The sequence below is a fragment of the Anguilla rostrata genome, chromosome 6 (genome assembly GCF_018555375.3).
Source record: "Anguilla rostrata isolate EN2019 chromosome 6, ASM1855537v3, whole genome shotgun sequence".
NCBI lineage: Eukaryota > Metazoa > Chordata > Actinopteri > Anguilliformes > Anguillidae > Anguilla > Anguilla rostrata.
Window position 1 is genome coordinate 22749219 of NC_057938.1, and position 144179 is coordinate 22893397.

Here is a 144179-nt window from a genome sequence, read left to right on the forward strand (position 1 = left end):
GAATGTAGCCTCCACTGTTTATTTAGACACAGTGGGTATGGAAATTGATAATGCATTTATTCACATATGGTGCATAAGTGCATTTATTCCGATACAAAGGGTATTATGCATTTAGTCAGATATAGTATGGTTATGAGTTTTTAACAAGTAGGAAAAAGGTGGGATGTTTTTTTAGAATTATTTTGAGGCATTACTTTCTAATTAGTATTAGTTTCTCGTTATCAATTTTCCTAGTTTCTAATTATTATGAAAAGGAGTTGAATTGCCTAGTGAGGGCTTCTTGTTTGATGTACACAAATATCAGTTTAATATTTGTAAAAACATAATAGTACGAAAAGACAAAATATCAGATATCATGAGAAAATATCAAGGGGAAGTTACAGAGTATTACATTTTTATTTCTATAGTTTTTTTTATTATTATTTTGTGTGCGTATATGGACATTCTATGTGGAGGCTGGGCAGGTGGACAGTCTAACCATATTACAAAATGTTCAACCAATAATAAAGATGTACTCCAGCAAGGAGTGGCAGTCATGGTTCAAGCAGTTTAGGGATGTTGTATTAACCCTGCATCTGTGTAGAGTTGAACTTTTGTGGTGAGAGCAGTTTCTGTTTCTTATTAAATCACTTGCTATAGGCATGTATGAAAGGTGACCCTTGTTCAAATCCTCTCATTTCCTTGCTGCAGGAAATAAATCTTTAAAAAAAAGAACTGAAGAAAGTTCACTTCGAGACTGAGGATTTACTTCAAGACTGAGTACGGACCACATGGTGTCCAGAGGGGATTATAGTTGGCTTGAAGCATCAGCTGTTGGCCTTTTGACTAGAAATAAAATAGTCTGAGTGACTAAAACTACAGGGCCTTCAGTCTCAATTCTCCAAATGCATAATCAGACAGGTTATTAATGCAGGCAGATAGTTGATTTCTCAATAGAGCAGCAACATTAAAATTGGAATTCTCAACATTCAAAAATGTGCCTTAACAATGGAGAAACTTTCAATGCAAAATACGTAGTTTTAATTCAAGCCCAGGATATTTATTTGAACTGGCAGGGCTGCATTAACTGGTCATTTTGATGTGTGCAGAGGCTGACAGTGGGCTGAATGTTAAAGGAAGTGCCAGTGACGCAGTCGTTTGAAGAAGCTCATGTGTGTCCTGTGGTTCCCACCACTATAATATGAGGTCAATGAATCGTGTCAGGATCTCTGTCTCAGATCCTGGCTGGAAAAAAACGATGAAAGGAAAATAGTACCAAAAAACCAACATCCAAATGATTTTCTCTGTTTGTTTTAACAAAGGTTTTCTTGCAGTTAACTCAACTTAAAGGGCCAAAGTTTCTCTGGTTACCTCACTATTACGACCTCCAAATGATGTGCCAGGCAGCAGGCTACCAACGGTCATTAGCAAGAAATACACCTTCCCTCCAACAAGCAGTAGTTCTGTAGTAGGACTTTGTGATGTAGAGTGTAAATTAGCAACTATCCGATTGGTGAGTGCATTGGAGGAGTATGCGCGTTTCAGCTGCAGTGCTCCTGGTACAGGTGTGAAAGAAACAGCAGTGATTTGAGATGCCCAACTATTGCAGGCTGAGGCTGGCAAAAAAGCCTCAAAATGACCCACTGAATCCCCACTAGAACCTGATTCAGGGATTGTTTCTTCCATTAAAACCTTTAACTTCAAAAATCAACAGAAAGTGTGGCAACATTTCCCTGTCAGCGAAGAGCCACCGTGACAGACTGAATCATGGGTAATTGTGATGGAGGTGATACCAATGACTGTACCTTACATTTCACCGCCATTCTTTTAGCGCATCGTAGATGATTCCCTTCACCCCAGAAGCTGTGAAATTCAGCCTGTGGTCTCCTTCCTCAGTGTTCCTCTTTGGTTCTGGTGCAGAGAGAGGCCCTCCCCAGCTGTTCTAATGCAGCACGGTGTTGCCTCTGTTCTAGTGCAGCACGATTTAGCCTCTGCAGGGCTGGCCCTAGGATTTTGGTGGCCCTAAACAACAAGGGAGGGGGGGCTGTAGGATTCTGTTGGGGGGGGGGGGGGGGGGTCTCTTGGTAAAATCCTTCGTACATTACATTGTTATACAATATTCTGTTGCCATTCCATTTTAAATTTATACCGCTAATTCCATGATAGGGAATGAATAACGTAATTACAAAAATAACGTTATTTACCTTAGATAAACACTGGATCGTGTGGCCCCCCCTCGTGGTCATGTGGCCCCCCCAGCGGTTGTGGCCCTAAACAACCGCATAGAGCGTTTATGCCACGGGCCGGCCCTGAGCCTCTGTTCTAGTGCAGCACGATGTAGCCCTGTTCTAGTACAGCACAGTGTAGCCTCTGTTCTAGTGCAGCACGATGTAGCCTCTGTTCTAGTGCAGCACGATGTAGCCTCTGTTCTATTGCAGCACGATGTAGCCTCTGTTCTAGTGCAGCACGATGTAGCCTCTGTTCTATTGCAGCACGATGTAGCCTCTGTTCTAGTGCAGCACGATGTAGCCTCTGTTCTATTACAACACGGTGTAGCCTCTGTTCTATTGCAGCATGGTGTATCCTCTGTTCTAGTACAGCACAGTGTAGCCTCTGTTCTATTGCAACACGATGTAGCCTCTGTTCTAGTGCAGCACGATGTAGCCTCTGTTCTATTGCAGCATGGTGTAGCCTATGTTCTAGTACAGCACAGTGTAGCCTCTCTTCTAGTGCAGCACGATGTAGCCTCTGTTCTAGTGCAGCACGATGTAGCCTCTGTTCTAGGCAGCACATGTAGCCTGTCTTGCAGCAGTGTAGCCTCTGTTCTATTGCAGCACGGTGTATCCTCTGTTCTAGTGCAGCACGATGTAGCCTCTGTTCTGGTGTAGCACGGCGTTGCTGCTGTTCTGGCGTAGCATGGTTTTTTGCTCAGGGCCTGTGGTGGCTCGTCCACATCTGGAAACTGAGGTGAATCATTTCAGAAACCAGAAGGCTGTAAATGGGCTAAAATTAGGACATGTGAATGTCCAGTTATTATTATAAGTCTTTAGATGCTCATATGCACTGTGTTAGAAGCCCCCTTTCATTTCGGTTACTTGGACTTTGCCATTTTTTCTCTTATTATGTAGACCACCTGCAGTGTATCTATTCACAGAGTAAACTTTGAGCAGAAGGGTTGTGGATGAAAGGGTATAAAGGGATGAAGATTCATTTAAATTTAAATAAAGTCTTGGTGTTCGTAGGTCCTCACTGTACAAGGAAAGGTGAAAGAAAATTCAAACTCCATATTCGCTGCTGCTTAAAAAAGTAAAACTCCTGACATCCTTTCATTATATTCATCATAGGCTGTGTAATTAACTTGTAATTAATGCAACACTTGGTAAGCGCCCAAAAGCCAATCTACAGATCACAGATTATCACTAACACACTCTAGTTAAGGAGAATGTTTCTCCTCATTTCCCTGTACAACTTTAATTTGTGGTCCATCTGTACCTAACCCCTTGTTCACACAGCAAGCGATTTGTCGACCAGTTGTTGGAAGTCCATTCATTTTCTATGAAGCTGAGCGACGGGTAGAGACCCAAGAAATCTGGGCAAAGAACAAAAGTTTCCCGAAAAACGTTGCCCATGGTTTATCTTTTCGGGGCATCATCAGTCAACCAGAGTTTTGGCTTCCTATTTTTTCAACAGATATGACACTATTTCATGAATAATTGTTCCACCCAGCTTCACTCATTGCATGGAGGAGCAGCTAAAAACCTAAAGAATAGGCAGCAGACTATATGGCAAATATGTGGCTTGTTCTACCAAACTCAGTCACATTGACAAAGCGTTTTTTTTATACACCACTAGACAGCTGGCTATTGCTAGAGCAATCTGTCTATCTCTCTCACTGGCTAGATAACGTTAGCTATTGAACGATAGAGAGAATGCGAGATATATAGAAAGATATATAGAGACCACTAGCTCGGTAGCTAACTAGTAAGAGGCATATATAGAGAGATTGCTAGATAGGTATCTTACTAGTGAGAGACATATAAAGAGATCACTAGCGAGCTAGTGAGGGAGAGAGAGATCGAAAGGTAGCAAGGTAGCAAACAGAAAGATAGCTATATAGCTAGCTAGTGAGCTAGCTGTTACAAATAATAAATAATTAAAATAATTGTGTCATGACAAAACCATAGAAACTAAAAGATAGGCTAAATGACAAATATAGGTCTTTGAGACACTGTATAATGCCATTATTTCCACAGAAGGGGAAACTCTCGCCCCTCCCTCAGTCTTGTACACTTGAGTTGACCCATCAACCGAATCACTCGCTGAGTGAACGTCTTTGTGGTGCATGCAATATTGGGCACACCTCTTTCCAAAGTGATCCCTCTTTCTGTCCTCATCAGGCAAATGGGCTGTTCAGTCCAATACATTTTTCCATTATTTAAATAATATTTTCTCATATGACTGATAATGTGTAAATTGCAACAACAACAAAAAAAAGAACTTGCTTTAGTCCTTTTGTCAGAGGGGTGGGGTTCAAGCTCCATGTGAAGCCTTGAATTTTCTTTTTATTTGCAAATTAAACAGATACTGTACTGCAGTTTATACATTCCTGCTAAAATGTAGTTAATTGACAGAATGACAACCACTTCCAAGCTATATCAGGAAAGTAAAAGAAAACCTTTTTTTGTTAAAATCATCATTCCTGAGGTGGTGGCAATGTCAAGTAATGTTTCTTCTGTCTCAAGTGCAACATCGAATTGCCGTTTTCTGCTGTTTTGTCACTGTGAAAAAGAGAACTTCAGCAATGTTACGTGCAATTATTTATTCTCTTATTGTTTTGCATTGTTCAGCTCTGCTGGGAAAACTGCACTACATAGCTACCTACCATTAGAGGTTTGCTACTACGTCACTACGTCATGTCTGGAAAAGAAAGAGCCATGAGGGAAATAGTTAACTGTGACTGAAGAACAGATCAGGATTATTACAGTGGCTTTTACAAACATGTTTCAGTCAGATCCAAAGATCACTGTTTTTATTATGTTCATCGAAGGAGGAGATCATTTACTGATTGATTAAATCTTATGACTGAAAGGAAGTGGTGCAGGGCTAAAAAAAAAACACCCAGTTGGTGGTGATTTATTCAATGTGTAATGCCCATGTTCCATATACTGTATATGCTGGCCATAGCATCCTGGCCTTTGGATGATGCAATGGTTTTTGTGACTTCCCTGTGCAGTCTGGGTCTTGTGGGGCTTCGCTTAGCCAGTGGTGTCAGTCATGTATGGAATGGAGGCCTGAATGGAATGGAGACCTGACATAATTACCCAGTTCTGAAAGGGTCTAAGACAGAGGGGACTACTCATACAGCTGATGTCATGAAACCCATGAGAATGTCTCAAGTGTTAATACCATGCTCCCACTAAAAATGATCATTAACTGTGTTTTGATACAAAGCTACCTGTGATAACCCTGTCCTTTATCATGGCCACACCCCTCCATCCCAAATGACCCAATAAGGACCAAGCATATTAGAAGGGCCAAAAGTCAGGACTTGAGCTGGGCTTCAGTCACCCCATCAAATCGCAGCCGTGGAAACGATAATCCCAAGCAAGCAGTAGCTCACCAGGTACAGGCATGGTTGTGGAAATGAGGCTAAAATGGCTCCTCATTTGAGCATTCACTCATTTCATTTAACTTATTTTTCAGCTCACACTTGCTTTCCAAAAAGATTTGGGTTTGCTATTTAAATGGTGGCAAATTATTGGGCTTAATTTATTTGGGAATAATCATCAGTAAAATGTAAAACAAAAATTTTTAAGCTAACGTTTAGGCTATTCTAAAAATGGTTTTAACTGTAAACCATAATATTATAAATTTGGATACACATTTAAGCAAGGAATCATCAACAATGTAGACTACTTACAATTTAATTATGCATCATTTATTGGTTATTTGTGATACAACAATACTATAGTTGCCTAAAACCAGGGACTAGTAGATGGTATTTTTTAATAATGCTCTTGTTTTCTGATTAATCTTAATTACATAAGATAAAATAGCGAGTCACCTTCAGTAAAAACAAAAAATGTTTTTAAAAAGTGCATGGTAACCCATGTTTATGAATTGGAGAATGCAGCTATATGTTGGTATGAGCTGTGAAAAAGCTTCTGCTAACAATGACCCCTAATGTGGCTTCTTTGTCAATACAATAATTCTCTGTTATTTCTTTACTGCCTTTCATTAAGATCATACTCACTTGTCCAATTTAATTAAGATGGCATGAAGGTTGCAACGCATTGCTCATCCTTCCTAAGAGTCCAAATGCCGAATGTATTTTTCTTTCTCTGATGCTGATTAATTGAACTGGGCCTTAGCGTACGTTTCTCTTTTCTGGAAATATTTTTTGCTCTGATTAAGTTTCTGGATTAGTGCAGGGATTTGCAGACCTCCACTTGGTACTCAAGAGAATGTTTAGCATAGAACAGAGGCAGTATGAAGAGATGGAGGGATTTGAGGATTGGGGATTCAGGGTGGACTTGTGTTAGGACAGTGATACACGGTGTGACCTAAAATTAAAAGTAGAGTGAGAGAAAACTAGGTTGTTTATTTCCCTTTGAGTTCCTCTCTTGGATAAGTCTCCAATTTAATACATTCTGACTGAAAATATGAATCGATATTAAGGCTAAAGTATTGGAGCCTTGACAACAGAGTGACCTGAAACAGACTCACTGTTCAAAGTGACAAAACTTGTCCTACGTTGTTTTGCCACTGAAATTTATTATTGTTATTGTTGTTGTTGTTGTTGCTATAATAATACTAATACTACCACTGTAACAGTTAGTATTAATAATAATAGAATAAGAACAATTTGAATCATTTTGCAAAACATTCACCCAGAGCAACTCACAAGGCCAACATAGCTAAATGCATATAGTGACTATCACAAAAGCACTGCTGGAGAACATCAGTAATAAAGCATAAACTTAAAAAAGATAATAATGTAAACATACAACTTATCAGATAAATCATATACATAGTAATAATCATTAGAAAAACCTTACATAGACTAATATCATGCCTTCCACTTAAGTTCAGTCAGGACAATTGAAGATTATTCAGATTAAAATATTGAATGTGTATATATGAAAATGTAAGTACGATCTGCTTCAGGTACTACCGTGCATGAACCAGCGTGCACTACCCTATCTTACAGGGAGCATGATACATCTCCCCTACTGAAGAATACTAGAAACCCCCCTAGTACCTAAAAGTGGATCCAAACAACACCATGTGGTACCATGCAAAACAGCTCAGGCAATAACCAGCATTGGAGAGATCTGACTGTTGGTTTAAAAAGGCCCTCCATTGGTTGGGTGTGCATATGATTGCATGGATATGAGAAAACGTGCTGTCTGCAATTGGTTGAGAATGGAAACGTGTGAGTCTGTGATTGCTGAGGCCGAACATATGCACCCTGCTCCTGCCGAATGGCTGAAGCTCAGCAGGTGTGGGCTTGGTTAGTACTTGAATGGGAGACCACCTAGGAAAACCAAGTTGCTGCTGGAAGTGGTGTTGGTGAGCCAACAGGGGGACCGCCTTTTCTCTGGTCAAATAAACCCCATTGCTCCACTGCAGTGACGGGGACACTGTGCTGTTGGAGATGCTGTCTTTCGAATGAGACATTAAACCAAGGTCCTGACTCACTGTGGTCATTAAAGACCCCATGACACTCGTTGCAAAAAGTAGGGGGTTCCCCAGTGTCCTGGCTAAATTCCCAGTCTGGCTCTCTCAAACTTCTCCCTCTCCACCTTAGCTAATGTGTGGAGAGCGTTCTGGCGCAAAATGGCTGCTGTGCATCACCCAGGTCGGTGCTACACATTGGTAGTGGGTGAGGTGAGTTCCCACTCATCACTGTAAAGCACTTTGAGCGTTTGGAAAAGTGATATATAAATACAATGATTCATTCATTCATTCAACATTGGTCAGCGCAGCAAGAGTTTCCTGACCAAACTTGCTCTGCTTGTGTCTCCATGGTCATCACAAATTTGTCATTTTATGGAATCTTTCAGTGGCTGTTAGCACACACCTGCTGTACAATGCTTTTTGGTCCTGTGTGCATCCAAACCGCAACCAAAGATTTCTGAAGTGAATCCAGATAGAAATAAATTTCAGGATATATAATGACTTGCTCCTCCCTTCCAAAACGTTTTTATGATGACTGCATTTTAGATTATTTAAATCACAAAATGGTTTTAGTCATTGGGTATAACTGATTTGCTTTTGTGTTCATGGTTTATGATGCAGTATATTCTGCTATAACCAAATCATACTATATAAGGGATAGATACAATAGTTTCATAGTGTTGCCTGCATGAAAGTCCTTTGTAGATGAAAGGGAAATTGTGGCTTTTACTTCTGATTTTACTCCGTGTATGAAACAGGCCACAGGTCCTATCTCTGCTCCTGCTCCTAACACTACACCCATTTCACCTTCTCCTGCTGCTCCCACTTCTCCTGCTCCTACCACTGCTTCTCCTGCTCGTTGTTTGTGCTCTGACTACGGTTCTGTTGTGGCTGATCGATTGCATTCTTACTCATCCCACTCATCTATATTCAACTGAAAATCCTCCTGTGTGTGGTGTTGCTGTACCCTGAAACTCTGTAGTTGTTTCACTTACCAACCGTAGGCCAGAGGCTATTCTCAAGGCAATGTTTTAAGTGTTGCTTGCTTTTGTTTCCGACTCACTTATTTCAGGACCTATTAATCTTAGTCAGGAGCCTTTTGACCCAGCTGTCAGGTGACAAAGTGTTGCAGTAGTCTTACCCTAAAGCCGCAAAAGCATGAATAAGCTTTTCTGAGGAAATTTTGGTTTAAAAAGCCTCAAAGTGTCTAAGATAGAAGAAGGCAGCCTTTAACATACTTTAAATTTGACGTTCAAGGGAAAGATTTGGGTCAAATATTGCTCTGAGATTAATGATCCCTAGTTTTGGACTAAGGAATATTTAGCACAGTCTTAAACCAAGCGAAGAGGGATCAAGCACAATCTCAGTTTTATCAGAGTTCAGGATAAAGGAAGCACAGTCATCCATTGTTTTATATCATGGACACATGGTGTGAATTTACTCCCTTTTTCCCTTAGGAGGAGCATGTGTAATGAAACAAATTCTGGGCCAAGAACTGTCTTGAAAAACCTTCGTACTTACCCCAGAATCCGCACACTGTGATATCAGTTCAATAAATATGATTTAAACCAGGCGAGTACAGTCTCTGTTACACTGATTGCATTGAATATAAACTGAGTACATTTTCAAGCCAGTATAGGAGGACTTTGGTAATCGGTGGCAGAAGCAGGAATAAGACATAAAAAATGAATATATCTTAGATATCGTAAAGTTTAGTAATTTTTGATAATGCTTAAAAGTCGTATTAGCTTTTTTTAAAACCTGCTATGGCTTCATATCATCAAAAAACAAAAGGCGAAAAATTGGCTTCTGGAGAGAATGGGGCAACTCCTTTAGCACAATGATATAACAATGAACATTAATATGTAAGAATGGAAAAGATCTGCTGCCTATATTGACACTTTGTGTCAAAGATATGCCTGGTCAACAGAGACCTAGACTCTGACAGACAAAGGCTTAAAATAGAGCAAAGTTTTTGTGCCCATCTCTGCACTTAGAAAGGGTTAATAGCTCAGTGTGGATTTCAGAGCTGTAAATAATATCCTGGAGTTATGTTCTGTTAATTATAATGATAATCATCATTATAAATGAGGATTTAGGTTGAAAATCACTCTCAGTACTTATTGTGAAGCCCTTTTTTGCTTCCACAAGGGGGCAGAGTTACACCATTTTGCATGTAATGCCCACAAATGGTTTTTTTGGCTTTGGGTTTTTGAGTATCTAGGAGAGTGATGCCCTGGCTTTAGCTGAGACTCTGTTGCTGTCTGTATTACCATTATGAGTAAGCCTGTGCAATGTTGTATCACTATGTAACCTATCATATTTCACAAACATGAAAGCTTTTTTCCAGGATTATTTTGGGGAGCAATCTGCTCGACAGCAAGCTGTTGCTCCAAATGTCACCAACCCAGGTGGCTACGTGCACAAGAGTTGCACACAGTTGCAGATGTAATGCAACTGCAACTGTTTTCAGGATTGAAATTGATTGCTGTTAGCTGAATATTTGTTATATCTTCACCCACCAGTGCTGGGGTCAATTTCATTTTAAATTCATTCATTTTAAAATCAGTTTACAAATTATTATTGAACTTTCAACATACTGGTAGTTTTACTGTTTTTGTCCCAAATCGGTTCATACTAATACTGTTGAGTAGGGGGATGCTAAGGGTTGATATCCTAAGCTTAAGACTTGGCAATTCATTTTTGTCCCATGTAGGGGACGTGAGGCTCTGGTCTTTATCTCAAGAATAATATTTTCTACTATGTTCAAACATGCACTATAAGGGACATTCACTAAAAATAAAATATACAGGGTGTCTCGTGGCGTAGCCTGTAGAGCACTGTCCACATGCTCATTATGAGCTCCATTTTGTATTTACTGTAGAGAAACTCTAGATTTAGATGTTATATGGAAAATATTTATTTCAAAAACTACATACAACCTAGTTCACTTGGTAATACATTTTGAATTTGCATAAATTATCTGTCTTCTAATCTAATCTAAATTATAAATCATTGTAATCCCTTTAAAATGAAAATCTCTGATGATATATTTTGTTGTCGATTTGTTCTTGATGTGCTCAGCACCTCCATGAACACGTATGAGAAATTTGCTGTCTCATTCTTTGTGGATGGATACGTCCATGATACTTAACATTTCCCTGACTTGGTTAGCTATACAAGAGAAATACTTTTACTAGCTGGTTTGACGAGTTGGAGGCCACTTTTAATTTTACATTACAGTGTTTGTGCAGAGTGCTTGATATTTTCAATTAGGAGAGGCAGCGCTGGCCTTGGTGGTGCTCTTAGAGGTGCTGTATTCTTGATTGGCTCATTGTCCTTATTGGTTTGGTCTGGGTGTGTCACTATTAGGTAAGTCTGGGTGTGTCATTGTTATTTGCTATGATTTCTTTTGGGTTTTTTTGTATGAGTGGCCTTGCACGCTTGTGGTTGCTCCTGCCGTTTAATAAAAAATAAAATATGTTCACAAATACAAAAACACCCACGGCACTCTCTTAGATAATAGTTTTATTTTTCAAACCAAACAACCTCAAAACAAACAGGCATGCAACAAAAAACAACCAATGTCGCAGTTTATTCTTGCTGGAACAAAATGGGAGTCTTGTATTTTTCCCAGTGATAGGCCAACATAAATCATTTGGGTGGTTGCATAGTTTCCTGGCCCAATTTCGGGTACAGTTCTCAAATAACAGGTCTGCTTTGTATTAACTTCCAGTGAGATGTAGCACTGATGCTGTCTTTGCTATAGAATGTTTCACAGTTGTATACTTTTAAATTATTGACTTTATTTCTGAGGGATTTTGAGCTCTGTAAGTGTATGTGTTGTAAGGGTGCTGTTACTTTCAATGTCTTGAATTTTAGCTATGCCATGCTTCTCTCATATATACAATATTTTAAAAATGTTGGATTATTCCATAATGGGTGATTCAGATCATTTTCGGGGTCAATAATATTTTAAACTTAAGTTCAGAAGTCTCTATGTGTGTATGTGATATTTGTTGATATTGCTAGCTATGTCAGAAACATACAACCTTCCCAGTTAAACATTAGGTTGTTTTTGGAATTTGTCCTTCTGCCTGAGCCCAAATTTTGTACTGTTTTGCTAAACTTCTTTTGTGTTTGCAAATTCTGTGGCCAGAAAATAGTGATAAAACTTAGGTGGGTTTAGACCACCTTCACTGACAGACCTATCAAAATCATGCTCCCAGTTGAAAAAAAATGTTTTTCTCCCAGTTGAATTTTGAAATCAGGCTATTATGGTTGGGCCATATTTGTTTTTTCATGCTGTCACACCTTCCTAAATTATACAGGGAAATAATTACACAGGGATACCACCAAAAAAAAAAAAAAAGAAGAAAAACCTGGCAGGGTTTGCAAGGGGCTGGCAAGAGCCATCTTGGCTCCATACTGTAGCAAATACTTTATTGATCTGGACCGAAATTTAAAGACAATAGACTTGGGGAATAGCAAGGCAATTGATATTGACAAATGAATCTTGGCCTCAGTGGCAATATTAAAGAGGGTTTGTCTATAAGCAGCTTCACTATCTGTAGCAACATAGCCTAAAGCTGCATTAATCAATGTTTTTTTGCCAGAAGAACCAGCATATTCATTTACTCTGGCTTGAGAAGCAAGCTAACTGGGGTGACTACATTTCCAGCCGTTCTGAAAACGCATTCTGACGGTGAACTTGGCGGCCCAGGCACACTAGTATTTGCTGGTCACTTATAGCCGTCAACGGAAAACAGGGTCCGTTGTATTTCCACCAGAGACGTCTTCTTCTCAGTTACAGCCTCATGCAAATATGCAGCAGACTCAGATTCTAATCTGTCCTCTATGCTAATGGAAAGCCTGGCTGTAGCAGAGGCTTTTTTCCCCCCAGGATGAAAAAAAGGGCTGCACACTCCCCTACTCTCCCTCTGAAACCCTGTCCTATGCCATGATGGCCACCTGATTTGCAGCTGGTGCCCGTCCCGGTGCGATCATTTCTGCCTGTATGTTACTCAGTTTTATCCAAAGAGCTGTTGCGGTTGCGGTGGTGCCGAGGGCGGAGGAGAGAGGGATTGCACATCAACTCTTACACTGAATCATTGTTATGTTCCGCGCCTGGTCAGTATTCAAGCTTTTAAGTCCGTCTTAAGCTCACTGTCCTCCTCAGACTTGGCAAAAATAAGATCTTTGATCAGCTGGAGAATGGGGAGGAGGAAGGAGCTGGTCGTGCAGCTCTCCCCTGACAGGACATCTGTAAAGTCACTGACCGATTTCAATTTGTTGTTTTTTCATTTCAAGACCTCGATGTCCCGCCGTGACAAGTCAAACCCCCCTGTTCGCCTGTCGTGTAAGAGGACACGCTGGATAACTTGGGCCTGTTCCAGTATTTTTTCTGTCATTTTTTATAGTCAAACAGTCCTGTAAACATGAACCTGAAACAATCATTTAACTTTAAATCAGCATCAGAGTTTGAAAGGCGCATTAAATCAGTAACAGCATGATGATATAATATAGACATGTCACACGCTCACTTTAGCTAATTTGAGACATGTGGCTTTGTTAATGTAATATCACAGGCCTCTCACAACTATATAGGTTAGTCAGGTGTGTCATTAGCATTTAGCCTAAAAGCCTTTATTGATTTAGTTAGCATTATGAGGTTACGCTCTGGGAGCTCGAGTCCCCCTCCTTGAGCTCTCTCTCTTCAAGCCCAGCTGTGAGAAAGCGCACTGATGACACCACGGCGGACTCTGAGCACGCTCTGTCCGTCGCTTCTTTTACTGCGCCGGGTTTGTAACTGCCAGGTTGAGGTTGCGGTCGAAACGGCTCAACCGTGGCCATTTCAGTGTCCTGACGGAAGCTGCGATGCTGGCAGCGCTGTTGGTTGTCATAGCAGACAGCTTATTTTGATCTAAATATCGGTCTACGGCCTCGTGGAGTGCGTCTGCCGCATTCTCGGCAGTGCGGTTTTCTGGGAAACATCCTCATCTGTAAACACTTTGAATATAGCTTCCAGTTCTGAGCAATAAAACGCACGGTTAGTGGCATGCGTGGTGTCGTGTCGACGGCTGACCTCATGTCTGTAGTAAAGGAAAGGCTTTCTGCCCCAGACACACGTGCTCGCCCCTGTTGTCCTTGTTGCACGAATCTGGTACGGCCATTTTGGGAGAATTTTTTTTCTCTTGGGTACCTCATACGGAGGATTGAATGTTTGAATCATGTCTTTGATGTGGAAGGAGATCATTTCCGTTGCTATGTATCTCAGTACCGCACAGATTTTCTATTTTAGGCTGTCCCTATTATATTTGATGTTTCTAGGCCCTCATGATAGTTGGGTGTGTCCGGGGCAAGGGAGAAGACAATGACGAAGGTGCTACTGATGCAGATGGCTCTGTGGTACAGAGTCCCCATCCCTGCTGCTGCGAAAGAGTGAACTTTCAGGTGTTTCCAGCACTTGTCGTTGCCTTCTTTAAAGAAATCTTGCAGATTACCTTGTCTACATTTGCTGGCTCCCCCTTGTCATTTGGTCTAAACCCAAAATGTTGCCAAGTTGCCATTGGCGAGAGCCATCTTTTTTTCTCTCCTTCTTCTCTAAGCCAAGGCAAAGGTTGTCACGTATAGCAACATCCCAAAAGTTAGGCTCAGAAGGTGAAGTGTAATTTTATCTGTGGCCACACTTGCTGGCAGTGGTGCTATAACACATTTTGATTGGACAAACAGTTTTACAGGTTGGTAATGTAAAACAGCAATGGAGCAGACAGTTTATGGTGGTATTCAAAAGCACACCTTATGGAATTCTTAAACATCCTGCAAGGTACCATATTACCCAGATACCGCCTAACCCTACAGGTTATGCAGGTTGTTAAACCAGTTTTATTTGACATGATACAAAGGAGCTTTCTTAAGATGTTTCTTCTAGGTAGTGATGCCATCTTAATTGTATTTATGTTTCCCCAAATCAAAATAGGTAAATTTGACCATCTTGTTAGGTTACTCCATAGTGCTGATATAGTCTTAGTGGTAAGTCTTAGGTCCAAGAAGGTAATGTGTGATTTATTTTATATTTTATTTAACTTTATTTTACTTCAGTGCAACTGGCTTTACATAAATAATTTGAAAGCACAAGTTCTTATTTACTTATTTTTCTTTTTCTTAAGTTTACCTTATAGCCTCAATGCTCAAAAAAAAAAAAAACCAACTCAGTGATTGGACTGCTGATTTATCCTCAGCTAGGTACATTAAAATATCACCTACATATAAAATATTAAAAATGTTCAATCCTTAATTGATAAGTCTTTCATTTGTAGCATTGGTCTTATTTCATGAGCCAATGATCCTATTGCTAAGTGGAATAAAACAGAGTTTTATTCTGTTTTTTTAATTTTTTTATTAACCCTTGTTCTATTTCATGGTACAGTATGAAAGACTAGGATCTAAGGCTCTTGGTTGTTATACATGCTTGTGGAAGCATATATAGCATTCTAATCCAATGTTCAAATGTATCTCAAAGACCATACTCTAGATTTATTTGATTCTTTCAGTGTTTCTCTGAATAGGTCAGCTCAAATAAATAGTGGTTGGAACAAAGCTCTTGATATAAATCTATGCCTACATCTCTAATGAGATTCTTTGGACCTGCTCTACACAGAAGGTGCATTAAGCAAGCTGAATACTGCTTGGTAATAATTTAGTCATTAGTTCTAAGGGGATATGACTTATGATATATTTGTCCTGATTTTATGCTGATCCCTTTGCTACAATCCTTGAAGAATAAGCTGACTAGTGGATGTGCTGCACAGCATCTTGTAGAATTTTTATTTACCATGGCTCCCTTTGTGTATTTCTGTAGGTTTACTTTTGTTAAATAATTTTTTCCTTCACTTTTGCTGAGCTACAAACAATTACTGTTGGTCTCCAAACTCATGTATACACTTCAGTATTGTGTTGTGTAGCGCCAAGACAACCGCTCGGTTGGGACGATTGCTGTAATAGCTATTTCTTTGATCAACAAATGAAGCTTTTGAACCTTGAACCAAAGTGAAATGACATCAACTTCTATTTGCACTATCCCATTATATTTGGAGTGAGGCTGATGAACAATGTTGTAACCTTTGGTCACAACAGCATGGCCAGCCATAAAGACTTTCAAAGCCCAGTCTATTGGTGGGTGTGAGGCTAACCATAGGGAGCATAGGGGTATATGTGTGGTTGTGTTTGAATATATGTGCATGTGCACATGTGTCTATGTAAGTGCATATCTTATTATATGGTTAGGTGGTGGTTATGAAAAAGGAAAAAGGAGTGTGTGTGTTTGTGTGTGCATATGAATATGTGTAAACGTGTATGTATGTATGTATGTAACACTAGTTGGGGGGTCAGGAGCTTGGGTTATGCATAAATTGATATTTTGCAATATTTTGAAGAACTATCCTTAATTGATTATCAGGCAGGTTAAGCAGATCCTGCAGCAATTCGCATGAAAGTTACCTGCTTTTGTCACCATTGTCAGAAAATCAGATGGATTGTATTTCTCTTCGGCCATTTCATGCTGTGGACGTAGAAATTTAATCTCTATCGAGCTTTGTTACCAAATGAATGCCTCCATGATTAAGACAGTATCTTCATCATCCAATAACAATAGAATGTCTCTTCTTTCAGTAGACTAAACGCAGGTATTGCACCCACTCTGGAAATTCTTCAGAGACCTTGCAATGGCCTGAGTCAATAGCTAATGAAACTTTTAAACACTATTTATGCATAGCTCTCATTCTTATGTCTTGGAGTGGGACTTTAATTCTTAAGATTTTTGCTCACTTAAATAAATGTTCACTCTGCAAAGCTTTAAGCTTATGGCCCCAGACCTGCAAGTGTTTGTTAGACATTTTCAAGAACTGGACTGCATTTTCTGTAAGTTTGACAGAGCTTGGGAAAGGCATGAAAATTCCAAAGAGCACGTCAGTGCAATGCATGATTAAGTCTGCTTGGACAAACACGGATTAAGTGTGCAATAGACAAAGGTACTCACCTCCATGAGGTAAAGTATAACAAAATGGAGGGAAAAACTGGGGTTGTTCTGAAATGTCTAATTGATGCAACCTCCCTGCTGGGGCGACAGGAATTTGCTTTTCGAGGGCATGATGAGATTCTGGCAAGAAGAGCCAATTATAATGAATTCATTAAAGATTATAGGGTAGTAATTTTACATGCCATGAGCTGCCACTGGTGTCGTGTGTGTGTGTGTGTGAATGACCAAGATCACTTTCAAATACTGCCCAGCTCTTTGTAGTATGTCTATATCAGGTTAAAACAGGAAAGAGCATCCTGGTCCACATAGCCCTGCTTCATAGACACAGATCCAGCTCTTACTAAATAAGGAAGTCATTTCATTAATGAAACTTCCAGCGGATAGGTTCTGCTTGTCCCCTGTACCCAGTCTGAGCTGACTGCCAGATAGGCGGCTGCCAGATAGGTGGCTAAAAGATGAGTCTCTGGGGGTGCTAGGTAGCTCACTGGGTCCACAGTCTCGGACCTAATCCAACCTGTGCCAGTGCCGACTGTGGCCAGCAGGGATATATCGACTGTGTTCATTGCTTGAATGACCCCTGTTGGTCATAAGGGCACTCAGGGCTTGCTCTCTGTTCATGTGTATGATTGGGTCTCCTTCGCCCCCGCCCTGCGTGTGCACGCCTTGTGGCTGTGTTATGCATAGCTTTTCGCAATCAATTCGGCATATTTCGACAACTTGGGTCCATGCTGCCAAAGCAGTTAGCACAGCCATCTAGACCTTCTCTTTGCGAAAAGGCCAATTCCACTGCTAAACAGCACTGTTTTTATTTCATTTTATCCAAACAGGAGTACTATACAACTCTTATTGATAGTGTTTACTGTATCAGAATGTTCAGCAATCCCTTGAACTGGTGATGAAATTGTTTGATTTCCTTTATGCAGACACATACTGTATATACATATGTAGTCATAGTTAACATTTTCCATGTATGTTTCAAAAACATTAAGTACAGGTATTACTGTGATGTACAGTATTGATGATTTGCACGTGCAATTACAATTTCCATCTGTGTGCCAGATCCAACCCTGGCATGCGTCTGCACAGGCATCTGCACAGGCATAGCTGGAGAGCTATGGTTTGTGATCATACACCTCAAGGACGAAAATACCTCCTCAGATTGATTTAGAATGGGAAGCAAGGTGGAATGAAAGGCATTGCTGTGATACTGCCTGGGGTCCTTCACTATTGCAGCTCCAGCCTACCTTCCTCCTCCCCTTTTGGAAAACAAACCCCTGAGTGAATCTTCTTACCTCCAAGCTTGGTAAAAAGGGAAGCAGAAGGGAGCCAAGGTGTGCAGTGACCGGGAAATTCTACACTGTGCCTGGACCAGGTACCAGGACGTTATGCCAGCCCTGCTGCATACACAGAGCACGGCTCAACCAGTACTGCAGCTCTAACTGTCTTTGGGATGTTTCCACTGGTGGAAAGGGGCCAGAAGAAATGCCACTCCGTGTTTAGTCTACGTGGCCCCCAATACGACATCATCCATAATGCTGGACAGGACAGCACCACCACAAAACGCAGATGAATTTCGAGCTGCTCGCAGTGGTACATTGTGGTTCCAGGCAACCACATACATCATCTGTTCTGGTCCGTCTAGGTCTTGTTCTTGTCTGTGTATGAGGGTCTCATTGAGGGAATATTTTATACATAAAGTGCTGATTGGTGACTGAACAATTTGATCAGTTAGCATTTTCTGTGGTGTGTCCCTTACGTAAAAAACCTGAAATTGATATGATGGAAACAGATCTGATAAAATCACAGCAAATTGACATGAAATTTAATTTTATGTTTAGATGTGTTTGGCAAAACTGCGCTTGGTTTTGTAATTGGTGCAAAACAGTGAAATCCTACTTAGTTTCACCAAATAATCAAGAGTTTAAATGGGAGTTATCTCTTTTCAGAACATGGAAAACTTGAAGTTTAATTACCTAAAATCTATTTTAAAGTGCTATTTTATAGAGTATAATACAATTTTATCTTACCCTGAAAATGTACCACGCATATGAAAAAAAGATAAACATCACACGGTTTACACAAAAAAGGTTAAGAAATATTATCCATTTAAAAAGAGGTCTGTTGTTCCAGACTCAAAAATATGCATATGTGAGTTTCTTTTGGCAGCAACAATTTTGGCTCCCATACACCAATCTTTGTAACTTTTTTCTGTTTTAAAGCCCAAACCCTTCTAAAACCATTTCTCATTCACCTTTTTGTAAATATACTGTTTTAAGACACAGAAGTGGACGATTGATATATTTTCTTACTACAGTATTGTGGTGTTCCTGCTACCATGACTGCAGCAGCATTTTCATGATCCCAGGGGTTCTGTTCTTCTATTCTCATTCCTGTTCTGTTTGAAATGTTCTCCATTGGATTTCTGTTGGGTGATTGTGACAGCAAGCCCATCACCGTAACTTCTGCTGCCAAAAACTGTGCCTCCACAATTTCGCCAGAGAGGCAAGTGCAGTTGTTGCGTTAATCTTTGCCTCCAATAAGCATATTTAATCATTTAGAAATATTTTCATGTTGAAATATTTCCAAGCAGTGTGCACTTCAAGTAAAAAAAAAAAAGGAACAGACAGTAAAGGTTTCTATTTTGTGAGTAATTTGTTGGGATTCCTAGTGTAGTTGTAGTGTTACCATAAAAAACTTGGAAACTGAACTGTCACCAATTTAGGGGATTTAAAACACCTTGTTCAATACATGCCCAGGTAGATCACACCCTATAGATTGAAAAAATTGAAGTGGCGATTTCAGCATCAATGAAATTTTGTCATCCGAGCATGATAAAATGTATCACAATTTGCCAATTCATAGACAATATTTTCCCCATTTCTTCTCTGTACACTTACATTAGCGTGTTATCCAGCATGCAGTGATCATTAAAACACTAATGAGGTTTCCTGCTCTTCTGAGCAAATTAACTCAATGCTTCTTCAGTATATTGCCATTCAGTATCCCTAAAATGGCTTGCAATGTCTTAAAATGTGCATGCGCCTTTATATTATTACGAGTTGAAATGTATTATTCTGATTTGCATATTTTCTGTCTTAAAAGAGTTATCGGTTACTGTTTTTTCTGTCTGTACAACAAACAACCGGCTGCCATTCGATGCTATCCCAAATATTAACACAAATACACACATACTGGCATTTTATTATGCGTAAAGCATAATAAAGAGATTTATAAACTTTATTAAGTCTATTAAGAATTAAGTTTAGATCACAGTTAACAGCATCTGCAATGTCATTTTATTTGTGTTGATCGGGGGACATCGAGGTTTACACATGAGCCCTAGAAACGTTGAAACGTTTTCATAAAAGCAATTTTCTACGCAAGACGCTCACAACTGCGGTCAGTATAGTTGTTCATTATTTTGATTTTAGCCATTCGCTGTGATTTTTAGTCACAGCGAATGCCTAATTTACGGAAATAAGACCAATATAAATGTGCAGTGATATTAGGACTGAGGAAACTGAAAAGACATGTAATTCCGAACGGCTCACGGTTGAATCTGAAACCGACCTCCTAGATTTGGCACAGAATTAAAAATTAATGCAGAATAAAATATATTATGCATGTCATAATCATTAAAATTACCCGTTTAGAATTAATTATTTTATTTCAAAAAGTAAACTTTAAATCCGTTGACAAGGTGGAAAGGGTTAAAGCAAATAGCTACATGTTATCTGAATGATAAATACAATACATTCTGGTTAAAATTCAAATACGACACGAGTTATGAAAGAAAATATATTTAATCATATATTTTTTAGTTATATAATTATTATTACATTTAAATTGCAAGCCACAATACTGCAGATACCCTAACTACAAGTAACATAAACCTATTAGTGACTGCGCTAAAAAACATCTTCAGTTGCCCCAGTAACCTACAGTCTTCAGAGAAACCTGTTGTACATTCAGTCCAGTTTTAGACAAACGGTGCTATATTTATAAATTTCTTGTGATACTTGTTGCACATGCGAGAGTATCTCAGCGATAGTGTTCTATACAACACAGCAAGCAACAAATGTTTACCTTTTTATGCAACAATGTAGAAAACTAAAATATAGGGAAAACAAATAAGTTGAAACCCTTTAAAATAAAAAAAATGAATGACTTTTATTCTATCTATGAGAACCATTGCAGTGTATGTTCAAAGGTAAGAGCTGTAATACAAGGAATTCGTTCAATGTTTTCAATAATTCAATAAAATATTTGTTTTGGTAGCCTACATGGAATGATAATATAGCAATTGAATGCACATTTCTGCTAACGTATTAAATAAATAAATAAATACATCATTTTTGTACATAATGTTTGTCTCTATAAGTTTCTGTTCTGGTTAAGTTTCAGGCCTACCAAAGCCAAAAGACGGTAGCAAGCCTACCAATACTTCCTCTCTCTGACAAGGTTTTATTTGTGACCACTCTGTGCATCTTCTCATCGTGAACTCGCCAGGAAACTGCATTTTTGCGTTTACAGTGGCAGGAAACTATATTGCTTCATCCTCCATCATGAATTGTAAATACATAGGTCCGGTGGAATGAAATCACACACACACACACACACACACACATAGCCTATATATATCACACCTAAATTAGTAAGCACAGTAGCCAACTTAAATATTCTACTAAGTAATTAATTTGACATATTTTTTCAGTGTGCTTAAATAAGACGCACATTGACGTTTACAAATAAAATAACGAATAACGAACCATTCCTTTATAAATCAATATATATGCGAACGTTCAGAAAATGCAGAAATGATAACTTAAAATGAACATAAAGAGGCGAAAATATTTGTGTCGCCTTTGTGTAGCCGTCAGAGAAATTTAAATTCAATTCTGTATTACAAAGCATTCACCTTGCCCAATACCCATCATTCACATCAAATTATATTACATTTACGCCATATTAAATATAGACAACCATAATTTTAGAGAAAATTTAACTTTTACTGCAGTCAATAATAATAATAATAATAATAATAAATAAAAGCATTTATTAAAAAATAATAGCCTTCATGAAAATCGGAGCAGAAGCATTTCTTCAAAATAGACTACAAATCAAAACCGTCCTTATTTTGTTCCAATTGTGCACGCTTACCTGTTGCACGTGTATATGTTGATTTTTTTGTACAAAATAACAGTTTTAATATAATTGAAATAATATTTGCTAAATAAAATGAAATGCACTACACATGTTTAATGTTAATTTCGAGTTATGATAATAACAATATGATAACAATTTCGGCACAGTTTCAACCGTCAACTTGTCCTTCGTTCTTCTTTTTGTAGCAGCCCAATGAACACCTCTACATGTGTAGGCTAGTTTTGAGCGAGTGCTTGGTTTCATAAGGATGAGTTGATTTATTTTTCACTGGTGGTCATAACATTGGAGTGAACACTATGCAACAATGAACAGAAGATTAAAAACAAAAAACAAACAAAACAATCTCTATGTCACATTGGCTTGGACTACACATACATAACTGGGCACATATATTGCCAAACTGTTACATTAATTTTGAAACTCTGGAAAGGCTTTTGTATTAGGCCTACCAATGCTTTTTAAGGTAGGCCTAAGCTACACAAGTCAGACAAGTTCATATTTATTTATTTATTGTAGGCTATATCTGTAACCTTAAAATACCAGTTTATATTCTTGAAATGTGTGAATGTCATCATGCGCTCTGTCACAATAACCTACATGAACATGAACTTGCTGTTGTCAGCTCAGGTTAATGGTAGCCACACCTGCTGTGAACTTTATTGTGACTTTGCAACTTCCTCAAAATCAATAAATTATGTTAATAAATATATTCTGTAAGATTTTATTTTTTATTGTGAAATTGTACTCTGAATTTAAGATGCTAAATGTGGCTGGGTTTTAGGTTTTTCTTGAAAATCCCATTTATTTATTCATTCAAGATGAGTAAGGGTAAATCGTTTAAAAACAGGTCAAATACGTTTTCATACGCGGATATAGCTGGTTTATAATATTTGAACATGACAGAATTCAAATGAACATAGATTCCAATTTAAATGATAGGCTTCGACTTTCTCTGATATTGTGACTGCGACATGTTGCACTCATGTGAAAAATAAAAGCAATGTACCTATGCGTCGTCACTTTTCAAATTTGTAAATACTCTAATAAAAAAGGCATGGGTTCGAAAGTGGATCCACTTTAGGTAAGCACCGGTGTAGGCTAATATTTTGTCATATAAATGGATTGAAAACCAATTAATACATATAAAACCGAATCTTATTTGACTTTCATACAAGCACAGTGATTCATGGGTTACTGAACAGTGTTCGATATATCCAGAACAAATCATTGTGAAAACTGCCCTAGTGGGGCACGCTGTAACATTGATAGAAATACTACAGGGACGGTAAAATTATATTTAAACCACACGGGCAATACCAGTGTAAAACACAGAAGCAATGGGGGAGTATAGGGTAGGGGATAGAGGGAAAAAGCTAAAGAATATATGGTTAGATTTTTAAATAGGGGATAGTGCATGCAAGTTACAGACACCACCCAGCGCCTGACTTCGAAAAACCAGGGGAACAATTATTTCTTCCAACTAATTAACTGAACATACAATCATTTGAAATCGTTTTCCTTCATGGGTAGCCTAAATACTGAAACCAAAACTTTAAACTAGATAATTAACTAGATTACTTTAACTGTTGTCCAAATTATACATTTCTATTGCCTTGAGTTTGAATCGGAGCTCCTCTTCTCCCTCCTCTCTCCCTCCGTAGACCGTTAATATATATTTCCCCTTTCCTCTGCCCCCGTTTTATAAACTACGCCATCAAGTGCAACACTAATACATTACCTCCCCCCAGCCTCTGTGTTTCATCTATTCCTTCACCGAGACGACTGTAATTTCTCCTGGGAGCCTAACGCCCAGGCCGTCTCTGGACATCGTGAAGAAAATAGAGGAAGCGCTGATACTACACAAAATACAGATATACGCTCAATGTTGCAAAATCTGAGGCAGAAAAGGCTGCACTAATTTTAAACTCCAACCAACAAGAGAACGGCACAGCGAGACACCATCCTCAACCAAGACAGGCTACAGCTAGCAGGCTACGGTCCTGTCACAAACTATGCAAGTTGTTATATTGTTATTTTAAGATCTCTATTTTTGTTTTTTTGTACCTTGAATCGCGGGCTCGGCTTGGATTAAGCCTCAGACTCGCAACTGACGCTTCTGTTTGATCTCTGAACGGGACACTCGAGAAGATCTGGGATTATTGCTTTACGGGAAAGAATGGATGATATAAAATAATAACAGCATCGACGAGATGACCAAGCGCTGAACTGCTGTGCTGGAAAAGCCTGTCTTTGCTCCAACTTTTTTTGGGGGGGCTTGTCAGTTTCACTTGGCAATGGTAGGTTAACAAATCAGTTTTATTCTGTGTCGTTATTCCAAGGAATTCACAGCGACAATACTCGCTAGTTGTACCGTCTTGTAAAGAAATAAGAATATAGTTAAGTATCCTCGGTCAATTTATTTATACTGTCCCTTTATTTCTCGTCATTGACTCTTGTTTCCTTTTGGTTTTAAGCCAAGCGTAAGGTTTGTGGGAACGACTGGAACATAGATCATATATTTATGTTACAGGGGCATGTAAGGACAAAAATGGGATATTTCGCCGCAATGGAAATCGTTTGTGTTTTAGACAGCTATTGTACGGCAGCGCACATGTGTATTCACCGCATGATCCTATAGGCCAAGTGAAAGTTCAAAGCCGACGAACGCTTCCCTCGGTGAAGAGTTCGTAAAGCAATACAGCAGAAAATGGCCGCAGTTGGAGCCGCTGGCGCGCCGGCTTGTATTTGAACCACAGGCCGACAGAGGCGCTCCGTCGCTGGGAGTCGTCGTAGACATGGTGTCGTAGCAGTACAGCTATGCAGGCACCTTACACAAAAGCGTTCTGTAAGTGCGCTGGGCGCGGATATTGCTATTTAGGTCTCGTGCAGAGGACGTCCATCCATTCTTCGAGGCGAAATTTAAATGCTTAAACAATATGTAATAGCCTGCTCTCATTTTAGGCTTAGACTATGACCTATTACTCGAGCAGATAATGCGTCGACGCTTATTCTAACGTTTTACTTTTTACAAATTGGACCGACACTTGTATAATGCGACCACGGGAGATTTTAAATAAGTGATAGAAAGCTAGTTAGTCGTGAAAATAGAGCCTAGATGTATTGACAGTAGAGCTAAACGTGTATGATTTTACTGTTAGTTCATTCTATGATTTATTCTGTGCTAGTTTAAATTGTCAGAATAAAACAGTTACGTGTAATCAAACCCCAAATAATTACTACAAGTGTAATTGGGCAATAAAATTCATCGTTACTGACTGTTGTCCAGCAGCCTACTTGTTTAGTGGCCTAATAGGGAAGTCTCCATATCAACCCGGCCTGGACAGTTAGCCATTGGGCACTAGGCTATGTTTTATTATAATATGGCTTTGTACATTTTCTTTTGTCGACATGCTTCATTTAACTTAAACACGTTTAAAATTTCATTTTACTCGGGGGGCAAAGTAAAGTTACTACGCAATAAGCGGAAATTAAATCATTTATTCTAGCGATTTAATAGAATCTTAAGTGATAGGGCCTATAGTTACAGAAGTAGATTCATAAAGCAAGTTTTACTCATTACCATGGCATTTTTTATTCATTTGTAAGACTTGTCCCACAGTTGCAGGCCACGTGCCTCCTGTCCTTCATAATGAAGTTTATAGGTTGGCTATTTGTTGACATAAGCTACAGTGAAGCAACCTATTCGCCGGGGCCTTTAGTCACAAACTGAAAGTTCATGCGAGGACATTCAATGCTGTGTCACGAAGTCTGTGGTAGCAGCATGTGGCACCTTGATTGACACGGTGCTGTAGCCTTCTTACATATGCACGAAAGTGAATTTACAGGGATAGGATCCCCATCAACCTATTTTTACATTTATTTACCAGTGGCCATTTCTCAAAACGTAGCCTTGTGTAGTTGTTAAGTGATTGCACTTTGTGCTTCTGCATTACTTTTCGAAAATCGATGTTATATAGGCTAATATACAAATATTGTCGACTTATGGGGTTGCACGTTTAAAACACAGGCCTACACAGTTTCGAGTTAATGGCTTTATCTGGGTGACATAGGACGCACGACAATGTGTCTAGTCGAGATACGTGTTCATTTTAAGACAGCCTAAGTGATCCACATTTTCTATAAAGCATATCCCGATAACAGGAAAATGTGCGTAACCGTAATTTCAACACAAACAGTACAATTTCAAGATATGTAGGCTATTCAATTTAGGCATATACTTTATTGTTAAGGTGGCACTCTTGTCCGTTTTTCAAATTAAGTGTAGGATAGGCCTGCTGTATGCAAGGTAGCCTACGCACTAAAACACATGCTTAGTTGGTGAGAAAATAGCAATAACCAAAGGGCAATCTTTTAACTATTATGTGGTGCCGTTTATATGTCACATAGCCTTAGTATGGCGAGATAAACAGTGTCACTAGCTTGATATTTTCACTGGGGTTAAGTACCTATCTTAAGGGCGCAGCACACGAAACTCGGACCTACAACCTGCTAGTAACAAGCATCCTAACCTAACCCCTGTCTCATCGACGCTTTATTTGAAGGTGTTGTGTTGGTGGTAGGCTTACTGCTTACAGACGCGTAAAAATAACAGGCATACATTATAGTTGTATATTCCCACGGCCTTGTTTTTTAAGTGTAGTGCAAGGTCCAACACCGTGCCCTAGTAAGAGAATACCCGATCGCATGACGAAAATATCGGAATAGCCTAATAGCTGGCTCAGGGCAATGGAAAGTTGCTTATCATTACATTACATTACATTACAGGAATTTAGCAGACGCTCTTATCCAGAGCGACTCATGCAACATTCTACGTACCATTTACATTGCATCCGTTTATTCAAGTAGCCTACTGAAATGTAAGTGCTGTGTAATTTTTACTTTTAACAATAACGTATGTTTTTAGACAAAATGTTAGGATTCCTATAGGCAAATAGTTGTCATGGCGCGCTTTTTGCAGTTGTGCCTACTTGTTAAATATGCCAATCAAATAACATAAACAGTCCTGGTTCACAGGAATGATGTATTTGATCTCATTGTTCTATTACCCTGAACCGGGGCATTGGTAGTTTATTTGTAAGTAAATGAAAACAAGCCTAAAACCTCCCTGTTTTCTTCCTGAACGTCCTCGCTAGTAAAACGTCATCGACAATCAGGAGCATGTGTCATACAGTAGGCTGGCTGTTCACTTTAGAAGTGCACGTGGTTATAAAGTTCACTCATGTCCCTGGTGGTCCATGCGTCGTTCAGCCTATTAAATTTGACCGACGCACTAATAAACAAAATATTTCAGTAACGTAAGGAGCACATTTGAGTTCTATGATTCTTGTGTCGGACTCATAACCTATAGTTGCTGTTACCATGAAGTGTGGAGATGGGAGATATACGGGATATATGGGAGATGTCGTTTGTGGATGGAAACGGGTTTCTTCTTTAAAAGCGAACCTTGCATGTCGGGCATTGCGTCTGACGGAGACGTAACAGTATGCGTAACTTATAGCCTATTTATGTGCCTGAATTGACCCTGTTGGACAGCGAAATTGGGCATACTGCATCTTTAAGTTCCTTTTTCTGGGATGGGCTATTTTCATAACGTCATTTAATTCCTCCCTCTTTCTCATTTTCACATTCTTTGATTCTTTCTCGCTCCCATTTCCTAATGGAGCAGAATTTTCAAACATCCACCACCGTGAATTTAAATGTTTTGTTAATTGAAGTTGTTTCACTTATATTTACTAAGTTTTTCCTATTGTTGTTCTTTCTGATTTCTACGGACCTACACTGCAAGTCAGATGTGGCGATCAGGATGGCGATGGGGATTGTGATCATGAAACGTGAAAAAATGATTTAGAAACTTTTAATAGCCTAGTCTTTACAACTCTCCACGTCAGCTGCATATCAACATGATGTATTCTCCTCTGTGTCTTACTCAGGTAAAAGCATTGCTTTTCATTTGATTTGGCACTGGATATGCGCGCGTGTGCACCGCTGAAGAGCTTGTTTAAAACGTCGATTTAAGTTCGGTTGAGAAAAGGGCGGGATGCGCAAGGCGTGAATGTAGTCCTAATGAGGGTTCGGCTTCTCTGAAACTTCTTGCCGGCGATTTTACATAGGTCTGTATTTGGTTTTCGTGTGAGGCAATCCATGAAATATTATTGTATCATTAGCATACAATTCTCTGTAAAGTTGTCCATCGGTAAATGAAAGTTGATTGAAGTAGAATAATTTATAATATAGGCATTTTTTCGTGAACAGCTACCACAACAACAACAAAACAACCATAATAATAATAATAATAATAATAATAATAGTGTTTTCTCGTTACTCATGCAAGGCCCGTGCAAGGAAGCACAGAGCGAACATCCCGCATATTTTCATACTTTAATATAAATATCTCGATTATGCCAGCTTTGCTGAGTAGTTCGCATCTTCGGGAATTGATATTGTCCATATTACTGTTATACGTCCAGAGAAGCCTCTTAAGGCACTATGCAAGGAACTCCGAGAAGTTGTCTAGGAGATTTTAGGCTCATTACTGACGGCTCCATAAAAAATTTGCTGCAGGAATACAATTGCAAGGGTTGTCGTAAAACTACCAATGTAGCCTATATACACAGGAATATCTTTGACAAGTTTGTTTGAATTTTTGCGGTATGTTATGCGACGAATCTTCTCCATAGCGCGTGGTAAATTTAAGGTTAGATGATCTTACTCGGGTGAGAGATACCCGGTTGCATGATGGAAATGTTCTCGGAGTAGTCTAATGCTTGCTCAGAGCCATAGAAAGTTACTTTCCCATGTACCAGTTGTTTTTATTGTCAGTTGCTGTGGTGTTAAATGAAAGCTAAATCCCAGCTCATTTTATCATTAAGAATATTTTGTTGTTTCAGCCTTGTTTTACGGCCTATACCATGTGTGTTCGTGAATATTTATATCTGAAAAATATGCTTATGGATCAGCCAGGGATTTCATTTATTTATCAGATATTTGCTAAATTAGTCCTCAATATCTGTTGATTAGAGAAAAAGAGTTGTCATGTCTCTAAACAGACCATTTTATTACAGAATTACCATTTAAATTATCATTGTGGTTGATTAACTTGAGTTTAGTTTTCAGAAAACAATTTTAAAAATATAAGTTTTATTTAATCACTGCTGTTTATTTAAAGCACAAAAAGTGTAATTGATAATAATTAATCTGTATTAAAATCAAATACTCTTTTAAACCTTGGTAGTTAAACTGGGTATCTGGCTTTTATTAAAGCTTTTAGAAAAAAAATGTCTCAGGGTATATCAGATCTGGAATATAATATTTATTATTATTATTATTATTATTACTATTATTACTATTATTCTTATTAAGAATAATAGTAGTAGTAATAATAATAATAATAATGACAACAACAAAAGAGCAGGCATCCAAATAATTCAAGAACCTTCTGGAAAAGTTTGCGTAGAAATCTTGCAATTTGTGTAGCATTTGAAGCAATATGCACATATAATCCAGGGTCTGTGTGCAGTGCATATTTTCCACTCTCATATTTGCCTTGGCTGCGATTAAACAGAGGCAGAAATGAACTTTTTATGGCCTTCTCTCAAGGTTTTTAAATTGCAAAATGGTCTCAGTTCCTTGTTGGATCATTGTTTTTTTGAAGGAATTAGTTTCCCCTATTGAGAGATTGAGTATAAACCAGACAAATGCATCACAACTTAGGGGAAGTTAAAGTCCCATTTATTATCACGTGTTGTTACCTAATTTGTTTTTCCGATAAAGAATAATTTAACACTTGATGAATGAAACTATTTCTGGTCAGCACCGCGAGTTGTAATAGAATATTACGTGGCTGCATTTGTACATTTACATTTTCCATAACCTTGTGCAAAATTTGTGGAAAGTATTTTCTCCCTCAGTGTTACTAGACTTACATTTGCACTATATTTTCTGTATCAGTTAAGACATGAAAAGTGATTGTGCATTATGGTGAGTGCCCCTTTAAATTATTTAGTTAAGCCAAAAATTGAGCATTTTGTGTTTCCTCACCACAGTTTGCATTCAATTAGGTTTTAAAAATTTTTCTCAGAAACTTGAGTTACTTAAAGACCATTTTTAAAGAAACACATATATTTTAAGAGAACTCCATTGAATGTCCAATGTAGCGTGCATAATTAGTTGTGTACCTTTTAAACCACAGAATAGACAAATCTTTCCATATATCTTATGTTTGTATTTGGTAATTTAACATTACACATCATTTCAACCAATGTACTGTTTCACAGACATAAGATAGGTTTGACAGTCCTTAGACTTGAACTGGAATAATGCATTTTTATTATTAAGGGATCCTTCTTCAGTCTTCGTACATTTCAAAGCCAGCGTGTTTCAATTAGACTACATTTACAGAACATTTGAATATTTTCAATTTTAACACAAACCAATTTAAAACAAAGGGAAATTGTTATTGATGGATTTTCTTTCTTTAACCAAACCATCCATACAAAGAGTGTAACAATGTAACAATGCTTTCAGTTTATTTCAACAATGTTGTACATATTTTGACGGTGCAAAGAGTGGTATATGTTAATAGTTATAAATCTTAAAGAAAGCAATGATTTATTTAATTGCATGGTATTCTTAAAGTCGTGTTCTGGTACTGACGCAAGTGCCCGTGTGAGTGCGTGAAACTGTGTGGTTTCTCTAGCCTGCCGTTGAACCGGCTGCATACCACAGCCACTCTATGAAGTGGCAGGTACAGGTTTCTCTAACCTGTAGAGGGACACTTATTTCCTCTTGATCTGGTATCAAATTCCTCAGTTGGTCAATCTGAAAATATTAACTTATTATTGGCCTTCTCAAGTAATTTCTATTTCTTGTCATTTCTTCTTGGGATGGTGACTGAAATAATTTTTGTATTATTCCTGGGATCTGTAGTTTATTTGCCAGGGACTGTGACGCGGGGCGGGGCCGAGTGGGACTGGCCCACAGGGTCTGCATTTGAAGCTTATGGGTTGACAGGGTGTCAGGCATGTACCTGGGCGTGTACCTGGAGGGCCTCTGTGCAGTTCTTACCTTTTGCCAATTCTTCCATTATTTTTGTTTCTACTTCCTGCTTTTCTATATTTCACAAGAAGCAGCAGGAGGAGGACAAAATGGCTGTAGCACCGGGGCTTGCAGTGTTTCTCAAAACACGTACAGTAATGAGACTGAAATGAGCAGAGACAGATACCGCTGTCATTTTTCAATATTTAGAAGGGAATTCCATGACAGCTACTAGTAGCCTAACTCCTTTCAAAACCCAGGCCGTCTGAGGTTGCATGATAGGTGCACCCAGCAGTTATGTTTTTGGAACTTACGCAGACATTGTTTGTTCTAAAAGCTTTAGTAGTTGTCGTGTATTTGTGTTCAGTAGGGGGCGGCGGAAGGGCATGTACCTCATGCCACCCCTGGTCCCCCATAAATCCACTGCAGTTGTGCTAATTCAGTACAGCCAGCTGTGTTTAAATAATGTTTAAAGGCCAAACTTGCACATAGTAGAAACCACTGCATTTAAATGGAAAAGACAGGAAATGTCAGAGAGTTATAGCATGAGCCAACAGTATTCTAATAACCCAGATGGAAGGTTTTATGCTATAAAATGAAGTGTTACTGTATACCCTAGTGAGTGGCCAGCGATGCAGCAGTAGTTTGCGATCGTGGAAAGCCATTTCCCTGTATTTTCCGTTTCATTTATTTGCCAAGAACATTTAGTAATACTTGGAAATCTTCTATTTAATTTTGAGTACAGAATAGTCATCTAGATTTTGAATTTTGAGTGTGGTTTATAAATCTGCCAGTAATAAGGACTTTCTCATTTTGAATTAGCTGGTCAGTCAGAATAACACATATTTGGTGGGGCATGCATTGATTTGTGTTTTACAATGAGAGTAAGGAGATATGATTAGAGCAGGACAGAGAATATTGGAGGTTGTTTTTTTTCTTTTTGCAATGTAAAATGTAGGCGTGGCTTTCTTTACCGTCATTTGAAAGAATGTCTTCTTTGCACCCTAGAGTGATGACAAGCATGCGCTACTTGTCTGTGTTTTCACACATGCACACTTCAGCTCAACTGGAAAGCGTTGTCACAGAAGTTACCTCATATGTCATGATTTATTTGAGTGAACTGTTTTGATTAATCACAGTAGCTGCTGTCATATATTATGGTTTTCACTGAAAGGACAGGTCTGAACTTGTGTAAGTAGTAGGCCTGATATTAAGGGAAGTAGTTACTAATCCCTGTTGTTACTAGATGTCCATATTGCAATTGTTGTGGACTGACCATAAAAGTATACCTGATATGAGCTGAACCAGGGTTCAATCCAGATCGTAAGGACTGGGGACCATCACTGTCTTAAATAATAGCTCTGATGTTGCATGTAAATGATTAGGAGTGATTGCCTTGGGGCTGGACTGAAATTGCAAAAGACAATATACACTGAAAGACAGGTCTGAGACTGTGATCCTGACTGAAATGATGACGAGTCTGTGACTGATTCACTCTGAAACGACAGGTCTGAGACTGTGATCCTGACTGAAATGATGACGAGTCTGTGACTGATTCACTCTGAAAGGACAGGTCTGACACTATGGTTAAGGCTGGAGGACAGGTCTGAGACTGTAATTCACACTGAAAGGACTAGTCTGAGACTGATTCACTCTGATACTGTAAGACAGGTCTGAGACTATGAGTCACACTGAAAGGATAAGTCTGAGACTGATTCACTCTGATAAGACAGGTCTGAGACTAATTCACACTGAAAGGACAGTTGTGAGATTGCTGTACACTTCATTGTCTCTGATGTTAAGCATAGCGTATCAGAATTTCTATTTTCTTTTCCTGAGCCAGATGGTAGATGAGCAACTGGCATTTATTAGGACCACTCTATTGGAATAATGCCAATTTTAATTTTTGTAAAAGCACTTAAACGTAAATAATATCTCCCCAGAGAGACTGTTCATTGTATCCACAGACAGCTTTCATATATTTGTCCTTTGGACTCTTCAAAAGAAACTTGGCTGCAGCAAACTACTCATTTAGCAGTATTTGTGTATAATATGCAAGCTTGGACAAAAAGTAATTACCATTGGGAGTAAAAGCTTTGTACACATGTAAACCACTGCACACTCAGCACTACCCATTCTCTAAGATTCATGATGATACTTTAAGAAAACTATAAATTATTTCCAGTTATCGCTTGGTCATCTGTTCCTTGGTGCTCATTAACTCAATTTGCTGATGTCAGATAGGCTGTTCATTGGGGTAGGATTAATTCACATTCAGACATGGAGGTCCAGCATAAGTCCAGCAGTCACTCAATCATAACTGCTAACGACACATCTGCTTACTTCTTTTGAACTATGACACAAACCATACCATTAAACTTTAGTATAACATAACTACAGTTGTAAACAGAAGTGACTTATGTCAGCTTTGAAATATTATGTATCTTTGACAAAGTAGTTACACTGTTGTATATTTTGCCCCATCTTAAAGTGACTGTAAAGGGGTTGAAAATAGTTTAAATAACCGTAAATTATCACAGGGAGATGTATCCGCTGCACATTCACCAAATATGTATTCAAAGTAATGTCAATAACTGTAATGACACACATTTCCAGTCAGACATAAAATCTGTATTAAAGAAACCTAAAAATTGTATGGGCGTTGTCAGCCCCGCCCTGCCACCTCACCTCCCCCCTTAACTCTTCCCAATATTTACCACCTACAATAAACACACGTGGCTAGCGTAGCTATGTCTGTCTATCAAGAATGGCAGAGGGCTTCATGGCTGCGAGTGCAATTGGGCAAATACTGTTATATATGAGAAGAGGAGCATCAACTGGCTAAACTGGGAATAGCCCCAGCAACATGTTTCTGGAATTTGGCCAAGCCAGGAAGTCTCTGGTTATAACTTTTAACGCTGTACAGTTTCGTGAAATGGTCACTGCATAAGCAGGTGTTTGCACTGATGTAGCCTGATGTAGCCTATAGCTTTTCAAAAACGCAACCCTTTTCTTTTGAATTGCATCATTCTTAGGAAACATAAAAAATGACATCATAACGTTAACCTTGACCTCATCCTCCTGTTTGCATTCAGTGAGAGTACATGAGGTAAATTTGGAATGCTTGCCAGGCAAACAGAGGCTTGATAATGAAATGAAACAAATAACAAAATGAAAACTATTGCTGTTTGGGTAATCCAACTAGCCTAGCTAGCCAGCCAGCTAGGTAGCACAACCATGAAGATATGGAGAAGGTGGGAGAAAGAGCTGGTTGGAGAAGGAAGGAGACTGGGAGAGGGATAAGGTTTATAGAGGGATTAAGTAGAGGGGAAATAGCTAAAAAGCTACAGCTAACTATTATAAATCCCTGTTAAGTGGACAGCAGTTCTCTGTGGCAGAGTGTTTTGCTTAGACTCAAAGAGGGACAGAATACATTTATTTGCCTCAAACTATGAGAGGAGATATACAATGAGACTAAAAGATTTATTGCCAATTACGTCAGGTCCTTCATCATATCATGAAAGACCTGGACCCATTAGCTCAGAGCCTGGTAAGACATTGACCTCCACTGATTTAATCCCCAAATAGAAATAGTCCAAAACGTTTTGGACTGATATAAGCAGGTATCTCAGCGCAACGTCCTTAGGTCCTGGTTTTGTGACCTGCAAGAACTCCTGAATGCTCTGACTGTTTTCCACTCTGAAAGAAACTATCTATTTTATTTTTTAAATTTGTGATGCTGTCATGGATGTTCTGCCCCTTTGTGTCACCTTCATAATTTTGCTGATGGAGACCCAGGAGGAAGTGCAAACAGGACAGGCCGCTAGTGCTGTCAGGTCCTGTCAGGAAGAGACGGACACAATCAAGTTATACCCTTTGCCTGGGCCAATTACACCAGGAGGGTTCTGACATTAGGTTAAAGTCCCAACCCAGGAGGTAGTAGTTGTACTGTAGGGAGTACTGCAGTGGCCGGCATCCCATGGTGCCCAAACAGGAGAACTCAGCACTGGTAGTAACTGATCTTGATCTGCTTGTCCACGTGGGTTATAGGGTGAGACTACATTGAGCTTCTTGAAGTCATTACAAAGCTGCAGGAAAGCATCAGGTTTGGGTACCATCATGATGAGGCTGGACTAGGGGCAAGAGGCCTCTTTGATGGCTCCTAGGGTTTCATCTGCTCAGTCTTCTTCACAGGTTGTGTGCTGCACCTCTAAAACACAGTAGGGCCACAACTCTGGGAGGATTGTGGATGCAGTGTTCTTCCATGGAGATCCATACTCTCTCTGTCTCTTCGTCTGCACCGATGAACAATGCAGCATTGGGACCCTGTTCAAACTTTGATACTTTTTTATCTACTGCAGTTTCTGTTGTTCAGACTGGCATGTGTGTTCACAGGCTAAGTCATTGTAGTGAATGAGTCTGGGTGGCCCATTATAAACACGCTGCTGTGTCTTCCACTCCCTCAATGCCACGTCCTCGACTGAACTCCTGTGTGGACACTGCTGTTCCTCCCAGGTGTCCTTTGCGAGGTTCAGCAGGCCGTGGGGTGGGAAGCTGTACAGGAATCCAAATGGAGCGAAGCCTGTGGAAGCCTGGGGCTTTTCCCCCGAGCGTGAACAAGATGTTGGGGAGGAGCTGATGCCAGCCACACCTGTCAGCAGTGATTACATTCCACTTGAGTGTCTGGTTAAATAACTAACCCTGCTCTCCTTTTTTTTGGTTGGTAATGAAGTGTGCCATTCTTTAATCCGCAGCAGGTGACATATGTCTGTTCAGACCTTTGAAATAAAATGGGTGTCCTGTTCAGTCAGAATTGCTTTTGGAAATACCCACACAGTTGCACCAGCATATTGACAATGGCTTTGAATATGGTGGTGTACAGAAGAACTTGTAACAAAATCCACAATGACAAGGAAGTATTGCTAGCCTCTGGTGGAACATGGAGGTGGGCCACTACAGGTGGATGCACCAATCGGTGTGTAATTTCATATTGCCTCCTTCTGGCATCTTAGTGAGGTGCACATGTGCTAAGTCTGCAGGGGATGGGTGAGGTGTTTTGGAGGTCTGGCTATGGGCAGCACCAGTCAGGCAGCTGACCTGGTCATCGACCAGCTGGTACACAGAATGTTGGCTGAAAGTGGACTCCGCCGTACCTCACAGAAGTATTCTCTCTTTTCCCCTGCAACACAAAAGCTGAAGGTAAAAAATAAAATACACAGTAAGTCCAGGCTCCTTATCCAAATACTGGTATATGCCTGTACCTGCCCACATTCTCCACCATGCTGTCTTGGATGTTATAATGGAGATGTGGCAATAGAAAGTAAGAAATAATGTTATCTGCGCTGGTGTATTCGTTAATAGATCAAATATAAGAAAAATAAAGAGTAGGGCTCATTGGGGCAGATGCTTGGTTGTGGCTGGAAACAAGTGTTCAGGTGTGTTGGGGGATATTCCTCCTGGGATTGTCTCTGAAAAGAGAGGTAAAGCAGTCTGTGTCTCTGAAGGGTAGAGTAAAAAATAACCTTCAATAGTTTGTGAGGACTCCATGGTGACTGGCTATGTCTGGATTGGCTGCAGCTTGCGGTGGATGTCGGTAAGGGCTGGTTCCCAATGATTGAACGATCATGCCAATCATTGAGGCGCAGTCTGGATTGAGATGCTCTGGGCCATGGCTGCTGTCCGTGGTGCTGATGTGTTGTGAAGTGGGAGTGGTGACAGGAGAAAGAGGAAAGCGAGGGGGTGGGGCAGGTGCTCCCCACATCACACAGTATAATATGTTATCAATATGTGTTTGTCGATAAATGTATTTGATGATGATGCTCATGTTTGCATATTGGGGCCTTGTGCTTGGCCCCATTAATTATTATTATTATTATTGACAACAGCAAACATAGTAGTAAATAACAATACTGATTTATGTTATTTACCTCATGTATGTATGTGGCGTAGAGGCCTTCACAAACTGCGGTGTAGCTGCACTAATTAATGCCATACTAGTTAATTCCAGCGCATGCAGCATGGTGTTTGAAGTGCAGCCATGGTCCTTAGGGACCCCCCCACTGGGCTACTTCTCTTCTTCCTGCCCAATGGCTCTTGGGTTGTGTGTGTGTGGCAGGGAATAGGGGAAGGGGGGGGGGGGGGGGCGGAGAAGAGGCATGTCCCACTTTCCACTCAGAGTTCTGAGTGTTAAAACTGCTCCCTGTCCTGGATCGCTAGTGAGGAGCAAAGTGTCTAATAATACCACTTCCCTAGCGCTAATCAGAATATTCATTAGCATGTTTATGAGTAGTCTGGGCATCTTACGCTTTCCATGCGGTTTGCTGGTATTTTGGTGTCAGTTGGGGCGGTGAAAACTGGGCCGAGTGTCCTAAGTGGGGCAGTTGCTTTAATGTGTCCCCTCGTGTCCCTCGCCAGAGGGACAGTCAGCGAGTGATGCGTAGGAGTGCAGTTCTGGCTAAGGGAGGACCGCAGATATATAAATCCCAGACATTTGGCACAGCGTAGTCTTTGCAGACCCTGACGTACGCCGATCCACCTCCACAGATGTTCGGGGAAGGCTGGCTGTGCTACATATCGCGCCCGGGCTCTCTGGGAGGAACCATGGTGAGATATTCCAAATATTTACATCCAGGGCGTGGCTGACATCCAGCCGCAAGAGCGGCCTCTTTCTCCGTTAGGTTATTTAAGAGTCCATTTTTAAAAATTCGTTCAAAAATTTGTAGGAAAATCGGACTCGTATAGCCTACTGTCTGGTGCTCTCCTTATTAGTTTACGTTACAATTTAACATTTATGTTTCATTTGGAGATTCCAAGAGATTGTACTATTGCTCATTGATGTACTGTAAGTATATCAAAATGGACCCCTTTTTATAGCACCCTACGTGTGTTCAGCCGTGATGGCTATATAACATTGCCTTGCCTTGTAATGGCTGTGCCAAAGCTCTATTCACTGCTGGATAGAGGGTTTTCATGACAGTATTAAGCTGCAGGGTCACACAACAACTGTTGCTGTACCTGAGAAACTTAGATCTCAAAATTATTATATTCAAATAGTGAGAACAAGGGCAAGAGTCACATGGTGCGTCCAAAGACCGTGAAAGGGATTTCATTGTTTTTACTTTAAATTCAATCGGGTTCTTCCATTATTCGGAATGCTTATAGTTTTTGCAAGGATAAATTGCAGAGCGATAGAAAATTGTGTGTACAATAAACTGGTGTGTGTGGCATTGGGTGTGTTGGGCATGTGTTGTAAGTTGTGTGATCGAAACTGCCCAGAGCGAAACCTGCACTCCTGGCACCTCGCGCACATGTGGGAGAGGTTTCATCAAATGGTCTTACTGGAAGGGTTTCAGGAATACACTGCTGTCGTGGCAAAGTCCAATGCTTATTTAAAAATGTTTTTAACCTGTGGGGTTACCGCAGCAGCCTGTGGTTGCATTCTGAAATAATCCTCATCAGCATATTTTTTTAATGCTGGTATAATTATGTAAATCAGAAAGAAAATATTATCCAAAGGAAGGCTTATTCTTCTTATAAATGAGTATTAGCCACGCTGCAAAATGAATGAGACTTTTTTGACTGCAAATGGAGACCGAAAAGAATTAGAAGTGAATGAAAATCTTGATGAATATAATGTTTTTTTAAAAGTCTTCATTCATTTTTTCCATCCATTCAGAATTCAGTGATTCAGTTGCTCCCGTTGTCTCTGAGCATACTTGTGGTATTTTCTGTCTGTGATGCTTGTTCTGTTCGGCTAACATTTTTGCAGCAGTGGGTGGCTGTTAATGCCATGCATGAACCACAGCAGGTGCGTGGGAAATCAGTCGTTTGTTTGTGGCAATGGGGACAAATGATCTCATTGAAGAGAAAGTGAGAAATTATGATCTTTCCTCACTGCCTAATGGAGCAGAAATGCCTCTGGAAGAGGAGATTCTCTCTTTATATGACAGTTAGCAAACCATTTATAAAGGTCATTTATTAGGGACCAATTATTCCTGATTATTCCATAGCAAATACAGGTATGCATATGTGGTATGCTATGGATAAGCATCTTTTCTTAGTATGAAAAAGAAAAAGAAAAAAAAACAGTTGTCCAACATTACAATTGAACCGCAACAATACTAACCTGCAACAGTACTAAAACATGGTTGTTGAGCCTCCTGATCCCTATTGCTGTGTGTAAGCCCAGTCAGAATTTGAACTCTGAGGTAATTAAATTTTTAATGGGCTATTTCTCTCAGCTGTTTCTTTTCAAAGCTAGCTCTCTGCATTGTTTTATTCTCTGAGTCACCCATATGCAGTACAACTTTGCCGTGTGCAACCATCATGCTCTCTTTGCTTTCAAGACATCTACAGCTGGATACCACACACACATTATCCTCTTCACTATCCTCTTCACTGCCAGTCCACCTAAAACCTCTGTGCACAACCATCCTAACTCTGCTACCTGCTCTCTTTCTTTACTGCCAAGGTGTAGAGGTCAGGGTCAGCTCTCTTGAAGAGGTAATTCGTACTGTGTGGTGACTTCCACAGGACCCCGGTGTACCACATGTCCCGCTGTGTAGGTCTATTGGCTGCCTTGGAATTATTGGTCAAATATATGATGACTGTACAGCTAAAAATGGTACTTGTTCTGCCTGTCTGAGAAATTTGGGGCATGTATGTTAAAATTCCAAATTATAGTAAAAGTGTATCCTTTCTGGGTACTGGCTAACTTGACCACTAGATGAAAGGAAGATGACCAGTGAACATTCATAGGCTATAGATGCTAGGCTAAATGCAGTACCCAATGCGAATGTTTTAAGTTAATTATTAGTATGCTATTAATAAAAATACCTGGATAAACAAATTTCTAAAGCTGACCAAATTTAGTAAACACCTTCACATCCATAAATTACAATAGTTTTGTCTATAAAAATTGTTTTAATATGTTTTTAATGAATAATTAGAATTTATTTGCATGCACTAATATAGGTTTTTTCCACTATTGCTGAGGTTGTTAGGCAGTGTTTTTTGTGCACTGAAATAAGCAATGACCATTTAAAAAAATGTAAAAAGCCATGCCTTTTATGTCAGAAAGTTGAATTCCCTGCTCTCTAACGAGTTGTGAATGGGCACTGGTGTCGGTGGATCTATGGTTCTTGAGAGCAGGCATGGCTGTCCCAGTGGTACTTACCGGAATGGGCATCTAGAAAATCCGCAAGTTATAAATGTTGTAAATCTTATAGTGCTATATTATCAGTGGACAGACTAATTTACCATAAAGAAGTATATAATTGAAGGCATAACTTGAGTTTTCAAATGAAAAATTTGTTTAGCTGCTGTAGTATGTCACAGTTATTGCTCTGAACAGCTGTTGAGAACAAGGTATTTTCCCAGGTTGTGTAAAAAGGCCGGATCTTTGGTACAGTAGTTGGAGCTGTAGGTGGAGTTCAGTGAAATCACTGCTCTGTGCAGCTCATTAAGATCCAAGCTATCTTTATGGTTTGATCTATGTCTTTTGTTGAATCGAGCTTTTATTTCTTGCATCAGTAATTTAATGCTCTGTTCCGCCCTCCCTGTACATCCTCAGAACAGAGCTCTGCCTTTATTAGACTTATCGCTTTAGCGCTAAGGCTTAATTTACGCGCGCTGCAGCAATCTGCGCTTTTAATAACGAGATGTTCCAGAGTGCGAGCAGTGCGTATTCCTCACCGCGCGTTCACCGCTCAGAAAGAAAAAGTGTGAATGGGCTTCAAGGATATGAAAAGGTGTGTGCTGCGCTGAAGTCTGAGATACCCCGAGGAGCATATTACAGGCTCAGACAGAGACCTCTGTGATCTTCTGTGCCTTGAAGGATATATTACAGGCTCAGACAGAGGCCTCCGTGGATCAGGAAGTGAGCCAAAGGCTGCGAGGCAGACGCGTCACCGGCTCAGGCTCCTGACCTCATTTGACCACGGAAGGCTAAGCTGCCGCGCGCAGCGCCGCGTTTCCAGTGTCCGGATGTACAGGGAAGCTCTGTTCCTTTGTTTACCGTTCTTTATATCTCCTTGTAATTTTCCTTGCCAGTTGAGTTTCCCCAAAGTGCGTCCTGGCTGTAGTTTTCCCCCACGAGTCAACGTTTCCCTTTTACCTCGCCGCTAGATTTGTGTGCATCTGATCCCTTTGAGCAGACGTTATCGAATGTGCTTGAGATTACGGAGCAGGACCGAGGCTGGAGGTTAGCAAGGGAGCAGTGTCGTTTCCTCCTGCAGTTTCGCCCAGTATAGCACTGCTCACGGCATCATGATGCTTGCCTCAAGAGTTGAAGCTCAAGACGCATGATGTTATTTCTGCCATCAAAAAATGATATGTTTCCTGGTAACACCAAATGGCCAACAGTCTACTTCTGCTTGTTGTTGCTTAAAAACAGAGGTCAGGAGTTCAATGAATTCAGTAGTGCCGATTACAGGCCAGCATTTGCTACAGAGATGACAATTAAGAGAAAATGTCGTCTGAGGACATAGCTACATGCACAGAGCAAAACCTGTTCAAGTATGTACGAGGTGACACCTTCCTAGCAAGCTGTCACCTCTACCCCTTAAGCTATGAATAAGACTTGGTGAAGGTTTCTGTTCCTTATAAAACATGTCGAGGAGTGTGTTTGAGGACTACTTGGGCTCTGTGCCGTACAGTGTTATGTCACACTAGGGATTACAAAGATTAGCGTGGCACACTTATTATGTAATTGAAATAAATGCCGTTCGAAAAGATGAAAATTCCTGTGTTGAGCCAACAGTTTGGGCAGTACACATTGCTAATGTTAATAGTTTTTGAGTGTCTGTCATTTTGCCTGTTTTCATCGCGTGAGTGTCAGTGATTGACCCTACCTGTAGGAGGAATTCTTGTTATGAGGCTGTTTCAATCTGAGAGAGTCATAAATCAATTACACTTGAAAGCCGCTCAGCAGAGCGAGTGTTCTCTTCACTGCTGCAGATTTGTTGGGAAAGAAAGTCCAAATCTTTCACTCACTGATGTGTTTTCATTCTCTGGAGCTATACCTGCTGTATAATTGTAGCTTAAGAAAATCCCTCTATGCTTCAGTGTAGAATCCAGTACCTCTCAGCAGAAATTGAAAGACTAATTCTGTTTTTCCCTTTCTGGTTTAACAGGCACTTCAGGAAGCAAAATGTTACATACACCGAACAACATTAACGTTCTTTAACAGTGTTAACATTGTTCTCTGTTTTTGTTCATTTTGTTCTTTATTTCATTCAATGTCGATAACAGCAATTGTGGGATAAATGCAAGGTTATTGCAACAACTGCTAGGTGGCGGGACTGTTGTCTTTTTTTGTATTTATAAAACTGATCTTGAGAAACCCCCAAAAAGGTACATTTTGGAAAGAAAAATGGGAAAAAATTTTAATATTACATAAAGTAGTGAAGCAATTGCTGAAATGTGTTTATTAATGATGGTGGCTAGACTGTACAGGCACCTGACAACTTATTCTCTGTTGAACACCATCTTTATCCAGCAACCTTGAGCTCTGGAAGGCACTAACCTTCCCCCTGTTCCTTATGACTCTAGAGTAATAGGTGATTGTTTGGGGGATCAGACCAAATGCCATGTTTATCCTCTGGCCTTTACTTAACTAATATTACTATATTAACTTGACTTTTAGGGCTTTATGTGAAATTTATCTAGGACTATTATTTCTCTAAATACTTAACAGTGTATAAAAGGCCATAGCATGTCTAATCATTGCTCTCATAAGCTTTGGTTGAATGATCACAACTGTGTCCTATAAGATTGTTAACGGAATGGGGTGCCATTACTTTACTGTGACTATGTAGTGCAATATATATGTTATTGTTTTCTCCGTCTTTTTTAAATACTGTATTTCCAGTTTACCATTTCAGAACGGAGTTAGTAGCTGGAGCATTATATCTGTGTTTAAATGGTTGTGCATATAATCATCCTAGTCCCACTGAAATGGATAAAATTCAATTTCCTCTGTGTTCTTGCTAAACTAAGAGGCTCAAGGTTATTGGCTAGACAGAGAGTGACAGAGATGGGAGACATAATTTGGCACAAAAGGAAAGTTACCTTTGTCTTGCAGAATTTGTGGTGATTTTGTGTCACGGAGAAAAGTGAAATTTCAATGCACGTAATCAGAATATGACCATAACCAGAACAAGGATCTTTATTTGGAATATGGTGTGCATGTAAATATAATCAGTATCTTGAAGGTAAAATGCTGATGCTTTTATTCCATATCTTCTATACAGTATGCCATCTGGGGCCTTTTCCCTGGTGTGCTGTTTAGCTGTAAGAGAACGGACAGAATAATTTAATTTGCAAGCTGGAAGCCTGGAAGTGTGCTTTGTCACTCGATGCAGTTTTATCTTTCAGTGTCCCTCCCTCTAATCTTTCTCAATCCCCAATAGACTTGATGGTGCAGTACAATGCAGTCACACTGCTGCAGGCCTTTCTTGTAAAGGTACCTTGCAGGAAGTTTTCAAACAAAAACAATAAAACCAGGCCACTTTTAAACTTTACCTTAGCTGATGTATACAAATTAAAATGTTCAGTGTTAATTCAATGAATGAACACTTTTAGTGTTGAATTAACTCTGGACATTTTACAATATACAGTTTGCGCATGACTGAGGTAATTTAACTATTTGGTGTGTTATTAGAAGGCCAATATGTCAGTGTAATGTATTTTTTAAAGCAGAAAAAGTGCCTCAGTTGCCCTGGAAAGAATGCCACTGCCCTTTTTCATAGCCCAGAAACTAAGCGTGGACCAGAGATAGCAACTGCGGGAAACTGCCCATTTTTAAAATTCAGTTTTGACTTTGAATAATTGAAAACCATCCGTGGAATCGTCTCCTTTGACTCATAAATTATTCATGCCGTTTGAAAGTGGATTTAGTTTAATTTGGGCTATTCACACTACATCCCCCCTGTGGACGAGCGAGCGGAAGACCTAGTTATTTTTCCCCTGGATTTTCCAGGATTAGAATGCTATTATCTGGGAGAGCCGGACCCAGTTCAGTTTCAGCATTGCTCCTGTAAATTGATTAAAGCCGCATAGAGACGGAGGTGGAGACAGGCAGGAGTCTGTCTCCGGACTGGTCTGCGGCAGCCGGCGAGAGCCGTGTGGGGCCGACGCGGGGTTGGCGTGTTGCCGACGCGGGGCCGGCATGGGTAATTAAGGGCCGGTGTAGAACTTCCCGTGGTGCCAGTGTGGGGAGTGTGGGGCTGCCCGTGGTGCCAGTGTGGGGAGTGTGGGGCTGTCATGGGGCCGGTGTGAACTCCACGTGGGATCACCAGAGCTCATTCTAACACGTCATCAGCCCTTAATTAAAGGTGATGTCAAATGACCTGCTCTGTATACTAACCAGTTGCTCATTTGATTATGCATACTGTTATCTTCTGGAATCTTCTGGAATTCATTGAATTGTCAGTGCTTCAGCCCTCTAGCTTGAGGACTTTTTCCAGACTGTCTTTAACAGATGCAGGCCTGAGGAGTTCCACCATGGATTCAGGATACTGTAGATGCTCTGGAGATTGTTTGTTTGGACAATCTTCTGTTGGAGTTTGAGTTGTATATTTTTAAGCATTAGTTTATGGTAGCATATCTGTCATTTCTCTGAACACTGTTTTCGTTGCATTGTTAATTCACTTCTTATTTTGCAGGCACTGTTAGTTCATAAGGAACTTAGAATATTCAGTAATGGACCTCAGTGACAGTCATTTTGCATTTCTATATCGAACAGATGTGTGTTTCAAATGGAAATTTGGCATCCTTGTTTTGCTGTTTGATACATTTGTGAAAACAGCACTGTACTTTTCTACTTTGAAGGAGAACTTTACCTGCATTTCTTCTTTGCATGTTGTACTTTGTCTATATTGAAGCATGAATGTAAGCGTATTTAAAATATGCTTTTGCAGATATTTTTATGAATTATTCTAGCTAAAATGAATGAACAGATCTCTCTGCTACTTTCTGATTCAACTTAGTGGAACTACAAGCTCCCATTGTGTGATCTTTCTCTCCCGCCTGTAACAATGCAATGACCACACCATGCAGTTTTGGAAAATGATGCAACAGGAAAAATAACATAATGGATTACTGTTCTTATTGTGCAAAAACTGAATTAAATATTGATGTTTTCATTTCTATGTTAAACACCTAATATGGCAACCTTGTGCACTTGGCACCAGAAATTATACTGCTCCCTGGACTGGCAACAGAGAAGGTACAATTAGAACACCTGAAATCCATATTGAAATCCATATTTCTTTGATGGCCTTTACTGTTGAGAGAACTTCTTTAAATTGGGAACAGTGAGCTGTATCCGTAATTTTTGGGACAAATACATATTTCTTCTTGATTTGGCTCTGTACTCTACAGTTTTTGATTTGTATTCAAACAATCAAACGCATTCTCAGCTTTTAGTAAAAGGACTTTTTATACATTTTGGTTCTACCATGTCACTGCACTTTTCATGCATAGTCCCAGCTATCATTCTGGAGCTCACTGTATATAGATTAAACTGATGTTGAAATTATGAACATGTAAAAATTATGAAAATGATTATGAAAAAATCTAACACTACAGAAACGTAGAACTACATTACTGGCATTTGGCAGACACACTTATCCAGAGTGACCTACATTGAGAAGACAAGCACATAAATCGGGGTTAAGAGCTACAGTAACCCAAGAGGTGGGAGGTAGATACTGAGAAACCATAAATGTGAAATCCTAGGATTGTGGGATGACCTAGGATAATGTAACGGACACATTAATTATAAAGCAAACAGAAGAGCACAAGTTAATTAGTTGAACAAGCACTTATGCTGCATCATCTTCCAAATGGCTATCTTTATTCACCATTTCTGCATCAAGTATGGAGCCCCTTAATGAGAATGAGACGTGCCAGAAGTACAGTATGTCTTTGTCACAGTGGCGACTTTGTAACCCCAAAGTGTTTGATTAAACAGCCGTACCATAGAGCAGGTTCAGAGGAAGGAACAGACACAGAGAAAGACAGTTTGTGCAAAACTCGGGCCAGCAGGCCGTGGGTATCAGGCTGACCAGATCAGGTGGTTTGTGTGTGACGTGACAGTCCCACCAAATGAAATTCCTCGCTGCCCAGGCGACGCTATGTCCAATTGCATGCTTCCTTGTTGGGCTACTGTGTGCAGCTGTCACTTGCATGGTCTGGGTTCGACACCAGACTGTGGAGCACATCCACACACTATTACGTCCTTCCATTATCTATACCTGCTTATTCCTAGTCACAGGGTCACAGGAGGTGCTGGAGCATATCCCAGCATGCATTGGGTGAAACGCAGGACTGCACCCCGGACAGTTTGCCAGTCCATTGCAGGACACTCTATAACAGCACATTAAAAATATGACCCTCTTAGCAGCCCCCTTCCTTTCCTTTTCACTATATCAGCCCAAGGGAAAAGGAAATAAAGAGTACTTACTGGTTTTAATACACGAGGATGGTGGATGTGAACACCAGGGTGCTGATGGGGAGAAACCAATGAAATCACCTTATGGAAGCCATTGTTTCACTGTCATGAGAGCTGGAAGCACTGCCAGCTAGGCTGTTGATGGCACATATGCTCTGGAAAGCCTGAGGTTTGTCTGGGTGTGAGCTCCACTCCTGTTGCTAGGAGCTATGTTCCTGACAGGGATACAGTGAACCAGGGAACCCCTCTTGTATTTGTAGCTTACTGTTGCTTTAAATGTGTAAAGTGCCCTCTTGAATTCTCTGCTTGTGTCAGCAGATAGAACATGTATGCATACAGAATGCGAACACACAGAACAGACCTATGTCACGCACAGTAAAACAGTAACACAATGCATATGAGCTAATCACTGTGCAGCTATATCTGCCTACATGTTAATTTCACTACAGTTTCCATTAGCAGGGCTTTGTGCCACTTCCCTTGTGGAAATGAGTACTGCGCCCATAACAAGTTTGTCAGCTTCGTTAAAACAATAGACCCAAGTGTTTTTACTGCTCAAAAGAACAGGAAAGATACAAATTGAACAGTTGCAATAGCCTACCCTGCATCTTGCCTACTAGACTATTTATATGCTAATGATATCTTGACCACATCATTTAGGGTTTTCTTCAGCCACAATACCCATTTTACAGATGAAAGGCCATTTAGAATCACCTGTTTTGGTGGGTAATTGTTTTAATAGTCTAATGGCAACATTGCTATTAGTCCAAAAACTGTATTTGTGCAAAAAGATGACCATTGAAATCAAGCCAGAGAGCAGTAAAGCAGAGGGGAAGCCTTAAGGTATAGAACACAGATGATAAATTAAACACCCTTATACTACTTTATCTTTTTCAAGTACTCCCATGCCATTACTGAATTCATGGACATTTTTGTCTTATAAGCATTTGAGTTATATTTCCACAAGGACAGTTTTCCTCCACAATTTCTGTGTCTCAGTAAAGTAAATAAACAAAAAAGAACACAATCCAAGCTCTTTTACTCTCATGCTAAAAACCTCATGGCTCTCCATGCACCCTTCATTTCTGATTCTAATGTCAAACTGTGGTGGTTGAATTGTGCTGAGGATTTCCATTTATATTGTAGAAGGGGCTGCAACTGGCTCTACAGTGAAAGTGTGGCAACTTTGACAGAATTTTAATTGGCTACTGTGGGTCTCTGTTAATCCTTAGACAACACTGACTCGTGAGATAGCCTAATTATTGGTGTGATATGGTAGTGAGAGGTATAGCATGGAAGTCTTCTCCACATTTGTACATCTGTAACTTGAATTAGAGCAGGTGAGCGAGCTGTGTGTTTTGGATTGTTTGCCGACAGTTTTTTGTGTGTGTTTAGGGTGGTATCTTGTAAAGTATTAGGAAAATTATTTATAGTATTCCTGGTGTAGCATGCTAGTAAATATTAGTGTTAGACAGGAGCCATCTTTATGTAGCACACAGACACACACACATACAGGGTAATGGAAGGCCTTTTCCTGGTCGCTGGTGGTTCCGGTCTCCACAGTCCCCCATTGTAACTGTGCCTGACAGAGGGCTGAGTCAACAGTTTGTGCAATGGAGAAGCGGTGTGACTCAGCACCAGGTGCCCTTTGACCCACTTCGCATTCTGTGCCCAACCCTCTGTGTCACGCTGGGCATGTGCCTGCAGGGCTCCCGCTGGGCACGCCCCACGTCCCTGGGCACAGCTGCCCGTCACCTTGGGCATTTCGTTATTTAAACGTACTATTATAATATTATTCAAGTCCACATTTGTAATCCATATTTCTAAGTGCAGCAGTGCATATACTGTATATTATACATTGTATTTAGGCATCGCCATTTATTAAGCATCACGTTATACTGGAATTTCTACTACAGTTGCAACCTTTCCAGTAGTCTGGCAAATGGCAGATGACGGAAAAATTCTGGCTTTATTTACAACTCAAGATTAGGGAGTTCTGCTTATCGCAAGGGGAAATCAGCTTGACGTTCTTTGATAGGGTAAAGACAATATGACCGGGGATAAGAAGGGGTAATGAATTCTTAATGAAGGAAAAGTATTTCCATTACGTCTCATCAGCGCTTCCAAAAATGCTTAATTGTGCATAGACTGGCCGGACTTGGAATGAGGCCGGGTGTGATTTTCACCTGGTTCCTGCCCTGCCCTGCCTGCCTCCGGTTGGAGAGCGGAGTGCAGAGCTGGCTCATGGCATGGTGCATGGCTACCGCCCCGTCAGCTCTGCATTATTAACATTCCCGTGGATCAGCTGTTTCAGTATTATGCGCCCATTTGCCAGACACAGGCAGCGAAGGTGGCCTTTAGCCTGGACCTTTGGTAGTCAGGGTGCTGTGGAGATTTAAGTCTGAAATAAAATGCCTGAAATGGAAAAACGGAGCCGTGTTACAGTGCATTTCAGTGCGAATAGCAGATTTAACCCCTTAAGTTGCCCTGGCCCATTTTCGCACCTGAGTGGGTTTATTTGCAGTCATTCCATTTTTTAAGGTGCAATTCTCACTCAATTAGGTCACACAGTATTCCATTAGAAAGTGTTAAACCTCACAGTTCTATCTCTATGGTATAGTCAGTGTCCTTATCATGGCGAGAATCCAGGGAACAAAGTCCATTGTAACTTTTAGTCCTAAAAGCATGCTAACTAAGAAGCTAAGTGCTAAGAAACATAGAATGTCCAGGCAGGCAGGCTGGGGTACAGCAAGCTAATTTAAGCACACTTATTCCATTAGTATATAGTTTACAAATATATATTATTTCTCTCCTCTAAAGACCCATAATATCATTTGGTTATCAAGTGTCCTTTTGGAGTCTCCAAATGGCCTTTTTGGAAACTCTAGACATAGGCTTTAGAAAGGCTTAGAAAAAACATTGCAGAATGCTTATTTCTGGTGGTATTGTCCTCAAATTTGAACCAGGATTTGTTCAGTGTTGTGACTGTGACTCCATATTTGTTTCTAAGCCCACCAGTCACACCCACATCTGCAACCACTCAAAAAATAATTATTTAGGTGAGAAAAAGGCTTCCTCTGTGTTTGAGCTTCTGATACATTAGTAATATTCTGACCAATTCTGACTGTTGGAAAACAAACCCCCAAAGTTACCTTTCAGAAGAGACCAGGATTATGCCTGTAGTTAAAAAAGTAGTAATCATTTTATTTTGGGTATGTCATTTTCAGGCTTGTGTTGAAAAAGGGGATGGTACAGAAGGGGTTAAAAGGCATTTATCTTTGAAAATGTAAACATTGTGTACATTTTCAACGGTTTTTCTCTAGGGCTAAAATTGTTTGAAAGCTTGTTATGAATTTAATTCTGAGTCATTGAAACCTCATCTTGATACGTGCCTCCTTTCTTACTGTAATAAAATGCTGGCCATTTTAGAAGTGAAACCAATGACATGTGATGCCTTTCTGTTTTTGCTTCTTGCCCTTTGCCAGGCAGTAACATTTTTAAATAGGAAAACATTTTTGTGGGCACTGCAGTACTGGGCACAGAATGTGACATTGGCACCTCTGTATGTCTGCCTCTCTTCCATCTGGCAGCCTCCCCAACCCCTCCGCCATTCACCTGTCTCCCATATGGAAAATGACGTGGAAATAAGTGACCTTCCTTGTTCCATCTTAATCGTATCTGAGAAATGAAGGAATAGAAATCTCTTGATCCTGCAAAAACAAACGACTGAGTTACTGTGAAAACACAGCTGTGAGCCTGTCTCGCTACAGTCTGTGTAGTTCTAAGACCCACCTGGACATTTCAGGCTTCACTTTAAATAGACAAAATGGTGGGAAAAACCAGGGCAACGTTTAGCTATATTTTAATGTTGTTTTATCTCAAAACTGACCGAGAAAAATCTTTACAATTTTAACATTTCTTCCTCAGTCATGTATTGCCACAAGGCCATTTCAACATTGATGGAACTGACATTTGAGTGCTGACAGATTGTTGAGGTTGAGTGGGAGTGCCATTCGTTGCCCTAGTTCTGTCTGTAGTGTCTCGCTGGACTTTTATGTTTTAAGCTCTATTAAGCTCCCCAGATTGGACACGGAGGTTGTTGATTATTACGTACGTGACCCGCTTAAGTGCTTTCCTAGTCAGGCAGTTTAAGGTCAAAGAGGTAGTCTCTCGGCATGGCTTTACATCGAGGTGGGGTTGGTCAGCCTCGGTAAGATGAACTGGTTGGCGCTTCGTTCGTGATTTCTGTCTTAATTTTGGATCAGGGCTATCCCGTGACTGTGAAGGAGGGGTCTGATTGCAGCGGCTGCAACCAGGCTGACCAGCCTTAAACTTAGCGGCTCAAACCGAGCTGACCGCCTGCGATGGCTGCCAAGGCCTGTTTAACATCACGCGTAAGACCGCATCCTCCGTAGGCCTCGCTGCCGCGGGCCCAGAGAGAGCCCCACTGGGGCTCCTGTGGAAAGCTGGCACATGCAGGGGACGTTCTGCGGAGCATCTGTGAAAATACAGGACTAGTGGCGAGGAGAGGGGAGGCCTGGTCTACAGCCCCTCAATTTAACCCAACAGCAGGAGTGCGTATTTCTGCAGTTTCCCTACACTGCCAAACTCAGAGCCTAATTAATGTTTACATATCCTTAACAGTGGCTGGGAACTGTGCCGGCACCACAGAGAGTGACAAAAGCAGCTCTAGGTGCAGTGCAGGGGTTTCTGGGTGGGGGGGGGGGGGGTGTTTTCTTCGGGGTCATCAGGTTTGTGCATAGCTGTTGCATTTCCAATACGTTTGAGTGAAACCAAGAAGGAAGTCTCATTTGAAGACTTTGAATATATTGGATTTCCCCTTAAGCACTGAAGACAAAACAGTGTGTGTTGCATCATACTTTGACTTCCCTCCTGAGGGCCAGTGGCGTTATCGGTTTTGTTGAACATACATCCTCGAATGAGGTGTACATTTCCATTTACCCCCCCCCCCCCTGCGCTACTTAGTGCGGTCCCCATATCACAGTGTATGATTGCATGGGAGTGCTTCAGGACTGTATTCATAAAACCCTCATCATATGGTCTGTCTTTTGTCTAGGCCGGATTTCTGGTTTGTCTCAGCAGAACTTCTCAGTTTTTTGTGCACGCTTAGGAAAGTTACACTGTAAGTGTACCATCCCCCTAGTACCCCCCCTAGTTCCGCTCCTGATTACGAAAGTGTGTGTGTGTGTGTGTGTGACAGGGAGAGAGTGTGTGTGCATGCTGTACTGCAGCGTGGCAGGGACCCTGGGTATTTTACCTCAGAATTACAGACTGTTTTTCTTCATTTATTTCTATGAAGTCTAGTGGAAATAAAAATACACTCTATGACTTATTCAGGAAAAATAGCATAAGAATCAAGTTTCCCTTTCTTACCAAATCAAAATAAGGTAGGAGGTTTTGGACTCTGTGGTTGACTGTGTTACTGCAAAGATGGTTTCCGAACGATTAAGGCTACAATAAAGCAAACTGAGGATCATCTCCAATGAGAAATGTGGTCTGTCTCTGTCAGTCTAGTTTTCCATAGAACAAAACCCACTGGCACAAGTTTGTCATGTGAGGATGAGATACCTTTAGAAGGATTTTATTTTGTCAGCAATAAAATGTCTTTTCATTTTCATACTTGCTGTTCCAAGAAGTCCATCAGAGGTTTTGGAGGGCTTAGCTCAGAATGGTGAAATGTTCTCAAATCCATCAAACCTGCATAGGAAAGAAGTTACGATGAAAATGTTTGGTATCAATCTTTAAGAAGGCTTGTATCTGTTTGCAAAATAACAAAATGGTCCAGGATTCCTGGAGATGAGAATTGCTTCATCTTGGGCTACTTCGTCTATGAGATCTGTGGAGGTTGAAAATGGCCTGGATTCAATCAACAATTGTCCTTAAACGTCTCTTGAAAATATGTTCTTTTTTTTCTTCATGAGCATAGTTTAGTGAGTTTATTATAGTAGTTGCTGATCATGCCATGCTGTCTCTGTACAGATAAAAAACATATTTGTGATAGATAATGACACAGCTGTGTTATAGTCACACACTTGGTGGCAAGTAATTACATAGCTTCATTACAGTCATATGCTAGGTGGTAAATAATAACATAATGGTGTTAATCGCAGGCTAGATGGTAAATAATGACATCGCTATGTTACAGCTGAACGTGAGGTGGTAGATAACTACACGGCTGCTTCGTAGCCATGCAAGGGATAGTGGATAACTCGCTGAAACCTCTCTGTCCTCCCCCTCCAGGATGAGTTCCATCCGTTTATCGAGGCCCTCCTGCCACATGTGCGGGCCTTCTCCTACACCTGGTTCAACCTGCAGGCCCGCAAGCGCAAGTACTTCAAGAAGCACGAGAAGAGGATGACGAAGGACGAGGAGCGCGCGGTGAAGGACGAGCTGCTGGGGGAGAAGCCCGAGGTCAAGCAGAAGTGGGCGTCGCGGCTCCTGGCCAAGCTGCGCAAGGACATCCGGCCCGAGTGCCGCGAGGACTTCGTGCTATCCATCACGGGCAAGAAGGCGCCCTGCTGCGTGCTCTCCAACCCCGACCAGAAGGGCAAGATGAGGAGGATCGACTGCCTGCGGCAGGCCGACAAGGTGTGGCGCCTGGACCTGGTGATGGTCATCCTCTTCAAGGGCATCCCGCTGGAGAGCACGGACGGCGAGAGGCTGGTCAAGGCGGGGCAGTGCTCCAACCCCATCCTCTGCGTCCAGCCGCACCACATCAGCGTCTCGGTCAAAGAGCTCGATCTTTACCTGGCCTACTTCGTCCAGGAGAGGGGTGAGTCCACACGCTGCTCCCAGCATGCTCTGGGTGAACTGGAGCTCTGAGTGTGTGTGTGTGCGTGTGCGTGAGTGCGCGCGTGTGTGCGTGTTTCCTCTGTTACTGCCCCAGCACTGCGACCTCAACGTGACTGTTGCCAAGGTGACATCACTCCATCAGGTTGGTGAAGAGACAAAGCATAACAAACGAGTGCCAATGCCTCATAACTCAACAGCCCATAAAGAGGGTTCAAAACCACATTTGTAAACAATTATGTTGGGTTGATAAATGGAAAATAAAAAAACAGTTTTTCTCTTCCCAGGAATGCAATGTATTGATATATCAGACTTTTTCATGACAGACAATATACAATAAGAGTGAAGAGGCCTATGCACAATAGTTAGGAGATACTTAGGAGAACGTACACCTTTCCAAAGTGCTCGGTGAATAAAAATATGATTAAAAAGGAATAGAATGAGTTTGAATGAAATTGACAAATGACAGTGCAGTAATACCTGCGTGAGATGTTCAGACAGGGAGGATGAGGGTTTGGTAATATCGGTGCGCGATGTTCAGACAGGAAGGGTGATGGGGCTGTAGTATCAGTGTGGGCGATGTTCCAACAGGGAAGGTGATGTTTCAGTAGTATCAGTGTGGGCGATGTTCAGACAGAGAGGGTGATGATTCAGTAGTATCAGTGAGTGTGAATTTTTTTTCAGAATGCTTGACGTGTGGATCCGCCCTCCCCATCTGCCATGTCTATAAATGACATTGCTTCAAACTGGCGCTTGACTGAACAAGGCTCTTGACTGAACATTCCATTTGCTTATTACACGTTTCATTGATTCCTCCGTCCTTGTGTCCTTTCCTCGCTCCATTATTGCTGCGTCATGCATTGGGTGGAGCTAAAGGAACTAAGGAAAGGACACGAGGAAAGGATGCGAGGAGACTAAATAAGATTGGAAAGAGCCCTTGGTGTTTCCGGCAGAGATCATTTCTGTCTTCAGCTGCGATCTGTCACTCTCAGGCTTCCAGTCCTGGGCTGGAAGATCCCCCCACATGCCCCGCCCCTCACAACCCCAACCATAGCCAGTTACAGTCAGCATGCATTCTTAAAGGGACAGGCTCACTACGTGAGTCCTACAGTATCTCCCTTTCTCTCTCTCTCTCTCTCTCTCTCTCTCTCTCTCTCACTCTCCTTCACTCTCTGTCACTCTCTCTCATACAAAGCAGCACTGGTGCTGAAGTGGCCATGTGCCATCCCTCATCATTGACCTTCCTTGTGTTTCCCGTAGTGTTTTTCAAATTAAGTAGAGCGTTCACGACAAAAAAAACATTTTTTTGTAGTCTGTCTGTAATAGACCCTTCTATCTGAATTTCATCTGTTCATTCCAGAACTTCATTGTTACATTTCATCAAGTGATTTGTGTGTTTACGCATCCTTCTTTGATGGACACTGTCCCTCTCACTGTGAAAATCGCACACTCTGTAACTGTCAGAACTGTTTTCCTCTTCAAGAGCACAGAGTTTTATTTAGTGACGGCAACCCCAACAAAAAATGATGCAAAGGCTGTGGGTTACGTTTCATTTTTATTTATAATTTTCTTTTGGTTTACCACATTTGATAAGACATAGTTACACCTCCAAAAAGATGTACCCAGCAGAAAATACTATTTCTGGCACAATAACGCAGGATGTTGTTATTCATTCTCCTTTCTGCTTGGTCTGTTAGCCTGACCTTCTTATGAACTCCAGACAGGCTCCCTCCCCCTGCTCTATGTGCTTCACTCTACTGTCTGCGTGGGTGTAAGGATATTCGTGTGTGTGCGTGTGTGTCTGATTGTTAGTGCCAGTATAATAACCTTCGCTGAGAGACCATTCGCAGCAGTAAAGACACACACACACATGCACACGCACACATGGGCACATACACAAACACACACACACACACACACACAAAACCCACATGGGAGAGGGAGGAAGAGGAGGTTGTCATTTCTTGTGAGGTTCCACCAAATTACTGTATACGCAACAGGGGGAGAAGTGTTGTTAATGTGCTCTCTTCAAACGGCAGAGCTCCTTTCACAGATGGTGCGTAGAATCAACCCTCATCTCTGTGTGTTAAAAGTAAATTATCACGCAGCTGTGCAGTTTCTGTTGAAATATTCCTACAGAAATAATGTGTCCTATTGTTTTTTTTTATGAATTCACTGTTCAGTCAAAGGTTATGTAGCCTCTGCTAACTGATTAACATTTCCTGTAGTTGTTGTTTTTATGGGGGGGTTTCCTCCTAGGGAAGAATGTATTTTTCTCTAAACTGGTAATGAGGTTAATGAGTGTCAAAGTTAAATGGTTATTGTCAATGTAAACCAAGGATTAAATGAAGGAAAACCAAATCATTCAGCCCTTGGGATGAATTTTGAGGTTTCAGTGAAGTGACCCCTTCCCCACATCCCCCAGGGGTCCGACTCTGAGCGGCTCCATGCAGAAGCTTGTCTGCAGCACGGCCGCCACCCCTCCCTGTTCCCCATCCGCATTTCTGAGAAATCAAGGGGCCGTTTGCTTCCTCTTGGCTGCTGGTGTCAGCACCTGCTGAATACACTGCTAAAGGGGATAAAACCTCTGCACCCAGCCCTTCTCTATCTCTCTCTCTTTCTCTTTCTCTCTCTGTCTCACACACACACACACACACTGGCTCTCTCTCTCTTTCTCTCTCTGTCTCACACACACACACACACACTGGCTCTCTCTCTTTCTCTCTCACACACACACACACGCACACACACACTCTCTTTTCCTCTTTATATATAGCTACTCTGGAAACTCTGCAGAAATTCAAAATCTTGGGCCAGTGGTTATTTCATGAGGGCCCTGTAAATTTCAAATGTTATTGCCCTGGTGGACCTTTGGAAAATGCTGTATCAGTTAGCGACCAGCCCTGGCTAAGCTGTCTAAGTAAGAAACAAGGAAGGTTTGTGAGTAAAGCTTGTTTGAAAAGACATACTGGTAGCCAGTAAATTAAATCAACAACATTTCTGGGGAAATATGGAAATCAAGTTAATTTATTGTATAATTAATGGCACATGGTTGATATCAGCTCATTTACTACTGCATCTGCTGAATGAAACAGATGGCAAAAGGCGAAGTGGTTCATCATTGTATAAATCTTGTGGTACAGCACAGAAAGCAACCTGGGTAATATAATTCTTAATGCCTGTTTCCATCGGGAATGACAACTATAATCATAATTAAAATGATTTTAAAAAACTGTTCCAAATAAAATGAATGAATTTATACACTGTAACAGACAATGTCTATAAAAATTAGCTAGAATGATAATGGTGGGCATAGGTCAGTTCACTGTCCTTGCATCAGTTGTTTGACAGAAGTGTAGCTAATAGAGAACAATTAGTATTTTATTCCTTCTATTTTATTCTTAGTTTTTCTTAGATTTTTCAATGTTCTGTTCATTTCAGTTCATACACATATCTCTGATGTGTGTGTTTTCATCTGTCTGTTTGCTGAGCGCTGTGTGAGTTAGGTGTGAGGTGCTAGACTTTGGGGTTATCCACTTGGGTCGAGCCATTGTGAGCTTCCTACAGGTGGTGAATCTGCTGGAATCTCTCATTTTGTTTATTTGTGCTCCTGATGGGTTCACAGATTTACATGTCACGCATGGTTAACTACCAGGGCTGTCATTGAAAAAGTCGACCTGTGAATGTGGGTGTGTGAAGTTGCATGACCAGAAAGGCAGAAAAGTACTTACTTAGTACGGTAACTGTGGCTGTCTAGTGATCAACATCGAATATTAGAGTCTGAACGCCATCGCTAAGTCCCTGTCCAATCTGCAAGCTAAAGCAGTACTAAACCTATGCTGCACTAAATCTGTGGTGGGTAGCCACCACCAAAAAATACCCCAGGCTTCACATCTTTGATGTCCTGTACATGTACAGTAAACACAACAGTAATTCTCAGACTGAAACTTCAGTAGGACGTGTTTCTTGGCTGCATGACTCAAATCAAGAAGTTGCTGATGTCCATACAGTCATACTGTACTTTCAAGTCAGTGGGGATATCAGCAATGGAGTGCATCTGTTTTGCTGTTTGTCTAAGCCGTGTTCACAAATAACTGTAGTTGCCACATACTTGGGGATCTCCAGATGAAACTTTGCACAATTCTAGTACAATATGGCAGAATTAAGCGAATTGAGTTTCGCCTAACCTTTAAAGGGCACATGGTGTATTGGCCATTTTGATTTTCAGAAATTTATAAAACATCAACCATTAGAGATTTGAAACTTTAAAACTGTATTACTTTCATCATAACTGTATATTTTTCACCTGATTGTTTGATCTGGTAGAAAATTGTGTCCCTTATTGTTTTAGTATCATTATGAACAATTTGCCCAACCAACATTTTCTTTTTATGACATTGTGACCCAATTCCAAAGGAATAATTTAGTCCCATGCGAATAAATGCTGAAATATTGACCATACTTTGTTTTATTATGTATTGGTCATGTGACAATGTGTATGTAAACCATTCTTTTTCTCTCAGGTTTCCTTTCTTTTACTTCATAGTGTGAAGAATGCTATTGCACTTTATACCATTTAGACTTCATATGTAAAGTGTTTCTATTTTTACTGGAGCTGTCCAATCTTCTTTGTTCTTCTTTGAGAGCATCAAGCACTGAACTTTAAACTGCAGTGACAAAACTGCTAGTTCAATATAATATCAATAGCAGCACTCTACTAATTTTATACAATATCAATAGCAGCATTCTAATCGTTTAATACAATAACAATGGCAGCAGTCTAACTGGTTTAATACAGTATCAGCAGCAATACTCTGCTAGTTTAATACAATAACAATGGCAGCGCCCTAACTGGTTTAATACAGTATCATCAGCAGTACTCTGCTAGTTTAATACAATAACAATGGCAGCACTCTAACTGGTTTAATACAGTATCAGCAGCAATACTCTGCTAGTTTAATACAATAACAATGGCAGCACTCTAACTGGTTTAATACAGTATCAGCAGCAGTACTATGCTAGTTTAATACAATAACAATGGCACCACTCTAACTGGTTTAATACAGTATCAGCAGCAGTACTCTGCTAGTTTAATACAATAACAATGGCACCACTCTAACTGGTTTAATACAGTATCAGCAGCAGTACTATGCTAGTTTAATACAATAACAATGGCACCACTCTAACTGGTTTAATACAGTATCAGCAGCAGTACTCTGCTAGTTTAATACAATAACAATGGCACCACTCTAACTGGTTTAATACAGTATCATCAGCAATACTCTGCTAGTTTAATACAATAACAATGGCATCACTCTAACTGGTTTAATACAGTATCAGCAGCGGTACTCTGCTAGTTTAATACAATAACAATGGCACCACTCTAACTGGTTTAATACAGTATCAGCAGCAGCACTCTGCTAGTTTAATACAATAACAATGGCTGCAATCTAACTGGTTTAATACAGTATCCACTGCAGTACTCTGCTAGTTTTGTACAGCACTGTTGACAATACACTGCTAGTTTAATGTAATAACAGTAGCAGCTGTCTGCCATAGTTCTCAGAGAGAGTGACTGTATATTTAAATGGCTTTGAAGTGACATACCTGGAAACGATTTAAATGGTTAATCCTGGTTCAGCCCTTGATCATCTTAATTCCTTAATTTAGGAGAAAAATCCTGGAAGTCCCCATCCTGTCACTGGTCATCACTGCCTCCTTATCTCCCTAGATAAAATCGTTTTCTGGCCTCAAAGGAGGCAATTAAAACCCTTCCGTTAATCCTTGTGCTTAAAAGGGAGATTGTAGACTTGTTTGACAGCCAAATGAACCATAAGTGGTCGTTTAGCAACTGCTCGGTTAAATAACGGGTTGAGGGCTGCTGTGTTCCCACAAGTTAGATGGATGCAGCTGATTGGATCAGAAAGTGCCTTCAACCCGGATGTATATGGATAGATCAGTTATTTACCTTGAAGAGGAAATTAGGTGTATTTGCAGTGAGCAAAGTGGAAGTTGGAAGTTGGAGTTATTGAGAAGGGAACTCCAGGGCTATGTAAAGCCACAGAAACATGACTGTGTACGACAGCACCCCCATTAGTATTATGAGCTAACCCTCATACCACTGGTATCTTAGAAACAAAACTGTGTTTACTTTATGTGGCATACAGTATGTATATTTTCCAACGACCATGGTATACACAACACATATACTGTATTAGAGTCAGAAGAGTCTCATTTTTATGGATTAAGTGTTGTTAAACTTCGTCTAATTCTGAGAGTATTAGTCATTAAACTAAAATGTTTTTGAATTATTGCTCTAATGAGATTCTGGAATGTAGAGGCCTGAGTAATGTAAGCAGTCAGCCAGAGAAGTCAATATATTGGAGATAAGTTTGCCTGGTAACAAAGTCATACAAATTCGACTCAATGTCTCTTATCTTTTCTCAGTGTAAATGTGAAAAATACTGTCACATATATTATAAGCGATATCTGCCATGCTTAGATCAATGTTGATTCTTTTTTCATTTAAATATATCGTGATAATATGAACCGTCTGTCCTACACATGGTTATACATACAGTACAGGAGGCTAGTAAATTGCCTGCTGAAATCTTTGACAGACTTAAGAGTTCCAAATGGGCTTAAGATATGGAGAAAGGGGAATGCTAGCACTTGTAAACGAAGCAGTGACCCAAGACTGGTTTCTGTAATGGTCTCTAAATAGGCAGTGACAAATGCGTGACTGGAAGGCTCTGGAGGTTTGGCTGGGCGACACAGCTGGAAATGATCGCTTTCTTCCCCCTTCTCTTTCCCTTCCCTTCCAGCCTCTCTGTGATCTCATCATCAGCCGTTTGGAGCTCAGGGGTTGGCCATGTGGTGGCAGGAGTAGGGATCCAGCCAAACCCATTTCTGTTATAAATAACCTTCCATCAACCATGTGGTGCGGCCTGTCCTGTCCCATTATTGTCACCAGCAATAAAAACGTATGAAAACAAGGGTTAGCAGCTTTTGGTACAGCCTGATGATGGAAAAGAATTATAATCTACGGCATTTTAGCTCTCTTTGGCAGTCATGATTCTGTATCTCATACATATGTTTGCTTTGTGTGATTTATTCAGAACTGACAAAAAGAAAGAAAAAAACATTTGCAATGAGCACTTTGGCTCTGTGGCTGGATGTTGCTGTCAATTTATTCAGTCTCTTTTGCTGGAAAAGTTCTGGTCAGGCGTAATGGTTCTCATATGACAAGCAAGTTCGCCTCATTGGCCCTTTGCTGCAAAGTGAAAGGCTAATTCATGCACCAGTACAAGATTACATAGTACCGACAATACTTTTAACATGCAATACCATAACATTTTTCTTGAACAGTTTCCCAAACCAGGTGCGCTTATGAATTCACCGTTGTATTTCTCTGTGTGTGCGGAATCTCTGACTATTTTTTGTATTTACTACTTATTCAATATTTTGAGAAATTAAATTGAACAGGGAAATGGACCAATGTACAAAAGGAGATCTCCAAAAGCTACAATGAAACATCTTATAGGCTTCACATACACATTACATTACAGGCATTTAACAGACACTCTTATCCAGAGTGACTTACACATTGCATCCATTTATACACCTGGATATATACTGAAGCAAAGCAGGTTAGGTACCTTGCTCAAAGGGTACAACAGCATCGTCAAGTCTGTGACCTTTAGGTACGTATATATGTATATATACTGTATTTAAATATTTTTTGTAAAAACTCATGTACCTTTCTGTCCTCATCAGATTTGACTCATGGAATTCCTTTGTGACAAAATTTTTACAAAAAATTAAATGTCCGGGAAGTAAGCCCGCAGTTAATGCCAATAGCCACCTCATCTAATTAGAGATGAGTATGTGTGAACAATCCAATGTTTTGGGTTGGAAATATATACTTCAATTAATATTATATAAAATATAATATGTTTGTGTAATATCCTTAAAATATTGTCACTTAAGCTATACATTACTCTTTGGATGTCAATATGTTAAGCTAGCCGGCACAATCGATAATTGTTGTTGCAATTGGTTAATGAAGGAGGCAAAATTGTCATTAGTTGAAAAGAGCCAAAAGTAACATTGTGGTTTCATGGTGCTGAAGCTTTCCCTTGTGTTTGTTCAGCTTTTGCGTACACTTTACTGTAGATTAGATGGGTAGGGCGATGTGCTGGCAGTGTTCGGATGCTTGAAAGGAAAAGGCATACTGTGTTCCTAGCTTTTAAATCTCAGGTTAATTAATTGGCCTCCATTAATGTCATATAAAATGTTTAAAGTGTAGTTCAATTGATTTTGGTTTTTTAGTGAGAAATGTGATGTGGCTCCTGGTTGGCTCTTACATCTCACTTAAGCAGTGTGCATATACTGGCTTTTAATCTGCCTTTGGCCCGCTAAATGATCTGCATTGTCATTGGCCCTCGAAAAGCCCCATATCAGTTGACCTTTAGTTTTTATGTATTTCGTGTTTACTATATTGCTTATTTCCTGACATGGACTGGAGACAAAAGGATCCTTGTGGGAACTATATCAGCAAACACAGCCATAATACCCAAACCCACAGCTGACAAAACTTGTTTGAAATTCTGTCAGCAGCTTTAGGGGCACCCTGGCATGAGGTTGCCTGCATGTCGTTCCGAGGATAAAAACATTTATAGCCAGCGATTCAGATGTCGTCTGGCTCCTCGGCTGTCCGTAGGTCGCAGTCATAACAGCGAGATCGAAAACAGACAGAGGGAAGGGGGAATCATATTTATTTCTTCTGGCCAAACTTCTTTGGTATAAAGTTTTTCTTTTGTGGTTCTGGTGATTTGCTGTACCCAGTCGAATGAAACAATGTACTTTGGGGGTATTGTTCCTCAGCTGCACGTCTAGATTTCTAGATTTGACCTGCCGCCCCTGCTGATCATCCCCAGAGTCACTGAAGCTTGCAAGGCAGAGAGCAGAGTTTGAATTCTAGATAGACTACCTGGCTAAAAGTATGTGGACACCTGACATTCAACATCTCTTCCAAAATTATTGGCATTAATGTGGAGTAGGTCCACTCTTTGCTGCTGTAACAACCTCTACTCTTCTGGGAAGGCTTTAGACTATATGTGGGACCATTGCTGTATGCATTTTCTTCCATTCAGCCAGAAGAGCATTAGTGAGGTTGGGCACTGATTGGGTGATTAGGCATGGCTTGCAGGTGGCTTTCCAGTTGATCCCCAAGATGATGGATGGGGTTGAGGTCAGGGCTTTGTGCATGCCAGTCAAGTTCTTCCACACCGATCTCAACAAAACCATTTCTGTATGGAACTTGCTCTGTGCCCGGGGGCATTGTCATGCTGAAACAAACTGTTGGCGAAGCACAGAATCGTCTAGAATGTCCTTGTATGCTGCAGCATGAAGATTTGCCTTCACTGGAACTAAGGGATCTAGACCAAACTATGAAAAACAGCCACAGACCAAGGGGTGTACAGATACTTTTGGTCATACAGTGTAGGTAGTCTGCCTCAATTCTTTCCCATGAAACTTTATTCCCCAGATAGGAATTCCAAATTTTTTACTGTAACTGCTGTAATTGTCCCACTAGTGCACCTCCAAAACACTTGCAGGTTACTACAGTTGGAAATTTTATGTTCAGAAAAAGTCCTCCCAGGTATTTTGTTCCAAACACCTGAATTTGCTAATTAGCACAATACTTCAGCCTGGAGGTAGAACTAATTAGTCAAATCAGCTGGCTGAGTTCATGGGTGGAAGAAACGCATGGCAGGACTTCTAATTTCTGACCCCTGAACTCTCCACCTCTGACTGCTACATTGTGAACATTTTTGAGGTAAAAAGTTGGTGAAAAGTCTGTGAAACACTGTCTAGGTGTTCAGGTGAAAACCCAGCTACATTTGCTTGAAAAGTAAAAAGTTTTCTAGCCAAATCGGACATAGCCAGGTAAAATCTGAGCTCTTTTGGTGTTAACCTAGTCCATGTATGTGAAGACTTCTTCAGCCTAGGTTTCCACCCCTCTAGAAATCTAGATTCTGGCTTTTGCTCACTGGGATCTTTCACTCTGCAGTCCTCCAGATGAGAGGTGCAGTCACAATGCAGTAGAGCAGTAGGTGCCCATTTTCAGGGACGGCTGGAGGAGTTATTGTTTGATGGAATGGGGCAATGTACTGCCAATAGAAACCTTATGATCCGGAGGGGTATGATTTGAAATAGTTAAATTCAGTTAAAGTGTAAAAAAATCATGCAGTTACATTCTTTTGATAACTACTTACCTTGTTTTGTAAAAGAAAATGTAGTGTCCTGTTGGCAGTGCAATCCAATGCCAGCACACACCTGTACATAATTGCATACAACCTCTGCTTTGTATTCATGCACCAGATAGACACAGAAAACATATTAGTTTCAGTTTATCTTTTCAGAGATGTTTTCAGAATATTTTCTGTATGTTACTGCAATGCTGTGTTTGGATTATCTCAATCAAGTCAATCAAGGAAATACTTTCTCTTCACTTTAGCATGTAGCATTCTAAATTAATGTCCTGAATTAAAATAAACAGTCCTATAATACAGGACAGGAAGAAATATTGAGTTTCATTGTTGGACATGTGCTAAGACAGTTTTGTAATGATAGATGTGACCATGACATGTTATCACATGGCAAGGCAAGGCAGCTTTATTTGTGTACCACATTTCATACACTGGGGCAATTCAAAGTGCTTTACAGAGTAAAAAAAATATAGTAAAGGTAAAAGATTTACAATTAAAAATTACAAAAGTACAGACAAGAGATACAAAAAATAAAATACTTAAAAAGTAAACTAGTGTAGTTCAAATCAAGTGCAGTAAAAATATAATATTCTAAGTACATGCTCTTATCCTCCTGAGTCACAGTGTTTATAAATGTTCTGTCCCTTGTATGGTATGTAACTGAACCTTGTTCACATGTACGACAGGGGGCCTCAATGAAGATTTGTAACATTGACGCTCAGGTGTAGGGTTTGCTCTCGCCCCTGCACCACACGTGCTGCTGTGGTAGCCAGTGTGCGGGTGATAAATGTCCGTTATCTCGGCTAGCATTGAGGCAGAGTATGTGATCTTTGTCTGGTGCATTAAACTGCGCAGTTCTTTTTTTCTGATGCATTGGACTGCGCAGTTCTTTTTCTGGTGCATTAGACTGCGCAGTTATTTTTCTGGTGCATTAGACTGCATGGTTCTTTTTTCTAGTGCATTGGACTGCGGTGTTTTTTCTTCTGGCATATTAGACTGTGCTGTACTTTGTCTGGTGCATTTTACGGTTCTTTTCTGGTCTCTGGTGCATTAAACTGTTCTTTTCTGGTCTCTGGTGCATTAGACTGTGTTGTGCTCTCTGCTAGGCTAGACCGCTGTTGTGCTGTCTGGTTTGTTTGACTGCACTGTTGTGGTCTACAGTGTGTCAGACTGCTCTGTTCTTCTTTCTTGTGGTTATTTGTTCTCTGTGAATGTCTGTGTTGTCTGTGTTGAAGCATTTGAGTGTATTTCTGTGTTGTGTCACCACACCAGTGTGTGCAGGAGCAACAGAGTGGGCCAGTTTATCATGGGGGAAGTGAGGATGTGAGCTGCAAACATGAACACCAGTGATGCCTGTGCTTCAGATCCATACACTGTCAGAACAGCAATGATACCCTTTAAACCATATGGGTCATAGAATTTAAGTAGAATCAAAATACCAGGAAAAAACTAAAAATCAGAAGGCACTATAGAAGAGTCCCTGCCTCAGGAAAGGTCACTGTCCATCGCCATGCTTGCGTAGAAGGAAACTAAATCACATTTAGACTGTGAGTATGACTTTTTTTTGAAAGAGTAAGCTGTCTAAACGATCAAACTGACAGTGTGCCCCTCCTCCCACCTCCTCTATTGGATGAAAACAAAAAAGCACCATTAATAGCTGAGTGGTGTGACAGTAACTGAAGAGGGTAGTCCTCCATCTGTTTAGGGTCACACAAACATACCTTCAGACCAGTGAATATTTGATTGGTTTCATATTAACTGCATGACAGGACTATGGAATGTGGGGAATGTGTGACCCCAGTAAAACCAGTTTGAATGGGATTGTGTCTAGAAGCTGGCACTAGTGGCACTGACGTAATGGTGGCACGCTTGGCAGGCGTCCTACTCTCCACCGGAAGAGAGAGCGAAGAGAGGGATTATGTAGAGGGAATAAAAAAAGGTTACAGAACGGCTGTTTAGGTTTCCTGAACCTTAACTGAAAGTCTCTACACTTCACACTCATCAATGAATACTTGTACTGCATCAGTTCTCTCCCATGTGTTGTGCAGTCTGTTTGCAGCTTAAACTGTTCTTCTTGTTATAAAATAGAGTAAAAATAAATATAAATTGTATTTGGTGTTTATTACAAACCTTGTGTTTAATAAAGCCTAGTTTTATGCCATTTATCACTCATTTGTGGCTTACAGTGCAGCCAACAGTATCATGGGCATGTGTGGCTGTGTGGAACTTATAAAACCGGTCCATTGTTTAGCCCTACCAGAACTGTGAATCAGTGGATCTCAATTGTGTCCAGCTATTGAGTTTTTTGGTCCCGCCAGCCAGCCAACCCGTTCAGGACATTTTCTCGCTAACATCACTTGTGCAGACAAGACAAGGCCAGCCTTAACCAGCTAGCTAGCTATTCTCTAATCACTTGCTATAAACATGCTCAAAGGTCAGTGTTACTGCCCATTGGGCTTGGAAAGAGAAAGAAAGTGCTGCAAGATGACCACGGTCTTTTTTTCTCTCCCATTTCAAGTTCCTTGAAATGTAAGTACTGTTCATGGGCCGCACAGTTTTAAAGTGACACTAACCTTAAATTTAGAGAATTTATATGTGCAATAGTACAGATACGGCGTGTTATTTTAAGAGTTCTGTCAGCACTGGCCGTGTATTGATCGAGCACTTGCCTACTTGCTTACTGCTGTGGATGTGCACACATAATAATGTCATGCTTGCTGGCAAATTACACGAGGCAGCAAATCGCGCTGTATCCCCCGGCCGGCGAGAGCCAGCATGAGGAGAAAATGGCGCAGTGTTGAAGTGACCTCTGCGCTCGAGGACACATCAGCTGAACTCACCGAGCCGAACACTCCACAGTATGTTTCACTGCACCCTTAATCAGAGAGGAGTCATGCTGTGTTTTTAGTTTGCTTTCACAAAGTGCCTTTACAGTTTGATCATTTACTCCTAATTCACAGACCACACAACTACATTCTGTTAGGATCGGATGTTGTCCAGATTTTCAGACAGCCATACCGTCCTGGAAAAATATTGGAGTACATGGTATACTGTTTTTTGAAATGATATTATACAATTAGAGTGTGGCTGTGTGTACACCTATCATACCACAGGATGGCGTTGTACTTAAAATGACTTGCATAGCTTTAGTTTGTTTTCGTTTCTAAAATTAACCTGATACAGAATATTATTAGGCAAAGGTTACTTTAGGGGACCCATCGGTTATCAACTTTAGGATGACACGATTCAAAGAGTCCAAATGTGGTGCAACCAAGATATTAAGATGTATGTAGTTCTATCATCTGTTAATAAATCACTGCTGTTACAGGCTGTGTTATTGTAAACATTTCTAAGGAATTTTCACACTTGCAACAGTGCTACTACAATGGAATTAAATATGTGCTACTACAATCAGGTGACCTGTATGAAAGGCAGTGTAAATAGGTGATTTCTTTAGCTGCAGTGACTTACAGAGAGGTCAGTAATGTTTGGGGCAAAGACTTTTTGATTTGGCTCTTTACTCCACAATTTGTAATTAAAGAAATACACACATGGGTAAAGTGCAGATTCTTAACTTTTATGAAAGTGTATTTTTATACATTTTGGTTTCACCTTTACATAGCCTAACCATTGCAGGGCACCATAATGTTTGGGAGAAATGTATTTTTGATTAGTGCAGGTATAAGAGTGCCTTCAGTATCTAGTCTTGATTCTAGGCTTTTGAATGCCTTTTGAGTCTGTTTTGGCTTTTGTCAACTTGAGGACCAGAGTCCTGCTAATGCACGTCAAGGAAGCTAACATGAAGTTGAGAAATAGGAAATAAGAGACAAAGAGACAAAGGCCAAAGCCTTAGACTTACCAAAATAAACTGTTTGGAACATCACTAAGAAGAAAGATGGCACTTGTGAGCTCAGTAATCACAAAGGGACTGGTAGGCCAAGGAAGAACAGTTGACGACCTGTCTGACAAATCAGAAGCACTCTTCATGAGGCAGGCATGGATGTGTCAGTGACTGCTGTCCGCAGAAGACTTCACAAACAGAACTGCTGAGGCTGATGCAAGTTGCAAGATGCAAACCACTAGACAGCCACAAAAACAGGGTTACGGTTTGCTAAGATATACCAAAAAAAGCCTGCAGAGTTGTGTAAAATGATCTTGTGGACAGATGAAACCAAGATTGACTTGTGTCAGAGTGATGGCAAGAGCAAAGTGTAGAGGCCAAAAATAACTGCCCAAGATCTAAAGCAGCCCCCCCTCCCCCCCATCTGTAAAACATGGTGGTGGGGGTGTTATGGTTTGGGCGTGTATAGCTGCCACAGGTATAGGCTCACTTGTCTTAATTGATGATGTAGTTGCTGACAGCAGCAGCAGAATGAATTATGAAATGTACAGATGCATCTTGTCTGCTCAAGTTCAAGCAAATGCCTCCAAACTCATTGGACAGCACTTCATCCTGCAGCAAGACAATTATCCCAAACATGCTGCTAAAGCAACAAAGGAGTTTTTCAAAGCCAAAAACTGGAAAATTTGTGACTGGCCAAGTCATTCACCCTATCTGAATCAAATTGAACATGCGTTTCATATGCTGAAGAGAAAACTAAAGGCAACTAGCCCCTGAAACAAGCAGGAGCTGAAGATGGCTGAGGTAAAGGCCTGGCAGAGGATACTGAGAACCTGGGGATGTCTATAGGTGACAGACTTCCAGCAGTCATTGCATGCAAAGGATATGCAACAAAGAACTAAACATTACTTTCATTTACATTAATATGTCCCAAACATTATGGTACCCTGAAATGGGGGGACTATTTATAAGAAAAATTATGTAATTTCTACATGGTGAAACCAAAATGTATAAAAAATACCCTTTAATAAAGGCTTAGAATCTGCACTTTAACTATATGTGAATTGTGTGATTACAAATCGAGTATTGCAGCACAGAGCGAAATGAAGAAAAAATGTGTTATAAACATGGAGTTCACTATAGATGAACAGCATTGGATTTTATACAGAACGTGGCCATTGACAGGCTTACGTATTTCGGCATGAAATTTTTTATGGTGAGACTCACAGGCGACGCGTGGTTTCGTTCCGTTGCATTCTGTGGCAGATTTGCACCCGGCTGTCTGTGTGCCGCCTGGCACAGATGTCACCAGATTCATATTCACTTCCTGGTTATAGCTATCGGCTCTTTTTTTTTTTTTCCCCTGATAAAATCTACCCATATAGTTCGCTAGCTAAACCAAGTCTGTAATCTTTTGTGCTACCATGCTTGAGTGGTGCAAATTTACGACCAATCAATGCTGCATAACAGCTGCGATGGCACTAACTCCCACTGTCAAAACTGGAGGGGCTTGCAACTGGGCCAGTGCAATTGTGCAGAAATAATATATGAAAAAAATAAATTGCATGGTTTTGAAATGTGTAATGTTAGGGTTTTATTTAAAATGCTGGATTCATATGGTCTAGAGATTATGCACTGCAGTGGTGATCACGAGGGATCGCAGATGCTTTTATATGGATTCAGGGAAAATGGATTCTTGGAAAATTACTAAACAAAAAAGTGTGGTATCCCATTTTTAATAAGCCTCATCAAGGAAAATGTATTCAAAAGTGTCCTGGAAAGTGAAATTATACTTCAAGATTTAGAAAAGGAACTTACAAGCTGGAAGTAATTTCTGTTTGCAGCGTCAGTGATTTTAAATCACTGTGTAGGCTACCGTATGGAAGAAAGCCTTACTTCCTATTGTCCAGAGTGTAGTCAAGGTCTTGTTTTACAGGGCATTAGGATGCCAGCCTGACACTGGGTTGAATGTTGCAGTACATTTGATTTCTGTCTTCCACCAGGCTTGGTTTTTCCCTTTCATACCACCCCTTATTGAAATGATAGGGCACAGGAAGACTATTCTTGTATACTTAAGCCAGCAATAAAAAACAGAATATTTTATATGCATGTTTGTTTGTAATATAAAGTATGATGTATTACTCTTTTGGACTGGCTGCTCTGCTGGGGGGGAGTTGAGTTACACAGCTGCACAGAGTCATCACTCATCACCCCCCGGTATCGTACGCCACCCTGAAAAAGAAGTTGGGAGGGCAGGGGGGAGGTTTATGGGGGGGGGGGGGGGTAGACTGCTCTGTTTCTGTTTACTGTCTTCTGGACTTTGCCCTTAACAACAAGAGGTTGTGTTCTGTAACATATGTGGAGCAATGGTTAGGGTTATGTGCTAAGAATACGAGGATTGTAGCTCTTTTTGTTTATGATATCAATAACTTACAGTGCCTTACTTGATAAAGATGAGCAATGACAGTAAGGGTAATGAGCTGTATTGTGTGAGGAAAAAAATGGGAAAATTATATTCTTTAGTAAGAATGCAATTTCTCAGAGATAAAGTAATCTGTCTCAATACTATCTCAAGTAATAGTCTCAGTCTCAGACTTGAATTTGATCCAAAGTGTGTGGATCGAATTGAAGAGGGCAGTCCACAAGCGCCGATCAAAGAATCTGAAGCATTTTGAAAGATTCTGAATGGAGGAATGGTCAAGAGGAAGATCCCCCAATATGTCCTCTGACTTTATAAAATGCCACAGAAGATTGCTATATAGCATTATGCTGGCAAAGGGAGAGGTGGCCAAAGTGCAGAAAACACTTTGGCCAAAAAATAAATAAAAATTAAACGGAAAGAAATAGAATTAAACTTATTTAAAATTTAAATTATTTTGGTTGTTTTATTATAATTAAATTGGAATATTGTCTAGTTTGAGAACTCAAATATAGCTCAGTATTGTATTATTTATTTTATGGTCTTTTTTGTTCATCTTTACCGTGAGTGTTAATAATTTTGAAGAGCACTATACCTGCAAATTTTTTCTATACAATAAACCTGGAAAACCTAGTGTGCAATACAGACTCGATCATTTTGGTGCATTGTCTAGCTTTTCCCTCAATTTATTAACAATATAATCACAACTATATGCAAGCTAAGAACTCAAGTTTTTTTTTTGCGATTGTTGCTGACTTAAAATGATTAGCTGTCCTCCAAGGACTTTTCAACCTGGTATTTCAGTTCAGTACAATGAACATTTCTGGCTGTTAAAAGGTTGCCTTGAGTCCCCAACCAGAGAAGGAGGGTTGTTCTAAGTTTACAGTGCCACATTCAAGATGCACAGCTATGCATGAAAGTATTTGGCACAATTAATGAAACATCACTCTTTAATTCTTTCGTTTTCCTTTGACAACGTTCCGTGCCAAGAACAATGGTGATTAATAATAAAGATTGTTTATTGAATGAAGAAAGGCCTCAGCAGTTAAGAGTGTTATGCTCGAGTGGTCTTAGCGAACCGGCGCCTTGCTTGTGTGCCAGGGTGTGTGTGTGCGCGCGCTACGCTAGCATTGTGCCCACGTAGGCGTCTGCACGTGCTCTCGCGCACGCGCGCTGGACACCATCTGGTCCAGATTGGCAGGTACCCTCTGTTTAAATTTAGGACGTACGTCCCAGCAGCCGCGGCACGTAGCGCATGCCCCCCGGTCCCTGCCCTGCCGACAGGTTCAAGCGTCGCTCTGGGCTGAACTCGACAGAGCGGGCAGCTCGCTGCTGCGAGAACGAGGGCGTGGTTCCAGTTCGGTTCTCTCGCACGAGGGACTTGCGCACACTTGCACACACACACACATGCGGATACGCACGTTAACGTGTTTCTCATACATATCAAACAGGAGACTGAGTTTTATTTGTGCAGCGCTTTTCACCGAGTCACTGTCTCAAAGGCACTTTAAAGAAACAGGAAATAGGAAAAACATGCGATTGAATGTATTGTACAGCTTCTTCTTGCCAAATAACTTTCCTGGGCTGGCGAGCAGTACTGCGCAGTGCCATGATCTGCTGTTTCCCCTCCCCCCCTCCCCCCTTCTGTCCTGCTTCACCTGGAAATGACTGGCTAATGTGTACCACAGGAGACTGGGCAGGGTCGAGCTGGAGTGGCAATTAGCGTGCCACCAGTTGCCTTTTCACCCAGAGGCAAAATCCGCTTGCGCCCTCAGGCTTCATCCTGCGGTCAGGCTCTGGCTATTTATTTGTATCGTTTTTGTTTTAATCCCCATCTGCTGGATGGCTTGCTTGGAAAAGCCCCAGGAAACTGCTGATCCAAGTCAATACGGATGTGCAGGAAAGAAGGGAGCGAGCAAAGAGCGAAAGTAAGAAAAGCAACGAAGAGACCGCGTGGCTCTGGGTGGAATTTTAATGTCTGCCACATTGGCACTTTGCTGATTTGCAAAAAATAAATAAAACATATAACTTGTAATAACATTAATAATGAAGGAAAAAAGAGTGGAGGACAGAGAGAGAGAGAGTGAGAGTGAGAGAGGTGGGGGAAGGGAAGCGCAGGCACGTATTGAAGAAAGGGCATTTCAGGACAAGTGCCTACGTCAGTCTCTCTCACTTGAGCTCTCTCTCTAGCTCCCCCCTCCCCCACCCCCCCCCTCTCTCTCACACACACTGTGGATACAGAAACTTGCCCTGGACACAGTTTGTTGTTGATTAAATATTTAAACCAAGGCTTTGTATATTTTCCTTCTTCCAGTTGCTAATGTTTTCTTATTTAGTGTGAGTGAGGTCAGAGCAGGACGTTAAAGGCACAGTAACACAGCATACCGAGCGGTAGACCAGTGTTTTCCCTTTACTGGGCATGCCGCCTCAAAACAGCTGACTGTTGCTGGATATTTACTGTAATGAAAATAGTCACCGGGATAGATTTTCTGACTTTAAACTCTTCTGTTAGTGTAGAGAGTCTAAGGTTAGTTCATATGTGACAATGTCTGTGTTTTTGTTAGCCTATTTATTGATTCTTTCCTCTCAGACTTTATCCAGTCCACCAGTGGAGCTTACAAAGTCATTAAGGTTTTTTTTAGAATAGTGCTTAGATACAAGGATCTGAGCCGTAAGTCCACAGCCTTCGTGCAATGTAACTGCAGTTGCGCAGTCGTTTTTATGTTATTGCAGTCCATATTTCCAGCACCGATGCAGGTTTTTGTGAGCGATGTGCTTTGACTCGAACTTCTGCAAACGTTCAGACGTATAAAGGAATATTAAAGAAATAATATGCGAAGCACTGGCTCTGTAAGCTGCTCTGTTTGTCCAGTAAAAACAAGCACTATGCTGTGCTGTGACGCTGACTGTGCTCCTCTACACTGCCCCCTGCAGGTAACAGAGATTTACGCAATCTGAATGAGTGTGATCCAGTTGGACAGCATTCAGCTCTCTGGCTTTTACTTTTAAATGTAAGCTGAGGACACAGGGGATTTTTTGTGCTTTTCTGTGTTAAATTTCACCGTTGAAATCATTCACGTTTAATGTGTTTGCTTAAACGTTGGATTTCACTGTGGGACACAGGTGTACATATGTGCTTTGGAATTGATTAACATCTGTGTGTTTCTTGAAGACATGGCGATGGACAAAAAAAGAGAATTTTGTAGGTTCCATGTCGTTAGATCAGAAAATGATTTGCAGTGAATGGAGACCGAGGCAACGTGAAATAAATCATGCTGGCAGATTTTCTTTGTTGGGGGTGCTGTTGTGCTGTTATGTCTCGTTTGTAATGCAAACAATGCACACTGCTAGGCCTGGTAAGAGGCATTCATCACTGGAACGGCAGGCTGGAGAGGAAGCTAGTCTCTGCATCTCTGTGGCCTGCTGTCTGACTACAGCAGGGCAGGAAAAATTGGGAATCACACTTTCTCCCTACAGCAGACAGGAATCAATTTTAAAGACAGTAAGGGAATCAATTTGTACAAGATAAAGAGGAATCACTTTCTCTACAGCAGGACATTTAAGAGGAGTAAGAGTGGGAATCACATTTTCTGCTACAGCAGGACAGTAAAGAGGGAATCACACTTTCTCTCTAGACATTAAGGGGAATCAACTTATCTATGGGAAAGTGGGAATCACACTTTCTCCCTACAGTAGAACATTAAAGAGTGGGAATCACACTTTCTCTCTACAGCAGGACAGTAAAGAGTGGGAATCACACTTTCTCTCTACAGCAGGACAGTAAAGAGTGGGAATCACACTTTCTCTCTACAGCAGGACAGTAAAGAGTGGGAATCACACTTTCTCTCTACAGCAGGACAGTAGAGAGTGGGAATCACACTTTCTCTCTACAGCAGGACAGTAAAGAGTGGGAATCACACTTTTTCCCTGCAGTGAGAATCACACTTTCTCCTTACAGGAGGACAGTAGATAGACCACCGTGGCCCACATTATAAAACCCTCTGCAATGAAATCATGCAGTGGTGATGTTTGCAATCAACAATAGTACTGTTCTTTTATTACACTCCAGCATAAAAATGCACAGTCTATTCATCAGTTCTTCACCTTTCTGTGTCGGCATGGCAAAGAATACTCCCGACGTGAAATCATGCAGGCTTATATGAAAAACTCAAGTGCGAGTATCCACACTCTTATGGGCCCCACATGCTAGGCTGAGATGGAAAATTTTTCCTTAATTGGCAGTCGAGCAGGGAACCATGGGTGGCTTAAACCATTTTCTATAAATATATATTTTTAATACATGTATGAAATCCGTCCAAAAATAACCATTGAAAGAACATGGCGTTCGCGTCTGGTCTTCATATTGCGGTTTTCAGAAAAGCTGAAAAACAGCTTTGATTATTCCCTGCACACAATGCAAGTGAGGTTCTCTCTACGTGAGGCTACAATACCTCAGAGCTAGTCGCTCCTGTTGTTTAATAGCTTTATTTTATGTGCTGGAATAATAAAAAAATCCCCTTCTCCTCTGTTAGCACAGCTCAGGCTGAGAAGGTTGTAATCTCCTGGGCTGGAATTTAAACGATTAATCTTTGTTTCTTACGAAATATTGCTTCTTAGTTCCCAGACGTTTTCTTTCCACACAGATCTGTCCGTAGTTTCTTCAGGTCAGTTATTAGATACTTGGCAAGCAAAAATGCTTAAATAGCTCTCACCTCTCCTGCAGCAGCACGTTTGGCTGTTGTATGTTTATGTATACTAGACTCTGCAATATCTGTGTGTACCCATTTAATGATTAATGAATTGCTTCAATATAGTGCTTTACAGTGAAGGGGAGAAACTCACCTCAAACACTACCAACGTGTAGCACCCACTTGGGTGATGCACGGCAGCCATTTTGTTTCAGAACACTCACTACACCTCAGCTGGAGTGGAGAGGGAGGGAATTATTGAGCCAGTTAAAATGGGGAGGGGGTGATTACCTGAGGAACCTCTTACTCTTTGTGATAAGTAGCATGAGACCTTTATTGACAATGTGCGTCAAGACAATGGTTTAACGTCAAATCCAGAATACAGCTTTATCTCCTACAGCACAGTGTACCCATCACTGCTGGGACATTGGGGTTTGGGTTTTTGTGCCCCCTGCTGGCCCACCAACACTACCTTTGGCAGCAGCTTAGTTTCCTCTGGTCTTTCACACGTTTAGCATGTGCGCACGTGTGTGTGTGTGTGTGTGTGTGTGCGTGTGCATCCGTGTCCTCCAGCTGTCAGCTGTGGCTTAGTGTATTACTGTTCTCAGACATGGCCCCCTTTGTTCAAAAATTCCCTCCGAAAGGAAGTGGCAATCTGCTATTAGCAGTCAGCCGGGCTAATTATCAGACCCTACAGTTTTATTATACAGTTCTCTCAAACCCGCTGATCTCTTCCACCCAGTCCCCTTTATCTGCTGCCTCAGTCTTGAATTGCGCTCAACAGTCATTTGGCCTGCGCAGCCATGACGCACGTGTGTTCTTTATTGCTGTGACTCCGCTGCTCTGTGCTCCAGCATCCATGTTTCATAAGCAGGAGAGCATTGCAGAGGGTGTGACAGCCACTATTTACAGGCAGCCTGCGCATCTCCCCAGCGCGCTCGATGCTGCTGTAATACATAGAGAAAAGGGCGTACAGTATATCACACTTACTGCCGCAGCTCTGTCCAGTCTTCCTCTATTCAGCAGATTTCTTTCTTCTTCTTTTTTTTATGGTGCATCAAAAAATGCCTTCGAGCTGATTGGGAAGGCTCAAGCTGCCTCAGTATCAGACTTTGTAAAAAGGAATCTCATTACCGCATTCCCTAAAGCAGGGGCTCCTAATGAATACTGTGTCATTTGAGGTAACTTGAAAAGGTTAGCGGATTAGTGGTTGTGTTTGTCCGCTAACTGATGCGGTTAGCGTAAGGTGTTGGGAAACCCCCATTTTTTGATGCCTTTTCTTCATTTCAGCTTGTGGTCATTTTGAGCAGGCGAGAACTTAGATTTTTTTGTCACATCGGTTATGTGTCAGTTATGAAATCCAGTTTTCTGTTATTGGTTGAGTTTTTCCTTAGAGCCTCAGACTAGTAAAAAGTATTATTCTCGACCTTGCTTACCCATACTGTTTCTGAATGGTGACCAGCAGCGGGAGAGAGATGGGGTAAGGGTTATGATTTAGTGAATGGTGATCAGCAACGAGAAAGATGGAGTGATGGTTATGATGGTTAGAAAAATTATACCGCTTGGTTGAGCAATTCATTAAAACGTTAATAAATAACAAGCCATCCAACCCACAGTGATTGCAATCGTCCAGTGGAATGACCTTCAGATTCATTTGACAAAGAATGATTTATTAAGTTCTGTTTTCTTCCCATGCAAGTGAAATAAAATAGAAATAATGCTTTACTCTTAATTGAATGTTTGCTTTTGCATTAGTATCACACATTACCACTGTTCTGCTTGCCATGGATTCTTACCCAGGGGCAAGTATTATTCATTTCAAAATGTGGATGTATTCACTGAAGCAATCCAGATTGAGAACATTGCCCAAGGATGCAAACAGCAACACCCATCTGGAATTTGAACCTGCAACCTTCTAGTTAAGGGTCTAGTTGGGTCCACAGTGTATGACATTATGCGCTGAGAAAAAGTGCAGTGTGTTCTGTACCTGCACCATCTGCCTATGCTCTGCCTCTCTGTGTGCTGTCTGTGCTCTTTTCCTGGTCTGTCTGCCTGTGCGCTGCCTGTGCTCTCTTCCTGCTCTGTCTGCCTGCGTTCTCTGCCTGTGCTATCTTCCTGCTCTGTCTGCCTGTGCTCTGCCTGCACTCTCTGCCTGTGCTCTCTTCCTGCTCTGTCTGCCTGTGCTCTGCCTCCCTGTGCCTCCCTGTGCTCTCTTCCTGCCCTGTCAGCCTGTGCTCTCTGCCTGTGGTCTCTTCCTGCCCCGTCAGCTGTGCTCTCTGCCTGTGGTCTCTTCCTGCCCCGTCAGCCTGTGCTCTCTTCCTGCCCTGTCTGCTCTCTGCTTGCATTCCCTGCTGGCACATTGCCTTGCAATGCTCCTTTAAATATTGTCTGTGTTGTCATTTGGCCATTAGTCACCAAATTACTTCACTGGAATGTAAGTCTTGTTAGGTCATTTTCACAAAACACACACACACATACACATACTCTCTCTCTCTCTCTCTCTCTCTCTCTTTCTCTCTGTCTTAATTTTTCTCTCTGCCAACAGTGAGCTGGCACTCTCTTGCTTCTTTCTGTTTCTTTTATCTTTCATCTGAAGGGGGTGACTTGGCACAGGAGTGTGCTGGCAATGTTACAAGGTTACTCGTATTTTGTGCATTCCTACTGTGGGAGAGGAGAGAGAGATGGGGAGAGAGAAAAACAGACAGACAGAGAGAGAGAGAAAGTTATCTAAAATGGCTGCCAGCTGCAGACTCCTCGACACATGAAATGTCTGCCAAAAAAAAAAACTGCCGTGATGATCTCAAACTCCAGCCAGAAAAGTCTGCTGCTAAAAGAAAATAGTTACAACTATACAGGAATCAATAAAACGGCTTACTTTACAGTACTTTAGCTTATGGTTAGTCACAGAGATTTGCAAATGTCATAAGAAAATGTATTCCATATTCAAATGGGGCTTTATTAGTATGAAACACTGAGTGAAATATTAGCCATTTTTTTGTATTTTGAGCACAAGTACAGCAATCATTTTACTTTTATTTTGTTCTCTTGTAAAAGCAAGTTGGAAAACTTTATTTTCAGATGTTTTCCCATAAATTCTTGAGATCATTTCTCCAAGAGGAGTGTCTCTGTGTAGAGATAGTTACTCATAAATGCTCTGTGATGATTGGATTCTGGGTCAGTCTGTGATGGATCAGGTCAAATTCAGTTGTTCTCTTTTTTGATGAGAAGCAGGAATGGGAGTCTGTCCAAGATGGGGTGTCTCCGTTGGGCTTTTGTCTCACAATTTGCCGTTTGAGATTGAAAGTGTTCCATATTCAACTGCCGTATAGTAGAATTGGATCAAATATGTTTCAGCCATATTTTAATTTTAAGGTTTTCCCTGATGCCATAATAGGCCTTGCATGTTTTTTCACAACACATTTATAGCCACGCCAAACCTGTTTGATTTATTAATGGCCTGTTGTGTGACGTGTGATATTTTCTTTGAAAACCAATTTGACCTTTAATCATAATACTGTGTTCAAAAAAGGAAGGGCAATATTTGAGTAATTGTTATGTATGCTGCAAAAAAACATATTTTAGTTTACCTTGTTTCCTAGTTTACTGATCACATGAATGCTGCTGAAGTCTTTGGGGTCAGATTTGTTTCAGATCACACAGAAGCAAGTTGTGTTCAGCTCTAAGTTGAAGAGCTTAATCGCGTCCATTTGTAGCTTTGGCCTGCTGTGTTTCAGCATCTGTGAGCAGATGTTGTCGGGCCTGCGAGCTTTATTGATCTTAAGGACTTTAAAAGAAAAATTCTGCCCATTTAATTTATAGTATGTGTTGTAATTTGTGCTTAGTATAGGAGAATCGTGCTGGGAAAAACTAGTGTTTTCCAATTTGGCCTTGTAATACAATTACAATGAAGCATTTCACCTATATCTCACAGGCAGCATAGGTGAAATTTTTGCCCCCCCACAGCAGCACCAGAATACACTCTTGTAGCGGACTGTGCTTTATTACTTTATGAAATATTTTGTATTTGAAATATTTTATATTTTTAACTTTTCATGTGTGGGATTTGGAGAACCATGGAGCCATCATTTTGCCGGTGGAGATGTGCAGAGCTTTGTCTGTGTTAGATTCTCTCTTTTTCTTTCTCAGTTTCTCTCCCTCCATGCAGTTCTTTTTCTCTACCTTCCGAGTAGAGCGTCAGATGTAGATGTATTCCTCTCTTACTGATAGAAGGGAAGAAGGCAAGTGTGGAGATAGAGAGAACAGTGCCTCATGCATAGCCGGCTCTTAGAAACAGTGGGAGTGAATGAGAATGAGAAAGACAATGAGAACTAGCGTGGCAGTGAACTCACTTGGCCTGAAGGAGAACTAGGGCACTGAGTTTCGCATTTTTATTCAATTCATTTTCACTCCTTTCAGTTTTCCACAAATTTCACAGTAACTGATCCAGAGAATGAAACATCTGTCACATTGTTACCAGAGTTCTACTGGATGTTAAACTGTTCTCGCCAATAATGCAGAACACTGTGGGCAATAAATTCACCCTTTGCTGCAATGCCTTCAAATGCTAAAGCTTTGCTCAAGTGGGACAGTTAAGGAAGCACACAAGCCAGCTTATATTCTCCACCTGTTGTATTGTGAGGAACTCAAAATGGAGGGCAGCATGCTCATGAGCAAGGGGAGTTGGTGAATATATCATAAGGCGGGGATAGTGTAGTACTGCTGCTTTTCAGTTTTTATATACCTGAATTGATTTTGACCTGGTGCCCAAGGTAAGTGGGCTCCCTGGCCAATCTGTGACACTGATAAGTCAAATTAAGATCAGATATCAGCTGTACTACTGTTCTATAGGGCCAGATTTGAATATTTAGGCAGTGGACTGGGATGCAGCCCTGCTAATTTTCCGTGAACACAGCAGATTCAGATTCAGAGTCTGTATTGTGATGTGGAATGGAGTGGGATGAGGGCAGAGCTTCAAAACACAGGATGGCAGAGCAGACGCAGTTGGCCCCAGATTATAAAGGTGCTAGCGCCTGGAGTGGTGGTGCAGTCACAGCCCACCTCCAGCTTCACTGCTAGCAGCTAGAGGAGAGGGTGAGTCTGGATGAATGTGATGTCAATGAGAAAGCCCTCCAGTACTTCAGCTTGAAAGTTGTGTAGTCTCGCCACATTAATGGAGTCATGCCTATCAGATTGAAGATATTTTTCTGCATTAAACTGCGATGCTTATTTATTCAAAGTGGTTAACTTTTAACTGAAGCCAGAGTATTTGTAGTGAGCCAACTTTGTTTTCTGGAAGGGCTTTGTGGGTTTCGCTCATTTCTTTGCCGAATACCAAGCCCAGCAAAAAAATAAATAAAATGAACACATGCTAATGGGGTAGGGGGTGCGGGACTGCAGCCTATCCCAACATGCAGTGGGCAGGAGGCATATGAATACACTGGACAGGTCACAAATCAATTCACTCGCACATTCATATCTACAGGCAGTTTTGAGTCTCCAATTAACCTAACCAGTTATCCTAACCTAGGATTCACTGCACCACCACGCCACCCTGACTGACTGCCTGATCTTCCAGCCAAAGGTTTTAATGCATTTAAATGTTTTGTTTGGTACAGAAGTTCAACTTCTCTACCCCAAAAAAAGCATTCAGTTATTCTGGCCAACAGTGGTAATGAATAATGGAGAAGCCAATGGAAGTGTTCTCATTTTTACAAACAAAGATTTATTTTAGTTTTCTTGTGTAATCATGCAGAGGGTAAAGTGTTTGTTTTTTTTTGCATATGAAGTAATGCAGTGCAGATTGCAAAAGCATTGAATTAATGCGAGAGATATTTTTAAAGATTTTTTGAAGATTTTCTTTGGTGATTAATGGATCTGACGGGAGCATTGGCAGTATAATTTTATGTTAGTAAGTGTAATAAATATTCACTTTTTTGATATTTGAATACTCAAATCTCTGTTTCTGGATATGGAACCATGTGTGAGGCTCTTTTTTTAGACAAAGCATTAATGGCCCCAGAATTTCCAAAGACCATTAATACTACTTGCTCTGGTCTCCTCTTCTCTCTATTCCATCTTGTCTGTGTTTTCTATTCCCATGGCGGCCTTGGACACCATCCTCGCGACCAAGAGGAAAGATATCTTAGTGTTTAATCTTTCTCTCCCTGTTTCTCTCTCACAGTTCAATTTAAATGCTTTATTGGCATGACATAGTTTTAATATATAGCAGCCAAGTGTGTTGGTTGTTTAGCAATAGATCGAATGAAAGCGTACCACTCTCTTTTGAGACATTATATGTTTACTTCATTATTAAAAATGTTCTGGTTGCCATGGCTGTTGAAGACAGAAGCAAGTAACATGAAACAAATATAAATTACACAATCCAAAACATCAGATGGAGCAATTGATGGAATGGCTGGACTGCGCACAGACAGGAAGTCAGAACAAGTGCCAATAGGTTACAACAAGAATCCACTAAGAAAACTGCTGAGCACAGTTTGGGCTGTTTATTACGCAAGAGCTGTGAATACACGAGTCTGTGCCATATTAATGAATGATTCACTGAAGCTTTGATGCAAATCAAGTAACCATGCGACCACACCCAAATAGTTAGCGAGTGCATTTAATGATAATGCAAAAGCACAAGACCAGGACACGTGGAAACAAGTGAGAACTCTGAAGGAGAAAGAGCAATGTGAGGTTTTTTGAACAGCAGCTGGAGATCTGAGCGATATGGGTCAGTGCTAAATTTGAGAAATGTAATTACAACAGAAAGGTCTCAGAATGTCAGTCCTGTACGTAGCTGCTGCTTGAGGCGATGGAGCAGATATAAAGAGAAGATGGAGTGAATCTTAAAAGGAGGACCAAACAGAAATGACCTTCAGTTCAACTCTGGCATTGGAAATGGGTGGGGGCCCTCAAATTGCAGGCTCGATTACAACGTAATTTAATCTCTGATCGGGATAAAATTGTCCAAAATGGTATTCGGTCACGTCGTTGGAGTGTATGGACTTGGCACTGCTGAGCTGCACACTGAAGCTAGACTAATTAAATTACACTCAACTGAATAATGTGTCTTGGAGTCAAGTTATCTCCAAATGCGGAATACTGTAAAAGGCTGGTTTTGTTCACATCTTTTTTTTTTGAGGTTGAGCAAGTAACATTTATCAGAAACTTGCCTGTCATTTTACTTCAAGGAAATACTTCAAATTTATCACACAAAAAAGTGTATGCAAATGATAATGACTTAGAAAGGAATCACTGTGCCAAGATCATTCAAATGACTGGCGTGTATGGGCCTCTTCAACATTTCCTGGCGCATGCCAGCTCAATTCATATGAGCTGATTTACTGAATGAGTGATTTACTGTATTAGTGACTTGGTTGAAGGGAAAATGGGAGTAAGCTTGGTCGAAGAATTTGTCTCCATGTAATAAAATAGCCCACTTAAAGGTGCAGTATTCAAGTTTGGAGAAACGAGTGAGAGCGAAATAGATTTTTCCCACCTCCTCCTAACATGTTAGCATTTTCTTATTCTTGCAACTATGAGATCTGCCACGGTCACTGACAAATGTATGCATTGCATGGCTTTTAAATAGATATCACCTCATTACCAGGTTTTATGTCATCTAAATAAAATCCATGCTTATTGTGAGTGGTCATTTTGATCTTTGTGTATCAGACACATCCACTATTCAGCTCCATTTACAATAAAATTAGCCATTCTGGTTCCAAAGTTTATGTACACAATTTAAATGTGCATAACTACGGTCACAATTTTCTTGGTAGTGCAGTTCATACACCTTCTGGTCCATTGTTAGTGCTTTGTAAACGGTATATCTTTTTTTCTGGTACCCGTGATGGTTTAGTGGGCACAAAAGCATTGCATTCCTTTTGTGGACTATCCCGTCATTGAGAAATACACTGCGAACCCAGTGGCATCCTGGCAAGAGGAGAAAGCTTCACCATCATCCAAAGTTACACAGTATTGGAATAGTTTACTTTCTGGGGGTTCGGTTTCTGTTCTCAAGTGGCCCGGACAGATTGTACGGTCAATTAAATATATTTTAGGTATTTATGAGTTTCTTATGTTGAGAATGTACTTCATGTAAATCCAAAGAAGCTTGTACAGCAGTGCAATGTTTCCAGAGGCTGTAAATATGAAAATGTTGACTGTCTTATTCATAATTCTGAACACAAACATCAGTTTCAGTATCAAACTGCATGCAGCATAGGAGATAGTTCCTAATAAAAGTAAAATATTTTGTCAAGAATAATTGGTGATATACACTGCAGAACCTGATCATCTGCATAAAGACTAATTTCATTTACTGTCAAGTAAATACTCTCTCCCTCCCTCCCTCCCTCCCTCTCCCTCTCTCTCTCTCTCTCTCTCTCTCAGAGTCAGAGCAGAGCAGCAGCCCTCATACCGGTATTGGCTCAGACCAGGAGGACAGCAGAGCTGCTACCATGGGTAATATAGAACACCTCTTTCATACACTCACATACTGAGCTACTGTATCTCCAATGGGCCCAACCCTAGCCCCCCAGCCCTTCTTTAAATGTCTTTATCGAAGCAGCCATAGATTGCCTAATAGACTTTTATTCAATATGCAGAGCAGTACCTCACCATTTGAATGCAGAAAGCACAGTGCAGCTAGCTGTGTTTGTGAACGCTATCATGCACAGAGCAGCTCTTGCTAAAGTGCTGGAAAGCACATCAAATGAGCACCCATTAATACTTACACTCCCTGCAAAGTGTCTAAAGTATGGTGAATAATACTTTTAGGATCATCTGCTAGTCCTTGTTTCTCTCCACAGACAGCTTGCAAACTTTTTGCAAAATGCACTCTCGAAGCATTAAATGGGTGTTCTGCACTTTAAGGAATGTCTCAGTAAAACTCTTCTCAAATTTATATCTCTTTCATGTAAATGTATTTGACTGAATAAGGAATTATGAAAATGGAAGGATATAAATTATTTCTCCATCAATTTGGCACATTTCTGCAGTTTGACAGTTAACAGAGCAGTCTGAATTGAAATCTTATTTTGGCAAAACTGAAGACATAGCAGATGCATGCCAGAGATGGATTCAACATACACACCGATTTCCCCCTCTGTGATGGCCAGAGAGAACCTGGACTGTGAGGTTAATGAAATACTCTGGCCTCCTAGAAATGAAAGGATCGATATTGAATAAAGTTGTCGGTACATGCTTTTGGTTGTTTATTTTGAAGCAGTTCTGAATGCTATTTCATTTGTAAATCACCAATGCTCAATAGTACAGTATTACCTGTACCTACTGTTACTGTATTGGAAATAGAGAAACATAAAAATGTCAAATATGATTTACTATTACCAAAATTGTCATGAACCAAATTCTAGCATAAAAATTGGTTCATCATATTCAGTAAAAAATGGCATTTCTGCTCATTCTGATTAACATCAGAGATTTTGCCCTTATTCCTGTGTGGATGAAGCTGAAAGTGTACAATTTTGACACCAATATTCAGTTTTTGTAAAGATATTATCTCAAATGAAACAATACATGGACCATAGTTTGTAGACATTAGCCTGATCGATTGAGAAAAACTGTAAGCGCTGTTTTAGTGTATATACTGTATACTGCTGTGTGCATTTCTAGAATGGACTGTTATAAGGGATGCACTGTTAAACCTGCCACTGTGACAAATCAATGGTGGAATGTGATACGGAATTGTGTTTTGATGCCACAACAATGAACTGTCTCTGACTTTCACAGATGGTCCTGATTTTCAGGAAAGCTTCATCACGTCAGGAGTTTTTAATGTAACAGAGCTAGTGCAAGTCTCCAGAAGTAAGTCCACCCTTTTTGCTTTGTTCAGCTTCAAAAACTATTTCAATGGCTTATGTGATCCAATTAATAAGCAATCAGACGCTGTCAGTCTGTCAGCTGAAGATATTCAAAAAGAACAATAAAATAATAGCTTATATGAATCAGTAAACTGCATGTGCTCCTCCGTGCAATTATTAATTGTCCACTGTTTGTATGTGTTTTACTGTGAGAGCGTGTGTGTATAATTTGTTTCTTTGTGTGTTTGCTGTCTGTGCATGTACTATGGGGTTTGTAAAACCGAGTGCTGCCATTTTCTTTACATTTCTGCACATTTGCCACTCAAAGGCATCGTTTCTCAATAATGAAAGCTGTCTAAAGCTGGGCTTGTGTGCATGCAAATTGGAGTCATTAGCATTATGAGTGCCAGGAGAAAAATGGGTAGTGAACTGTACTCTCTGCTTTTTAGTCTGTTACTGCAAAATTCTAAACTACACGACTTTGCGCAATGATGTATTCAGTGACTGTTTGCTAAGCAGGGAGTGACTGGAATCCCATCGCATACATGCTGATTTGCATAAGATCTGTCAGTAACTGGTACAGTTATCATCTTACTGGATAATTCAAACATGGGGATTATGGGAGAGGCTCCAGTACATAAACCACTTAAGGCATTAATTGCAGACAAGCTGTTCAGTAAATATTGCTTATCAAGTGATCACTCACAATAAGCCATTCTCTGATCCAGAAAACTAAGCAGCTGATTTCTTTATTTTTCCTTGTTATTCCTTTATACTTTGTTATTTTCTGTATGCCTATTGTAGTAATGGTCTGGTGCTGTTATTAAAGAAAATTATACCACAGTGCGAACTACCCTAGGCATGTTTTGTAGTTTCTTTCTTTCATCTTGTTGGTTTTGTGATGTCTGCAAATGTTGCACAAAATGATTTGTTTACTTGGTGTCCTTTTGCCTTATGGGTGTGATACTATGATTGGGGTTGGTGGATGACCTCCATTTCCCTTGTGGTTTGACTGAATGCAGTGCTGCCTCTTTGATCTGCCTCTTAACATTAGCTGCAGAAGATGAGGTTGAAGAGTTTCTCCAGGGGCTCAATGTTCAGCACCACTGAAAAGCTCGAGGGACCGAGCGATTTCCCTCCCCTGGCCGACCTAGCTAGCACCACGCAAGATTTTGCACCTCAGGCCCCAGGAACAGAGCGTCATGCCTTGGTGGCTCGTCCTGATGGGTGCAACGCTGCAAGGGCCTATCCTGGTGTGAGACTACAGCCCCCGCTCAGATGCTGGGTGTGGGGAAGAGGTTAAATGGCGTCCTCCTCTCTCCGGCAAATCTTACAGACAGGGGTGTGCATTGGCATAAAACATGCTGTACCTTGTCTGGGTGACAGTCTAGTACATCTGCAGCAAGGGAAGGAGAGGAGTCAGGCTTGACATGCCCATTGCCACAGGTTCCAGTGGTCAGTTGATGGGATGTCCACATCATCAGCACCTGGTGGATGCCCAGTGCATTGGATAGTGATGACCACCCTTCTCCAGAAACAGACAGCATGCAGAGGCTGTCAGCAGAGACTCAACACGCAGTACAGGCAATACAGGAGCTTTGACAATGCAGCAACAATTGTTCGGATCCTCCTCAGTAATTGCAGGTTATAGAGTTGCCGACTGATATTTTTGACAACAGTTCAACATACCACAGACACTGGTTCCACTGCCCCAACTGGCTTATGCCCCCATTGGCTTGCTCTGGCAAAAAGGGAGACAGCTGAGGAGACGGTAAAGGAGATGGCACCCACATTCCTTGAACCCTCCAATAGTCCATGGGCCACCCTTGCTGTCCCTGAAAGAAGGATACTGCATGGCGGTTCTGCATTGGCTACAGGTGGCTGAATGCTGTGACCCTTAAGAAATCCTGCTCCCGTCCCTGTATTGATGATGCTTTGGATTATATCGCTAGTTCACTGTGGTTCATCGGACACTGGCTATTAGCAGGTTTAAGTTGACACTAGAGGGCGAAACTGCAAGGGCACGGGCCGTGGCAGCTTACAGTGATGCCCTTGGACGCTTAATGTCTCTGCTACATTTGAGCGCCTAATGGAGAGAGTGCTGACCTCAGCCCCCCAGGGCAAGCGTGTGGTTTACTTAGATGACCTCCATGTTCATACGCCTGACAGCAGAGCTTTTCAAAATCTCAGAGAGGCGCTCACTGTAATTTGCTGAGCAGGACTTTGTCTCAACCTAAAGAAATGCCACTTGTTGCAGAGAGAGGCCAAGTTCCTGGGCCGTGTGATGTGGGGCCACAGTGACCACAAACCCAGAGAAAGTGGCTAGAGTGTGGTACTGGCCGACCTCAAAGGACATTGCTGAGCTTTGTTTCCTGGGGCCTGCCTCCTGCTGTAAGAGTTTGTCAGGGTCATTGCGGCTGTCCCAAGGCCCCTCACCCAGGGAACACCAGTGCTGCAGCCTTAGCCAGGCCATGGAGTGCCCTGATCCAGGCACTTTTACTGGCTCACCTGACCCCCCTGCAGTGGTTCATCGTGGGCACAGAGGCACGCACTGTGGGAATAGGTGCTATGCTCTCACAAGAGGGAGCAGAGGAAGAGAGATTTGTGGCATATGTCCATCACGAATGGAGTTATCCAGAAAGGAACTACTGTGTGACTCAGAGGGAGATCCTGGCTCTGGTGCAAGTTGATATGAAGTATAAAGACATTGCTGACCCATTAAGCCCATTGTTGTATATGTTAACTGTGTCTCAAGTAAAAGTATTTTGTGTATGTGTATGGGCATGTATGTGTGTGTGAACGTGTCTAACTGACCATCATTTAGTGCTAAATTAACACAGTCCCACAGCAATTCAGACTCTAAATGACAGGTTCTCCCAGAGAAGCCCTAATCATACCACACCAGAGGCTGTCAATTAACAGAGTTACCTTCTATTAATGGGGCTACCTTTGCGCATCTGCACTTATTTACGCTTATAATTGATTTCCTATCAAATAAATATTTTTCAGAACTTTTTTCTTTAGAAAGCGTGTAAGGGCAAGTTCTTGAGCCAGTTTTTCCACAATTACCAGTCCTTGTGTTTTTATATTGTACACATAAGGCTTCAAAAGTTCTGTTGGGATTTTGCTAATTAATATGATGAACAAATTAGGTGTAACCCGCAGCTGTTCTGTCACTCCTGGTTTCAATCAAAACAGAAAGTAGGGTAATTGCCACATGTCTCCTAACAGGAATGCAGGCTGGTAAACATGAGCTTCCTGATAGCTTTAATGGAGCTTAGATTCCCACGAGCTGAACGGAGTAGACTGTCTGAGCATGATCTGCTGTCTTTGTTAACATCCCAGAGCAGGCAGGAGAGGGATATCCCAGGCTTCTGGCCTGATATCCCTTCTATATTAAAAACCGTACCTGTGGCAGCACATTGGCTTTATTCTCACCCTCCATGGCCACTAGACATCCCTGCCCACTGCAGTCAGGCTGCCTCAACTCTCAGTCAGAGGCACATAAAACATGAAAGAGACAACTGGCTGAACCTTGTATGGAAGCACTACAGCAGGGAATGTATAAACTCAGCCACTTTAATAGGTATACCTATCTAGTACAGGATAGGACCTCCTCTTTTGCTTCCAGAATAGCATTAATTCTTTATGGCATGGATTCCACGATGTGCTGGGAAGATTCCTTGAGAACAGTGGTCCATGCTGACTCAGTAGCATTACACCTTTCATTGCTTTGCATCATCCTGTATTAAGGATAACTCTACTGAGTGATTTTTACAGTGTTCTCTGTGACTGGTGAACAGATTGGGGGGATTTTAGCATTCCTCCTTACAGAATCTTGCAAAAATAAACTTCAGACCCTTTGGTTTGGGCTTGTAGACAGCTCTGTTCAATTCAAACCACACGTTTTCAATCACGTTCGAGTCTGGAGACTGAGATGACCATTGCAAAACAGTAATTTTGTGGTCACTTAACAATTTCTCGATTTTGAGTTATGCTTGGAATCACAGCAATCTTTGAGGTTCTTGGGGGATACCAATTTTTTGGCCAAAACATCTTGGCACTTGCTGGAGTTCGTGACTCCACTGACATTGACCTTAATTAAAGAGCCACCAGCATATTTCACCACAGGTATGACATGCTTTTCAACACAAGCATCCTTCTTCTAGTACTAAAACCCATGCTAGTGTATGTAATTTAAAAGCTAAATTTCTGTCTCGTCTGACCCTAACACCTGGTTCCAACACCAGGTTATTCACCTGTGTATTGTTTGAGGATCATGTGTGTTTTCATTTGCCCCATATTATCTCTTTACAGCTCCAGTGGTGACAGGCACAGGGCCTAACTTCTCTCTGGGGGAGTTACAGGGACACCTGGCCTACGAACTCAACCCCCCAGGGGCAGGAATGAGGAGAACCCTGCCCAGCACCTCCTCTAGCGGGTGAGTCCCATACCGCCGCAACGTCTCACATGCTGTAAACGCACAGATACGCCCACACACACATGCACATGAATGCACAAACACACACACATGCATATACACTTTGATACTACGCACGCACAATGCCCACAGACACACACATGTCCACTCTCTCACATACATACATGTTTACTCTTTCTCCTCCCTTCACCTCCTCCTCCTCTCTCTCTCACAGGAGCAAGAGGCACAAGTCGGGATCGATGGAAGAGGACGTGGACACCAGCCCAGGGGGCGAGTACTACCCCTCGCCCAGTTCGCCTGGCAGCAGTTCCCGAAACTGGCAGGAGGACATGGAAGGAGGTGAGCTCCTTTCAGACCTGCACATGTCACACGTGCCTATGGGTGGCGAGTGGTGCTTAACACTGTTAAACTTTTTACACCTGTGCTTAACACCATAGCCCCATTCATACCTGTGCTTAACAACATATCACCATTCACACCTTTGCTGAACACCATAGCACCATTCACAACTGTGCTTAACACCATAGCACTATTCATACCTGTGCTTGACATCATAGCAGCATTTACACCTGTGCTTGACACTATGGCACTTACCACACCATTCACATGATGATGATGGTTATGATGGTGCTGGTGGTGGTGATAATGATGACATACGTACATCCTTTTTTAGTAATATACTATAAGATATAGTTCACTTTTCTAGATCCAGCAATCAATCAGTTTTTTATAAATATAAATAAAACAGCAACCAGATGAAAGTCCATGTTTTTATCACTCTTACACACAAGGACATTACATTACATTATAGGACTGGCAACATGTTTACCAAAACTTATGCAACACCTTTATTGTCCCTTGCTGTCAGCGTACTCCAAGAAATATGTGGGAGTGTCGTGAGAAGGAAAGAAAAATAAATCAAAGGGCACTGTGTAACTATGACTAAAATCATGCTACGCACTGCTGCGGCTGAGAATAGGCCCTTTGTGGAGAATGTGAGTGTTTTGCTTGGCATTATGTTCCCTAAATTGAGAGCAGAGTCGTAATTAATTCATGAGCCCTTGCTTTTGTGAAAGTCTGCAAAAAAGCCAGCTCTCTATGCGTCCCTGAAGGAAGATTTACAGCACGACTCTGTGGAGTTCTTTTCGCCTTGAGCTGTAATCACAATTAACAGCGTGTTGAAGCGTTGCCATTTTTCTGCTCTCTGAACATTTCATTCCTGCTTTTCTTCCATTTTTGGCTTAACCGCGATGCTAAAAGCAGGTGTGAATGCACGTACTGGTGATCGAATACACATGTATTCAAATGAAAATGCAGTGAAAACATTCTTGAAAATGTGAGGGCAGCTACTTCCCCTCTATGCAAACAGAAGACCAAGTGAATATACAGAAATATATTTCACATGCGCATTCCTTGACCATTAACACGTGTGAACATGAACTTAAAAGAATTTAAAAGAACAGTGTAAATAGCTTACGTGCACACGTTCTATTATTTACTATTTTCTAAGTGTTCATTTCTTAGTCATATACAGCATCATCAATTGAGAGTCTCATCAATCGGTTGCGTTGAAACCATGAAACATTTAAACTGGTGAAGCCTAATGCTTGTAAGTGGTTTATAAACTATCTTTGAGCACTCATTGATGCATCAGGATCATCAGGGCCTGATGAATTATTTGTTTAATGTTTTTGTAAAAAAATTTTTAGTTCTCTTATTTCAGTATCCCCTAAAATATCCAGGATATTAGATGTTCTTTTACATTTGTTTGTAACCTCTGCTCTGGTGAAGCTGTCTACAAGGCAACTGTTTTGAATAAAGGCAATATTCTTACTGTTATAAGGATCAGGTTCTTCATTATTTAAATGCTTTTAACCTCTTTTTACCTTTCCTTTTGTTTACTGCAATATTGAAAATAAAAGTTTATGATTACTTTTTTGCATCTTGAGCTGTTGTATTTCAGATAGCCTTTCAGCTACCCTGGTTGTTCCTAAGTTGTTCTTTGAGGAAGCATGCATTTATCCATCGTATTTTAACTGGAAATGTTTAGCTGGAAACTATCGCGCATTGTAATAGCGTACAGTTCAGCATTTTATTGTAGGAAGTGTTGTTTTCTGGATGGGTTTCCTGTGAATTCCGGAGGGTGCAGTTGTTGCATTTGACTGGATATGCACTCGGTCAGAGGACAGCAAGGATAGCGTGAAAGGGCTTATTGTGACCTGACTGATGAGTCATATGGGTGTGATTTTCCTGTAATTTACCACAGGGGCATGCGATTTACCCGTGGGTTGGTTAGCGGGGTGGAGGGGAAACGTGCTCGCCACGTTTGGGGTGGCTGCAGCAGGTCGGGGTGAGGGAGGTGAATGCGCGTGTGTCCGCAGAAGGGGCAGAGGAGGCTCCCCCAACTTGTGGCCCTTTTCACGTGCTAACCCCAGAACAGGAGAGGTCAGAGGATTCAGCCTGGTCCGAGACTCCAGACGGCCTTAACGAGCTCCTCTGTAACGAGCTCATCAGCTGATTGCTGGGACCAGGGGAGGGAGCAAGTGAGGGGGGGGTAGCTTGGAGGGGGGAGGAGCTGCCAGTGTTCTAGCCTGTGACAGCATGCTGGGATGCAGAGGGCAGTGTTGTGACAGCTGCACGTTACTTCAGCACTGTGCCGCTGGCTGTGGGAGCAGCAGGCACTCTCTGTCAGGCCCTGCTGCTTTTCAGTCCCACCGAGGGAGCTGGACGAAGCTGAGGGGTCAGAGCGACTGTCCCCAAGCAAAGTGAATGGGTGTGTGTGTGTCATAGGGCTTGTATTACGGTAGATAGGAAAGCAGTCGGGGCTGTTAGCTAGCCTGCAGCACCTCTGTAGGAGAGGGGCCTCTGTGTGGCTCTGTTACTCTCGACAGCACTGTCTTCATATAAGTAAAGAAATGTTATCTTTAGTGCAGTTAAACACAGTGATACTCAAAGTCCTGCCTGCAATAAGAACAGCTTGTGGATAATGAGGACATCTGACCGTCTGCATGCCTGTATGTGTCTGAATTTTGCTATCATGGTCGATGACGGATACTCTGTTCATTAGTTCTCATAATGTTAGGCACTAAAAAAGAGTGCAAGTATTTCACACTTGTCCTGACAGCACCTCATCTGCACTTCCTGTTCTGCTGTTCCTCTGCTGCTGAAATGCTGACATTGTCTTTCCTAGCCCCCCTAGTGGCCACATATCTATACTGCAGTTCCATTCACCAGCATAAATGGATCTCTTATATCCATGATTTGATTTTCTTGAACACATGTAAATGTACAATTTCAAAAATAATTATACGTTGTAATTTATTGATATAGTTGATTAAAAGATATTGATATTGATAAAAAATATTAATGTTACAGTAGAAAATTATATAAAAAGACAAACATTTTATTAACATATTTATATTTGTTTTTCTCATTTCAATTATGCAATTTAGGTGTAATTTTTTACAATGTACCCACTTGAATGTTTTATTCTGCAAACAGAGAGATCTGAAGAAGTAAATATTCATACACAGAGGAGCTAGCTATGCAGTATACCAAGAGTCGTAAAAGCAGCACAATGTTTATGATTGCCATAAAAGCAACTGAGGTTTATGAATGTACTGTAGGTTTGAAGTGGTGCAGCGGTGGTTCTGTGTGGGTAACGCCCCTGTCCCCCCACGCCCCCTCTCTGCCCAGGGATCTCTCCCACAGTGAAGAAGACCGAGATGGACAGCCCCTCCCCCCAGGACAGCTCACCCCGCCTCAGTTTCACACAGCACCACCGGCCGGTCATCGCAGTCCACAGCGGTGAGCCCTCTCATCTGTGTATATTATCTATCTAGACTCTGTCATTGTATACACACATTGTACATATACAACTGTCTCTCTCACTACATATATATATATATATATATATATATATAGAGAGAGAGAGAGAGCGCGAGAGAGAGAGAAAGAGACCATGCTTTACCCTTCACCCTTATTTGCTTTTCAGTGAAAACAACCATTAAGTGCAAGTTATTTATTTTTCCGTGTTAGAAAATAGTGCAGCAAACATATATATTTCACACAAAACTTTTACAACACAAAACTATGTAAAATATGAAATCTTTCAGAATTAGTGTGCCCATACTTTATTACAGCTTCCTTTTCTGGGAGACTTGAGTTTTTTGAAGGGATCTGCTGGGATATTTTTCCATGCTTCTTGTGAACACCTCCAAAGTTCAGTCTTAGAAGTTGTATTTTCTGCTTCTCTTGATCCAAGTAAAACACATTCAATGATGTTGAGGTCTGGACTCTGGTGTGGTCAGTCCACTGTTCTGAGAACACCATTGACTTGATCTTCTTAGCAGTGTGCTTGGGGTCATTATTTTGCTGTAGGATGGCATACATACTGCCTTCTCTTACTTCCAAAAAGATCACATTTAGACTCATCAGTCCATAAAACCTTTGTCCTGTTTCGGTGCACTAGTGTAAATTTGCTTCTCTTTTGTTTGTTTCCATTTCTCAGTAGTGGCTTTTTTACAGCTACACATCCTTTCAGACACATAGCATTGAGTTGTCTTTCCACAGTGGGAAGATTGACTGAAACACCTGTGGATTTCTTCAGATCTGTCGAGTTTGATTTTTTTCCTATCTCTCAAAGATAAAATCTTTACGTACTCTCTTTGTAGTGGTGATAGTTTACTCTGACATTACTATTTACTATATATGTTCGGTACACACACTATACAATACGCAAACTGTTCTCAGTACATTGACACTGTTAAGTACACACAATGATTGACACACATACTGTACTGTTACTGTGACATATACATATACTGTGGCATATACAGTGGGGTCCAAAAGTCTGAGACCACTATTCAAGATATTTCTATTTTGCATTTGTTTTGAATGTAATACTAATTCTTTCATTACAAATGATAATATCAGCTTAACAATTTGACTGAAAAGTTGAATTTTTGAAAAATGTACATGAACTTCAGAATATCTTCGTATTTGGCATGTCCCCCTTTTGCTTTAATGACAGCATGCACTCGAGCTAGCATGGACTCCACACGTTTGTGAATAACCTGATGACCCATGTTTATCCCAGCATGATTTGACAATGTTCCAAAGAGCTTCTTGTGATGTCACAGAATGCGTGGCTTTCTCAGTCTTCAAGTGCCCCCATAAATGTTCAATGGGGTTGAGGTCAGGTGTCTGTGGAGGAAAGTCCATGACAGTCAGGACTCCTTGGACTTCTTTGGTCTTCAAGTAGGTCTTGCAAAGCTTTGAGGTGTGTTTGGGGTCATTATCCTGCTGCAGTATGAATCCTTCTCCACAAAGATGCAAACCAGAGGGTATAGAATGGAGTGGTACTTCTCCTTGGTCAGGTGTAGTCAATTCGGTGCAGGTGTCCAACTCCAGAGTAGGCAAAACACCCCAGACTTGAATATTCCCACCACCATGTTTCACTGTGAGTTTGATACACTGCGGTATCATTCTCTCTCCTGTTCGTCTCCTTACATACACCCTTCTGTTACTGCCATAAATCTCAAACTTGGATTCATCAGTAAATAGGACTTTTTTCCAGTCATCCACTGTGAAATGCTGGTATTTCTTAGCCCGCCCCAAGCATTTGGCCCTGTTTCCCCTCCTGAGAAGTGGTTTAGAAACTGCTACTCGTCCTCTGAGACCACTACAAGACAGCCTTCTTTTGACAGTACTTTTGCTGATTGGAGTCTTGCGTTCTTTATTTAGCAAATTTTGTATCTGTGATGAAGTTGCTTTTCTATCTCTCAGGGAACTAAGCTTGATGTATTGATCTTCTGATGGTGTGGTCATTTTTGGTCTTCCTGATCGTTTTTTGGATACAACTGATCCAGTTTCTGCAAAGCGTTTTAGAGTTCCATGCACTGCCCTCTTAGAAACCTTTAGTCTAGCCATGATTTGACGCTGAGAAAGCCCCTCTTTGCTTAGAATAACAATTTGACTTCTGACACTTTCATGTTTCCCACTATCACAATGCTACTTAGTAAGCAATGATTTGCTGGAAACTTGAGGCACAGCCATATTTATAACAGGTGAACACTGGCTGCAAGTTGAGTTACTTGAACGAGCCTCTGATGAGTAGATCAAATCCACCTGTCATCTGAACGCATGCTTCAATGGAAGGGATACAACTCAAGGAAATCTGACCTTTTGTACAATGTATTTGTATAAATAGCAGTATAATAGTATGTGTATAAATTTGCTTAAATTTGATTGCTGACCTAGAAATAGTGCATAATCTTAAATATTTCTTCTTCATTTTAATGTTTCTGAATCCTCAAACTTTCTGATTATTTCCAGGTTTACGTGAAAATATTATAGATTCTCAATGTGGTCTCAGACTTTTGGACCCCACTGTACATCCAATAGACACTGTATAATATGCAAACCGCTAACTGGATATGTACACTGTTCAGTACACATGCTGTATGATGTACATCATGTTCACTGTATATTCACACTCTTCAGTACTCGCACTGTCCAATACACAGGCATTTCACTGTCGATGCAAGTGATGAAGTGTTCAGTACCCACAGTATGCTACACACTCTTCACTGTGTATTTCACCCACTTTTAAATGCAAGCTTTTCTGTTCAGGGTTCAAGAGATACTTCTTCTGTTTCTTGTCACATTCTCCTTTATGATCAATGAACAGCTCAATCCAAGAAATGAGGAGTTCCTCCTCTGTGAGTGTGTTCTAGCTTTTACAGGGCCATGCGTAAAAGGCAGCCACAGTACATTTTTAACTGATGATTGTGAAGAGAATGAAGAATAATGTACGAGCGCGAGGGAGCTTCTGCACGCTCAGTAAAGCAGCCATTAAAATGAGTGGATTAAAAAGGTTGTGCATTAGCATGTGTCAGCTAAATTAGGACATCAATAGAGACATATTGCAGTAAATAGCATGGCTTAGCAACGGTCATTTTTGCAAGCAAACGCGAAGTAGTAGATTTTAAATAATGCATTTCACGGATGATCAGAGAGCGCACGTCTTAACTACACTTAAGCATACCATGAAGAATGCAGCCTACCCTTTCTGTTAAAATGAGGTCATACTGCTTATGACAGAATTCCCTGTAGTTACCTACAGTCCACTTTTTCTATATGATGGTTTCAATGCGTGCAAGTTGTACAATGTTTTGTATGGTCAGACTGCAGAGTATCAGTGTGTAATGGTGACTCTCCCTCCCATCCAATGCAGGCATCTCCAGGACTCCACACCCTTCTTCGTCTTTGCACTTCCCCACCACCTCCATCCTGCCCCAGTCGGCCGCCTCCTACTTTCCCCACACCGCCATCCGCTACCCTCCGCACCTCAGCTCCCAGGACCCGCTGAAGGACCTGGTCTCCCTGGCCTGCGACCCCTCCAGCCAGCAGCCCGGCCCGGTGAGTATGAGCACCAGCTCCCCCTGGCTGTAGGCCGTAGTACTGCACCGTTAAACCCTGGCTGACTTGTCACCAGTGCTTCTGAGCCAGGAGGCCATGCTAGATAAGGAGCTGCTCCTGAATCCTCCTCCTCCTGGCTTTTGTGTGATTGTCCCACAAACAGAGCACAATTTGAGCCAACCATAATTATGTGACCCAACAGCAGAGGTGTCTTTTGTGTTTATTGCTGCCTTAACCTTCGCAACGCAATGACGAGTGATTGGAAACTTATGGGGAAATGAATACTGCCTTCCATTTTCGATTTTATATCCTCCTGATACCGGGCAGAAAAAAGTTTGTTTTAAAATTTTATATTTTAAATACAAGTGTCTTGGATGACAAAACAAGACATGTTTCTGTGAATACATTTTCTAAAATATGATTTATTTTGTTTTTATTGAAAGTCCCTTGTAGTATATGTTTCATCATGATATAATATATGGTTCTTGAGATTAAGACTCATGTCCCCTACAGGGGACAAAAATGAATTGCCAGGTCTTAGGAGGATATGATGTTGTGGTGATATATGTGATAATTAGTGATTAATGACAACTAGGGGAGAAAATCAATGAGTTTTCTGATGCTCTCAACCACAGTAAGTAGATGAAACAACAACAAATGTTCGCACTGTGATTAGAAATGAAGACATGAGCTGATTCTCTTTTTAGAGCTAGTGGGCTGGCCTCACTAGAAAACATTGTTGTAGATGAGCAACAATGAGATCGGAAACATGGACAAATGTGGCTTTCTCAAATTGGCACTGCACATTTGTGAGTGGCCAGATACTCTACTAGGGGAAATGCAATGCAGTATTGCTTTGGTGTCATGGAAAGAAGGTACGCTTTATCATGGTCATTGCCAGTGTGAACCCACCTGGCAATGACTGGTTGCTGTGACCTGTTCGGCAAGGCTTCGCATGTGTGCCTCTGTGCGGGGGTACATGTTCGCAAATGAGCGTCGGTGCTTGCGTCTGAGAGCTGTATGTCTGCATAGTGTGTTTGAGTGTGTGCGTGCGAGTGTGCGAGAGAGCATGCGCCTGTGTGTGTGTGTGTGTGTGTGTGTGGATGAGCATGAATAGAAAGAGCAGTCCTGCGCTAGCAATCCTCTTCCAAGCATGAGCTGGGGAATCTCTTAAGAGCCAAGATCACTGGCAAAGTCTACGTGCAGGAAACAAGCATTGTGTGTACTGCACTGCATCTAATTTCTTCCACAGAAACATCAACAGCTGAAGAAATCTGAACATCATTGATAGGTCCATTACTATGATACAGCTGTGTTAGATGCAGCTGTGTTCCTTCCTTCCTTGTTACTTTGGAAACTGCGATGCTGAGGCTTATTGGAGAGCAGGGAGAAAATACTTTGCTGCATTCAGAGTGTTAGGACCGAAGTCCCAGGCTGGTCCTGAAACCAACCACGCAAGCGCCGTCTCAAACACAGGAACAAGCTCTGCAGAGCTTCTTGCAGACATTAAGGCAGCACCTGAAGATCGTCTCTGGCCCTATTAGGACTTTCAGAACATCCTTGAGTCTGCAAAACACCAAAGATTTACACAGTACATTGCACCATTCCTCTCCATCATTTCGTTAAAAACACAGAGCATTGCTGGCGTGAACCCGCACCATTCCTTTGAGGCTCTGAAAGTTTGTTTTCATTTTTCTCGGCAGTAATGGGCAGGTTTTTCTAGCTGTCAGTGAGGAATGGGTCTAGAGCTGCCCCCGTCATCAGCCCGAAATGACAACACTCGGACGAACGCCCAAACTCTCGCGACGACAACACTCGGACAAATGCCTAAACTTTTCTGTCTGGAACTACGCGCCGGCTCGCTGGCTTGTCCACATGAAGGGAACTGTGACATTAATGACTCCTCACTTGGTCTGGCACTTTGGCCGTGTTATATTAGTCCAACGGAGGTTTCCCTGGCCTGCCCTCGACAGTCGGAGCATGGGGGAAGGACATCCATCAGACGCTGCCTCAGTTCTCCCACAGCGCTTCCCCCAATCTCCCACCACAGTGAGCCGGCAGACAGCCAGCCCAGCAGGATGCTCAGGGCCGGAGCTCGCTGATTTATTTGTTTGTATCAGTCAGCAGAACAAATTATATTTTGTTGCTACCTCACAGTTGTTTTCAAGGCGCACAGAAGAGATAAAGAACTGGATATGAAATTTTCAGCCTGTCTCGAAGAAATATGGAAGTACAAAAGTGTGCCTTTTAAATGAATTGAAAAGCCAAGGTGCCTTTGTTAGTGTGTTGTCGGGAAAGCCAGCCGCCGTGCAATCTCGGGTTGAGCTCTATTTCACGCCAGGTCAGCGTTCGGCAGCGGGTGATGGTTCGGCAGCAGACAGATGATGGTCAGCAATGGGCAGGTTAGAGTTTGGCAGCAGCCAGGTGAAGCGGTCAGGTCAGGGTTGAGCAGTGGTCACGTAATGGATCGGCAGCAGTCAGATGAAGGTCGGCAGCAGTCATGTCAGGGTTCGGCGAGCTGTCAGATTAAGTTCGGCAGCGATCAGCTGAAGATCGGCAGCTGTCAGGTAAAGATCGGCAGCGGTCAGGTGAAGGTCAGCAGTGGTCATGTCAGGGTTCGTCTAGCTGTCAGATTAAGTTCGGCAGCGGTCAGGTGAAGATCGGCAGCTGTCAGGTGAAGATCGGCAGTGGTCAGGTGAAGGTCAGCAGTGGTCATGTCAGGGTTCGCCTACAGTTATGTAATGGTTCGCCAGCGGTCAAATGAAGGTCGGCAGCGGTCATGTCAGAGTTCGGCAGTGGTCAGGTGAAGGTCCTCTCTCTTGATTTTCAGCTGAATGGCAGTGGCCAGGTGAAGGTCGGCAGCGGTCAGGTGAAGGTTAGCAGCAGTCAGGTGAAGATCGGCAGCGGTCATGTCAGGGTTTAGCAGTGGTCAGATGAAGGTCAGCAGCGGTCAGGTGAAGGTCAGCAGCAGTCAGGTGAAGGTCGGCAGCGGTCAGGTGAAGGTGCACAGCGGTTAGGTGAAGGTCGGCAGCGGTCAGGTGAAGGTCCTCTCTCTTGGTTTTCAGCTGAATGGGAGCAGTCAGGTGAAGGTGGACAGCGGTCAGGTGAAGGTCGGCAGCAGTCAGGTGAAGGTCCTCTCTCTTGGTTTTCAGCTGAATGGCAGCGGTCAGGTGAAGGTACCCAGCCACTACATCTCCTCCCAGATGCTGGTGCCCCCGCCACACCCCAGCTTGCCCCGCTTGACGCTGGCGCCTGACTCCAAATCCACCACCACCACCTCAGAAGGAGGGGCCAACTCTCCTACATCACCCAGTAAGTGAGCCCCCCCAATCATGGCCCAGATGTCGTACAAAGGCCCTCAAACGCATCACATTCCCAAACTTCACCATTGGGAGGTATATGAAGGGTCTAAGAAACGGGTTTCAGAATATACGGGAGATATACAGGAGATCATGGTCAAATCATGGGCATCGCAATCACATGGAATTTTTCAACAAGTTCTCAGTAATTCAATACTGCTGACTGCTTATATATGTGTTCAATTTTGTTATTATTTACATAGGATGAAATTGATGAGCCTGGTTGGTTGTTAATGTTTGTCACAAGTTGAATTGATGTTTTGTCAGTTCATGACATGACCAGAGTGTGAATTGGTGAGAAGCTATGACTGGCCGAAGTCATGGTATCATGGTTGGCTCAAAACGTATGTGCTCTGGTTGTGAACCATCACTTTGTTCTTACATGGAAGTCACATGGAAATCACTGTGCCAAACTGCCGTTGTGCATATATGGTTAAAGGAATTATGTCTGTTTGGATGTGTGTATTGGGTGTGTGCAGGTGTGCGTGACTTCAAGCAACTTGTGTTGACATGTGTGGGTGTGTGTAGCTGTGTGGAAGTGTGTGTGTTTTTTCAGCAAGCAAGTGTGCATGGGTATGTGTGCAGCTGTGTTTGTGTTTATAGCTGTGTAGATATTGTGTTTATAGTGTGTGTGTGTGTAGCTGTTTTGTGTGGGTGTGTGTAGTGGTGTCAGTCTGTGGGTGGGTATGTGTTCTCATGTTGTACTTTGCTATGCAGGATGATGATTGAGACCAGTAGAGAGTGGGTAATGAGAAAGAGAGGGGTGACGAAGGGGAGATTTAATGGGGAGACGCCATCATGTCGTGTGCCTCATTTCTCATGACTAGCGTTTACGCATGAAGCTTTGGCCCCCAGCATTTAACTCCTGCCTTTTCATTTGCACAGTTAAAACATGTATGGAGAACGATGTTCTTTCCAGGAGAGGTGGAGATTTAGCTCCAGTCTGAAATGCAAGCAGCCGTTTCCATCTCCCCCTCTTTGTTAATCCTGCTAATGAAATTAGCAAACGAGGAAGAAAGCGCAGCATGCTCCCAGAGATATGTACAGATTCAGTTAGCTCAGAGGACTCACCACAGCACCACCTCTGTGGGGAATCCCGGGAGAAATGGAATGACAGGAACGTACGAGATTAGATGACTATGTCATGACTTTGGTGAGTTCAGACTGGGTTGGGTTTAGAGTGTGATGAGGTCAGTTTCAATTGTGGTTATTCTAAATTGTGGTGAACTTAGATTGTGGTGAGTTTAGCTGTGGTAAATTCATGGTTTAGATTGTGGTCAGTTTTTACTGTGGTAAATTCAGGTAGTGGTGGATTCAGATTTGTGGTGAGTTTAGATGTGGTAAATTCAGGTTGTGGTGGGTATAGATTATGGTGAGGTTAGGTGTGGTAAATTCAGACTGTGTTGGGTTTAGTACCAGTAGTGTTGAGCTGAGGTATGGTGGGCTTAGGCTGTGGTGAGTTTATGTGTGGTTCTAGATGTGAGGAGTGTTTGTGGCGAGTGGGGTTTTTATGGGACACTCTCTGTTTGCCTCCCAGCGTACTCAGCCCCCGGGACACCCCCTGCCAGCCGGCCCTTTGTAGGCATCGGACCGAGGGATCCTGGAGGACTCTATCAGACACAGGTAAGAATCAGTATCTACCTTTCTGTTTCACACATGCACACACACGCACACACGTATGCATATGCACGCACACATAAGCACAGGCACACACACACTCACGCACATACACACACGCACACACATATACACACACACACACACTCACGCACATAAACACACATACACACATGCATATACACACACACGAGCACAGACACATACATACACACATGAGCACAGACACACACACAGACATGCAAATGCACACGCACACACATACACATGTACACATAAGCACAGACACACACACACATAAGCATGCACACACAAGCACATATACTGTATGCACGCACACACACATACGCAAACTGGAATGTACACTCATACAGTAAATGCACACAAACATGCAAACATACAAACATACGGTATGTACAAGAATAGTCTGATTGGCACTTGTAAGACGTCAACCATATGGTCTGTACTGAGTATTTAGTTCAGATAGTCATGTCTAAGACTGTCTGGTTGCCAGGGGAAACCAGACATGATGTAACCATTGGATAAACTTCAGCTTCAGGAGATAGAGAGGGTAAGAGGATGAAAATAAAAGCAAAACACCAAAATAATCACAGCCCATCAGACTCCCGCCCTTCTTCAGGCAGACTGTTGCAATGAGGAGCGCCAGTGTAGAGCAGAGATCGGCTTATCTGGCCTGCTCTTGTCTCCTGTGCATGTCTGTCTGTGTGGCCATTTGTGTGCTTATAAATAATGTAGGGTGGAGAGACATTAATAGCCTTCAATTAGCCAAACATTTAATTGAGATACTGTTTCAGGACTGTAAAAATGTGAAGAGGAGTCTAATGTCTGTATTTTGAGCCCAGACGGAAAATGCAAAACAAAAACTTGTGGCCCAGGGGCTTGTTTCTGGGGGATAGTTGCAATGTGCGAGCTTAGATCTGCGAGATGCAATAGATTTCTGCTGCTCTTTCTGGAGCATTTTCCCAGCATCTAATAGCCTAGTCTGTAACTGTCTGTATCACATACAACTCATATTTTTACTATCGGTAACCTTTTCTATGCACAAAAATCCCAGAGTGTCGGCTACTTAAAGTGTATTTTCGCTTTACTTTCCAGAAGTAAATGGTTTTAAATTATTTAAAATATAGATGTTATAATAAATTATATACATATTCTAGTATATAGCAAGTATACTTAAAATTGGCAGAATTAGTTTTTTAAATACTTCAAATATACGAAAATATACACTTGAAAAATAAACGTGATGTACTTAAGGAGCCTACACTTAAAGGGTACACATTAGTGTACTACTTTTTACCAGTCTAGTCTTGAAGCTAGGCTGGTAAAAGGCCATGCTCCTGTTAATAACTGACCTAAGATTTATCTCCATAGTTATCTAAAGGGTGGGTTTGATCAGATAAGATTTTTTCTGTTTCCATCATCAGAGGAAAGTCCATATTTGCAAGGAAAAATTGATTCTGCAAGTGAAAATCCTCAAAAATTGCTTTCGTGAAACAAGGCCCTGACATGCAAATGCGATACGCTCAAACAAAACCAAAATTTAAGACCCTGAGGTGCAGACGCAAGATACAAAAATGATATGGTTTGGCTTAATCATTTTTTCCTCTAGCATTTGTAATCATCTGCACATTTCGTTGTGAAATGGGCTCACACAGGTTTATTTCTGCTTAGATTTTTGTTTTTCTTTAAGAAGCCAGCTCCAGGGCTGTCGGGTGGCTCGCCCTTTAAAAGCATTATTCCAGTGTGTGGATTGGCCCAGTGGTCTGATGCTGAATTTGGATTGTCGCAAGGTGCAGCATGATTGGCTGTAGCATTGCCAAGGAAGGGAGGGAGGGGTTTGGGGTTTTATTACACTGTCTCATCGCTCAACAGGGACTACTGCTGGTCAATAGAGCATCCACAGTGCTTGCTCGAGCTGCACATGAAGCAGATTACTTCTACTCATGTCTGTGCAAGCTCGACTTGTAGACTGCAGTGTAAAAAGAAGCAGCATCTTGACAGTGTGTGTTTGGGAGGATAGTACATGCATTTCTGTGTGTTCTTGCAGCTGGATAGCAGCTTTGGGTGTGCCTGGATAAAAGGATTAGGCATCAAGCCACACCTGTTTAGTCCTTTATTGATCATTTTTCATTTTTAAATTACATCGCAGGAAGGAGTGAAAAAAACTGTGAAAGGAAATGTGGTCATACAGTAGCTGGAACTTACGTTTCTCACAAATTTCAAACAGTTTATCATTAGCTAGACTTTAATTCACTAATTATGTCCTCTTTAAATTATGCATTTTGGTTATCTTGCATTTCTTGCTTGGAAGAAAAAAATAAGTCTGTATTAAAATGATGGCCTTCCACCAAGTCTGGATTAGAAGCATAATTATACCCCAGACTAAATTTTGGTTTAGAAACCTAATTATACCCTGGAGTATAATTCTTGCCCCTTACTTTTATTTTGGAAAAAAAGTAAACTTAGAACATTTTCACCCTAAACGCAGATCTCTGGGGGGACTGAAAACAGGTTCCCCTGAAGGTTTTGCCTGTATTTGGTTCTGTCCATCTTGTCCTTGATGGAAGCTTCCCAGTCCCTCTTGGTGAAAAGCAACCCCGTGACATGATTCTGCGACCACTATGCGTGATGGTAGGGACGGTGCTACCTGGGCGATGGGCAGAGCTTGGTTTGTGCCAGACAGCGCAAAGCCAAAGAGCTCACTCTTAGTCTCATCAGGCCTCAGGGTTTGTCAGGTGTGAGTTAATGTTGGCCTTTCTCAGAAATGGCTTCCATCTAGCCACTCGTCCAAAGAAGCCAAATCTGCGAAGTACTCAATAGTTTTTCCCATTTCGGCCAATGAGATTTGCGACTCTGTTGGGGTTGTAGCTGGCCACTTGGGCACTTCTCTGACTGTCGGTCTTCTCCTCTGGTTGCTCAGTTTGGTAGGATGGCTTGATCATGGTAGTGCCTGGGTTGTGCCAAAAACTTTTTCCATTTTGCAACAATGGAGAGTGATCCTTGGATGGGTCAAAGCTTTGCCAATCTTTTTTATATTTGTCTCCAGTGTTTGCCACCTTGCAACTTCATCTCAGAGTTCTGTGGGCAGTTGCTTGGACTTTATGATAGCATGGCTGGTCTGATCAGCAGAGTTTGTTATATTTATTCTGCAATGATGCAGTTGAAGATGGTGAACTGTATCATTACAGACAGTGGATTCAAATCAGCATAAATGGGCCTTGTTAATGAATGTGATCTCTCAGAAAATGAAATACACCTGGCCTAATTTAGGTTGTTAATATAAAGGTGAAAACTTATCAGTTAAGTCATTTTCAGGCTTTTATTTTTAATTTAATATTTGTAAAACTTCTAAATGCTTTATTTTACTTTGACATTGAAGGGAGTTGCTTCTATAAGAGGAGGAAAAAATCACTTTCAAATATACAGTATTTTAATTTGACTTTGCAGAACAGTGAAAGGAAAAATAATCAATCTGGGGTGAAAACATTCTGAAGGCATATACTGCATCTGTTTGTGTGTGTGTGTGTGTGTGTGTGTGTGTGTGTGCGTGTGTGAGTGCATGCATGTGCATTTGCTTTTGTGTGACATGTGGTATGAGTCTCATTCCTGAGACATGAAGCTCTGCAGACTGCAGGGAATTTCCATTTCAAAGTGTCCCCACTGCCCATCCGTCCTTCTGTTTCACGTCTGGAGACATACCTGCGAAACACTTCGGTGTTCTTTGATGTAGCTGATGCTTCGGTTTCCAACGTTTTCATTCTCGCAAAAGTACTGCAGAGATGGGGCTCAGATATCACAGCATGGCACCTGTGCTATGTGTCTGCTGTGCGTGAGTGTGCTTATGTGTTTATGCATGCGTTCACAGTGTATATAATGGCATTCTGGCCTGACAATAGGCTGGCATTCAACATTTCATAAATTGCTTGTGTGTCTGTATGTTTTCATATGCATGTTTGTATGCAAGTATGAGTGCATGTGTCACTTCGCTCTGCCAAATGTCTGTAATGTAATATAATGTAATGTAACGTGTGTGTGTGTGTGCACGTGTATGGATGTGTGTTCACGGGCATGGGCATGTGCATGTGAGTTTGTGTACATGTTTGTGCATGTGTGTGTGCTTCTGTATATGTACACGTGTGTGTGTGTGTGTGTGTGTGTGAGTGTGTGTGTGTGTGCGTCGGACGTGGGAAGGGGCTTTTCCAGACAGTGCTGCTGGCTGATCTCAGAGCAGAGTTCTGGAGAAACAGGAAGAGCATAAAGCTGGATTCATGTGGTTTTCTACTCCTTGCATTAACAAGAAAAAGGCAGCCAAGGTTTTATTGTTTCTTAATAAGTCTGTACAAATGGGCATACTTAGACACGGTGGCTGGAGGGCTGCTAAAAAGCTCTAAAACTTGGTGGAGAAAAAATATTGAGATAGAGAGAGGGGGTTAGGAATTTTTTTGAGTTCCCTTTCGAGAGATTTAAAAAAAATAAAAATAAAAAACTTCTTACTTGGACGTAATTTTAATTTCAAGTCCTGTTGGGGTCTCTCCCTCACTCGGAATAGCGCTGTTATTTTAATGGGCCTCATTGGTCCTGACTGAAGCTAAATGCTTGGAGCCCAGAAGAGTCTGTTCGCAAGGCCGATAGAACGCAGATCTGCTAAGAGCCCCGTAGAGGGAGGGGCAGCCGAGCCCCGTTTGGCAGCAAAGCTCAGTGGTCCTGAATTATTCATCACTGGTGTACCGAAGGCACGTATCACGCAGAAAGAACTGTGCTACCTCTGTGAGTTGATTTATTTCCAGGATGACGGTGCTACTGGGAAGATATGTCTTCGCTGAACATTGCATGTGGGTCAGAGTGTATTGGCTGCCTGAAGAGGAGCTGAGACATTATAGAAACATTTCAAAGACTGAATTTGCAAATGAATGGTGCATATGCAGACAAAAACACATGTACACAAACACACACACACGCGCACACATACGCATGCAGACAAACACAAACACACATAATTATGCATATACATATGCCTAGAAATATATGCACAATCACACACACACATTACAGGTGTTGTACAGTGTGCAGTATACTAATACTGTAACATGCCTGCAATCTGTCTCTCTCTCTCTCTGTCTCTCTGTCTCTCTCTCTCGCTCGCTCGTACACAGTTATTGACTTTGAAACAATTGTTTTTTATTCAGAGCCCAAGACAAAAGCATACAGTATACTAATCAGTGTTTTGTTATTTTTTCTCTTTTTTTGTTGTCTGTTTTTTGTCTTTCAGTCTTGGTATCTGGGGAACTGAAGAACGCTTACAAATAATCCTTCGGAGCATGGACACATGGATTTGAGACAAAGAAATTGGGACTTATTGTGGAATTATGAATGCGATGCGAGAGGGAAAGCAAAATAAATATATATGCATATGTAGATTTAAAAGAAGTTTTAATTGGGCATCTTGAAGGAAGAGAGAGAATTCAAGGATAGCTGAAAGAGAGAAGAGGATTTTTGGAGGCAGTGGGGGTCCCGACACCCCCCCCTAACATGTGCAGGATGTGGGCTCTCCCTCCTTATTCAAGGTGCTTCTTCCTCATATATGCAAAATAAGTATCCTTTATTTTCTTAACCGCCAAGAATGGAGAACCAAAAGAGCTGTTCCAGAAACGACATTTTCTTCCCAAGACCACCGGCCGACAGAGATCCCCGTTTTTGAAAGCGGACGAGGGCGAACACGCGGCCGAGAGCTGCGCCTAGATTCCCAGGAGCCCCTTTACTTTAAATTCTGACTGAACGGATAAAAATCTTGCAGTTTCTTAGACAATCACCTGTGCTGCATATTTATTTCTTTGGCAGCGAGAGGGAGAAATGTTAAGAATGCACGTTCCTTCAGCGCTGCCCGGCGTGCGGTAACTTACTTAACGCTTTTATTTTCGGAGGATGAGTTTCCTAGTACTCGCTTGTGGGTGTTAATAACTCTGTGATGATCGTAAGACCAGTGCGGGAGAAGAAGGGCACCTGGACTGAGCTCTGCACAGGAAGTGATACGACGACAACAAACGGGTCTCGGATCAAAGAGAAACCTTCTCCTGGACGGAACGTTCCGGATGGGACCTCTCCTGCTTTCGAGGCCTGATGCCAAAACACTGGGCGTGGGCACGGACCTGCTTCTCCTTCTACCCACAGTGCTTTGCAGCGAGGTTCAACACGGTCAGCTGCCTCCTCCTTTATTTTTCTTAGCAGAATGTTTGTATTGTAGGCCACAAAGTGACCAAACATCCTGACCTCCGCAGTCGAGGAAGTTTATAATAAACATAAAAGTAAGCGTACGTAAAAAAATCTTTAAAAATGCACCTCCCGATTACTGCACCGAGTCGTGTTCTTCTCGCTGTTTTGCAAGCAGTTTTTAGTCAGACTAGATGCAATGGCTTTATTTCTGCATGGTGGCTCTGGGAATACTTGCAAAAAAAGACTTCTGTCTCGTGCTGCAGAAGTGAGTCTAAGAGAGAAACACTTTTCTTTTTAAAATATTTTTTGTTTCGATTTCATTGGAAATGAAATGCATTGCACTACTATAAAGTTCATTTTCTTCTTTAGCAGCTATTTTTTTAACATGTTTGGCATAATCATATGAGATGCTGCAACACAAGTTTTTTTTTAAGATAGTAGAGTGTAGTATAGTAGTTCTTTTGGTAGCGGGGTACCTGAGTTACAATCATTGGCTTTCTTATTATGTCAATATGATCAGAATTGTTAATCCAGTACTACTGTGTTTCAAATTTTATATACTGATCTTGAAAATGTTTCCTTTGTGTGCATGTGTAAAGAAGAATCCAATGGCATTTCTAGTGGCATAACCCTACCATTGCGACCTGTTCAACCAAATTTTCTATGTACAATCTGAAGAGGGACTTTTGGGTGGCATATTTTAAAGCATACAGGAGATTGCATACAGTACATGGATGAGTGAATGAATCTGTGAATGCGTCAAATGGTCTGGTGCTAGGATGCCTAGGCCTGAAACCCCTATTGTAGGTTTGTGAGAACTTTGTTCCTGGTTGGTTGCCGACTTCATAGGTATCTGTATGTGATGGCTTTAAGTGCACATGGTGTTATTCTGGTGCTTTTTAATGTTGAGGAAAGGACAGCCTCGCTCTTCCCACAGTTATTCCCAGCATGTTAGTGTCTGAAATGTATCTGAAAATACTAAGAAATGGGAACACGTGTGCTGTGGAATTGGCATAAACTAGCACCGAACATTAAAACTAGGTTGGGACGCTTCTTTATAAAATAAAAAGAAAAAAAAACACGAAATATTAAAGCCATGAAAAGTGCCTAAGCTTTTCTGTAGAGCTTTTTTTTTTCATTTTTAATTGAGACCTGAGCTTTTCGGGGGTAGAACTGGCGGCTCCGAGCCTGAGGTTAGGCAGCAGTTTGGAAGGGAAACAGGTGTCGGCGGATTTGCACGGAAACGTCTAGTGGCCTGATGATATTTCACAGCTCAAGAAAGAGGCAAAACAGCATGACACACGACAACACTTATGACCCATGTATGCCCCTTTGTTTCTGCTATAAACACAATCAAACTGACACACACCGTATAAGTGGCCAATAATATTCGTAAGGGAATAGGAATAATACTCGTACAAGTCGGTTCTGCTCTGATTACTTCAATGTCAATGACTGCTGTACAGGTTCCACCTGTATTTATTCGCAGAACATGGCGTTAAAGGTTCGGTAATAATGTACATTCACATATCTAAATACAAAAATAAATATATCTGACCGTTGTAATGATGAGATGACATGTCCTGTTCAGTACTGATGGGTTCTGTTCTTCTGCCCTGTAGATCTTAATGCAGTCGGTACCGATGCTACTGATGGGTTCTGTTCCATCTGCCCTACTGTTGATTTCCTTCTAACTCCCTCTATCATAAATCCTGTACCTTGCACGATGTATTATTTATCACATTATGTGCCTTGCCTTAGGGTAAAAATGATGATAATCAATGAACTATTAAAGCGCATTACGAATATTAATTTCTCTTTTTGAGTATAATCAGCATTTCTGAACGAAAAAAAGAAATACAAAATTGCTGCATGTGTGAATGCTTCTCTTTATCCAAGTAAAAGAATCACTAGATTAAGTTTACCATTTTTATAAAAACAGAAACTCTTTAAAAAAACATGCTTGGAGAAATGAGATGGAATAATTTTGAATAGTATTTTTAATCCCCACGATATTGTAATGACATTTATCGAGACTCGGTTTGTTCTCTCTCTGTGGTTCTTTTTACTTTGGAGGAATTGTTTTGGATTATATTCACTTCCCTTTGGAGTAGTGGGAACACTTGTTCCATTGTGAATGTTCTCAGTAGATTTCTTGTTTTCATTGATTATTATCTTCCCCACAACCTTGTCTTTAAACTTGTGTTTATTTTAAAAACATTATGCAATGTCAGTTTTTTTCTATACCAACAGTCCTGTTTATACTGAAAACACATTTGACTTCCTCTTTATATTGTATATGAAAAATGCTGAGTAATTTGCGGTGCTAGTTGCCGTAGATGTTTTTCATTGACATTGGCCAAAGTTTAGTATGCATAAGAAGGATGAGGAAGTTGTCCAAAGATAAATATATTTGAATGAAGAGGGGATGAAGTGTTTCCCCCCTTTTTTTGGGGGAGGGAGGGGGAGCTGAGGCAAGTCATGGGGTAACCTCATTTTGAGGGTATAGCTTGGGCTTCGCTTGCACTTAACACAACTTCAAAATGCTGAGTAGGACAAACCTATGAGAGAGATGTGCCGTGTATCCATTTTCCTAAATGTTCTTAATTTGCTGTGGATATTAATAAGACATTAAGTTTATGGAAAACAGCTGATTCCAGGACAAAAGCAGTTTGATCAAGCTTCTGTTCTGAGTGCCAATCTGATTCATATCCAGTGTATTGTGAGGACAAATTGGTGGGTTGCATTTTAATCACAGTCTCTGTATTATTTTCATTTTTATATACATTTGAAAGATAATAAATCATTGAAAGCAGTCTTACTGTTAAGGTACACTCTCTTTGTCATTCTTAGAATTTGGATGCTTAAGTTTAAGAAATTTAGAAATTCCAATGTGTGCTTACAGCCTCCTGCATATAACATACTGTACCCCAGCGATGTATGATGAATTCTTTCATACAAATTGTTGAGTAGTTTCACTAGTTTGTGATTAATCAAACTTGTGCAGTATAATTTGTCAATACTAAAGACACATCGAAAATAAGGCTGCCTCCCCTCTGTGTCTACCAGTTATATGTGTGCATACATATGCATGTTCACAGAGAGAGAGGGGGGGAAGGGATAGTTAAAAGAGATGGAATGCTAACCTGGCAGGCAAGCAGAGATGGACAATGCTAGCACAGAGAGAGGAATGGGTAGGGAAGGGGTTGTTCAGAAACTGGACTTTGAGTGAGAAAAATGCTGGCCAGTAACTGGTACATGACCACTGCTTTGAAATGGGGTCTGAGGGGGACCATTAAGACTGTTACACTTATCTGACAAAAGCCCTGGCCCAATTCTGTTCTAGATATTTTTGTTTAGTTTGCCCACTTCACACGCTTGCCTCGCTCTGGAGACGGCCCTGTAACACCCAGACATCTCAAAGCCTCTATTTCAAGGGCAGTTCCGTTTCTCCTTGTGAAGAGTGGAGGACAGTTGCCCTCGCTTTCATGCTCTCCAAACAAGCCTGCTCAACATCTATAACCTTTTCGTGCTGCAGTTAATAGCTACAAACCTACACGCATGCATACGTGCACTCATACATTAAGACGGCAGCAGAGGGTTGCCTCGTTTGCTGCTAGAGAAGCCAAGCTGTCCAAGTAGCGAGCCCTTTTACTTGAAAATGGAATCACTCCTCCATCTCATTTCATTCACACTCCAACACTTTGGGAAGAATGAGAGATCATTTTGGAACTTCCCAGCAGTGGAGGGAGGGAGAACAAGGTACCCCTACTTAAATTAATTTACACCATTTCTCATTCCTTCTGTGTGAAGTCAGCTACTTTGCTGGGATGGAGTGGGGTTGTGGGGGGAGGAGGGTTGGGGGGGGTGGTGGTGGTATGACTGTAAATTGTAAGTTGTACAGTTTTTTTCAAGCACCTTGCTGTACCCGATTTGTAAAAATGGTCTTAAATGACAAAAAAAGTGTTACAAAAAATGTTCCATTACACTGGTTCCAATAGAATGTTTAGCTTTATGATGAGTGTTCCTCTCTTTGTGGAGTTCAGATTGTTTGTTTAAATTTGTAGGCCTCTTATAAGAAAAAAGATGTTGTGGTATATGCTACAAAAAGCTGTTTTGGCATATTCCTGTACTTAAGAAGTATTGGCTCCTGGTGTTGGAAGATATATAGCCTACACAGATACAAAAAAATAACTTGATAGTAAATTGGACTTTTTTGTTTTTTATTTTGTTTTTTCATAGACGGTAGGAAATAATTTATCATTTTGACTGCTTCGTGTAATGGGAGACATTATTATTAAGAATAAGGACAGGATTTTATGTAATTTTTTAAAGCAGGGTCTTTAACGGCCATGTACAGTGTATAGTGTAGTTTCTACAGTGGAGATGGCAATGCTGATATCTCTACAGATACTTTATATATGTCAAATGGCAGGTGTTGTTTACACACCCTAGTCAGGATCTTGGTATTATTGGTTGGTACACCCCAACAGCTCCCCTGAATGAAATTCAGTGCCAGTCAGATGGTACTTGTTCTTGTCCATCAGATGCACATATCAAAAGAGAGCTCTAAACAACCTTCCTATTTTTTAGACAGGACAAGATGTGATGAGGTGAGAGAATGCTGCAGGCAGAAAATGGGCATTGCTCAGAAAGGGTCTCTTTAAATGGTCATCTTCAATATTACGAGGTCCCCTGGCTTCCCCCTAATCATAGCAATGGTCATGAAAATAGTGACAATTGAGGGAACTTGTACAGCCATCCAGGAGGCAAGCCAGTTCTGGCAACTAACTCTAAGTCTAACTAAGCCTACTAAGTCTTCGCTACTGCTATGAAAGTCGCTCCACTGAAATCTGCTTTACATGCACGGCATAGCCAAGGGGACATTTCAGTTTCAGAAACTGATGTACATTATTTACTCCTTTATTTGAACTATTTTTAAAAGGAAGTATTTGTGCCTTGTGTGCACTTTTGTTTTTATGGATTTCAAAGTTGTTGGCCAAACGAACTGCACCAGTACTCTGAGAAAGACAGGTTTGGCCGGCACAGTTCAGCTGAGCTTCCCTCCTCCTCCACTGTGGAATAGCTGGTCGCTTCCCAGGGGCCACGCCCTGACACCACACCACATGTCCTGTGAACTAGCCTACACAGTTAGCAGTGCACCATGTTATTATTACGTTCTATTTTTTTTTTTTTTTTAAACTTGTACCTAATAGAACTGTATCATGCAGACAAGGGCCCACACAAAATGGATGGTCTTGCATATAAAGGAATGCCATTGATATCCAAATCCATGCATGTAAAAATATGATTACATTTAATGATATGGTCGTAATACTTATTCAAAGATAATCACTATTGTCGGAACTATTACAATTTGGCCGAAACACCACATTGACAAGAGCTTGCAGTATTTTGATAAGAATGCAGTGTATGTAGGCATCTGTTTATGAAAATTTTTTGTCATAGGCTGACAGCGAAGCTGTGGAGTATTATAATATGGCTTTAGTCACATCTTCCTTGGGTGGGGCTAACCCACTACAGTCCCACTACAACAGGAAAACGTGTCTTTGATTTGTCAACATGAAATGTTGGCTCCAGTAATCTAATATAACTGAAAGGAGCCAGTTTTTCAGTTGGCTTCAAGGAAATATGCAAATTCCATTATCATGTCTCTTATTTTTATTGTAAATCCATCTGGCGATTCTGCCCTTTTTTACTGTCATGCAAGCTTTGAGCCCATACACAGAGACAATTCTTCTCTTTCCTTTCTTTCTAGATATTTTAGTATTGATGCTTTGTGTAACAATGCCCTAAAAATGTGTGTTTCCAAAATTCAACCTGAAACAGATGGCGGGAAGAGTGAGATAAGAGAGTGAGAAAAAAAACACCAGAGAGTGAAAACCATCACTTTAATTTGGTCTCTTTTGGATTTTCCATACATGCATCACAAGTGTAGCCCACTGGACTTTGCCTCTTAATAAAAAAGAAGCGTGCTTCTTTTAAACTTTGTGTCGCTGAGTGTGCTAATGACTTGATGGTTTCGACTGAGGTGGTAGGCAGCTTATTTTGGATTTAAAGGGTACTTGAGTTAGTTGCGGCCAGTGGACTGGGTAATCGATGTGTTTGGACTAGTGAGCTGTCCTGTGTTTTTGACCAGTCCAGACAATCATAGGTAGATGTGTCATTGTATTTGCATTGGTTAAGAGTGGAGGGACACTGTCTCACTGGATGCTGGGAGTGGGCACTTCGGAGCATGTTACTGAGGTGTGCGTGCCTTTCCTGTTGCAGCTCAGATATGAATGTTGTTTTGCTTATTGTCTATTCCAGGATACAGACGTTCAGGCAAACAGATGTCTCTGACTATCATGAAATGAAGGAGCTGATTGGTTGCTTGATTGGTTCCCTGGATCAAAGACTATATCCCCTTTTCTGGGCATAGATTTGCATGTGTCACAGAAGCTATAAGCCTAGCTGGCTTTCCAGGCTTGGCATGATATAGACATTGGATCCTTATCATGTCTCAGGTTTGGGAAGGGTTAAATTAGAGGCCTACTGTCCTCAAATCCAGAAACAAACAGCGAGTTTTATTATTTGACTTTATTTTCATTGAAATTACATATGTATGCAAACAAACAAAGTATACTTGAGCAGGTTTCTCAGCATATAGCAGTCCAAAGTTACCCTGCCTAATCATGGACAAATCATGAACTAAGGGCATTTCGCTTTCCTCTGATCTTAAATAGCAGCATCACTGTGTATATATGATACCACATCACCTCTACTAATGACTAAAATCAGCTCTAAGGTACATGGCTAACTTAATACTGGAATCCAATGTAGCCCAGTTTTCCATCCCTAAAAAACACTACATGTCACGTGACCATACAACATACCTGCGACTAAAATATCTCAACCATATGTAAGTCACAAATTATCATTGATTTAGCATTTCAGTACTCTGTGTGTGTTTATATTAGCTTGTATTAAATAAATCAAGAACTGCAATGGTAGAATGACAGCAGGTGGAAGATTTGTGACTGAAATATATCAAAGGAGAATTTGTTTATTCCAGATACAGCAACATATTTATAAACCGTTGAGGATATCTGAACTGTTTTTGTCTCAGGTCCAGTGGAAAATGCTGAATCAAATATAGGATGTGGTTTGAGCGTAGCTTTCATTAGAAGCTACATGATGTGCCCATTTTACAGCTTGTCTTTAAAAATAATCAATGGATTTTTTTTTTTTTGGAATGCAATGTCCTCAGATTCTCCTGTGAGACAAAAGTCCATGGGCCTATTGTTTTGATCTGTTCCCAATGACAGGAGGCCTTCAAAAATTGTGCTCATTTTGATATTTTACATGTATTTATTTCTTTGACCTGAAATGTATTGGGCTACCAGTGAGGATGTTTGAAAAAGCTTAGGTTTTGATGATGATCAGAGCCTCATTTGAATCACAAAAGATAATCTGTTATTTCTCATCTACAATTTAGTGTTTTTTTTTTCATTAATTTAATTGGCAGACCAGTGACTGGTGTGTGATTTAGGTATTGTTCATCGCCCTGGACTCAGGTAGTCCTTATGTCATGCCCTCCTCTGTAGAATTACCAGAGAGAGAGAGAGAGAGAGAGAGAGACAGAGAGAGCAGCCCCACCTCACAGCTGGGCATCAGACCTTTACTGTTTACACAGTGTTGTGTTACACACAGTATTGATTGTCCAACACGTAAAGGTAAAATGAAGAAGGACAGATATAAACAGTGAATACCAAAAATTATTGTGAACAAGCAGTGCCTGTCGTTTTACTGCAAGTTGTATTTCTTTGTTTCTGTAACCGTTGGTTGTTCCTAAGCTCTGTTCTGTGTACATGTTTTCACCCTGAGGCTGGGGGAGCCATGTTTTTATACCACTGGCCCCTGCATGCTGCTGTCCGCCATGCCCCCGGATTCTCCCCAAGGGGGCTCTCCTTTGGTCTTTGAAGCTGCCCATGCCCCTGCACTGAAGTGAGGGAAACTGGGGGAGGGGGGGTTCTTTTAATGCCTCCATGTTCAAGATTCAGCCACCTTCAAAATCCAAATGGAAATGTGGGTTAATTAAAAAAATACACTTTAAGTGAGCCACTGCTATTGGATGAAAAAAATGTAACCATGCCATGACAACACGTGTCCCCGCCATGACAATACGTGTCTCAATTGTCTTCGTTACTGTTTTTGTTTGTTAGTTTGTTTTGGTTTTGTTTAGTTTTTTTTTTTTTTTTAAAGCATGCTGTTTGAATTTCTCCCCACGCTGAGTTTAGTAGGGAGGAAAAGATGAAAGGTTGAGGTGTTTTTCAGAGAACACTCGCACAGTGTTAAATCTTAAAAGGTTTTTGTTTTGCCATTATACTCTACCAATATTACTGTAGTAGTTTGTCATTAATTGCTTGCTTGCTGCACAGCCATTCCCTTCACACCAGGAAAGAGAGTGTGGAAATTCAGTTTTACACACAGTTCAGAATTGGACAGAGGAAACCGTATACTGGCTAAAATTTTTGGTACTGGCATACTTACAATGCTTCAGAGGTTCTGTTTTTACTTGATTATAAGGATAACGATGCTTCAGCAGACGCTTAATCACTAATCAGTCTTTACAGGTGACGGAATAAGATACCGGACAGCTGGATTTGCCACATTTTTTTTCACTGGTGTGTGGGGAAAAAAAACTTTTACATCTTTGACAATATTTGATTATAACATTGTATTCAGCCATCGCCGTTAGCATACACTCATTACTACATTACTGGAAGTGAGTATGTTTCCCTATGCAAAAAAGTATAAAACAATAAACAAGCTATGCTAAAATTCTGAATTCTGTGTCGTTGTCTGTTCTGTTTTCCTTTATTTGTTTTTTCACGCACACTGCTGTGATATATCACTCAGATGAGGGGAAAGGAGAGCATTATTTTAATTCCTTTGTGTTTCTGATTTTACTGCAGAAATCAGCCTTAATTTAAAAATAACCCGGTTGTGCAGAAAATTCTTTCTTTTGCTTTCCTCTCTTGGTCTCTTTTCATTGCATTGGGTATTACAGGGTATTATTCCTTCCTATCCATCTCTGCACATTCCACATACCCTCATTTTCAGCATTCTTAACAAAACACGGTACTAAACTTTTTTTAATAAAATGCAACAAAGGATTTTTACTTGAGACTTTATGAAACCTAAAAAGGGTGGAACTACCGCCTGCTCAGTGACTCAAACCCATTCAGTTCAAACATATCTTCATGTTTTTGTTGAGGAGGGCAATATATTTTGATTTGTTCAAGCCAGTCCGTGAATGATAGCACAGTGTAACACTATACATTCTGGGGTTCCTGAAGCCATTCCCTACACTATATATGGGATAAGGTAGTGTTCTGCTATTTTCAGCTTAAGACTTCACTTTGTAGGCTGCCAACTGAGCTAAGTAGCCATTGCGCTGGAGACCTGTACTATTCTAGCTGGCACAGACTTCAGGCACCAAATTGACCAGGGGAGTCTTGCTGAAGAAAGGGCTACTACGACGGACTGAATCCCATCTCTCTGAGTAACATTATGGCCAGTTGCGCATCAGTCCATGCGACCCAACAGATGGTCGAGTATCCCCATGGGAGAGATTTGATTCCTGATGCTGGAGCATCTAGGACTAGTTCCAGGAGGGAGCTACTCCAAATTGTCATGATTTTTTTCAGGCACATTATATTATAAAACTCATGTCCCTGTGGAGAGTCTACAGAGAATACAGTCACCAAAAAAATGCTTACGCTGGGCCAGGACGAATAGCTTTCCTGTCCTGGTGATGAGGCTTCCAGATCCCATTATTCTGTGGAAAATCAGTCAGCGCACAGGGAAATTAGAGGTGTTGATCGATTTTTTTTTGGTAGGAAGCAAGTCTTTACAGGACTCTGGCACACCATCAGGAGAAAGAGAAATACACCTCCCATCTATCCAATTCCATTTCCCCTGTTTCCCCTTCATCACTCCACTCTCTTTCCTCTTTCTTGCTACCTCTTGTGGAATCAATTTTCCAAAAAAAGATTCTATTATTTTAACGTCCTCCTTTAAAAAAAAAAAAAAACATTACTCATTGGCTATTTAACACTCTGTTGAGTCAACTGTCCGTCTTTAGCTTTATAAAGGTAATGTGATTGGCTCCACAATAATGCCTACCCAAATAAATAAAATAAACCAAATTAGCAATGCATCCTGTGTCACTAAGTAACATTTACTGATCAATGCAAGAAGTGCAAAGAGAGTTCACAGAAGGCTGTTCATTACCATATCTGGCAAACGTACAATGTCTTTTCTTGTCATTACAAGGATGGAAGCTCCTGACAGAGAGATCTCAATAGTACTGAACTCAACTATGAAATAATAAAGCCCAGTATTCTAAAATAGGCTGACTGAAATTTGTGGTAAGTGCATGGGAAGGTTATATAACCAAACTCAATAACTGGTTTGTTTATGCACAGTACTTCATTTGCATTTTTCATGCTGGAGGTTTTGACTTTTAGTGAATTTGCTGGCTTTAATACTTTAAAATATGTATAGCTGGATAGATATCTAACAATGATAAAATTTGTGTTATTAGAAGGCTGGAAATGCTGAATGCCTGTACGGTGGTGGTGAAATGTGACTCCACCATGCAGGGTAGTCTGTTCTGTTGGAGAATCTGTCTAAAGCAGTGCTTCACTATGCTCTGGATACATCATGTTGTCTTCTCTCATATAATCACTTACTACTCTCTTTGCTATCTACAGCCAGAGAATCACTTCCAACAATGCAATGCAACAACAGTTTCCCCAAAACACGGAGAAGTCTAGCTGAAACAGAGGTTAATTCTGAACAAATGGTGTTGGGGGAGATAGTTAGCACTTCAGTTCACACTTGGGTGCATGCTTCTATACAAGTGCCTCTAATACATCTCCAATCCTGAAATGCTTTGGATAGGAAGATTTAATTTCATTTCTATTTCATTTCAAGGAAATGAATCAATAAAAGGCAATGATCAATTTGTTTTTTTGTTTTTTTAAACAAGGTAATGGTAATGGGTGGCCATCCTAGTTATGGTTGCAGTATTATTGTATGAATTAATCATTTTTCCATTCCTAATACACAAAGCTGCACATTGTAATGTCTTTACACTTTACTTTTATGCTGCCAGATTCTAAAGCTGCAAAGAAAACAGGACCAATAGGTCTGCAGCACATGGAGCAGGGGGAGGGAACATATCCCATTTTATGAAAGCTGTATAAACCTCCAAAGGAACATTTAAATTATGGACTGTGTCCTGCACGACCCACAGAAGGGAAGAAGGCAACAGCCAAGCATACGTCAGTTACTTACACAGCAGCCAAATGCATTGCCATGGTATTTTTTTCCTTGGACTGCTAACCATTAATGCTTTAATTTGCCTCCCTTAGCATAACATGGACCAAGGGTAAATTTTCTTTGCAGGTTTATTATTGTAGAAAGTCCCTTGGTGGGCCTCTTGAAGAAAAACATTACTTGTGTTGGACTCTCTGATCCATAAAATGATATTGTTTGGATTCTTCCTATATGCTCACTCTTCTTGTCCCTTATGCAGCTTGTTTATTTTCATCTTTGCATTTCGGTATTTGTAGATGACACATGAAGGTTACGATAACTGCAGGATGGAGGATTTCTACCACAAGTAAAATATCAATAGTCTGACTTAATACTTTATTTCTCCATTTCAACTTCTTGGTAGAAGTAAAGTTAAGCAAGCCAACCAAAACTTATATAACTGCTAAGCATACTTAAGGGCTTGACAAGTTGTTTTATGGGGCGACAAGCTCAGAGGTAAGACGATTGTCGGCAGTCGGGTCGTTAACCCGCCTGGATTGAGGTCTTAGCAGACACTAACCTACCTCTAACGCTTGGGGAATGAGAGCATCAATTGTACGCTTTGGATAAAGCGCTATATAAATCGTCTACATTTACATATAGTGATGAAGCCAGGTTATGAAAAAAGTCCGTACTGAAGAATGTAAAGACAGATCTCAGGTACAACTGAGGATGTACAGTGAGCTCCATAATGTTTGGGACAAATGGCTTCACACGTGTTTCTGATTAGTCAGGTGTTTTCAATTGCATTCTTAGTGCAGGTATAAGAGAGCTTTCAGTCTGTTATCGCTGTTTGGTCATGACGACCAGAGTTGCGCCAATGAAAGTCAAGGAAGCCATTAAGAGGCTTAAGAAGATGAAAGCAGTCAGATAAATAGGCCAAACCTTAGGCTTACCAAAATCAACTGTTTGAAACCTTAAGGAGAAATGAAGAAGAAAGAGAGCGCTGATGAGCTCAGTACTCACAAAGCCTGGTAGACCAAGGAAGACCTCGACAGATTATGCCTGAAGAATTCTCACCACAATGAAGAAAAAAAACCACAAACACCTGTCAGACAGATCAGAGACACTCTTCAGGAGGTAGCTGCGGATGTGTCAGTGACTACTGCCTGCAGAATACCTCACAAATAGAACTACAGAGGCTACAATACAAGATGCAAACTACTAGTTAGCCACAAAAACAGAATGGCCAGGTTACAGTTTGCTATGTACCTAAGAACCTGTGGAGTTCTGGAAAAAGGGGTGGGGGGTGTTATGGTTTGGTCATGTATGGCTGCCACAGGTACTGGCTCACTTGTCATTGTTGATAATGTAACTGCTGATGGTGGTAGCAGAATGGAGTGTACAGGAGCATCATATCTGCTCAAGTTCAAGCAAATGGCTTCAAAAACATTGGATGGTACTTCATTCTACAGGAAGACAATGATCCCAAACATACTGCTAAAGCAGTAAAGGAGTTTTTCTAAGCCAAAAACTAAAATTCTTGACTGGCCAATTCATTCACCCAATCCAAATCCAATTGAACATGTGTTTCATATGCTGAAGAGATAACATAAGGAAACTAGCCCCTGCAGAAGCTGAAGAGAGCTGCAGTACAGGCCTGGCAGAGCATCACCAAGAAGATACGCAGCACCTGCTGATGTCTATGGGCCACAAACTTCAGGCAGTCATTGCATGCCAAGGATATGTGACAAAGGACTAAACATGACTACTTTCATTTACATAACATTAATATGTCCCAAATATCATTATGCTCTGAAATGGGGAGATTGTGTATAAAAATTGCTGTAATTTCTGCATGATGAAACAAAAATATAAAAATACCCTTAAATAAAAGCTGAGATTGTGCACTTTAACCACATGTGAATTGTTAAATTGTGGAGTACAGAGACAAATCGAGAAAATACATATGTCCTAGTCTCAAACATCATGAATCTCACTGTATTCACTACAGAAGTTACAGGGAAGGGATGTGATGCTGGCTGCAGATGTGACAGGGAGAGTCAGATACCATTCATCACCCTCAGCCAGGCACCCGGTCTGAAAGCCCACATCTAACAACAGAACAGTGCAGATCCTTTCAGAATCCCAGGCAAAACCTAAAAATGGCTGCAAGGGATTTTACACTCCTTATCCTCAGGGAACCCCTTAGGTCACCTTCCCGCCTACTCCCCTGAGGGCTCCAAACATGAGACAAGGACAAGGCCCTGCCGGCGACCGTCCAATGGAAATGTCAGATTTTTATTCCGATTCTAAATGTGTGAGATTGCGGCGATGTGAAACAGCCCCTCTGGCCTGAGATGAAACGACATTTGCGAAAGCGCCAGGCACGGCCAGGAAATTGTGGTGCAGTAAAGCGGTTCAACTTGACATGCGGCATTAAAGGGGAAGTTTCCACGCATTATGAAAACATAGCAGAGCCCAGTCCCTTCAGCTAGCCTGCTGCTCTCCTCCCCTCTCCGCTGCACTTTATGAATCATTTTTCCTTCAAATAAGGAGAGACGCCAATTTGAGGCAAGAAACTGATTTAAATAAAAAAGCTTTTGAGAGCTAAGGAATTTAGTTGATTCAAATATCTCTCCGCCTCATCTTCTTAATAACCACCCAGAAGTCTTCAGCTACAAGTAGTGAACAAAAAATTCTAACACAACAGTGCCCCACAGTGAAACAATTGCTCAGGTCTTAGGAGGCTAAGTTGTTGAAAGTGCAGACACGACCTGCAGGGTTAAATCTAACGGGGTTGTTAGCCTGTTGTCAGTAGGCTATTGATTAACCAATTGATTTGATTTGTTCAACTCAGACCTGATCTTCGTAAATAGATTTAACTCAACTTTAATTTTAAGGTATGCGGTGACATGTGACATCGACTGCCCACTGTTAGGACCGAACAGACGTTAGACGGGAACTGGAGAATAATGTACAGTCTTGTGATAGATTTTCATTGATATATGTAGGCCACAAAAACATATGTAATCAAAAAATAGATTAAAGACTGTTTGTATCATGTAACATGTAATTGTTTTGAATTACCTTACTCTGTTTTAAAGTTATTAAGACTGTTAAGACAAGGGATGTAGGTTGTTTGTATTTAAAAAAAATGAATAATAATAATAATATTAAGTATTATTATTATTATTATTATTATTATTATTATTATTATTATTATTATAATAATAATAATAATAATAATAATAATAATAATAATAATAATAATTGTAATTATTAGTAATAATTTTCAGAATATTTTAATTATTATATTTTAATTACTAGTAATATTGTCAGAATTGAACCACATACGAAAACCGTTTCCTCGCTTTCCCCTACTTCCCTTGGCAGTAACCCTAGTATTGTCTTCTTTTCTGATATACAAAGTTTGCTGGAAAATATGCTTGTGTATGTTGTTGTCCAATGCCAAGTGTCTGTTTTTTGTCGGTTTTTCTCATATGCAGAATTATGTAACTGTTAGCTAGTTTTGAGGCAAAGAGGAGTCCTAGCTACAAAGAAGCAAATCAAAATAGCTTATAAACACAAAAGTGGATCTTAGAAAAGAGAAAATGGATGTATGGGTGGCTTTTCAAAAAACATTTGCCGACTAAAGCATGGCAAAATATCTGACTGCTACTAACCTACATATGGGACATATCAACAACCTTCTGTACTCAACTGCTTTTGTTCACACACTGCAGTATCCCAAGTCGCAAAAATGCCTATTGTGGAACACTATCCGGTAGCGTACCTTCAAATGAGGTCTGTAGGCTACCGCATGGCCAGTCAGATGCCCTTCAAATTAATGAGTAGGTAAAGTTATTTTCCAGACATCAGGTTTCCAGTAATAAGAGCTGGGCCACCATGCATCTGTCTTTTTGATTTGCACAAGCTGCAATGCAAATCCTTCACCATGAATTTTGGTAAAGGCCAAGCATAATCCCACAGGCTTCTTTAAGTGAAAGTGTCAGATCATCTTCAAGTTCGAAAACTGTAAGTAGGGCAGATGAGGGTGTGTAGAGTGATGTCAGCTCTAAAATTGGCCATGGCCAAATCCTTTGGATTTTTAAAATCATTTAATATGGATAAGAAATGGATTGTATGATGATTTTTTAAATTATGATTCTCACATTTTAGCAATTGTGGGGATTATGCATTTTTCATCATCTTGGTGTTGTAGATTGGGGGGGGGGGGGGGGGAGATATTGACTGCAGATTTCCCTTCGTAGCTTTTGAGAGTTTGAAGAGAGTCATGGTGGATTTTATTGTAATGTGATTAGCTAACTATTATGGTGCAGGGATCAAGTCAGGCAATCAGTAAATTAATAGCATAACCTATGCATTGTATTCATAGCCTGCTAGACTACTACAATATGAGCCGCAGCCGTGCCAAACCATGCCTTGTTTCTGGGTTTTTTTGGTCTGATATATCGTGTAGGCCTAAGCAAGCTTTAGGCCTAGCTAGTTGGGATGTTGTTTGTTTTGGTGACCATCTTTTTTGATCTCTTTACCTTGCCCTACATTCCCAATAGCTTAACGTCAACTTGTACGCGTTTTTTGTTCTTAGCTATTCTAAGGACATTGTTGAAGACATTTGCATGAATTGAAAATGTGTTTGAGTTCAAGATTTAGGCTTCTCTATGTTAAAGTTACAACTTCTTAAAATGGTCTGTCAGTTCTTTGATTAGTTTTTTTGTCTGCTTACAACAATGCTGAAATCGAAACTGATGCATGAAGTTCACTTATCACTTTTGAAAATGAAACCCAACTGATATTTCTAAATGCCCATGCATTCTAGAGCCACCCCTGTCATAAGCGCAAAACACCTGAAAGCTATGTGCAGAGTAGATTCGGAGAAGTCTTCCAAAACTGAACGGAGGACATCGAGACAAAACACAGTGCTCAACGACTGTTTAATTGCATTTGTCCAGTCTCGTATTCTGTTTGACCAACAATTTTGTGCATGGAGATCGGTTTTCTTTCGCCTCACTTTCACTGCCTCTGGTCTGTGCCAAGAATTTAATAATGCAATTTACAGTGCAAAGATGTGAACGCCTTATGAAAACACCGTGCCGATGGCTTCCAGATGTCCACACAAAGGCCTTTATTCCCAGAAGACTCTCTCCTCTGCAATATGAGAGCAATTAGGTCACAAAAGTATATGGGAGAAAAGCATATGGGAAATTGTATGTTGGTGCATTAAAAAAGTGACCACAGGATCCAAACAGTAAGTACATGGAGCAGGGAAACACCCTTAGAGAGATACATCATTTTAGACTTTTCAAAACAGCTGCACCTCTGACTTTACAGAAAACAATGGGCTAATTACAACAAATTTAGATTAGCATGTTTCTATTTCAACGAAACACATATATAACGTATTCAGACATTTAGTTAAACTCTCGACTGTGAAAGTGTAAAACAGAAACCATTTCTTTAGCACAAAATACATTGTGTTTTTTAACTGAAACACTACTTAACTGTGTTATTGCAGGTTTAAATGTAGTATTTACTGACAGTATGTTATGATTTGCACACAACAATGAAAACACGGGTGGAACTGCAAATAGGTCTGTACAGTTATAAATTTGTTTGTGTACAGCAATATTTTTGGTCGTTTAAAGGTCCTGGCTATATGACTTCTGAATACCTGCCTCAGGGGTCCATAAAGAGATTCCTTTAATCACTGTGAAACAGTTAATGAATGCACTGACATGAACCATTAATAACAATTTAGAGGAAACTGTTGCAATCTCAGGCTGATATACTTAGTTTGATTGCTTGCTGAAGACAGTTTTGAAGATCTGACTGATTCACTCTTGAGTCATGTCCTTTCTTTTGGGTGTAATTGCTGTATTAAGAACTTAGGCTTAGACCTGAAGCTGAAGAACTCTGGGATTTCTTGAGCTTCTCTCAAGCAAATGCCTGAAATGTTCAAAATTGACAGCGCCTCAGTGTTTTGCAATATAAGTCATAATTCTAATTTAAATAAGTCATTTTCTGGTTTAGAATTACAGGTGTCTTTTCATTATGTTTTTTTAAAAGTTATTATACGAACAATTTCCAATTACTCATGCTTGTAATGTGTAATTCGATCTTAGCCAGAAAGTGGGCTAGTCTTCTCAAAAGTTGCTTTGCACAGTTTTTGCTCTTGAATTCTAGTTATTTTAGTGGTGTCTAAAGAAGTGAAACTGAACACTTTAAGTGCATTGTGGGTAGGCTGAACAATGGTAGGTTTGTATTTGAAAAAAGAATATTTGGCCATTCTTGAAATTTTAGCTGTTTGCATAAGATCAGAATCCAAAATGAAATCGATCCAATACCATATTTGCTAGAGAGCATTCAAAGTGAAATACCATAAGTCTATTTTAAGCAGATGCCAAAACTGACAAAATGTGGGAATTAGTTGCAAATGTCAAGTTAAAATGTGGCAAAATCAATGAATGCTGTTCCAGTAAAAAAATGCTTTTCAGAATTCTGAGCCATGCCATATTTCTTTTTACTTTACCCTTATGGCTGCCCATTAAATTTGCATGGCCCCTTTCTGTTCGTGAAATTACTCTGTACCAGCATGCTCTGCATATCATTAGCTTATAGCATGTGTGTGAGCCCAGTGCATGCATAGTGTTGTGTCTCCTGTTCCTGCTCTGGATATCTGGCCAGGGCCTTGGCTCTTCTCCTGGAAGCACAGTTTACAAGTGCAGCTGTAGGGAGGAAACGTGGAGGGAGTGGAGCCAAACTGACATGGGGAGAAGATCTCAGGTTTGGCAGTGGAGGTAATGGAATATGAGTTTGGAATGGTGTCATATGGTAGACAATATTCCAAAACTAGAAGATAGCACTCAATAGACTGCATACCTCTGCCAATACTATGAAATTGTTAAGATATGCCAGTTCCATATGTTGGATATTCACCAAAATGTTAATCATTTCCATGCTCTTCACATCAGGAGATGCACATATTTTCATTATGGTAACTCAAATTGAGCGTGAGATATGTCTGTTTAAATTCTAGCCACTGTTAAGCATTCTAGTTGGTTATTGCAACACCACGTGGCCAATCAGCAGCGTTTGTTCAGTGACTAGAAATAAGTTCTCCAGCACCCCCTTGCTGATAGGTACACAAAGTTTTGTAGTGCTGCGTGAATCCGTTCAGAAGTTACAAGCCGTTTTGTCTCAGATACACATACGTATCTGATGAAACCGTGTATGTTTATTATTAATTGCTAAATATACTGATAAATGTGTATAATATGTATAATGCTTATATATTTCATTTTGGAATAGCCAGTATTATCTGTAGGCCCATGCTATTGTAATAACAGCCTCTGTAAGGTCAGGAGAATGCTAGCCTCGCGAGCCAGTCTCTTTTTTCACTTTGTTCAACAGAGTCTGGCTGATGCCTTGAATAATACGAAGGAGGCAACCTTCCCGGGATAGTTGTATTTTCCCAACCAACCAGAGTGTTTTGGCCAGGCATGGTCTTAAACGTGCACCGAAAAGACTGCATACCATAGGCCACACTTTAAAAATTAATAATTAATTAATTAATTAATTTAAAAACTTTTGCCAAATCCTGTAGGCAAGCAAGCGAGTACATCTCTGTTCGATAACTGCAAATCCAAACATACGTGCTGAAGGTCCTTCAATGAAGTCACGCCATGTATTTGGCAAGTCTGTGATATAACAGAATTAAAATCTTCTTCGAACTTGTCCATAATTCTGTTTTTAGCAGATAATTTGGATTAGCTCGATAACTTTGTTCGTTTCATTGCTGTGTTTCAGAGGGAGTGTCGGGGGGGAGAGGGAGAACCGGCACACTGAGACAGACAGTTTGATTAACCAATAGGGAAGCTGCTGCTGGCTCCCAGCGGCAGAGGCTCCTCCCTTTTGCCCCAGAAAGTACATGCTAGGAGAATGCAGACAAAAGCACATGTTGCCACCGTCTCCTGCCTTCTGTCACTCTGCAGTCCTTGAGCTGTATTGCACAATCACTGCACTGGAGGCCAGCAGATGCAGGCAGACTGTAGTTTCCAGATTGTTCAGAGGTGCCACATATACACAATACGCCAGAGAGTATTCTACTGTACTGAATGTAATAGTTTCTCCTTAGACAGAACCATGGCAAGTTTGCGCCCCCCACAGGACTCCTGGGCACAGTCATTACAGCCAAAGTCAGTACAATCAGTATAATCAGTACTGACACCAGGGCCGGTTTTAGCCTGCTATTTTAGGGTGGGCTGGTAGAAATAATAGGTGGGCAACTTGCGCGCAGTGGTGTCACTAGGGCTGGTGTCACCCACTGCAGTCAACCGGGGGGGGAGGGGGTGCTGTTGGATGCTGTCGATGGGAGGGAGGGGGGGCGGTGTGCTGGTGGGTGTGGGTGTGAGGAATTGCGTGTTAGGCATTCAAATGACAAAGCGCTTCTCGTCACATTAATACTGCTAATTACATCAACTGGCAGTACACTACATCAGAGAAACTAGATGTTTCAACCCGTGGCTGCCCACTCAATCAGAAGTTAGAAACGGTACTGGTATTTTCGGTGCTATTTTTCCATTGGCTGAACAAAAACAAATTTTATTTTTTTTTCTTAACTTTTGATTGGGTGGGCAAGACGCACATAGCCACCGCCGGCCGTGACTGACACATAAAGCACTGGCGTAGTACTTATAGCCGCAGTCAATGCTGACTTGACCTTTCTAGATTGTCATTTGCAAGACCTTATAGATTTAATCTCATGTGCAGTACTACATAATAATACATTTTAAGAAAAAGTTTAAAAATAAAAAAACTTTTTATTTTTATTTTTATTATTATTATTATAATAGCTGCAAGCAGTGATTACAAGGATGCAAGTGGCTACAATGAAACATGAATTTACAACCTGTTTACACAGGCCAAAAATCTCAAATCACTCACAAAGTCATTGCAAATGCCATCCTTTTGGGGAAAATGTATCAATTGTATCAGGAATTGTCCTATTATAGTACACCCATGAAGTCAACTGGTGTGTCTTTTTACTGGTAGGTTCATGTTTGTAGATATGCACATATATATCAGATTTTATTATCATGGGTATTGTGCAAGCAATATTGATTTTTTAATTAGTCTGTGGTGAGTAATTCAATATGTTGACAACCAGTAGGGCACATGTACATGCAGTATTAAAGATTTTTGACCACTGCAGACAAATTTGAAATTAGAAAGGAGCACTGAAGTGAATAACCAAAAAAAATATTTCCATATATTCAGCTCCACAGCATTTCCATGTTTTGATCGGGTCAATGTGGTATAGCTGGAGGCTTGCTGTAGCTGTCAATTTAACTATCAACTAATGTCTCTACATCAAACTGTTTGGGATTTATAAGTAATGTGGCCTGACAGAGTGAAAAGAAGACATTAGTGACAGAATAAAAAAAACTCTTCAGCAAGAAAATCATTCTGGAAAGACCAAAAGGGAACCATGGAAGCAAAGGCCCCTCAAAGGCACAGGCCAGCAACTGATGATTAATCTAAAAGGTAGAAGTCCAGATTCATGACTGCTGACCATCACAGTAACGTAACCCTTGTTCTAACCATTTTTTACATTCCATACTGATGGAGATGGAAGATAGAGACCCACAGTACACCAGTCAAACATCTGCATGTAGGTCAGTGGGGATCTTTAGTGCTCGTTATGTGGAGTTGTGTGAATAAAGATTCAGAACATGCACTGGCTTTATAAGTCCTTCCTTCAGTCTGAATTCCTGGGTCATTTCCACTACAAAGCGTTTTTATGATAAGCTATGCCTACTACAAGTTCATTGGCTGAAGCTATTTAAGAAAGAAAAATTTCCTATGCTGAGATTTTAGATCCTGGTCCAGACATTCAACATACATTTAGTGAAATTGGGTCACACCTTCAAGGAAGAGAGTTTAGAGGACATTTAGGATCCCCGAGGCAAATTAGTTTCCTATGAATAAGGGGATCTATTTCAATTGATGTCAAGTCTCATGCCTAGTTCAAATGGGACAGGAATTGTTACTGTAAATACTACAAATTAAATATACAGGTATAGTGCCACAGTGTGACCCATTAAGTCGAGGTGCATTTGGAGCTATCCTCTATGAATTTTCCAAGCTTCATAAGAATCAGCCAGGAGTTCAGGCCAAAACAGGGCATGGAGAATCATCATTTAAAGGCTACAACTGAGTGGTATATCAGCACTCAATGGCCATCATTTAAAGAATTGTTTATTGGCCATTTGGAGGAGCCTACTTCTCTAACAATGGGGCAAATGTAATTGAAATAACTGGAAGACGTGGGGCAAGATTAATGAAACCATAAAATATTACAGGGTGTGTATGCACCTTCTGTGCTTGGCATCTTAATTACCCCACAAAAACAAAGAATGTACAGCTTGCTTAATTTGTTACAAAGTGCCCTCCTGTTGCTATTGTTTGCTGTGAGCACAGAATTTAGTTTTTTTTTCTGTATTTCCACATTTCATAAAGAAAGATACCAGATGATTCAATCTCTGCACACCTATGGATTAAATGGATTTTATTTCTGGGTGGTGCCAGAGCTATAAAACCACCAGTGGCACACAGCTGAGGTAATCACAGGACTAATTCCTTATTCCTGTTAGTCTCTGCCCAAATATATACTTGCAACAAGAAAACACAGATCATCCATAATATATATTTTAAGAACAGTCCAATGCTGCATGAAAAAACATTAAGTGGGGATTTGAAAAACTTGGCTGAGCTGCATATTTTGTCTTTGCGATGAAGTAAAAAAATCTTTGTGTGGTCTTCAGTGACCTTAAATTTAGTGCCTTCACTTTGAAATGTTTGTGAAATAGGATTTTTTTTCTTGCTGTGGAGCAGTCCAGATAGTTATGTATGAATCATAAAAACATCTGGGTGAATTTACGGTTGTATAATTAGCTCTGGCTCCATATGTAATTTTAAGCTCTGCTCCTGCGAACACCCTTAAAGGGGCACAGACCTTCCAACCGCACGTCTTCTTGGTCTACATCTTCATTTCCTTTGATTTTTGACAGCGAAAGCAAGAAACAGTATCGGAAACTGAACGTCACATAATTTGTGTACCACTCAGTGGCATTTCCCCATGCGCCACAGGAAAAAAGCATTTAACTTATACACTCATTCAACTTGTGTGAGTGGACAGAAGCCAGAATCAGAACTGGTTCAGGTTAGTTATGCAATACAGAATTTATTCTTCACACAGCACAGGTTTCTCCCAAAAAAGGGGCATTCTTAGGGAAGCCATTAATCATTTAAAACAGAGTTTTTTCTTGCGAGCTACTTAAAGAAAGGAAACAGAGAAGGGGCTTCATACCCTTCAGACCTGGCAATTCATTTTTGTCCCTTGTAGGGGACATGAATCTCTGTTCTTAATCTAAAGAACTGTGTATTCTACTGTGCTGAAGCTGACACTACAAAGGCTATTAAAATATTTTCACTGCAACATGTATGTGTCATCCAAGACACTTTTCACTATTGTGAAAAAATAATCAAAATTTATGAACTTTTTTGTGCCTGGATACTCGACAACTACAATTTGGCCTTGTGCTGCTACTGGCATATCCAGAGCTGGGAAACAGTCCTATGTGATTTACTTTATATGCACACCTTGTCTGTACTAATACTATTATATTGCTGTTGCCATCAATTATTAATACTATTAATTATGTCCATTTTACTTAATTTTATTATGTTGCAGATACAGTGTTCTTCACCCAATGTAATTCATATGTATGTGTACATGCAGCATGTACAGGATGTGTAGGTATGCATGTAGTTTGCTAGGTATATAATTACATACAAATTAGGTTTTAGATGTACTTATTATCATGGATGGAATTTAACAAATTTATTCCTACTTCAAGAAGTAAAACCAAGAGCAATATATAAATATTCATTAGCGTAGAAGTACTCCTAACGTGCCACGCACTGAAAAGACCTCACAAGGTCTATTGACCATGTTAAAACATTACTAAGGCTGAAATGATGAGGCGCTTTTCTATGTTGTCATTGCATAATACAGTGTGTTAAAAAAATGAAAGTAATAATAATAATTTCTAAAAAAATAAATAATAATAATAATAATAATAATAATAATAAGTCCTTTCATCCAACACAATGCAGGTTATGGACTCCAGCCCTTGAGAGGTCTCTGAAAAATTGCCAGAATGACTGTGGTATTAGCATTGAGGCTACTGAAAGAACAGTCATTCAATTGTTGGACAATGGACAGTTCATGAAAAATACTGTATGTGGTGGAAGTAGTTTGGATGATTGATTGTCCATAAGTTGTTGGAACTTGAGTGATTCGTTGGTTGTCATAGGTCTTGCCTATTTCCTCTGCAGGCAGAACTCTGCACGAGCAAATGGGGCTAAATTCTCCTCCCTAAGTTATTATCCAATCTGAGTCAAAAATAGGATCCCATTGACTTTTATTATAATTAATTTTTGCTTTTCTTCTGGCTCTGATTGGATGATAACAACTTTATGAGGAAAAGCTGAACTCAGCAAAGGGACATTTTAAGATTGTACCAAATAAGTCAAAATGGCAGCAGTAAGGACATGAAACGCTGTTTACATTTGCACATTATTAATTATGTAACAAGAAAAATGGAACATTCAAAAAAAAAACTTTTTTAGGAAGCTTGGTTTCCTCAGCCTCATCTGGGCAGCTGCCACTGGAATATGCAAAGGGCAAAGCACAAGCTTATACTGTGCTGTAATGGAACCATTTATGTTGTCATATATGCCATTCAAGATGAATAATAGACCTAATACTGTAGTCTATATATGCATACACATGCAGAATTCATTTGAGAGGAGATCAGAGATATGGTGAAATATGTAGTGTGGGATCAGAATAAAATGGCAGTAGTAAAAGAACATCCCCTGGCTAGCACTGAACGTACTGTAAACCTGGAGCCCAGGCTAGCACTGAACACACTTGGCCCTTTTATATTGCAGAATATTGTACATGAAGCACCCAAACCTGGAACTATCTGGAACCTCAGTAGTTCCTATTATGTGTTCCTGTTTCTCTTTCCACAGAACTTCGAGAATTGCAGTGAGAATTTGGGAGGAAGTGGCAATAAAGGAAAGGTTTTCCATTGTCTAACCTTCCCTTAATAGACCGTTTTCTGAAAAATTCTCCTTCCACTGTGAATCGCTTTGTAAAATGCGTCAAGTTACTACTTCTGTACATGAGGGGTGAAACAAATGGTTTCACCCCTCATGTATGGAAGTAGTAACCTCGCATGTACGGAAGTCGTAACCTCACAGGCCGGCTTGGTGAACCAATATTCTATGCACGGAGTGAGCACAGTCTACATGGCGCCCAAACTAGGACTAAAACTATACCATATCGGAAGGGTAGTGCATTCAGGTGAATTCATGTGTCCAAACTCATTTTAGATTTCTTGATAATACCTACATTGTCATAAGAAAAGCACAAATTCTTCACAGTGTGTACCTTACACTGTAGCCATACTATCACATTGAATACAGATACTATGCAGGAATTGTTCTGTTTTATGTCAGGCTTTAAAAAGCATGGTACAGTTTTTGAAGCTCACTTCCTGGTCATGTTGAGAGGCATTGCTCACTAGCACCAGTGCGGTTGGCTCCAGTATAGGTGTTTTATGCACCCATTTGTTTCAATGGTAACAATGCGGACAAAATACAAAGTCAATAATTTTTTTCCCACAAGAAAAGGTACTTGAAATAGGTGTTTTGTTTTTGTCTAATGCCTCCCCCTATGCATGCTAATTTGTTAAGTTACTCTGTCATTTGGACAGGATTGTAATATTTTGTGGACGAATCAGGGACACTGCATCACTGTTGAGTCACTGTATCTCATGCGCTGAGTGGACTAATGAACCCCCATATAAGGCTCCCCCTTTTCCCTAATGCACATGTGCCTGACTCCAATTTGTACAACATGGCAGTGCCCACAAACTGCACTTCTCGGGCTTCAAAACACTTTTCACCAAGCCCAATGGATGACTTCACAGTGACCTGGCCCATATTCTTTTTACAGTCTATGGTTATAAACTGTCACCGCACAAACATATGAAAATAATGCATAGTTTGCCCACAAAATAATTAACATCCTTAATAAACATGACCAAAAAAGTTTTAGCAATATTTTTTAAACCTTTTTGAGAAATAAAATTTTAGCTATAATAAAAATATTGTATGTATTGGCTTCTTAACGCATTAAATATAGCTCAATGCCTGTGTTATTTTGCAGTATTTTTTGGTCATCTTTATCAAGGGTGCCAATAATTATGGAGAGCACTGTATACTCGGTGGTTCTCAGATGACATTTGTTTTGTTTGATTCACTGTGAAACCAAGACCCTTTGCAACATAAGCCTTTCACTTATAGAGCCAGGAATAATTCTGGTAATACAGCTCAGCCTAATCAGCTGGGATAACATAAATGTTCCATATACTTTAAATTCAACACTGTCTGTATGTCAAGCATCATCAAGCAATGACATAGAACACTGTTGAAATGGGCCCTGATTAAATTCATGGATAATAATACAAAGTTTAAACCGTACATTTTTATTTAATTTAATTGTGTCTGTTTTGACCTTTCATTCTTTATTAGCCTACCCCTGTTGCAAACCATTTCATTATTGCAGCCTCCTATTTATCATTTCCATATATAAATATGACTGCATGTTTAGTGTCTGTAGGCTACTTCCCACACATTTAAAAAAAAACAAAAACAATATAACAACACTCTAAAAATATGCTAATGCCACATGTCTGTGGTTCTCATAACCACACTGAATGCAGCAAGCGACAGTGTGGAAACATTGCTGTCAGTCATTGTTAATTGCCAATTGATCTATGCGGATGAATGGGGTGTTGTGATGGGCATCAAAGAAGAATCTACTGTCCTTGTGCTGAGGGATGACTGAAATTCAGGTAAGAGAACTGCTTTGGAAAAACTTTCAACCCTTATGACAAGGTTTTACAATACAGTACTTTTCAAGAGAAGCATCTGGTTCCCTCTGGTGATCGGTATTAGTAAAAACATGATCCCCACAAGATTGTACATGACTGTATTATTTACACCATGCAAGGAAAGCCAGGAGAAGGATAAATGTGATCAATACACTGTAACTGAAATTGCGACATGAATGACATGATTTCTTAGATAAACTTTTAGCCTCTCACCAAAAAATGTAAAGGGCTGCATTATTCCTGAGCATCATTCAGGCTATTTTTTTTTTTTGTTTAAGTTTCAATACATATCCAGTGTACATAACATGCCATTCAGAATGTTTAGTACTAAATGCACAGGTGTGGTGAGAATGTGTGATTAGCCTCCTTTTACCAAATGGATGTGTCTGAGGATGAATCTGGATTTAAGGCAGAATTTTAATTGATTGACACTCATTTTCCTGTAGGCCAGAGTCGATGGTTACACAAGGAGGCCAAAGACTACGACAATCCTAATTTATCACACTGAGAGTATGTATACACAAGTATACACGGATGAAAATGGCATGATAATGGCATTGTGCAGGTCTCAAAATAAAAATAAATATGAAGCTTCAGCAGCTAATATATTTGTACCCCCCCCCCCCCCATGAAAACATAATTTACTGGCCTCTCTACAGAACTGTTAAACTCAAACTGAAACCCATTTGGATCATGTGATTTTCCAGACTGCATTGATGAAACTGCCTTAATTATTACTTTCAGGGTAATAGATTATTCAATATCTGATTGTAACTTGATGGCTAGTGAAGGGACATTACCATATTGAAAGAACTCTTCCATTGATTTGCAGTCCCCAGCTAATTCTGAAGTATACCGGAAAGAAAATGTTTGTGAATTCTTAATTAATATAACCCTGATTTGATATGACAGACCAAGAATATGTAATCAGTTTTGCAGCTTTGGAAGTACGGCAATGATAAGCCATAAATTTGGCATTCATTTGCTCCATTATAGAATGAACATCTTTGTCCTGATTACTTGGCTTTGAATTTGTTATGTAGTAAGGAGGTTGAATTCTGTCTTTAAGTTCATATGTTCCCTATGAAAATCTATGTAGGGAAAGGTGTCTTAAGATGTTGCTTATCAAAGCATAGGATTTTAACTAACTAACTAACTCCAGTTAGTAATTTTTGGAGCACTTATTTCTATGTATATGCAAGAAATTATTTGCCCCATAAAGTGGATACTCCTTCCCAGTAGTGGTGTTCATGGCTACAGTTGAGCCATTTACATCTGTTGCCCATTTAACTTTAATGGTTAAACAACTAAAAACAGTAGGCTAATCCGCACAATGCTATCATCAAGTAAAGTACTAAACCAGCAGTGTCTTTAGTGGATTCTGAGTGGACTAGGGAGAAGTAGATGTGTGTCAATAAGAAATCATTCATACATGAAAAAGTTTAATGTATGTGTTTACTCTGATTTTCAGAAATGCTTCTGTATAAAGTAAACTCAACATTCAGTTACCTGGGATGCCCATGCAACTAATTCCACTTAATTGTATGATTGCACCCCTTAACATGCCAACTTACAAAGAAGAGGCCATTAGCTGTTATGTAGCATTATATCTGTAAATTTGGGATAATTATATAAGGAATTAACAACCACCCCACAACTCACATAACTGCTCGATTGCTGATTGCTCTTGCTCGATTGCTCACTCTTCTTGTTTGGTGGTAGAGAGAGAGAAAGTGGCAGGAGTTCGCTGGAGTTTGGAAAAGTTAGTTGATGGATTACATTGTGCTTTCAAGTGTTAATTTCATATTAGTTCGAGTTTTTATAACAAATAGTATAAAACAAAGGCGGTTTTGCCCCTAAGGTAAAACTCATTGTTGTCATTAGGCAACAGAGAGGGAATTTTCTGTTTTTTCCTCCCTCCATTAAGCTTTCGGCTAGCAAACTTGCCGGTTAACTAATTTGACCACCTTCGTGCTGACAGGTTTTTTGTGGTTTTTGCACTCTCAGGAGGAATTGTAACTGTCGGTAAATAGTTTGCCTCCACTGTTAAATTGCTAATGTTTACTGTAGTTTATCATTATCTGATTCTGGACAAATTTTAATTGTATTTTTTCCTGAAATATAAATAAAATATTACCTAGTACAAGGGTTATTTTCTTTCAGTTATTGCCATTTAGTAAAAGTTAGCTAATGTAACATAAGATGATTAAAGCTTGATTGATTCCACACCTGGTTGGTCTTTTTTGTGTTATTAATTAAACGATTAACATTAAACAGTTGAAAGTGCCTTACTTTTCCTCTCCAATTTCGCTGATAGTTGTCCAGAGCTTACCTTAAGCATTTTTAAGTTGTAGACTTAGGGTGGGACAAAAATGTGACCAAAGCTATGTGAGGATTGCAGGATGATCACACTGGAATGCAATTTGCAGGGGGTTGCCGGCATGTTGAGCACCTCGAGAGCAAGATCTTTGATTTTGAGGGCCAGCTTGCTCGACTCAACATAGTTTGCAACTGGTGGAGGTCCAGGAACTAAGTAACACGTCGTTTAAAAAAACACCACAGCTGGGAAGGGTGAAGACTCCAGAGTAGTAGCAGGGAGAAAGAGTTGGATGACAATGGATTGCAAGCACTGTAAAGGGTGTGCATACCACAGGGGTAGAATCGCCAGAGGTTGTGGTCTCAAACCAATTTCTGCTCTTGCATCCTGCAAATGGGAGAACTGATCAGCCTCAGGACACCCAGACAGCCACATACTCCTGGAAAAGGGAGTTGGTGATAGTGGGGGACTCGTTTATTAGAGGGGTAGACAGCATAGTCCGTGTGCATGACAAGGAGTCTCATATGTGTTGCTGGGAGGTTCAACTAACAGCATGGAAACTTCTAAAGTAATCCAAAAAGATTTAAGCAGAATCCAGAAGTGGGAGGAAACCTGGTAAATTAAATTCAGTATAGCTAAATGTAAAGTTCTACATGTCAGAAATAAAAACATAATGCAGGGCTACTTAATGGGAGGAAGAAAAGTAGAATGTGCTCAATTTGAAAAAGACCTGGAATCAATAGTTTATCAAAGCCTTTCAGGTTCTAGGTAGCAATAAATAAGGCCAACAGGATTCTGGGATATATAGCTAAAAGTATTGAATATAAATCCAAGGAAGTTGTACTTATGTATACAATACTTTTGTCAGGCCACTCTTAGAGTACTGTGTATAGTTCTGGGGACCATACTACATGAAAGATATAGAGGCTATGGAAAAGGTTCAAAGAAGGGCAACCAAACTGGTTCCTGATATCAAAGATAAAGGTTATGAGGAAAGTCTTAAGATGCTTAATAATTCAGTGAAAGGAGACTTAGGTACAGTTTGATTGAGGCTTTTAAATACATAAAATGGATTAACAAAGTGAACTACACAAGATACTTCAGGTTGTTCTGTTAGTAGAATAAGGGGACATAAATGGAAATTAGCAAAAGGTAAATACTGCACAGATTTATTTCTTTTTCACACAGGGAGTAGTCACTGAGTAGAATAGCTTGCCAGGTCATGTAGTAGAGGCAGAAGCTCTGGGGGTTTTCAAGACCAGGCTTGATACGGTGCTAGATGCTATCTAGTTTGTTGGTAAACTGAGCACTAGGTACACTTTAGTGATAGTAAAATGGCAATCATTATTTGGCTGAATGGCCTGTTCTTGTCATTATGTTATAAGTGAAGCAAATGAACACCAGAGCCGACAGAATTGAACTGTTAATGAACAAAATCAGAAAAGTTAGACTGCCCCTTATTTAGGATGCTGTGACATGTAAGATATAATGTTAATAGATTATTAGATTACTTTAGATTAGACTAGATTAGATTCAAATAACTTTTCGCCCATGAATGTGGAGATTGGCCCTTAGCTTCACCCAAGTACATTGAATACATACATACAGTGACTAATCACATACTATGGTGTCCTAGCAACAGAAAATAATAAATACATAGAAAGTAAATTTAAATACATTCATTACACGCAGCTGTATTGCACAATGGATAAAATACTTTTTATATTTTTTCAAGACCTTGCTTCTCGGAAAGGAACATTTCTAACTGAAGTACAGTATAATGGGTAGGGATTAGCTATTATACTCTTTGTCTTTGCATGTAATGAGTTAATAAGTCACCAAGTGAATATGCGTGAAACACCAATGAAAATTATTTTCAGAACGGCACCCCCTTGTGGAGACTTCTGGCACACATCTATGTGAGTGTCATGCCACAGAATGTGCCGCAGGCTCTGTGCCACAGAACCTACTGATACGCCTGAGCGCCCTGCATTGTGTAGTTGCCGAAGGACACCCTTCTCCCTGTACGGGATGGACATGGCTCACAGCCTTCGCTGATGACCCAGATCGCTGGCATGCTGTCAGTTCCCTCCATCACCACCTTGATCTGCTCTGCCCGGGCCAGTTCCTCCAGCTCTGGACTGGTCTCCGGACACCAGTCTGCACTGAACTTGTCTTTAGATTGCAACAGATCAATCTTTTCTTCCTCTGGCTGCTTCCCAAACATCCAGTCTACAGTAAGAGAGAGAGAGAGAGAGAGAGGAAATGGAGGAAGCAGGACAAACAAGCAAGCAAGCACATTCTTTGTCTGAATTCTTTTTTCTTTTTCATTTTTTACATGTTTTTTGCATTATGTTCAAGTCAGTTGCATACTTTATGTATTATTCATGTTTGCCACACAGTTTACTGTTCAGTTTTATAATGAATAAGACATTCCATGCTTTCGGTTCACCATATTACGTTTGTTCTCTTATCAGTTCTATTTAATTTCATTGAAATGTGCCAGATGGATTCTAAACAAATTTCTCAATATTACTGTCAGGGTTAGGAACAATTTTAAAGTGTTTAGCCTGTACCTTTCAGTTTGACAATAATCTTAAATTAGGATGGACATTAGTACACGGAAATAGATAAACCCAGCAGCCCTGTTTTAGACCCTTCATCTTTGTGATGTGAGGTGCATGAGGCTATTAAACAGAGGGATACTCTTACACTGTAGAGCACTTCTTACACAAGTGTACTTTTTACCATCTCTCTTACATACACAAGCACTCCTCACCACCCCATACAAACATTGGCATACCCCCCCCCCCTTTCCCTTTCTTTCACACACACCCAACCAAATCACGCCTTGCTATCTAAAATACACGTAGGCATTCCTTTCCATCTCACACAAGAGGACACCCTCACACTCACTCAGCCCCAGCTGGGGTGTCGGGCCCCCTGAGCAGCCTACCTGCCAGGTCATGAATCAGGTCCTTGATGAGGTGGCCGATGATGGCGTACAGTACTGTCAGCACAATGAAGGTAGCCATGAGCAGGTACAGGGAATACTTGGGTAGGTTTATGGAGTCCCGGGCAGGGGGTCTGTAATCCTTGAAAAGCACATTGTCCTCCATTGTGTCAGCACACGCTCCGGTCCAGTTCCTTATGGTGAATGTGAGAGCATTTTATCCATTCATCCTGTGTGCTCACACATAAGGTTTCTCCTGAAGTAAGTGAAGCTGTGCATGCGTACGGCAGGTGAGACCAGCTTAAGCGCGGCAGTCGCAGAGACTGGACAAGGTCATTGTCCTGAGCTGGATTTATGGCTTATGAACTACCACTCATAGCCTCCAGGCTATGTGACTTTCTCCAGATAATTTTTATGGTTATTCATAATGGGTAAATGTGTTGTCAAAGTTTTGTGTTGTCATTTTTCATGCTCATTGTGAACAGAGACTTTCATTGATCTCAAGCATTATTATTCTGTTCAGATACACCAGGACTCCCCAGTCCTAGGGAGGGCTGCAAGGTTGCAAGGCTACAATGCTGCTCTGGTATTTGATGTTAATTAGGACTAATCTATCAACAAAGGCTGTTTATTACACAGTTAACTCATCTCACCTGATTTCCGTGTGTCTGAAAAGGGATACTTTTCATTGAAAATAAGAACTAGCAGACACTGAGAACTTTCAGTTCCAGGGTTGGGTAGCCCTGGGCTCCATAGTCATTTGCCTTCCCTAACTGCAGTAATCACCCTGGTTGCTACAGCAAAATAGAATCAAGTTTTCATTTGATCTACCTGGATAAATAAAGATTTACCTGGATAAATAAAAGTTAAATAAAATAATTTGAAATAAGGCAGAATATAAAGGGAAATTTTGCATGCTGTCAAGAACCAGATTTCTCAAACAGGTAGAGGAACTACCGAAGAAGATTTTTATCTTCAGGGATATCACAGATTTTATCCAGATTCCCTGTACCAGCTATTTTTCAAAATGGCCACTTTACAATTCAGAACCACTCATAAACAGTGTGACAACTGACACATATAATCCATGTTATTGTCCTTCAATCGGACAGTCCTCATCACAGATCCCTTTGTCCCTGACCTCCACAGATTAACTCAGGTGTCAATCATGGGCATGAATAAATGGATTAATAAGATACAGTGCAGGCAGATAGGTACAATAATGTCTTTATTGTAGAGAGAGACATCTATTTTACAAGCACTTAGATATATTTTTGAAATACATTTTACAACAATGTCTCTTTGATGTACAAGACTAATATTCTTTAGTTAATGCATACAACTGTCTATGCAGAATTATGTGCGTCTGGCCCAAGTAACACATGCTTACATAAAATGTGCTTTTTCTTGTACAGCCTGGCATGTTAGCCACAATGTAAGCTGTCATGGAACAGGTGTTTGATAAAAAGTTCTGAAGCTGAGATCTAGTCATATTTACACATATCAGTGTATAAAATAAGAAACAATATAATAATTCCTTTATAAAATTCTTTACAAATGTTTTCAGATCAAAAATTCCACATACTTTAGAGGCCCCTATGAAACTGAACTTCAGGCTACCTCTATGGTAGTGTAATGCACAGATTAATGTATTTTTAATGGGCCAGAGTTAAATAGAGAGATTTAGGTGGTGTAAAATGCTGATAGGACTAGGCTAAGTGTTTGTTGTTCAGGTCCATTCTCTTCTCTGTGCGACTGTGCTATGGAGATACATGGCCAGGGAGCAGGAGCATCGAACAACCCTGCTGAGCTCCAGGACTCTCTAATTCCATCTTCAATTCCTCTCCGGATCCGTCTGTCATCCCTTCTTCCCCTTCTCTTTCTTCCTCTCCACAGGGGCCACATTCATCATCCTCTTCATCACTTTGGGGCCCAAGAATCCAGTCTATATGTATGGACAGATAAACAGATGGAAAGATGGAGAGAAGAAAGGCAGACAAAAAGAAGGGATAGAGTAAAGAAAAGAGGGACAGAGTGAGTGATTTGGACCACAATAGTGTATTCCCCCTTGCTTTCACTTTCCTAAACCACACACAGATACATATATGTGGATGGTTTGGATTGGGTAGGCTTGTTTAATCTACTTAAAGACAATACTCAGAAGTGAATGCCAGATTGTCTCATGCCAGATATGAATAGGCATAGGTGCTATTCTTTGTCTGATCTAAGGATTATGAGATCATGTGATACATGCAACAACAAGGGTTGGCATGTCTTTTGTAAGACCCAAGTGACAGAGAGAGAGAAACTGAGAGATGACTTACAACACAAGGTCACCATGAGGAGCACCAGGAGAGGGAGAGACACTTTCCCAAACTGCACAGGGGCACCATGAGGGGCACCAGGAGAGGGAGCGACACATTCCCAAACTGCACAGGGGCACCATGGGAGGGAGAGACACATTCCCAAACTGCACAGGGGCACCATGAGGGGCACCAGGAGGGTGAAACACGCCATAATGCACAAGGTCACCATGAGGGACACCAGTAGAGTGAAACACACCATAATGCACAAGGCCACCATGAGGGGCACCAGGAGAGGGAGAGACACATTTCCAAACTGCACAGGGGCACCATGAGGGGCACCAGGAGAGGGAGAAACACATTCCCAAACTGCACAGGGGCACCAGGAGAGTGAAACACGGCATAATGCACAAGACCACTATGAGGGGCACCAGGAGATGGAGACTGAGACCCATGACCAAATGACATAGGGGTACCATGAGTGTCCCCTGAGTCCAGCTGTGGACACATTTTACCTGCCAGATCATGGAATAGGTCTTTGATCAGGTGACCCACAATGGCATAGGTGGCCACAACAACCAGGATCACGCCCACCAGGACGTAGAGCATGTGACGGGGCAGGGTGATGGCATCTCGAGGTGGGGGGCTGTATTCCAGGAAGAACGCCATATCAGCTTCCTCCTCGGGAACCTGCAGGAGCCGCCTGGGGCCGTAGGTCATCCTCGAGTGGTTCCACAGCACTCCCCGCCCCACAGCATGCTGGGATTTCACAGCAGAGGGGTCCATGATGTGGCTCCCGAGCCTGCTGCTCACCCACCCAAAAGGAAGACACATATGGTGCACAACAAGAGCCGAGTGTATGCCACTCAGTCTGTGTGGCCTCCCAGAAAAAAAAAGGGGGGGGGGGTGTCAACCCCACAGGGGGTGCATAAAGGGAGATTTCAACCTTTTCATCAAGGAATCTATTTTTTGTAGCTTCATTTTGAGCAGATTTACATAATCCTTCTTCTTTAGGAGGATCATTATAGAGATAAGCAGTAGAAGGCACGCTACAAAAAACAACTGACCTTTCCCTTTGCTATTTTATAAAATCATATGCTCACAAAATAGATAGGATATCTAACTTTGAGAATTACCTTCTTCTAGGCCAGTATTGTTATTTTGCATGCACAATACCCATCCTTGAGTATATTTCCTGGAAACACAACATCTGTTATGATGTGTGAGCAGGACAAATACAGGAAAGCAGGGAGGGATAATGGGATTTGGGGCATGTTACTGACCCTCTGCCAGGATTTGCAACTGGGAGAGAAGGACACTGAGTACTACACAAAGAGGCTTATGGTCTTATTTTATCTTCTACTCCCACACTATCCAAGATGCTTCAAAAATGAAAGAGAAGCAGGACAAAGTTGAAGAAGGTGCAAGCATGCTGCACAGATGTGCAGAGAAGGTTATTTCTCTAATCCTGTAAGATTTTGGACTCCTCTGCTTCAAAGTGATTTTTTAAATTTACATCAAACTGGGTCGGTATATAACAAACCCTCACTTAGAAGACAGCAGAGAACTAACTGCAATGGCATCACCAGATCAGACCCATTACTAATGATGCACTAAATATGAAAGTGTTTCACTAGAATCTGTAAATTTTGTATACATTTGGCAATTTAGAGAAGCATCTGTGTTCTCCAGATTTCTGCCTTTTGGTAACCTCAAGTACCATATTCCCGAATAATTTAAATTTACAGAAGTATCTATGTTCTCAAGATTTCTGTTTTATAGTAACCTCGGGTACCATATTCCCAAATAACTTAAATTCAGTCAGCTCGAATAGAGTGTGATCAATTTTCTCAATGCATGATTATGTTCCCATCTGCTTTTTGTAAAATATCCACACAAAACAATTAGCTGATTATTTAAACAGTGTAATATGTTTTAACCAAAACATGACATCCTTTTCACAAATGCAAAAAAAGTAAAAGATATAAAGAGGCCACATTGATCCTCTTAACAAGTATATCATCTAAAATCTCTATCAATAGTGAATAATAGAGGGAACATTTATATTTAGGCTGCACCATTTAGAATAGAAAACTTGATGTCATTGCAATTATGTCTTTCTTACCTTGGACTGAAGAATTCCCATGCAAAAATGAACCCTCTAATCTATCCACTGGAAACGTTCAGCTTTCAAGGAATGCTCTTCCCTTTGTAAATGATCCACCCAAAACTAGCAGGCAGGCAATAGTATCATATACCACGTATCCATGGCATTAAGTTAATATGTGAGTGCTGAAATTTCCACATTTATGGATGGTGAAAAGCCAAAGTTTTTCACCACCAGAAAACATACAAAAAAATGGAATTTACGAATGATTTTAGGTCAGAAACATCTATGCAGGACTATCCTTGGCTTGCTTCACTATTGATCCTGAGGAGCTGCACAAGAATGAAGACCCAGAACACAACGGTGATGGTGAGGTTGGCACTCACAATGCCGATCATTACAGGGTGCAGCATGTTGCAGCTGGCCGACACTGGCCACTCTGCGCCTGGGAGACGTTCAGCAAAGCCTCTGCCTATAGCTCTCTGCTGGAGAGACTGTTTCCCCTCCCTCCCTCTCCATCACTATGGCCCTAATTCTCTATCCCTTCACACAGTTAATCCCACAGTCTGAAGCGTGAATCACACAGCAGACTGTAGAATTCTGTGTATCGCCCAACAGATAAACATGCACATACAAGGGAATGCTGATGAGGACAAAACCATCACAACAATTCATCATTACCTTCAGCGCTCGAGTCGCTCCACACCCAGGATCAGCAGGGAGCTCTTAGCTTATATCCGTGGACTTTTCCCTGTTATTGTTGCCACCATTTCCCCTTTGCGGCCTGAATATATTGTCGTGCTATTTCCAGTCTCT

The 144179-nt window shown here is 40.8% G+C and overlaps 1 protein-coding gene across 4 annotated transcripts; it reads left to right on the plus strand.

Moving 5' to 3' along the window:
• Positions 1-23420: 23420 nt before the first annotated feature.
• On the plus strand, positions 23421-116153 carry LOC135256849 (nuclear factor 1 C-type-like). Of its 4 annotated transcripts, none has more exons than XM_064339052.1 (11): positions 23421-24159; positions 52632-53163; positions 82803-82874; positions 84162-84236; positions 88550-88673; positions 88888-89012; positions 92370-92480; positions 95911-96095; positions 99248-99407; positions 100992-101077; positions 106362-116153. In XM_064339052.1, exons 1-11 carry the CDS (start codon positions 24157-24159, stop codon positions 106380-106382), a joined length of 1494 nt encoding a protein of 497 aa, XP_064195122.1. In that variant the 5' UTR covers positions 23421-24156; the 3' UTR covers positions 106383-116153. The 4 variants fall into 4 exon arrangements, with proteins under 4 accessions (XP_064195122.1, XP_064195121.1, XP_064195123.1 ...); XM_064339051.1 differs by lacking the exon at positions 23421-24159 and adding an exon at positions 27295-27813; XM_064339049.1 differs by lacking the exon at positions 23421-24159 and adding an exon at positions 37247-37519.
• Positions 116154-144179: the final 28026 nt, after the last annotated feature.

Bases quoted from the DNA above. Each gene is read 5' to 3' on its own strand.
- LOC135256849 (XM_064339049.1), top strand. From the start codon at position 37,460: ATGTTCGGGGAAGGCTGGCTGTGCTACATATCGCGCCCGGGCTCTCTG. The intron at 82,875-84,161 runs GTAATATAGAAC...TGACTTTCACAG, and splicing joins CAGCAGAGCTGCTACCATGG to ATGGTCCTGATTTTCAGGAA. The intron at 92,481-95,910 runs GTGAGCCCTCTC...CATCCAATGCAG, and splicing joins GGTCATCGCAGTCCACAGCG to GCATCTCCAGGACTCCACAC.